Source organism: Mustelus asterias, chromosome 11 (assembly GCF_964213995.1).
Source record: "Mustelus asterias chromosome 11, sMusAst1.hap1.1, whole genome shotgun sequence".
Lineage (NCBI taxonomy): Eukaryota > Metazoa > Chordata > Chondrichthyes > Carcharhiniformes > Triakidae > Mustelus > Mustelus asterias.
In genome coordinates, this window is record NC_135811.1 from 76,207,119 (window position 1) to 76,319,556 (window position 112,438).

A 112,438-nucleotide genomic window follows, 5' to 3' on the forward strand; every position below is an offset into this window, starting at 1 on the left:
CTCACATGAGATGATGGCATCCGTGTCGATGATCCGGCATGTCTTGCAGAGGTTGCTGTGGCAGGGTTGTGTGGTGTCGTGGTCACTGTTCTCCTGAAGGCTGGGTAGTTTGATGCGGACAATGGTCTGTTTGAGGATGTGCGGTTGTTTGAAGGCAAGAAGTGGGGGTGTGGGGATGGCCTTGGCGAGATGTTCGTCTTCATCAATGACATGTTGAAGGCTCTGGAGGAGATGCCGTAGCTTCTCTGCTCCGGGGAAGTACTGGACGACGAAGCGTACTCTGTCCACTGTGTCCCGTGTTTGTCTTCTGAGGAGGTCAGTGCAGTTTTTCGCTGTGGCGCGTCGGAACTGTCGATCGATGAGACGAGCGCCATATCCTGTTCTTATGAGGGCATCTTTCAGCGTCTGGAGGTGTCTGTTGCGATCCTCCTCATCTGAGCAGATCCTGTGTATACGGAGGGCTTGTCCGTAGGGGATGGCTTCTTTAACGTGTTTAGGGTGGAAGCTGGAGAAGTGGAGCATCGTGAGGTTATCCGTGGGCTTGCGGTACAGTGAGGTGCTGAGGTGACTGTCCTTAATGGAGATGCGTGTGTCCAAGAATGGAACTGATTCCGGAGAGTAGTCCATGGTGAGTCTGATGGTGGGATGGAACTTGTTGATGTCATCATATAGTTGTTTCAGTGATTGTTCACCATGAGTCCAAAGGAAGAAAATATCATCGATGCATCTCGTGTATAGCATCGGTTGAAGGTCCTGTGCGGTGAAGAAGTCTTGTTTGAACCTGTGCATGAAGATGTTGGCATATTGAGGTGCGAATTTGGTCCCCATGGCTGTTCCATGTGTCTGGATGAAGAATTGGTTGTTGAAGGTGAAGACATTGTGGTCCAGGATGAAGCGGATGAGTTGTAAAATTGCATCTGGAAACTGGCAGTTGTCGGCGTTGAGTACTGAGGCCGTTGCAGCAATGCCATCATCGTGGGGGATGCTGGTGCAGAGTGCCGAGACATCCATTGTGACGAGGAGTGCTCCTTGTTCAACTGCTCCATGTGCGTTGAGTTTCTGTAGAAAATCCGTAGTGTCGCGACAAAAGCTGGGGTTTCTTTGTACAATGGGTTTCAGGATGCCCTCGACGTAGCTGGAGAGGTCCTCCGGAGCCTTCAACATGTCATTGATGAAGACGAACATCTCGCCAAGGCCATCCCCACACTCTCACTTCTTGCCTTCAAACAACCACGCAACCTCAAACAGACCACTGTCCGCAGCAAACTACTCAGCCTTCAGGAGAACAGTGACCACGACACCACACAACCCTGTCACAGCAACCTCTGCAAGATGTGCCGGATCATCGACACAGATGCCATCATCTCACGTGAGAACACCATCTACCAGGTACACGGTACCTACTCTTGCAACTCGGCCAACGTTGTCTACCTGATACGCTGCAGGAAAGGATGTCCTGAGGCATGGTACATTGGGGAAACCATGCAGACGCTATGACAACGGATGAATGAACACCGCTCGACAATCACCAGGCAGGGCTGTTCTCTTCCCATGGGGGATCACTTCAGCGGTCACTGGCATTCAGCCTCTGATCTTCGGGTAAGTGTTCTCCAAGGTGGCCTTCACGACACATGACAGCGCAGAGTCGCTGAGCAGAAACTGATAGCCAAGTTCCGCACACATGAGGGCGGCCTAAACCTGGATGTTGGGTTTATGTCACATTATCAGTAACCCCCACAGCTTGCCTCCTGGACTTGCAGAATCTCACTGGCTGTCCTGTCTGGAGACAATACACATACATCTCTTTAACCTGTGCTTAATGCTCCCTCCACTCACATTGTCTGTATCTTTAAGACCTGGTTGGCTGTAGAGATTCGCATTCTAATCAGTATTCTGTAACTTGATTTTGTGTCTGTGTGCCCCCTGTTTGAGAGCAGATTTCCACTCCATCTGACGAAGGAGCAGCGCTCCGAAAGCTAATGGCATTTGCTACCAAGTAAACCTGTTGGACTTTAACCTGGTGTTGTTAAAACTCTTACTTCAAAACTGTGCCAAGGGATCTTTTACATCCACCTGATCAGGCAGATGGGGCCTTGGTTTAACATCTCATCCAAATGCACCGATGACTGTCTCAGCAATGCATTGGTGTCTCAGCTTTGATTTTTATACTCAAGCCCTGGAGTGGAACTTAAACCCGAAACCCTGTGACTGAGAGGGGAGAGGGCCACCATATAAACCATCGCTGACATCCTGTTAACTCCAATTATGTACTTGTCTCCATAGTGGGATTTGAAAGCACCATTCTGACACAGAGATGAACATCCTACCAACTGAGCCGTAGTTAAGATATTTCAATAAATGTAACTTGTCCTTTCCCTTTTAAGTGTTGATAGATTTACCGTGCACTTCCAGCTTCACTAGTTTTTATTTCTGAATTCCAGAGTTTGTGGATTTCTTTATGCTTCATTGCCTTTAAGTTATTGCTAACTGACTGCACAGGGGCATGAGGAAGTGTCCGTGCTGAGTAAAACAAGCATTGAATGCAGGTTGTTTTTCTACCCTCCCTACCCCCCTCCCCGACCCCCACCTCCCTCCCCGACCCCCACCACCCTCCCCGACCCCCGCCTCCCTCCTCCACCACGTCCCTCCCCGACCCCACCTCCCTCCCCGACCCCCATCTCCCTCCCCGACCCCCACCACCCTCCCCGACCCCCGCCTCCCTCCTCCACCCCCACCTCCCTCCCCGACCCCCACCTCCCTCCCCGACCCCCACCTCCCCCCACTCCACATATTTGAAGTGTGGTGAACATAGATGGTTACCACTATGGGTACTGAACCATAGATGGTTAGCACGATGGGTACTTGTACATATGTTACTGTTGTCACTGTTGGGGTTAGGGTTGGGGTGTTCTACCTGTTGGTATTGTTCTGTGGTACACTCCGGTTGGCTCCGCCTTGACTACCTCCCCTTGACATTCAAAGGCCAAGTCTAGGCGGAAGTAATTTCTTGCTAAAGTATTCCCGTTACCCCTGTAAAAAAAAATCTGTGATCTAAGTTCGAGACAGCAGCAATCTCCATTCAGATACACACTACCAATTTTATACTGTATTTTATAAATGACTACACCTCACTAGTTGTCGAAAACTTTGGGATACTATGAGGCGCTATGTGAATTCAACATTGCCACACGCTCAAGTAACTCGGAGTTTCAGAACTGGTGCATGGATCAGTCTAAAGTACTGGTCCCGTTACAGTAAATGGAGCTCTTCCAGGCTGCACTCAGCTCCTCCCCCATATACTGTAGGAGTCCTATATATCCTATACTGTAGGAGTATAAAGGTCACTGCACTGCCGGGTAACCCTTTAGTCTGGGATTGTATTGTTATATAGTATGCTCCATTTATTTCCCGGGTACGATCCAGCCTCCTGAGTGACTTAATCGCGCATCATGAAGCAAATGTCATTTTGAGGAATTTACAGTTTGCGAACCATTGACCTCTCAACTGTGATTGGCAGGAGCCCATTGGTCAAGGACCAATGATGCCATTGCACAAACGTTGGTCTCCTGTAAGTGACCTGAGGAACATTATAAAGCTCACTGATGGATGGGATGACGCTGACATTTTTGTTTGCTCTTTGGGGTCAGGTTTCTTTAGAATCTAGCTGCATATTTCAAAATGACCTATTTGCTAAAAGCTATTGGGGCTGGGGGAGGAGCTGAGTGCAGCCTGGAAGAGCTCCATTTACTGTAACGGGACCAGTACTTTAGACTGATCCATGCACCAGTTCTGAAACTCCGAGTTACTTGAGCGTGTGGCAATGTTGAATTCACATAGCGCCTCATAGTATCCCAAAGTTTTCGACAACCAGTGAGGTGTAGTCATTTATAAAATACAGTATAAAATTGGTAGTGTGTGTCTGAATGGAGATTGCTGCTGTCTCGAACTTAGATCACAGATTTTTTTTACAGGGGTAACGGGAATACTTTAGCAAGAAATTACTTCCGCCTAGACTTTGCATCAAGGAGCCCTAAAATGAGTCATTGGGAATCAGTGGGAAAACTCTCCACTGGTTGGGGTCACACTTAGCACAAGGAAGTTGCTGAAGATGTTGGAGGTCAGTCATCTCAGTCCCAGGACATTGATGTAGGAGTCCCTCCAGGTAGTGTACTAGGCCCAACCATCTTCAGTTGCTGCATCAATGTCCTTTCCTCCATCACAACGTCAGAACTGGAGATGTTGATCAAATGTTCAGCACTATTCCGGACTCCTCAGACACTGATACCGCCTATGGCGAAATGCATCAAGACCTGGACGATATTCAGACTTAGGCTGATAATGGGCAAGTTACATCTGCATAACGCTTGTCAGGCAATAACCACCTCCAACAAAAGAGAATCCAACTACCTCCCCGTGACATTCAAAGGCATCATTATAGTTGAGTGCCCCACTGTTGACCAGAAACTGAACAAGACCAGCCCCATAAATTTTGTGGCAACAAGAGCACTTCAGAGGCTGAGAATTCTGTGGAGAGTAACTCACCTCCTGACTTCCCAAAGACACAAGTCAGGAGTGTAATGGAATACTCTCCACTTGGCTGGATGAGTGAAGCTCCAACAATACCCATGAAGTTTGACATCATCCAGGACAAAGCAGCCCACTTGATTGGCACCCCATCCTCACATTATACATTCACTCCCTCCACCACCAATACACAATGGCAGCAGTGTGTCCAATCTACTAAATGCACTGCGGCAATGGTCACTTCAACAGCACCTTCCAATCCGGTGACCTCTACCACAAAGAAGGACAAGGAACACCATCACCTGTAAGTTCCCCTCCAAGTCACGTACCATTCTGACTTGGAAATATATCACTATTCTGGGTCAAAATCCTGGACTCCCCTCCCTAACAGCACTGTGGAGTACCTACACCATAGAGGCTGCAACAGTTCAAGAATGTGGCTCACCATACCTTCCAAAAGGCAATAAGAGACGGACAATAAATTCTAGCCTAGCCAGCGACACTCGTTCTGAGAAAGAATAGTTGAAAAGAATTTTCCCCCGATACTTCTGGGTGAGAAAGGTCATGGATCATTCCTTGCCTGAAGAAGAGCTTCCTGATATTGGTCCGAAACTTGAACACAAGCTCAGTTGATCTGCTCTGCAGTGTTGTAGTGGGAGAACCCTCCAACCTTGGACATCAACGTTGGGCTGTAACTTCCTCGGAGAGACAAATAGTGTTGGATTGCTACTCTGTACTGACTTAGCTGTGCTAACATTTGTAAGTGGTGGTTTCACTGACCCTCCTGACTCAGGGTGGGTGAGATTCAGGCAGCACAGAGCGTCCCCAGTTCCAGTGTCAATGCGTAAAAGAAACAGAGCGAGGGAGGCCTCACCCTCTTTTTTTTAAAGGTCCCATTAAAAATAACAGACAGGAAGAAGATAAGTGGATGAGATGTGAAGCGTGCATGTTCTGACATGGCTGGATATTGGGGAGTGTTTGACATCGGCGCGGGAGGGGGTTGTTGTGAATCAGACATCAGGGGATGGGGAGCGGGTGGGGGTTGGATATTGTGGATGGGGGGGTTGGATATTGGTACCTGGGGTGGTCAGACATTGGATAAGTGTGCAGGGGGAGTTGAACATTTGGGGGTGGGTGGATGTCGGAGGTGGACAATCAGATCGGGGGTTATGGGGTCAGGTCCAGTCAGGGAGGTGGGTTCAGGTCAGTTTGGGGGTGTCCGATCCGGGGGATGGGGAATACCATGGGAGGCGTACTTAGTGTTGTAGGGGATTCCCGCAGGGGTAAAAGGGTCCAGGGTAAGTGGGGGAAGGGAGTGTTCTTGTGAGGGGCTCGGTCTGGGTGTTTAAAATAGTTCCATTGAAGTTAGAAATGCTTTAATTTCTTCTAACTATTAGTGTGACGCTGACAGACCATCGGAAGTTAACAATTTAAGTCACTTTGGCTGGTTCCTAGCTCAATGTAATTGTTTAGGGGAAGGTAGCATTTCTGGTCAATTGCTGGGTAAACTCTGACTTGGGAATTTCCCAGAGGGATTCCCCAGTGTATCTTTGGGATATTCCTCCAAATCCAACACTGGGGAAGCAGGAAGTTAGATATTAATCAAGAGCATTTTTCTTATTTTGGATGGGTTGTCTTTTTCTATTGTTAATGGCACCAGCCTTGTAAATGTTGATCTTGAGCTTGCCTGAAGCTAACCAATTGACCTGTACGGCAGGAAACAGCTTTGAACATGCCTGAGTCTGGGCATTTAAAGACATTCCCTTCAAACCATTCCGTGCTGCAGCAATGTTACGATTAATGGCTACACGTGCTGACCTGTCTGCTGAGGCTCTCGATGAGTTATTAAACGTGAAGTCAATGTCCCTTAACAATTTATTCTTGGATGTTGGTGCTCTGAAATGTTTTTTAATCATTCGTGGGACATGGGTGTCACTGGCTGGCCAGCATTTATTGCCCATCACTCATTGCCCGAGGACAGTTGAGAGTCAACCACATTGCTGTGGTTCTGGAGTCACATGTAGGCCAGTCCGGGTAAGGATGGCAGATTTCCTTCCCTAAAGGACATGAGTGAACCAGATGGGTTTTTCCGACAATCGATAATAGTTTCATGCTCATCAGTAGATTCTTAATTCCAGATATTAATGATGCTGGTATACCTAGAAGCCCTACTGTGAATATCTGAGAGAATTTAAAAAATGAATCTTCTTGGGCTGCCCTTGTATCTTCCACACGATGGTACAGGGTGGCACGGTAGCACAGTGGTTAGCGCTGCTGCCTCACAGTGCCAAGGACCCAGGTTCAATTCCTGGCTTGGGTCACTGTCTGTGTGGAGTCTGCACCTTCTCCCCGTGTCTGTGTGGATTTCCTCTGGGTGCTCTGGTTTCCTCCCACAGTCCGAAAGACATGCTGGTTAGGTGCATTGGCCATGTTAAATTCTCCCTCAGTGTACCTCAACAGTTGCTGGAGTGTGGCGACTAGAGGATTTTCACAGTAACTTCACTGCAGTCACAGTAAGCCTACTTGTGACAGTAATGAATAAACTTAAGTATTGTCCTCAGAATTGCTGAATGTTTTGCTGTCTTTAGTAACATTGGACTGTGCAAGCTACACCCGAATCAGAGATGGGGCAGGTTAAACTGTACAGGCCATTGGGAATGAATGGTCTTGGCCAGACACAGAAGAGTTTGTTTATTTAATGGGACCATGGTATTAAAACGCTGGCCTGTTGCTGAGAAGGCGATATTTGTTTTGTAGGTCACACAGGGGTTTGACATCCAGAGAGCTCTGTGATATGAATGAAACTATTTAATCAGCTTGGGGTTTGTATTTTGTACTGTTTGCTGTTCACTTGTACTGCTGCCTGTCCCCGATGCCAGTGACTCTCCTGGAACGGGGCCAGCGTTGTTAGTTACAGCCCAGCTCCAGTGTTTATAAATATATGGGGCAGATCATAGAGCCAATACATTTCCAGCAAAGAGGAGGGATGTGTAAATTGGATCGCCGGGCTGAGGGAGTGAGCTTTGAGACACGTGCGTGTGATAAAAGCCAGCGGGGAGAGCTCGGGTGAGAGATTGTGGTGAAACTGAGGAAGAAGAATTCGAAAACATGAGTTACGTTTCCAGCCTTCACATCCGACTGCAGAAACCCTCCAAGCAAGCGGCCAGCAAACAGGAGACAGCCGGCAAGGCTGTATCACCAGTACAGCTTGGGAGTGGAGCTCCGAGATCCAACAGTGGATGTATCCGCGCAGGTTAGAGTGTGTATACACTGTGGTTTATGGATCTTAATGCACTAACTGAGATGTCTGAAGGTATTAGATACACAATGTATCTACACAGCAAAAGTTAAGAAACTTTAATTACCTGCTTTATGTTTAATGTGATGAACCTTCAGGGCTACAGAACCCATTTTGAAAGAATCAAAGTAAAACAGCACAGTAAAGAAAATTCAATACCAACAATTTACATTTTCAAATCATTAGAATTAAGGAACTTGGAATTAAAAGGAGTAGCTCTCTCATATATATATATATGTGTGTGTGTATATTCAGCCATCTGTTTTGTAAAGTCAGACGGTTCATTATTGGTCTGCAGACAGTTTAATCTAACTGGAAGTATGTTCATATTGTGGATATTAGGGGCCACAGTATTTTTATATCTCTTTTCTTAAATTTTCATCAGCTTTTTGTGCTACAATTTTTCATAAATGTGGAGTTTTTTTGTATTTAATTCTGATATTTTTTGGAATGAATACAGAAAATGCTGCAAGTGGACCCACTATCTGAAAAAAATCTGCTTTAGAATTGATGTCCAGGCATGTTGTTTGTTTTTTAAATGAGGCAACAGCTCTTTGTACCAATAAAGCGCCATTTATCATTTTAAAAATACCACAAAAAATTAAAGGCCACGAGAAACATTTCTGTTCTTGTGATCAGGCCACACGTGGAGCCTTTCTCGGACTGCCGCCTCACAGTGCGAGGGACCCGGGTCAGATTCCCGGCTCGGGTCACTGTCTGTGTGGAGTCTGCACGTTCTCCCCGTGTCTGCGTGGGTTTCCTCCGGGTGCTCCGGTTTCCTCCCACAGTCTGAAAGACGTGCTGGTTAGGTGCACTGGCCATGCTAAATTCTCCCTCAGTGTGCCCGAACAGGCGCTGGAGTGTGGCGACTAGGGGATTTTCACAGTGACTTCTTTGCGGTGTTAATGTAAGCCTCCTTGTGACACTAATAAATAAACTTTAAACTAAACTGTTCGCTCTCCTTTTGTGTTTCCACAATTTTCTTTGAAATTTTATTTCAGATTTCTAACATTTTCCAAATTTTTATTTCCAAAGCTTTTTGGATTCTGCATTGTGTGAAATAAAGCATTTATGTAATGCTTTTTAAAAGCTGACTTCAGAATTGCTGTGTAGCGTTGAAGGGAAGATTTGTCATGGTCTGTTAATGCTCATCAGTGATCTGGACATGGGTATACACTTATTATAACACAAAACCCAGGATTGTAGTAAATCGGGAAGAGAATAGTAACAGACTTAAGGCTGACAATATGAGCAGATGTGCAGTAGATGCGATTTAATTCAGAGGAAAGTGAAGAGATGCATTTCTTTGGCAAATTGAGATGCAAAATGAAGTAAATGGTATCATTTTAGATGGGGTGTAGGAACAGGAAAACCTGGGGATGTACACACACCAGTCTTGGAAGTCAGCAGGTCAAGTTGAAAAGGTTGAGGATGTTGGCTTCATTCTTTCTGCCCCTATAGCCCATCTTAAATTATACTATTTACTTCATTCTGGGGGGAATTTCCACAGGAGTAGGAGTGTGACATGCGGGGTGATTGAATTAGGTTGGATATGAAATTTAGGTTTCCTGATGTGAGTTGAAATATGTGTTTGTGGAATGTGACACGGTCCAAGGCAGGTTTGTACTCGTAATACACTTTGATTCCAGGAATACACAATAACGCCAAGCTTTTGAAAAAATGTAGTCCTACCTTTGAGACAAAGGCAGCGACACATGAGAATTTTGTCACACCTGGTTCGCCTTTTGTTTAAAGATGGCACTCAACCCATTGACTTTGTGTCTGTGGGCAGCATCTTTCCTTGTTGAACTCGATGGCACAACGATGGTAGTGGGGGGATGTGGGCAAGAGAATAGCAACTCGCATGGAGGCTCAAACCGCCAAGGATGAGTGGGGGTGCAGAACGGGGTTGAGGGACTTGGAAGAATGGAAGAGGGATCCAAGGGAGGGCAGAGGGTAGGGAGAAGGGCCCAGAAGAGTGAAGTGTGAAGGGCCTGATGTCTTGGGTTTGGTGGGGACCATCAGTTAGGGTAAGAAAATGAGGCGGCCAGAGGGCAGTGTCAGTACTTTCCACGTGTGGGTTCATCTCAAGGTGTTGGCTGGCAGAATCCCTACAGAGCTTTGAATTCATCGAAATTTAAATTCAGGCAAAGAAAATTCCCATGCCAACTTTGTGTTCTCAGTAAGTCTCATGTTAATGACAGAACCAGGGGTCACAGTCTGAGGATTCGGGGTAGACCATTTAGGACAGAGATGAGAAGACATTTCTTTATCCAAGGAGTGGTGAGCTTGTGGAATTCATTACCACAGGAAGTAGTTGATGCCAAAACATTGAATGTATTCAAGAGGCGGCTGGATATAGCACTTGGGGCGAATGGGATCAAAGGTTATGGGGAGTAAGCAGGCTTAGGCTATTGAGTTGGATGATCAGTCATGATCGTGATGAATGGCGGAGCAGGCTCGAAGGACCAAATGGGGGGCCTCCTGCTCCTAGCTTCTCTGTTACTGTAACAATGGAGATGGGCAAGTAAATTTTGGCTTTGATACAGAGCCTCCCTGTTTGACCAGGAGATTCTTTATAATGCACCTGTACCTGTTGCATTGTCAGCTGACGGTGGGTTTCACCACCAAAAAACATCCCCCGATGCAGAATCACACGTGTTTCCCGTGTATGCTGCCCTCACTTTTGTTTTTCATCCTAATCACATGGGAAAGGGGAAGAAGTGAGGGAACAGAAGTGGTGCACATTTCCAGTTCCACCATCGGGAATGACGCGCCACTGAAAATATTCCATTCATTGGGTAAACAATCGAGGAGGTTTTGCTAAACACTTGTACAAGACTGGTTCAGCCTTGGGTGGAGTGTTTTGGTCAATTTTGGGAACCATTTTTTGACAGGGGTGTCAGGACATGAAGCTGCACTGGAGAGTTACCAGAATGACACCAGAGGTAAAGACACTTTGGTTAAAACAATATGTTTGAGAAGCTGGGGTTGCTCTCCTTAGAGCAGAGAAGGTTAAGGGGAGTTTTTACCTGAGGCAAACTGTTGCATTACATGTGATGATATACCTATTAATATAAGAAACTTATATAGCACCTTTCATGACATAAGAATGTTGCTACGCGTGTAGAGCCAATTAGGTACTCTTTGAAGTGTAGTCACAGTTATGACGTAGGAAACACGGTGTGCAATTTGTGCACAGCAAGCTCCCATAAACAACAATTTGACAATGAACAGAAGTTGCTTTGTGATGTTGGTTGAGGGATAAATATTGGCTCGGGCACTGGAGATAGCTGCCCTACTCTTCTTCACAATAATCTTCTGGGATCTTCTTCATTCACCAGAGAGGGTAGACAGCCAAACATACATAATGAGGCTTTCTGAGAGCCTGAAAATTCATTATTCTTGTTGAAACACCTGAACCCCAGGGAAAACATTGCTTGATTGACAGCTCAGACATTCTCATCTCTGCTGTTAATTTCACAATGTTTATTTACACAGAGTTAAGTGGTTTCACGGGCTTATGATTTCAAGTATTGAGACTTTAAAGGGGCTGGGTGATTGACACATTTATTATGCTGTTGTGAAATGACTATTTTTTAAACACTGTGGAAAGTAATGAATTACACGTTTTAAAGCTTTTTTTATACATGTCACTGTCACTATAGGTTTTGTTGGTTCAACAGAGTCTAGTGAGTGGGTCAAGGGGCATGGAAGTGCAATAGCTTGGTGTGGGGGAAAAAGGGGTCATGAGGGTGAATGGACTGCCTTCCTTTGGTGTGGTGGCATGTGGAGCCATGGGGAGTGGGTGGCGGGGGAGCTTCGCTTGACAAGGGGGGGGGGGGTACATGAAGTGGACTTTTTGAACTTGCCTTTTAAAAGGTCCCCTCATGCCATCTAGAGTTGTGAACCACAACTCTTCAAAACCTGACCTGACTCTGTGTAAATTGCAGGGGGCTTGGACATGCCGATTTCCGTACTGGCCAACTAACCTGCACCCTTTAAAAGTGCTCCCAAAAAGTAGACAGCCAGGAATGGGATCGGGAATTCTGGAGCAGGGACCCATCCGTCATTTTTAATGGACTTCCGAGTCATTCCAAATCGGCAGAAATCCAGCCGGTTTTCAATATTCATGCAAGTTCTTGATTGTGAATATTTGGACCCTTTGTTACAATCAGGATTACACTTCAAATGCAAGTCATTGGTTGGGAACTGCTTTAGGATGTTGGGAGGTTATAACACGTTCTAGAAAGAAACACATTTCTTCTCCTCTTTCTTTTATTGCTTGACCTGCAAGAAAAGAATTGAGAAGAGAATGATTACCTTTTTTATTGTCACTAAGTTGGTGAGCTTTGAACTTTCAACTTTGAGACTGATACTGATAGCCTTTGTCGGGTTAAAGTAGCAAGGGATGTGGAACAAAGATCAATCAATGGAGCTGAGTTACAGATTAGCCATAAAAAAAGGCAACTTGTTTTTCTAGTGTTCTTATATAATGGAACAAAATCTCTCAAGGTGTTTTTTGGGTGCATTATGGAGCAAAATTGGACACTAAACCATGCTGGATATTAGGGCAGGTAGCCAAAAACCTGGTCAAAGTGGTAAGTTTATAAGGAGCATCTTAAAGAAAGAAGGAGTGATAGAGAGACCGAGACGTTTAGGAAGGGAATTCCAGAGCTCAGAGCCCAGGCTGCTGAGAGCATGGCCATCACTGATGGAGCAATGAATTTCAAGGGTGCCCACGAGGCCAAAAGTGGATGAGGGTTGTTGTCTTGGAGGGTTTGCATTGGAATTCTCTGGCATTCAAGCTGGCGGGATTCTCCGATCATGCTGGCAGTGCACCCCTTGCCATGGGTTTCCCAACGTTGTAGTGTGTCTTCAATGGGAATTACCACTGACGGTGGTGGGACCAGGTGATCCTGCCACCAGCGAACCGCACGCCACCTCCTGCCGCCGAGAGAAACACAGGAGGCCAGAGAATCTCACCCCTAGTTTCCGGAGTAGATTAGAGATTGAAAGGGGTGAGGCCACTAAGGGACTAACAACATGGATGAGAATTATAAATTGGAGGTGTTTCATGATAGGGAGCCAATATAGTCAGCAGGCACAAGACGATGTGTGAAAAACACTTGCCATGTGTAGGAACATGGGTAGCAGAGCTTTGGCTAATCTTAAATTTATGGAGGGAGGAATTTGGAAGGACAGCCAGGTGCACATTGGAATGGTCAAGTCCAGAGGTAATGAAGACAAGGATGAGAGTTTCAGCAGATTGTGAGCTGAGGAACGTGTATAGAACTATAGAATCCCTATGGTGCAGAAGAAGGCCATTCGGCCCATTGCGTCTGCACCGACTCTCCAAAGAGCATCCTACCCAGGCTCACCCCTCGCCCTATCTCCAGAACGGAGTTGTGTGATTTTAGAGGTGGAATCAGATCTGAGTGATGGTGTGCCTATGTGGTCAGAAACTCAACTAAGTGAAATATGACACCAAATAATTTGGTATCCTCATTGCCATAGAGAGGGATGGAGTGAGTGGCTGGGGACACAGTTGGTTTCAGATTTGTGGGAAGTGTACACTGGTGTACCCCAGGGCCAATATGGGTACCACCATGCTTTTTGATATGTATCAAAAGAATTTTGTGTACAGGGTATAATTTTAATGTTTTCAGATGACATGAAAATGGTAAATATATTTGGTTTGATTTATTATTGTCACATGTATTAGCATACAGTGAAAAGTATTGTTTCTTGCGCGCTATACAGACAAAGCATACCATTCATAGAGAAGGAAACAAGAGAGTGCAGAATGTAGTGTTACAGTCATAGCTAGGGTGTAGAGAAAGATCAACTTAATGCAAGGTAGGTCCATTCAAAAGTTTGATGGCAGCAGGGAAGAAGTTGTTCTTGAGTTGGTTGATACGTGTCCTTAGAGTTTTATATCTTTTTCACAGAAGAGTCATAGAATCCCTACAGTGCAGAAGGAGGCCATTCGGCCCATCAAGTCTGCACTGACCATAATCTTACCCAGCCCCTATCTTGTTTTTCCTGACGGAAGAAGGTAAGAGAGTATGTCTGGGGTGCGTGGGGTCCTTGATTACGCTGGCTGCTTTTCCAAGGCAGCAGGAAGTGTAGACAGAGTCAATGGGTGGGAGGCTGGTTTGAGTGATGGACTAGGCTTCGTTCATGACCCTTTGTAGTTTCTTGTGGTCTTGGAGTGCGTAGGAGCCGTACCAAACTGTAGTGCAACCAGAAAGAATGCTTTCTATGGTGTATCTGTAAAAGTTGTTGAGAGTCATAGCTGACATGCCACATTTCCTTAGTCTCCTGAAAAAGTAGAGGCGTTGTTGGGCTTTCTCAACTATAGTGTCGGCGTGGGGCGACCAGGACAGGTTGTTGGTGATCTGGACACCTAAAAACTTGAAGCTCTCAACCATTTCTACTTCATCCCCATTGATGTAGACAGAGGCATCTTCTCCTTTACGCTTCCTGAAATCAATGACTATCTCCTTCATAGAAATCATAGAAATCATAGAAACCCTACAGTGCAGAAAGAGGCCATTTGGCCCATCGGGTCTGCACCGACCACAATCCCACCCAGGCCCTACTCCCTTATCCCTACATATTGTTCACATTTTGTTCACATTGAGGGAGAGAATATTGTCATTGCACCAGTTCATCAGATTCTCTATCTCTTTCCTGTACTCGTAGAATCCATAGGATCATAGAATCCCTACAGTGCAGAAGGAGGCCATTCGGCCCATCGTGTCTGCACTGACCACAATCCCACCCAGGCCCTAACCCCGTTACCCCACATATTTACTCCACTAATCCCCTGACATTAGGGTCAATTTAGCATGGCCAATCAACCTAACCCGCACGCCTTTGGACTGCGAGGAAACCGAAGCACCCGGAGGAAACCCACGCAGACGCGGGGAGAACGTGCAAACTCCACACGAACAGTGACCCAAGTCCTTGGCGCTGTGAGGCAGCAGTGCTAACCACTGTGCTACCGTGCTGCCCCTACTCTGTCTCGTCATTGTTTGAGATCTGACCCACTATGGTGGTTTCATCAGCAAACTTCAAAATCGAGTTGGAGGGGAATTTGGCCACACAGTCAGAGGTGTATAAGGAGGCTGAGGGGCTGAGGACACAGCCTTGTGGGGGACCGGTATTGAGGATGATCGTGGAGGAGGTGTTGAAGGCTGACATGAGGAGCAGAAAGGTAGATTGGTGAAATGGGCAGACACATGGCAGAGGAAGTTTAACACCGAGGTGTGAAGTGATACACTTTGGTGGGAAGTGGGAAGTGAGCAGTATGAACTGAATGATGCAATTTGAAAGGAGATGCAGGAACAGGGAGAGCTGGGAGTTCATGTCCACGGATCTTTTACGGTAGCAGGAATAATGGCATACATGATGATTGGGTATATTTGCTCTGAGGTTCCCAACTAGCAAGCTTGTGTGACTTCTCATGATGCCCTCACCATCAAAGGGACAGATCAGTGCCAGAGTTTAAGTAAATCCTCCGTTCCCCAGGGTAAATTTACAGAGGTTGCCACAAGCCAGTCCTGTACAGAGGTGGGTTGAGGCCTGGAAAGGAAGGCCATCATTTACCATTTTGACCTTTTGAGGTGATCGCTTGGAGAAGGAAACATTAAAGAATCAGGAAACCGGTGCACAAATATAAAAGGAAACTAAAAGTTGAGCTGTTGCAACCAAACAGTCACCATTAGAGTTCCTGATTCTGATAACTCTGAGTCTGCTTTCTAACTGTAACACTTGCTGCAAACTCTGTTGAAAAAAAAAGGTGTTTTGAGCAACTCATTTTTTACCCATTTACCAAAACATCTGAGGACAGTGTGGTTTTTGCAACAGTTCAATGCATCTTCTGCTCAATGATATTGCGACTGTAAATGTGACTCTGTAACTAACCGAAGTTACAATTTCAGAATGAGTGGTTATGACCAAAGAGGAATAGACAAGCATCAGAGGCTGCTGAACAGTCATTGCAATTTAAAACACACGGTTAATTAAGAGGGCGATCTTCACATATAAATAAAAATCAACTTTGAGTTTTGATGTTTATGGAACATATATTTGAATTGGATATACAATTTTGGTCATTTTCAGAATTCTTTAACTCTAGGTGACTTGGGTGACTGTCTGTGTGGAGTCTGCACGTTCTCCCCGTGTCTGCGTGGGTCTCCTCTGGGTGCTCCGGTTTCCTCCCACAGTCCAAAGATGTGTAGGTTAGGTGGATTGGCTGGTGCTAAATTGCCACAGTGTCCTGGGATGTGTAGGGTGGCAGGGTAAATGTGTGGGGTTGTGGGGATAGAGTCTGGGTTAGGATTGTGGTCGGTGCAGACTCAATGGGTCGAATGGCCTCCTTCTGCACTGTAGGGTTTCTACGATTCTATGAAGTAAAGAACTGACTAATGGCTGGGTTTAGTTCCACTCGGTGTAAATTTGGTTGCTGTGACAGTAAGGGTAGTGGATGGTTTTAATTGGATTGAGGACAAATCTTGCTGTTATTAACTGGGCACTCTGATAAGTGGATTTGAAGAGTTTATTTATTTTAAGCACTTACTCTGATGAATATAACAAGCGAGGATAAAGGCAGTGATAGAGTCTCCATTAGTTTGACTGTAACTGTGACAGCACCATCCCAGTGAGGTGAGCACAGTTTGAATTAGCCGTTCCTGCTTTCACTGAACTAATGGGATCAAATGGATGTTCCTCGTCAGGGATTAGACGAGGAACTCTGTGTTAAATCCAACAGAAAGTCAAAGCATCCCATCTTCGGAAAGAGGCAGGAAATCAATCCATTTTCCTATCAATAAGTTTCACTGAAGCAACTGGAATTTGAAGCTTGCTTTCAAATTCAAATAGGGTGGCATGGTGGCACAGTGGTTAGCACTGCTGCCTCACAGCGACACGGTGGCACAGTGGTTAGCACTGCTGCCTCACAGCGACACGGTGGCACAGTGGTTAGCACTGCTGCCTCACAGCGACACGGTGGCACAGTGGTTAGCACTGCTGCCTCACAGCACCAGGGACCCAGGGCGGCACGGCGGCACAGTGGCTAGCACTGCTGCCTCACAGCACCAGGGACCCAGGGCGGCACGGTCGCACAGTGGTTAGCACTGCTGCCTCACAGCACCAGGGACCCAGGGCGGCACGGTGGCACAGTGGTTAGCACTGCTGCCTCACAGCGCCAGGGACACCGGTTCGATTCCAGACTTGGGTGACTGTTTGTGTTGAGTTTGCACGTTCTCCCTGTGTCTCCATGGGTTTCCTCTGGGTGCTCCGGTTTCCTCCCACAGTCCAAAGATGTGCAGGTAGGCTGCATTGGCCATGCTAACTTGCCCCTTAGTGTCCCAAGATGTGTAGGTTAGGTGGATTAGCCATGGTAAATGCACAAGGTTATGGTGATAGGGCAGAGTGGAGGGCAAGGATGGGATGTTGTATCGGAGAGTCGGTGCAGACTCAATGGGCCGGATGCCTCTTCCTGCACTGTAGGGATTGTATGGTTCCAGTGGAATTGAATGTACACGGACATGGGAAGACCAACAGGGATCAGATCAGTCTGACCAGTAGAGTTTGGACAATACTTCATTGTTTCTACCTGTCTAGCTGACCACATCAAGGGTGCCCCAGGATGGACAGCAACTCCACATCTAACAGGGATTGACATTGTGTGATTGTTTCTAATGCCACATTCATATTAGTTTTCAAAATGACTCGCCATGAGCAGCATGACTGTTGTAGGCCTTTGAGTGAGGTCAGACATTGTCTCTGCTTGAGTGCCATTTCTAATGTAATTAAGCATCTGTCAGATTCACTTAGAATCATCGAATCTTTACAGTGCAGAAGGAGGCCATTCAGCCCATTGATTTTGCACTGACAACAATCCCACCCAGGTCCTATCCCTCTAACCTCACATATTTACCCTGCTAGTCCTCCTGGTACTAAGGGGCAATTTATCATGGCCAATCAACCTAACCTGCACATCTTTGGACTGTGGGAGGAAACCGGAGCGCCTGGACGAAACCCACGCAGACACGGGGAGAACGTGCAGACTTCGCACAGACAGTGACCCAAGCCAGGAATCGAACACGGGTCCCTGGAGCAAATTACTTGATTACAACTTGCTTCCTAATACATAATAGAAACAAAAGTGCTTGAAGCAAATCTCAACAACTGCAGAGGAAAAAGACAGTTTGAGCATTTGTGTGTGGATCCTTTACTCTGGTCAGTGAGACTATAGGGACCAAGCTGCAACATGTCTGAACAGGCCAGATGACATTTTTCTATCATCTGTTAAGATACGTCATACTCTCAGTCTACACTAAAAATATTGGCACAGTGGTTAGCACTGCTGCCTCAAAGCGCCAGGTACCTGGGTTCAATTCCAGGCTTGGATCACTGTCTGTGTGGAGTTTGCACATTCTTCCCGTGCCTGCGTGGGTTTCTTCCCACAGTCCAAAAGATATGCTGGTTGGGTGCATTGGCCATGTCAAATTCTCCCTCAGTGTACCCAAACAGGCGCCAGAGAGTGGCGACGAGGGGATTTTCACAGTAACTTCATTGCAGTGTTAATGTAAGCCTACTTGTGACACATCATAAATGAACTTTAAAACTTAATCTGTATTTTCCTTTCAGATGCTGACTGACTTGCTGTGTATTTCCAGCATTTTGTTTTCCAGATTTTCCTAAGTTTCAATTCACTTTTTCTTCTCTAATTCAAATTCTCTTTCTTCTTTTTACTGCCTTTAGCTTAGCATTAGGACTATTCATCCTATGATGAGCTTGGCATAATCAAACCAGCATGCTGGAAATTTCTGGATCTTTCCCATCTTTGTCCCTTGGACATCAAGACTTTTTTGGGGGTGGGGGAGATGCATTTCAGTAAAACGTTTGAGTTTCGTTCTTCAGATTTGTTTGAATTTGAGATAAAAAGGGATTCTCCTTGAGTGTGTTGATGCTGAAGTATTTTTACACTCTCGTTGTTGTGGTGAAATATCTCCCAATCCATTGGGAGATGGTAGAAGAGTGGCAATGTCAGAGGGCTTGTAATGCAGAGGTCCAGGCTAATGATTTGTGGACAGGAGTTCAAATCTCACCATGGCAGCTTGTGGAATTTAAATTTAATTCATAAAATAAAGCTAGTCTTACCACCATGGTGACCACAACAGCTTCAGCGATTGGCATCAAAACCCATCTGGTTCACTAAAGTCCTTTAGGGAAGGGAATCTGCTGTCCTTACCCGGTCTGGCCTACATGTGACTCCAGACCCACAGCAAAGTAGTTGACTCTCAATTGTCCTCTGTACTCAGTTCAAGGACAGTTAGGGATGGGCAACAAATGCTGGCCTTGCCAGGGACACCCACATCCCATGAAACATACAATAATGTTAAACTGGGAGAGCTACTTTTATGTTCTCAGTCACGTTTGATCTAGTCAGGCTATTTGTTTTCTTTGGGTGCTTATTCCTATGTGTAAGTTGTATCCTGAAAATACGGCTTTACCGCAAAGCTTTTTTCACAGTAACTTCATTGCAGTGTTAATGTAAGCCTACTTGTGACAATAAGTAAACTTAAGCTTTGGAGGGTATATCTTAAACACTGGTGTGTAACTTGGTCTCTGGTGTGAAAGCACAAGCCACACTTTTGTCTTATCCTTTTTCTTTACTCTCCTTTCTTTTTTTATCTTCTGGTACATTAATTCTAATCAAAAATCAAATTCAAATTAAGTCCAATTGTGGTCCCCCCATGAGGGACAAACCAGCTGACACGACATTGCATCCCATCTTGGGTTACATAAGAACATAAGAAATAGGAGCAGGAGTAGGCCATCTAGCCCCTCGAGCCTGCCCCGCCATTCAATAAGATCATGGCTGATCTGAAGTGGATCAGTTCCACTTACCCGTCTGATCCCTATAACCCCTAATTCCCTTACCGATCAGGAATCCATCTATCCGTGATTTAAACATATTCAACGGATTCAATCAAACAAGATCCAAGCTGACAGGATGAGGCATTTCACCCCCTCCTGGGCTCAATCCAACGCTTCATCTTATCCTGGCCTCCTGGCTGGCTTTGAAAAATTTGATTGTTATGTTTCCTTTTTGGGGTTACTTCACCAACAGCCTCTGCTCAATGGTAACATTCTTGCCCCTGAATCAGAGGTTGCCGGGGTTACCTCAGACACTCGCACCCGTAATCCAGGATGATTCTTCTGTGATGGAGTGCTGGCATTGTTGGAGATCTCACTACACCAGGTTAAAGTCCAACAGGTTTATTTGGTAGCACGAGCCACAAGCTTTCAGAGCGCTGCTCCTTCATCAGGTGAGTGGGAGTTCTGTTCACAAAGAGGGCATATAAAGACACAAACTCAATTTACAAAATAATGGTTGGAATGCGAGTCTTTACAGGTAATCAAGTCTTAAAGGTACAGACAATGTGAGTGGGGAGAGGGTTAAGCACAGGTTAAAGAGATGTGTATTGTCTCCAGCCAGGACAGTCAGAGATTTTGCAAGCCCAGACAAGTCGTGGGGGTTACAGATAGTGTGGCCTCAGCTTACCCCAGTCCAACGCCGGCATCTCCACATCATTGTTGGAGGTGCCATATTTTAGCTGAGGTGTTAAACTGAGGCCTTGTCTAGCTGCTCGAGGTGGGAGCGAGCAATCCTGTGGTTCACCAGCAGAGCATTTCTGGTGCGAAAAGCAAAATACTGTGCGGATGCTGGAAATCTCAGATAAAAGTAAAATGCTCAGCTGGTCAGGCAGCAATTGTGGAGAGAGGGAAACAAGAGTTAACGCGCTGGATTTTAATGCAGCCAGGAAGATTCTGTGAACATTTGAAAAGCCTGGGACCCTATTCAGGATCTCCTAGCCCTATTCCTGGTGCCCCGGTTTTTGGCAACACGGGATGAGACTGGACTGGTTTGCGAGCCTGCACTCCTGACCTGGCCACCTCCATTACAGGTATAGATATCTCTGAACAGTTTTTGTCAAATCGGGCCAGCTTTTCAATGCATCGTAGTTCCTGGCTCCTCAGAGGAGTCGTGAACCATCATCGGGATCAGGGGACCTTTTGAATCACAAGTTCAAACGGTCTTACCTATGCCCCCCCACCCACCCCAATGACCTTTCATGCCTCCAAACCAACCTATGGCCCTACATTGCCCGTTTACCCAGTATACACTCTATACAGAACCAATGCCATGAATGAAAAATTCTTTCATAACACCCTGACAAAATAACTATTTTTGCTACATGACTATAAAAGTGTAAATCAACCAGATCTTTACAGTATCAATAGCAAACGCTACACTCACTCAACACCGCTTCCTTGTATAAACAAACATTGAGAAATTGAGAACTAGGCCTAAGAGAGAAAACGGTCAAGCAATATTTTCCTTTCGGTGCAGCTGTTTCAGCAGACTAATGGATGTGTAGGCTCTCAGCCAAACCTCTCTATGCACTCTTGGTTAAGGGCATTGGGAGAGTGTGGGGAGATGAGGAGTGGTGAGAGCTGGAAGGCGTAAAAGTGAAACCTCACTTTCAAATTTGCTGATTTCTTGCTGTTGCTTCATGTTGCTTTTATTAACAGATTCCATTTTTTTCTAAAGAATTGACGTTATTTCTAAAATTGCTAAAAGGTAAGTTACCGCACAACACAAATCTACCAGTTCACAGTGTAATGTGGGTAAATACGGTACATAACATTGATTGTCACACTCTCTTACATTGCAGATTGTTTCTATGTTTACAATTCCCTGATATATACAACCTTGCTTATGTTAATTTTTCTTTCTTTGTTTCTGAGAGAAAGAAAAAAAGAAATGCAAGGGGGTTCTTTAACCCCGCCCTTAGCTCTGTGACATTTTGGGTATTTGCCAAGTTGTCTCTGGAATAAAGTAACGTTTTGATATGGGAGTGTCCATGAGGCACCTGATTGTCTTGTCTGGTCACTGAATGAAATCATTCTTGACTGTTTAGGTGTTATAAAGAAACTGTTTCATCTCCATTACATTAATTGCTTAAAACTGTACACAACTACCCCATTGTTTAATTTGAAACCTGCTGGATTACTGCAGCAGCAATTTTCATTCCGCTCCTCTATCTTGACCCTCCTTTTTAATGACTTTTTTTTTGTCATATTTTAACTAAGACGTTAAACTGGGTTCTTGATCCGCCACCTCACCTGCCCCATCAGTTCCCCACAGGGCCACCTGTTACTTGTTCTTAAGTTTTGCTTTCACAGCGCACTGACCCTTTGTTCTGCTATTAACACATTCTGCTATCTGACCTTTATGCCACTATCTGCACCTTCTTTAGTCTTTAACGCTATCATTAATACCCCTTTGTCTTGACTTGATTTGACATCTTTATTAAATCTCTCCTGGCTCACACCTATCAATGACCTTGTGTTTTGCTCCACTTGCCCCATCCCCTCTTAAAGAGTATAAAATCCATCACATTTCTCCCTCTCTTCAACTCTGAAGAAGAGTTATACAGACTCAACGTTAACCCTGTTTCTCTCTCCAGACCTGCAAGGCAGGACTTCCCAGACGCGCTCACCCCAAAACTGGAAAATCCCACCCGAGGTCAACGAACCTTTGCATGGTCTGCCCCCCCGCCCCATGATTCCTTTGTTGGGTAGGACGGGAAAATCCCCCCCGCTGAGTTTTTCCAGCATTTTCTGCTTTTGTTTCCGATTTCCAACATCTGCTGGGTTTGGGAGTTAAGTCTTACAAGAATGACTTGTTGGGGTGGCATGGTGGCACAATGGTGAGCACTGCTGCTTCACAGCGCCAGGGACCCGGGTTTAATTCGGGCCTCGGGTCACCGTCTGTAGAGACTGCACGTTCTCCCCGTGTCTGCGTGGGTTTCCCCCGGGTGCTCCAGTTTCCTCCCACAGTCCAAAGCTGTGCTGGTTAGGTTGATTGGCCATGCTAAATTGACCCTCAGTGTCAGGGGGCTTAGCAGGGTAAATATGTGGGGTTACAGGGATAGGGCCTGGGTGGGATTGTGGTCGGTGCAGACTCGATGGGCTGAATGGTCTCCTTATGCACTATAGGGATTCCATGATTCTATGACTTACATTTATATCATACTTTTAATGTAACAAATCATCCAAAAGGTTTCACAGAAGCTTAACCGGGCAATCTTGAATGTAAAGCACAAACAATGAGAAATGTGGGTAAAACTGTCACTGCATTGTCGCATCCCCTGATGCCAACTGCCTGGATTCTGCTCCAAACCCATGTCTGCTGGCTAAAGGAAAGGCGTGGTTATCAGTACAAAATGTTTTTGGTACAAGTAAACAGGATAAAAAAGCAGCTAAACACATCAGTAACTACAAAAATCGAGCTGCTGATTCTGAAATTTGATAGTCTTGCAGACGTTCTCTGACTTACTCAAATACTCGTTCAAGGAGTGCCCAGATCCACAGAGATTAGGAATCTTAGAATCCCTACAGTGCAGAAGGAGGCCATTCGGCCCATCGAGTCTTCACCGATCACATTCCCACCCAGGCCCTTTTCCCGTAACCCCACATATTTACCCTGCTAACCCCCCTGACACAAGGGTCAATTTAGCATGTCCAATCAACCTAACCGGCACATCTTGGACTGTGGGAGAAAACCGGAGCACCCGGAGGTAACCCACACAGACACAAGGAGAATGTGCAAACTCCACACAGACAGTGACCTGAGGCCAGAATTGAACCCGGGTCCCTGGCCTTGTGAGGCAGCAGTGCTAACCACTGTGCCACCGAGCCGCCCCAGCAGTGCAGACTTGCTGGATCTCAGTCTGAAAACCCCTCCTTTTAGATCTTTCTTGTTTACTGCAGTTTTCTTTTTTCCAGGAAATTTGAGGGTGATGAGTTATGTTGATTGCAGATTCGGCGCCTAACGGTTTTGGAGTATTGTAGTTTACACATTTCCTGCTAGTCTAACGAGAGACACTCCTCTGGGATAATTGGGGTAGCACAGCGGCACAGTGGTTAGCACTGCTGCCTCACAGCGCCAGGGACCAGGGTTTGATTCCAGCCTTGGGTGACTATCTGTGTGGAGTTTGCACATTCTCCCCATGTCTGCGTGGGTTTCCTCTGGGTGCTCCAGTTTCCACCCACAGTCCAAAGATGTGCAGGTTAGGTGGATTAACCATGGTAAATGCGAATGGACTTGGGTAAGATGGTCTTTCGGGGAGTCAGTACAGACTTGATGGGCTGAATGTCCTCCTTCTGCTCTGTAGGGATTTTATGATTCTAATTTTCCTTCAGTAACTTTTACTGTTTCAGTACTCCCATTCGGTGCCACTTGGAAAGACTAAAGTTTATTTACACACCACACAAAGCTCGAAAAGTTGCCAGCTGTTTTGGAAATTCACTGTGAAGCTTAACTTCGAAGGTCATGTGTATGAAACAGAACATTTAAAATCCCTTCTTTCAAAATTTTAACCAATGCGTTTTGTCAATTTGAAACCAGTGTAAATGTTTGCTCAATTGCTGCAAATATTCCGCTGAATATGGTTACAAACAGATTCATTAGGACCAGGCGTAGGCCATTCAGCCCTCTCCAGCCTGCTCTGCTATTCAATGAGATTGTGACTGATCTGATGTAACCTCTACATCACCTGCCTACCCCTGAGACCCAACGCACCCCCCCCCCCCACCCCCCCACTGCTCATCAAGAATCTATCTAACTGTGCCATTCAAATACTCTGCTTCCACTGCCTTTTGAGGAAGAGAGTTCCAGGGACACATGACGCTCTTTGACAGGGTACCGCATGGTAGGTTGTTGCATAAGGTTAAATCTCATGGGATCCAGGGTGAGCTAGCCAATTGGATAGAAAATTGGCTTGAAGACAGCGGGTGGTTGTACAGGGTTGTTTTTCAAACTGGAGGCCTGTGACCAGTGGTGTGCCTCAGGGATTGGTGCTGGGTCCACTGTTATTTGTCATTTATAATAATGATTTGGATGAGAATTTAGGAGGCATGGTTAGTAAGTTTGCAGATGACACCAAGATTGGTGGCATAGTGGACAGTGAAGAAGGTTATCTAGGATTGCAATGGGATCTTGCTCAATTGGGCCAGTGGGCCGAAGAATGGCAGATGTAGTTTAATTTAGATAAATGTGAGGTGATGCATTTTGGTAGATTGAACCGGGGCAGGACCTACTCAGTTAATGGTAGGGCATTGGAGAGAGTTACAGAACAAAGAGATCAAGGGGTACAGATTCATAGCTCCTTGAAAGTGGAGTCACAGATGGACAGAGTGGTGAAGAAGGTATTCAGCATGCTTGGTTTCTTGGTCAGGACATTGAATATAGAAATTGGGATGTCTTGTTGAAGTTGTACAAGACATTAGTAAGGCCTCATTTGGAATACTGTGTACAGTTCTGGACACTATTATAGAAAGGATATTTTTAAACTAGAAAGAGTGCAGAAAGATTTACTTGGATGCTACCGGGACTTGATGGTTTGAGTTATAAAGAGAGGCTGGATAGACTGGGACTTTTTTCTCTGGAGCGCAGGAGGCTTAGGGGGTGACCTTATAGAGGTCTATAAAATAATGAGGGGCATTGATAAGGCAGATAGTCAACTTCTTTTCCCAAAGGTAGGGGAGTCTAAAACTAGAGGGCATAGGTTCAAGGTGAGAGGGGAGAGAAACAAAAGTGCCCAGAGGGGCAATTTCTTCAGTAAGAGTTTTAACAACACCAGGTTAAAGTCCAACAGGTTTATTTGGTAGCAAATGCCATTAGCTTTCGGAGCGTTGCTCCTTCGTCAGATGGAGCGGATATCTGCAGATATCCAAATAAACCTGTTGGACTTTAACCTGGTGTTGTTAAAACTCTTACTGTGTTTACCCCAGTCCAACGCCGGCATCTCCACATCGCAATTTCTTCACACAGACAGTGGTGAGTGTCTGGAACAAGCTGCCAGAGGCAGTAGTCAAGGCGGGTACAATTTTGTCTTTTAAAAAGCGTTTAGACAGTTGCATGGGTAAGATCGATATAGAGGGATATGAGCCAAATGCAGGCAATTGGGATTGGCTTAGTGATTAAAAACTGGGTGGCATGGACAAGGTGGGCCGAGGGGCCTGTTTACATAGAAATACATGGAAACCCTACAGTGCAGAAAGAGGCCATTTGGCCCATCGAGTCTGCACCAACCATAATCCCACCCAAGCCCTACCCATTTACCCGCTAATCCATGCATCTCAGGACTCTAAGGGGCACGGCCAATCAACCTAACCTGCACATCTTTGGACTTTGGGAGGAAACCGGAGCACCCGGAGGAAACCCATGCAGACATGAGGAGAATATGCAAACTCCACACAGACAGTGACCCAAGCCAGGAATCGAACCCAGGTCCCTGGAGCTGTGAAGCAGCAGTGCTAACCACTGTGCTACCGTGCCGCCCTCCTGTTTCTATGCTGTAAATCTCTATGACTCTATGACTCTGAGAGAAAGAATCTCTCCTTGTCTCTGTCTTAATGTTTTGTTGATTTAAATGATAAAATTACATTGCTGCTGCTTCTGATCCTCTTCAATGATCTAAACAGTGAATTAGAATGAAATAAGCTAGCACACATGGGAGATGTGGAGCAACGGATAAGACTAGAATATGCATCAGGTCAGTCTGTGTAAAGATAACATTTTGGTGTGCAAAACCTTTCATCTGATGAAATGTACACAGCCAAATCATTGTAACTGGTAATGAAAACAGAAAGTTGTGGAAATATAGGGTCCATCAGGCAACATCTGTGCAGAAAAAATAATAATGTTCCAGGTCAATGAGCTTGCATCAGAACTGGAAAACATTGGAGATGAAGGGGTTGCAGTGAGAGCCAGCTTCACGGAGTAATATACACCCTTGAAGGGGATAAGCAAGTTGAATCTGTGAAGGCTATTGGCGGGGTTTTCCGCTCTTCCTGTTGGTGGGACTGGGTTGAACCCCCCCCCCCCTCCACAGCTCCTTCCTGTTGGTGGGACTGGGTTGAACCACGCCCCCCCCCCCCCCCCCCCACAGCTCCTTCCTCGGCAGCAAGGCATGCGAGCTACACACAAAAGCCTGTGGACCTCAGCAAGACCGGAAAATCAAAGAATCGCTACAGTGCAGAAAGAGGCCATTTGGCCCATCGAGTCTGCACCGATCACAATCCTATCCAAGCTCTATCCCCATAACCCCACATATTTACCTATTAATCTCCCTGACACTAAGGGACAATTTACCATGGCAAATCAACCCAACCTGCACATCTTTGGACTGTGGGAGGGAACTGGAGCACCTGGAAGAAACCCACGCAGACACGTGCAGACTCCTCACAGACACTCACCCGAGGCCGGAATTGAACCCGGATCCCTGGCGCAGTGAGGCGGCAGTGCTAACCACGGGCCGATGGCTCACTACATCCGCAGCAGGAAATCCAATCCATGGGAGGTGGAAAATCCGGGTCTATAGTTTATGGCTAGAAAAACATATTGAGGCCCTTGGCATTATCGACAGAGGCACAGGGTACAGTAACAAATGACTTGCACAACAATCACTAGCTAGTTCTCAGCTGGGGTGTTGTTTATAATCTTGGAACTACATTGTACAGAGGATTTTGATTTGATTTATTATTGTCATATGTATTAATATACAGTGAAAAGTATTGTTTCTTGCACGCTATACAGACAAAGCATACCTTTCATAGAACATAGAACAGTACAGCACAGTACAGGCCCTTTGGCCCACGATGTTGTGCCGAACCTTTTCCGAAACCAAGATCAAGCTATCTCACTCCCTATCATTCTGGTGTGCTCCATGTGCCTATCCAATAACTGCTTGAAAGTTCCTGAAGTGTCCGACTCCACTATCACAGCAGGCAGTCTATTCCACACCCCAACCACTCTCTGAGTAAAGAACCTCCCTCGGACATCCCTCCTATATCTCCCACCATGAACCTTATAGTTATGCCCCCTAGTAACAGCTACATCCACCCGAGGAAATAGTCTCTGAACGTCCACTCGATCTATCCCCCTCTTCATCTTATAAACCTCTATTAAGTCGCCTCTCATCCTCCTCCACTCTAAAGAGAAAAGCCCTAGCTCTCTCAACCTTTCCTCATAAGATCTACCCTCCAAACCAGGCAGCATCCTGGTAAATCTCCTCTGCACTCTTTCCAATGCTTCCACATCCTTCTTATAGTGAGGTGACCAGAACGGCACACAATATTCCAAATGTGGTCTCACCAAGGTCCTGTACAGTTGCAGCATAACCCCACGGCTCTTAAACTCAAACCTCCTGTTAATAAACGCTAACACACTATAGGCCTTCTTCACGGCTCTATCCACTTGAGTGGCAACCTTCAGAGATCTGTGGATATGAACCCCAAGATCTCTCTGTTCTTCCACATTCCTCAGAACCCTGCCATTGACCCTGTAATCCGCATTCAAATTTGTCCTACCAAAATGAATCACCTCGCACTTATCAGTATTAAACTCCATCTGCCATTTTTCAGCACAGCTCTGCATCCTATCAATGTCTCTTTGCAGCCTACAACAGCCCTCCACCTCATCCACTACTCCACCAATCTTGGTGTCATCAGCAAATTTACTGACCCACCCTTCAGTCCCCTCCTCCAAGTCATTGATAAAAATCACAAATAGCAGAGGACCCAGCACTGATCCCTGTGGTACACCACTGGTAACTGGTCTCCAGTCTGAAAATTTTCCATCCACCACCACCCTCTGTCTTCTATGAGATAGCCAGTCACTTATCCAATTGGCCAAATTTCCCTCTATCCCACACCTCCCTTCTTTCTTCATGAGCAGACCATGGGGAACCTTATCAAACGCCTTACTAAAATCCATGTATACGACATCAACTGCTCTACCTTCATCTACACACTTAGTTACCTCCTCAAAGAATTCAATCAAATTTGTGAGGCAAGACTTAACCTTCATGAATCCGTGTTGACTAGAGAGTAAGAAATTTACTAGAATGGCACCAGGACATAAATCTGTTATGTAGAGAGAATGAAGAAGCTTGGGTTGCTTTCCTTCTGACAGTGAAGGTTGGAGGAGGATTGACAGCTTTTCAAAATGATTACTTTTGATGTGAGTAAATAAGGAGAAATTTTTGTAGTGGCTGAAGGATTGGCTAAGCAGAAGATGCAGATTTAATATGATTGGCAAAAGAACCGGAGGTGACAATAGGAAAGATTCTAATGAGCGCTCATTGGTCTGAACTGTTACCTCTGTTTCTATCTCCACAGATGCTATCCAACATGCTGACTATTAAAAACATTTCCGCTTTTCTATCGATAATATCAAGAATGGGGAGGTGCTGGTGCAGTGGTCTTGTCACTGGACTAGTAATCCAGAGACCCAGGTTAATGCTTTGGGGACCATGGTTCGAATCCCACCATGGCACATGGTGAAATTTGAATTCAATAAAAATTTAATAAATGATTCATCTGATGAAGGAGCAGCACTCCGAAAGCTGGTGATTCCAAATAAACCTGTTGGGACTTTAACCTGGTGTTGTGAGACTTCTTATTGTGCTCACCCCAGTCCAATGCCAGTGTTTCCACATCATCACTAAAAATATGGAATTAAAAGTCTAATGATGACCATTGTTGATTATTGTAAAAAGCCATCTGGTTCACTAATGTCCATTAGGGAAGGAAATCTGCCATCCTTACCTGGTCTGGCCTACATGTGACTCCAGAGCCACAGCTCTGGAATGGCCTAACAAACCACTCAGTTCAAGGGCAATTAGGGATGGGCAACAAATGCTGGCCAGCCAGCAACAGCCAGATCCCATGAATGAATAAAAGAAAGCTACACAGGAAACCTTTGAACTATCAGTTTAAGGGCGGCACAGTGGTTAGCATTGATGCCTCACAGTTCAATCCCGGCCTAGGGTGACTGTCTGTGTGGAGTTTGCACGTTCTCCCCGTGTCTGCGTGGGTTTCCCCTGGGTGCTCCGGTTTCCTCCCACAATCCAAAGATATGCAAGTTAGGTTGCTTGACCATGCCTTAGTGTCAGGGGGATTAATGAGGAATGGGGATAGGGTCTGGATGGGATTGTTGTCGGTGTGGGCCCGATGGGTCGAATTAGTTTTTTCTGCACTGTGGAGATTCTATGTATTTTGTTAGCAGTGCTGCCTCAGTGCCAGGGACCCAATTCCAGCCTTGGATCACTGTCTGTGTGGAGTTTGCACATTCTCCCTGTGCCTGCGTGGGTTTCCTCTGGGTGCTCCGGTTTCCTCCCACAGTCCAAAGTTGTGCGGGTTAGGTTGATTTGGCCATGCTAAATTGCCCCTTAGTGTCAGGGGGATTAACAGGGTAAATATGTGGGGTTATAGGAATAGGGCCTGGGTGGGATTGTGGTTGGTGCAGACTCGATGGGCCAAATGACCTCCTTCTGCACTGTAGGGATTCTATGGATTATCCACTACTGCGACAGCAAGTTTACAAAGTGAGATGGGATGCAGAATGCAAACCTAAAAAAAAATCAGTGGGTTACTATGATTTGTCTGGAATGCCTGAAAGGACAATTGAACCAAATTCACTGACGGCTTCCAACAGGAATTGAATTTCTTGAATTGGAAATAAATGGTAGGCCTGTGGAGAAAGAGTGAGTAGGAGGGGGGTAAGGGGTAAGGGGGGGGGGGGGGGGGTAGGGGGGGGTCGGGGGGGGGGGGAACAGCGGTCAGATCGCTCTATCTGCGCTAGCATAGGCACGATTGATTGACACTTCTGGCATTTATGTGAATGATACGTTTTCTTAAAAAGTTCATTCAAACAGGACTGCTCCAGTCGATGCGAATGAGGAAACAGACATTACTGGAAAGCAGGCTGTGCATTGCGAGAACAAGCAATTATTTTTGAGCTGTTGGAAGGGACACAGGGTTAGATTTTCCTTATCATTAAATATGCTCTCCCTTTTGAAATTTCCAGCAAGCTGGACGCGAGATAAAAAGTGTCAAAAGATCAGGAAGTGAAATGCTCAACTCCCTTCTGGTGTGCCGCAGTCCTCTATTTCCTCAAGATGCTTGTTTGTTGTTTAGGAGCTCTCTTGCTCACGTTTCCCTGTTTGGTTCTGTTTGGGTGTTTTTCTTCCGGCTGGTTCTCCAGTTAGCATCAATATTTGCAAGCCTTCTTGCAATGGAACATTATCTGTAAACATTGTGTCCTCTTTGTTCCTTGGGCCAATCGTTGTTGTTGCATTTCTTGAATTAATGAGCATTAACATTGCAGACACTGAGTATTCTGAGCAGTACTGAAGTTGTAGACGTGCTTAATCTTTTATCAGTTCATCAGTGTTGTGTGCGTTACAAATAAAGTTTATTTATTAGTCACAAGTAGGCTGACATTAAAAAGGCAATGAATTTACTTTGAAACTCTTCTAGTCATCGCACTCCTGCATCTGTTTGGGTACACTGAGGGAGAATTTAGCATGGCCAATGCACCTAACCAGCACATTTTCCGACTGTGGGAGGAAACCGGAGCACCCACGCCGACATGGGGAGAACGTGCCGACTCCACACAGACAGTGACCCAAGCACGGGAATCAAACCCGGGTCCCTGTCTGTGTGAGGCAGTAGTGCTAACCACTGTGCCACCATGCCATCCATATTGTGTCTTTAATCAGCTGTTCCATTTGCAATGGGGGGCTTCTCTTGTGATGAAAGGGTGAACAGGTTGGGCCTACACCCATCAGAGTTTAGAAGGATAAGAGGTGATCTTATTGAGCCTGAAAGATCCTGAGAGGATTTGGTAGGGTAGATATTCAGAAGATGTTACTTGTGGGAGAGACTAGAACCAGGAGACACAGTTTAAGAAAGAGGTCTACCCTTTAAGATGGAGAGGAGGAGAATTTATTTTCTCTTAAAAGGTTATTAGTGTGTGGAACTCTCTTTGGCTGAGTCATTGAATTTATCCAAGGCAGGGTCAGCCAGATTTTTGATAAATAAGGGAAGGACAGCAAAGTGGAGTTCACACAACAACCAGATCGGCCGTGATCTTATTTCGGTGCAAAGGGCTGAATGGCCTACTCCCGATCCTACATCCAATGTTCCTATGAACATTCTTCCCTCCCCCTTTTCAGGAACTATATTTCTGATGTTTATCCATAATCTGTCATTAACCTTGTTTGCAAGAGTGTTAGTATTCCAGTTTCTTCTTGGTATTTTTCTTGCTTACAGATTGCGGCATTTTGTTCCACTCCGACACTACAGTTTTAGTGCAAATTGTGCCAGGGTTGGAAGCCAAGTCCTGGCCTGATACTGAATTGAGCCTCTCTAGAGCCCTGAATTTGCATTACTCCAGAATCACTAACACCTGGTTTGCATCCCTCCAGATTAGTCTCAGTACAAAGCTGGTAGCACTTTGCGGGGAGACTGTGGCGTTGTAATAATGTCACTGGACTAGTAATCCAGATCGAGGTCCAGGCTAATGCCCTGGGAGCATGGGTTCAAATTCTACCATAGCAGCTGGTGAAAGCTAGTCTCAGTAATGGTGACCACGATATGACCATGACTAAAATGACTTCTGCCTGAATCCTTTATTCTCAAAGGAAATTACATAAAAGGGCACAAGACTCAGGGCACATGACTATGGAAAGCTACAGTATCCAACATGTACAGTGCAACAAAATAAAGGCATTTCTCCAAACAGCTATCATTGATTGTTGTAAAAACCCATCTGATTCACTTATGTCCTTTTAGGGAAGGAAATCTGCCGTCCTTACCCGGTCTGGCCTACAAGTGACTCCAGAACCACAACAATGTTGTTGGCTCTTTACTGCCCTCTGGAATGGACCAACCAGCCACTCAGTTCAAGAACAATTAGGGATGAGCAACAAATGCTGGCCCAGCCAGTGTGGTGAACCATCGTTGGTTCCCACTGGATAGTACTGAGCCAGGGCTGGCCAGTACTACAGGAATGTATATAGGTTACTGTGGGATTGTACTAATGTTGCTGTTGGGTTAGGGTGGGGTTGTTACACCTGTGTTTGTTACTGTTGTGGCACATCCCAGTCGGGCTCCGCCTCCTGGGAGAGGTATAAGAGTCCCTGCTCGGACGGGACCCCTTCAGTCTGGGATAGTGTGTTAAAGTTCTGATAGCTTCATTGTTAGTTAATAAAAGCCTTCTTTTACTGAAGCTTCGAGCCTCGTGTCCAATTGATGCGCATCAGCCAGCGACACCCACATACCGCGAAAAATGAAGAAAGAAATCTTCACACTATAGGGTCACTGATCCTCACGGAGCAGTTAGTGCAGGAGTCTCCTGAAATGAGTAAATGATCGGAATGCTGCTGCCAGTCACTCAGGAATCGTGTTTCGGTCTCTGTCCACACATTTAACACTGTCAGTTTTCAAGCAAACTGAGTGACGTGCATACATTTAATGCAAAGCACAAAAATGTGACTAGTTTCTATAGTAACTGACAAATTCTTCTTTTCCTCCTCTTGCCCTCTGGCTGTATTACCAATTACTGACCCGGGCTACTGACTCGGGCCACTGACTCGGGCTCACTTGTGACACTAATAAAACTATAAGGGTATCTGACATAGCAAGGGTTGATGTAGGATTGGGAAACCATACAGCCCACGGTGCCATGAAAAGTGACACATGACCTGAGACTAAGGTCAGTTGTGGATTGGGCGGAGACCTGTGTAAAAGCAAGCATGGAATCAGCTCATAGTTTGGGCTATATCTTGTGTACATGTATATAATTTTGTGTTATTAATAAACCGGTGATGTTCAACCATACAAGGGTCAAAACACCTCCGAGTTACCTTCTGAACATACAACAGTTATTGTTGACAAAATACCTTCAGTGGAGATGCAAGGTGGAGCAGTGGGTTCAAAAATGTTTCTTTGCAGTCAGGAACTGTTTAAAGCCTTTTAGCTGTTGGGATGAAAGTCCTGTTTGGTTACTGCCGACATGTGTCTGAAGTGAATGAATTTGGTCTTAATAAAATTCTCAATGGGTATGGGCCCTCAGTGCCAATGGTCCTTAATTTATGTTAGCCTTCCCAGTCAGAAGTCACAGAAGAGTTTGTACAAGGTGTAATCTAAGTATTGTATTTGTACTGACACTTGTGTCCCTTCTCTATTTGCAGAGCGTCCTGTATTCACACAGCCCCTGACAGATGTCACTGCGGACGAAAGCAGCACCATCACGCTACGGGGAAAAGTTACTGGAACACCGCCAATCACCATATCCTGGTTTATAAATGGTGAGATTGAACCCTGATGATGGGTGTTCAAACTATGGGGCCATTGGGAGGTTGATTTCAAGTGGGAGGCCGCACTAAAAACTTTCTGATGTCCAGGGGTGTGAAAGAATCAAACCAAGACTTAATCTGTAACACACAAAAACGTGAGGGCTGATTTTAAATCTATAAATGAATGTGTTTTGATTGAGTAAAAATCTCCCCCTGTAGCAGTCTGAATGCTATAGTTATATGAGTTAGCTAAAATGGCTGAGCGCAGATGGCGATTCATTGATAACCCAGTGCTTGTGATTTCAAGGTTGAACATCCTCAATTTGGGGTGGAGATGCTGGCATTGGACTGGGGTGGGCACAGTAAGAAGTCTCTCAACACCAGGTTAAAGTCCAACAGATTTATTTGGAATCACGAACTTTTGGAGCGCTGCTCCTTCACTCACTCACTCACTCACCTGATGAAGGAGCAGCGCTCAGAAAGCTCGTGGTTACAGATAAATCTGTTGGACTTTAACCTGGTGATGTGAGACTTCTTACTGTATCCTCAATATGATATTTATACTAATGTCTTGCCTTCATTGACTTCAGAATATTCAAATCCTTTGGTGTGAGAACATCAAGTCAGCTATATTAATCATCTGCCAGCCATACTTCATCATGGGGGAGATGGTGACATTGTAGTAATGCCACTGGAACAGTAATTTAGAACCCCAGGGTTCAAATCCCACCATGACAGCTGGTGGAATTTAAATTCAATTAATAATCTGGAAATGAAAAGTTAGCCTCGGTGTCACAAACCCAGCTGATGTTATCTATGAAGGTGTCCAAACCTGGAACACTGGTTCGAGGTGTTGTATAATTTTGCTTCAAGGAATGGTGTGAGGAGCCATGTGCAAGAGCCAGTGAGAATCGTTACAGCCCAGTCATAGTATAACACTTATTAAAGACTATTTATTACAATAAAGAAAAGACCCATATACACAAGCAGGACTATAATGATCTAAGACAGTTACATATAAGAACTACTAAGCAGACATGTAGATAATACCCTTTTTGACCCTGAGGACATTTATGAGATCTGAACGCTTTCAGAACTTCCCTCTTCCCAAACAACATCCAATTCAATAGATTTCTAAGTAAATGCCAGCTTATAGTTGCCACACTGTTATGTTTGAGTAGTTATTCTGGGAAACGTCCCTTCTTGGTTCAGTGAAGATATAGTATTAACTGTCTCCACAAAGGTTTCTGCACTCTTGCTTCTAGCCTGTGAGCTAGAACCGGCTCACAGGCTGCTAGATGCAAAACCTGCCTCTCAGGCTGCTGGGTGGAATCTATCTCTTGTTTCCACGAAAGGCTGGCAATTGTCCTATAATTTTTCCTTTGATGGTTCTTTCTGAGTATTTGCTGTCTGTCCCCTCAGCTCCTGTAGGTCTAAAAGATTAACAATGAATGCCATCCCTGAATGGTTTTCCATCATCTAATGTTTCTTATTAGCAGGATGCTGTATACTTCTGGTCTGTCTACAACTGCTAATCTTTTTACTGGGAGACTGGCATCCTGTGAAATACCTTCTAAACTGTTTGTTTTGTCACATTCTTGTATTGCTTGTTACAAAGCACAGTCGTGACAATGATGGTGACCACGAAGCCATTATTGATTGTCGTAGAAACCCATCTGGTTCACTAATATCCTTCAGAGAAGGAAATCTGCCGTCCTTACCCGGTCTGGCCTACATGTGATTCTAGAGCCACAGCAATATGGTTGATTCTTAACGACCCTCTGAAATGGTGTGGCAAGCACTCAATTCAAGGGCAATTAGGGACAGGTAACAAATGCTGACCTGGTCAGTGATGCCCCCATCCCTAGAAAGAATTTTTTTTCAAAGAGCCTCTGGCAGCTGAATCCGAGAAACACTTGGTTTTTATGATGCTTTCTGTTTATTGAATGATGGCCAAAGCTGTAATGAAGAGTTCAGTGCAAGTGAGGCAAATGGGAATTCATAAAATAAATAATTTTGCCTCTTTTTGATGGCCACTGATTGGTGTAGGCCGTAGGCTCAATACCTGCCCTGCTTGTCACCGACTCATTTCCTGATGGGGCCTTTCAAGAGTTGTTAAGCCACCAATTTATATGTTTAAGGGTCATAATGCCTCTTTTAGGTGTTCACTTGGGACACCAAGTAAAATAAATTTAAGTTTATTTATTAGTGTCACAAGTAGGCTTACATTAACATTGTAATGAAGTTACTGTAAAAATCCCCTAGTCGCCACACTCTGGCGCCTGTTCGGGTACACTGAGGGAGAATTTAGCATGGCCAATCCACTAACCAGCATGTCTTTCAGACTGTGGGAGGAAACCGGAGCATCCGGAGGAAACCCATACAGACACGGGGAGAACATGCAGACTCCACACAGACAGTGACCCAAGTCGGGAATCTAACCCGGGTACCTGGAGCTGTGAGGCAGCAGTGCTAACCACTGTGCCACCGTGCCATCCCCACAGCTTGGGTAGACAGGGTGCAGGCAGCTTTGTTCGTAGATGAGTCTGCATTATTCTTGCTTCACATTCAAAAGCAACAGCTGAATGGTGAAGTGTTACAATTCCCTCACCCAATCCCCCATTGCTGAATTCTAAACATTTAGGGAATTAATGATGGTAACCATAAGACTCCTAAACATGATGTTAATGACCAGCATCATCTTCCTCTCCATCGACATCAGGATGTCCAGTGAGCAATAGCACAGGTCGGTCTGGGATAGCACTCTCAATTCCAGGTGACAATGCTCAGTGCCCAGAATAACTGAAAGGAGAGACAGGCTTGGAGTTCAAACAGACACGGACGTCAGCAACTTGGGCGCTTGCAGTGATTTTTTCCCCCCCATCAGTCCTCAAACCTTCATTACTGTAAACCATTCCCAAGCTGTTTTACACTGTGGCACCCACTTTAACACTGTGTAATTAATGTCATCTCTGAAGTGACAAACACAAAACAGAAAGAAAGTAGCGTAGCAACATTCAGTATAGAATTACAAATGTTTGTGCGCTATAGATCATGATGTAATGCATAATGAAAATCTGTACTTTAATTTGCTTTGTTAAAAAAAGTTATTATTTCATGTGCAATTATTTAGATTTCAGTCAAGCTCTCTATCGTCCTCATGACAGAAACCTCAGTGAAGACCCTCTCCTCCTGCTTTCTGGCCCAGGATGGCTACCCATGCACCTTCTGCACTTTGCCCCCTATAAAGATGGCGACTGTGTAAATGCCTTGCTGCACTTTGCCCCCTATAAAGATGGCGACTGTGTAAATGCCTTGCTGCACTTTGCCCCCTATAAAGATGGCGACTGTGCAAATGTCCTGCTGCGCTTTGCCCCCTATAAAGATGGCGACTGTGCAAATGTCCTGCTGCGCTTTGCCCCCTATAAAGATAGCGACTGTGCAAATGCGCTTTGCCCCCTATAAAGATGTCGGCCATAAACCCAGCTCCAACTGTGGGGAGAGATCCTGCAGCTGCCATCTTGCAGCTGCAAACGGAGCTTCTTACTCCGGGTTTGCAGCCCTCACAATATGTTTATGAAGTTTCCCCATCTGCCCTCCAGTTCCGTCGCTCTCCCACGTCGTGGCTCAGAGAGCAACTAGGAGAGGAGCACGGCACGGGTAGGCCAGGGTGCCGCCTGGGCTGATGGGGGCTTGCGACCTAACTTGCTGTTTGTGGGACCCGAGTGGGAGTCGTGACCAACAGTTTGGGAAGAGCTGTGTGTCAACTTCATAGAATCATAGAATCCCTACAGTGCAGATGGAGGCCATTCGGCCCATTGAGCCTGCATCGATAACAATTCTATCAAGACCCTATCCCCACAAACCTAGGTATTTACTCTAATAATCCCCCTAACCTACACACCTTGGGACATCAAGGGGTAATTTAGCACACCCAATCCACCTAACCTGTACATCTTTGGACTGTGGGAGGAAACCAGAGCACTTATTTATATACCATTTATATAGACGATCTGGAGGAGGGGACTGAGTGTAGGGTAACAAAGTTTGCAGACGACACAAAGATAAGTGGAAAAGTGAATCGTGTGGAGGGCGTAGAAGGTCTGCAGAGAGATTTGGACAGGCTGAGTGAGTGGGCGAGGATCTGGCAGATGGAGTATAACGTTGACAAATGCAAGGTTATTCACTTTGGAGGAAATAATAGCAAATTGGATTATTATCTAAATGGAAAAAAATTACAACATGCTACTATGCAAAGGGACCTGGGGGTCCTTGTGCATGAGACGCAAAAACCCAGTCTGCAGGTGCAACAGGTGATCAAGAAGGCAAATGGGATGTTGGCCTATATCGCAAGGGGGATAGAATATAAAAGCAGAGATGTCTTGCTGCATCTGTACTGGGCATTGGTGAGGCCGCAGCTGGAATACTGTGTGCAGTATTGGTCCCCTTATTTGCGGAAGGATATATTGGCCTTGGACGGAGTGCAGAGAAGGTTCACCAGGTTGATACCAGAGATGAAGGGTGTTGACTATGAGGAGAGACTGAGCAGATTGGGTTTGTACTCGTTGGAATTTAGAAGGCTGAGGGGGGGATCTTATAGAGACCTATAAGGTAATGAAGGGGCTGGATAGGGTAGAGGTGGAGAGATTCTTTCCACTTAGAAAGGAAACTAGAACTAGAGGGCACAGCCTCAAAATAGAGGGGGGTCAGCTTAGGACAGAGTTGAGGAGGAACTTCTTCTCTCAGAGGGTGGTGAATCTCTGGAATTCTCTGCCCACTGAAGTGGTGGAGGCTACCTCGTTGAATATGTTTAAATCACGGATAGATGGATTCCAGATCGGTAAGGAAATTAGGGGTTATAGGGATCAGGCGGGTAAGTGGAACTGATCCACTTCAAATCAGCCATGATCTTATTGAATGGCGGGGCAGGCTCGAGGGGCTAGATGGCCTACTCCTGCTCCTATTTCTTATGTTCTTATGTTCACCCAGAGGAAACCCATGCAGACATGGGGAGAATGTGCAAACTCCGCACAGACAGTGACCCAAGGTCCCTGGTGCTGTGAGGCAGCAGTGCTAACCACTGTGCCACCATGCCGCCCCATACAGTAAAATACAGTATCCTAACTTGGTAACTTCAATGGAGTACGCCATCTATTTTTACTCTTGTCAATGCTGATCCCAATCTGCTTTCAGGTAAAACAGCAAAGTTTGGCAGAGCTTCTTTCGACAGTGGAATCGCACAGTGGGTGGTTGAGGACTGTTTGCCAGAAGATGAAGGAATATATGAATGTGTTGCAGAAAACGCCGCAGGAAGAGCATCAAGCATTGCCGCAGTAACAGTCCGAGGTGTGTAAGAATGGTAAAAGTGCTGATGTGTGTAGTGACTGACACAAAGTAAATATTGGAGACTCCTGGTCAGCAGTTTTGTAGTGTTGGTGACCACAGATGGGACAGAATCATAAAAATACTACAGCACAGAAAGAGGCCATTTGGCCCATCCAGTCTGTGTTGATTCTCCGTAAGAGCAAATGACCTAGCGCCCTCCACAACCACCATTTTACCATGATCCTGCAAGTTCTTCCTTTTCAGATAACAATCCAGTTCCCTCTTAAATGCCTCAATTGAACCTTCCTCCATCAACGCTCTCAGGCAGTGCATTCCAGATCCTAACCACTCACTCCTCATGTCGCCATGACGACATTTACGAATTATCTTAAATCCTTCCACCAATGGGAAGAGTTTTGTTCTCTGTCTACTCTGTTCAGGCCCCTCGTCATTTGGAATATTTCTCTCAAATCTCATCTCAATATTTATTAATCCAAGGAGAACACTCCCAACATCTCCAGTCTATCGAAGTAACTGAATTTCTTTATCTCTCGCACTATTCTCGTGAATCTTTACTGCACTGCCTCTACTGAAAGGAGTTTTGACCACAAATATTTATGTTTTTTCTAAGTTTAAATTTTGTTCAAATATTTGTTTTTTAAGATTAAAGTTTGCTCTTTTCAGAATATTACAGTTTGGAAATAGATGATTTAACCCATGAAATCTGTGTTTTTTTCCTCATCTGAATCGTTGAGTCTAATCCCAAATTCCTCAATCCTCCATACACTGTGAATTCCTTCTTTTTAAGCAATTGTTATAATCTTGTTTTGAAATCACTTAACGCTGTTCTTTGCAACCTTGGTATCCTGATGGCCCCAATGCTTTTCCTTCACAAAGACTGCCTATTTGCAGCTCTCTAACATTGCTCGTCTCTGTTCCTACCTTAGTCCGTCACTCATTGAAACCCATGTTTACACTTCTGTCCCCTCCAGACTCAAACGTACACCTGGCCAGCCTCTTGTCCTCCATTGGCTCAACCTTACCTCTGCGTGTGTTCATGACCACCCATCACACCTACCCACCTTGGCCAACAGTGTCTCCTTGTCCCATTGTGCCTCAAATTAACAATCCTCATTGTGTTTAGATCCCTCCAAAGTCTTGGTTTCTCCTGCCATGCTTCCAATACTAAACAATCTCCCATATTTTTCGATGATTGATGTGGGTAGGGCAGTGGATGTTGTCTACATGGACTTCAGTAAGGCCTTTGACAAGGTCCCTCATGGCAGAGAGGTGCAGAAGGTGAAGTCGCATGGGATCAGAGGTGAGCTGGCAAGGTGGATACAGAACTGGCTCGGTCAAAGAAGACAGAGGGTAGCAGTGGAAGGGTGCATTTCTGAACGGAAAGTTATGATGAGTGGCGTTCCTCAGAATCAGTGCTGGGACCTTTGCTGTTTGTAATATATATAAATGATTTGGAGGAAAATGTAACTGGTTTGATTAGTAAGTTTGCAGACGACACAAAGGTTGGTGGATTTGCGGATAGTGATGAAGACCATCAGAGGATACAGCAGGATATAGATTTGTTGGAGACTTGGGCAGAGAGATGGCAGATGGAGTTTAATCCGGACAAATGTGAGGTAATGCATTTTGGAAGCTCTAATACACACAGGAAATATACAGTAAATGGCAGAACCCTTAAGAGTATTGATAGGCAGAAGGATCTGAGTGTACAGGTACACAGGTCACTGAAAGTGGCAATGCAGGTGGAGAAGGTAGTCAAGAAGGCATACGGCATGCTTGCCTTCAACGGCCGGGGCACTGAGTTTAGAAATTGGCAAGTCGTGTTGCAACTTTATAGAACTTTAGTTATGCCGCACTTGGAATATAGTGTTCAATTCTGGCCACCACACGACCAGAGGATGTGCAGGCTTTGAAGAGGATGTTGCCTGGTATGGAGGGCATTAGCTATGAGGAGAGGTTGGAGAAACTTGGTTTATTCTCACTCCCCCCATTGCCCTCTTCTCACTGGAACGACGGAGGTTGAGGGGCGACCTGATAGAAGTCTACAAGATTGAGAGGCATGGACAGAGTGGATAGTCAGAAGCTTTTTCCCCAGGGTGGAAGAGTCAATTACTAGGGGGCATCGGTATGAGATGCGAGGGGCAAGGTTTAACGAAGATGCATAAGGCAGGTTTTTTACACAGAGGGTGATGGGTGCCTGGAATTCGCTGCCAGGGGAGATAGTGGAAGAGGATATGATCGTGACTTTTAAGGGGAGTCTTGACAAATAGATGAAGAGGATGAGAATGGAGGGATATGGTACCCGGAAGGGTAGGGGGTTTTAGTTAAGTCGGGCAGCATGGTCGGTGCAGGCTTGGAGGGCCGAAGGGCCTGTTCCTATGATGTAATTTTCTTTGTTCTTTGTTCTGTTCTCCATTGCTCTGACTCTAGTTTTTTTCTCCTCTGCCATCTCCATCAACCACCAAATCCATGTCGCCATTAGTGACCATGCCTCCAACCATGATGATGCCAATCTTTAATGTTTCCCCTAAACCCTAAAGTCTTCCCTGTCTCCCTTTAAGATCTTCCCTAAGCCAACATTTAGATAACCCTATCCTCCCCTCCTTTGTCTCGTTTTCCCAATTCTTTTCACCTCGGTGAAGTACTTTGAAAGGTTTTTCCGTACGTCTTGAGCCCTGAATATATTCACCAAGTCCGAGTTACCTTCCCATATCTCATGCTCCAATCTATTTATTTATATTGCTGACCCCATCACAGCATTGAAACAGTCCTAGCCAAAATTATCTGACTAACAACCCCCCCCCCCCCCCCCCCCCTCCCTCCACCTCCCCCCACTGCCCTCTTCTCCTCTAAGTCTCCTTTCAAAGGCGACCTCCCAACAGCCAAGGAACATCCAGCAAAATTCCCATGGCAGGAACTGTCATTGGGTTCACATGGTAATCCTTCAAAAGGGTGGAGGAGGATCAGACAAACCTGTTGGACACTTGATAGGGAGACAATAATGTCAAGATTGTGTAATCCTGCATAGAATATGAGGCATCTGATAGGTGCAGTTCGAACATTGTTCTGTTGCCGTTGGCCATCTGTGAATTGAGGGCCAAGTTGTTTTGAGACATTTCCTTTAGTAGTAATTTCCACAATATTAAATGTTGAATTCTCGATTATTCGCCCCTCCCTGTTCTTGGCCACCTCTGCAAAATTCCTTTATGTTTGTGCTCGTTCTGGTCAAGTACAGATCTGCTCTGGTATCTGTCTGATACAGTATTCATTTCTGCTCATACAGAGCAAATAAAAGGCACTAATCTTTTAATCTCCTTGGCATGTGACGTCCTCACATGAACAACCGGTTCAGTAATCCACAAGGTAAAGCCAAAAGATGATTCAATAATACCAGCAATTAGACCAGTTAGGAAAAGGATGGTACAGTGCTCTTTCGATACGGAGAGCCTGCTTGATTTGTTCTGTTTATTGTCATCATTTGTAGCAGTATGAAATAACTACTGAGATATATCCTCTGTTTAATAGACTTTGAAACCCTTCAACAACTGAAACATTTGCCCACGCCAGTCAGAAACACTAACTGTGACGGCAGGATTGGTGAGAATCACTCGGTACTTGAAAGTAAACGTCATGGTGCTGGATCCAAGGTCCAATGTTCAACCAATCCTTTGAATCTTCAAGAAAAGATACAGGCCACAAAGAATAGGAGCATTCCTACAGGTAATGCTTAAGATGAGTGTATTTTAATTCAACAATAATTACCACTAATATTAGTGTGAGGTGATATCTATTCTTACCGCAAGTAAGGCAACAGGAGGTGATGGCCTCGCATTATCGCTAGATTATTAATCCAGAAGCTCAGCTAATGTTCTGGGAACCTGGGTTCGAATCCCGCCACGGCAGATGGTGGAATTTGAATTCAATAAAAATATATCTGGAATTAAGGACCTGCTGATGACCATGAAACCATTGTCGATTGTCAGAAAAACCCATCTGGTTCACTAATGCTCTTTAGGGAAGGAAATCTGCTGACCTTACCTGGTCTGGCCTACATGTGACTCCAGAGCCACAGCAATGTGGTTGACTCTCAATTGACCTCCAAGAGCAACTAGGGATGGGCAATAAATGCTGGCCACATCCCTTGAATGAATTTTAAAAAATAAACCGGTGATTCAGACCCTTCATTCATCCTCACCTAATTAGTATTTACTTATTTTCTGATTTTCTAATGTGCTCAATTTAAGATGCGCCTGCTCTGTCGATGTTAATGTTTTAGTTGGATTATGGTTCCAAAAATGCCATAATACCACTATTGCCTCATCTGACTTACCATTCTTTAGTGGTAAATCATAGTGCATTGATAATTGCATTGCACTGCCAATTATCATCCCCTAGGATGGCAGTGCAAGATGGTGACCATTCAGAAATTAACACCATACGTTGACATGCTCTGACCAATATCTTGTCTGGTGTTTCAATGGTGCACTGCTCCAAGAACATAATGCACCCAGTAAATGGTTCTGAGTTGGCCCCCATTTCCTCATCAAGCTGGTTCATAGATCGATTCACAGAACATTTACTGCACAGAAGGAGACCATTTGGCACGTTGTGTCTATGTTGGCCAAAGAATGGCTGTGCAGCCCAATCCCAATTTCCACTTGTTCCGTAACCCTGTAGGTTACAGTTCCTCATGTGTCTATCCAAGTTTGGGGAGCTGGTTAGCTGCCCATTGGTTCGTGATGCAGAGAGACGCCAACAGTGCAGGTTCAATTCCCGTACCGGCTGAAGTTATTCATTGCCTTCTCAAACTTGTCCCTCGCCTGAGGCATGGTGATCCTCAGGTTAAGTCACCACCAGTCAGCTCCCACCTTGAAGGAGAGAGAGCCTGTGGTCATCTGGAAGTTTGACAACTTTACCTTTTCACTTGACCAGGTCCAAATCGATCTCCTTGTCTTGGTTGCCTCAGGGGTCATAGAATCATAGACCATTTGGCCCATCAAGCCTCCATAGTTGGGGGGATAGATGGGAGATTCTGTGGGAACGAGAGGGACTCGCGATTGGTGTGTTGCCAGCGTCCATGATGTCTCGTTTTCGTGTTTTCGGGATTCTTAAGGGGGAGGGGGACCAGCCCCAAGTTGTGGTTCACATAGGCACCCAAGACATAGGTAGGAAAAGGGATGGGGATGTAAGGCAGAAATTCAGGGAGTTAGGTTGGAAGCTTAGGGCTAGAACAAACAGAGTTGTTATCTCTGGTTTGTTACCCGTGCCACGTGTTAGTGAGGAGAGGAATAGGGAGAGAGAGCAATTGAACACGTGGCTTCAGGGATGGTGCAGGAGGGAGGGATTCAGATACCTGGACAATTGGGGCTCATTCTGGGGTAGGTGGGACCTCTACAAACGGGATGGTCTACACGTGAACCAGAGGGGTACCAATATTCTGGGGGGAGATTTGCTAATGCTCTTCGGGAGGGTTTAAACTAATTCAGCAGGGGAATGGGAACCTGAATTGTAGATCCAGTGTACAGGAGGATGAGAGTAGTGAGGTCATGGATAAGGTTTCAGCATCGCAGGAGTGTACTGGCAGGCAGGAAGGTGGTTTGAAGTGTGTATACTTCAACGCCAGGAGCTGTACAAAACTCTGGTGCAGCCGCACTTGGAGTATTACATACAGTTCTGGTCACCTAACTTATAGGAAGGATGTGGAAGCATTGGAAAGGGTTCAGAGGAGATTTACTAGGATGTTGCCTGGTATGGTGGGAAGGTCTTATGAGGAAAGGCTGAGGGACTTGAGGTTGTTTTCGTTAGAGAGAAGAAGGTTAAGAGGTGACTTAATAGAGGCATACAAGATGATCAGAGGATTAGATAGGGTGGATAGTGAGAGCCTTTTTCCTCGGATGGTGATTGCTAGCACAAGGGGACATAGCTTTAAATTGAGGGGTGATAGATATAGGACAGATGTCAGGGTAGATTCTTCACTCAGAGAGTAGTAAGGGTGTGGAATGCCCTGCCTGCAGCAGTAGTGGACTCGCCAACATTAAGGGCATTTAAATGGTCATTGGATAAACATATGGATGATATTGGAATAGTGTAGGTTAGATGGGCTTTAGATTGGTTTCACTGGTCGGCGCAACATCGAGGGCTGAAGGGCCTGTACTGCACAGTAATGTTCTATGTTCTATGCACTGACAACAATCCCACCCAGGCCCTAAGCCTGTAACCCCACATATTTACCCTGCTAATCCCCCTGACACTAAGGAGCAATTTACCGTGGCCAATCAACCTAACCCACACACTTTCGGACTGTGGGGGTCTGAGAAGAATTTTCTAAGTATTTTATTTCCCTAATTGGTTTGCCTGTTATCTATATTTTTAATGTTTCTGTGTGATGAGATGGCTATCAGGTGGGTTGGAATGTGTGTTATGAGGCACAAGGGATTGAAGTTATACTGGACAGACTGGATAGACTAGAGTGACGCTTCCTATCATTGTTCATATTTACAGGAAGACAGACTAATGCAATGCATTTGTTGGTATCTTTATTTATATTGGTTTAGGCAGATGCCCAGGATACCACAAAGACCAGACCATTCCAGTCAGACCTCAGACTCATTGCCCTGGATACTTGGGTGGTTCCCAGGGAACCATGGGCCTCCTGCAATGCACAGTCTGGTGGATCTCTCACGGTCGTGAGCAAGAGGATTCATTGCTGTGCCACAACATAACCTCCATCTCCTCATTCCCTTTATTATAAAGTAAAGTTAATTTATTAGTGTCACAAGTAGGCTTACATTAACACTGCAATGAAGTTACTGTGAAAATTCCCTAGTCGCCACACTCCGGCACCTGTTCGGGAACACTGAGGGAGAATTTAGCATGGCCGAGGCACCTAACCAGCATGTCTTTTGGACTGTGGGAGGAAACCGGAGCACCTGGAGGAAACCCGCGCAGACACGGGGAGAATGTGCAAACTCCACACAGACAGTGACCCAAGCTGGGAATCGAACCCACTTCCATGGTGCTGTGAGGCAGCCAGGCTAACTACTGTGCCACTGTGCTGCTCTAACTATATCCTAACTATGTTAGGGGTTGTGGGCTTTAACAAAACGAAAATTACGTGTGGATTCAAACTAACAACAGCAGATTTATTGAAAGCAATGTTCTCTGCACTGCACAGAATGCAAACTGAAACTAGAAGCAGGAGCCTGTAAAACACACCAATGACATCACCATCAAATCATGTGATCAGCTCTTAAAGCAAACATGCAACCCTTTTGAATATATAACATCCTTTGCCACCATAAGTGACAAATGGAACATGCCTGTCAAACAGGGTCACTGCTTCAGGCTGGGAATATGCAGGCAACCTAGTGTACCATCCTGGACACGCTTCTAAAGCATGACCTTCTCGCCAGTATCTGCAGATTGCAAGTACAGGCTGCTAACAGGAAAAATAGGGTGATACAGCTTCCCAGTCCATATACCATAAGGATAATAACCCCATCCCATGAAACCCTGGCCGGAATCTGATCGCCGTTCACGCCAGCGGGATTTTTCCATCCTGCTGCAGTGAACAGGGATTTGGCCAAATTCTGCGACCTTGCGGCAGCAGGAGCGTGGCGCGAACGGCAGGTAAGATGGCGCCCTCTGAGATCAGGTCTGACAGGTTCACTCTAGTTAGATGATCTTTGCCAGACTAACCTGTTGTGCAAAGCACTTCATGCATCTGCTGCCATTCCTTAAACCTTTGCTTTTGGATTGATATTAAACCTATTTAAATCACGCTGGCAATTCCATCCTGTTAAAATAAGAGAAATTCCTCATAAACACTCTGTATTCTAATATCTCAGATCAATTTCTAAGCCTGACCATCTATAGCCGTTCAGCTCTGTCTGATTTAACATCACTGACATTATTGTGAGTCATGATGTAGAGATGCCGGTGTTGGACTGGGGTGGAACAAGATGAGAGGTCACACGACACCAGGTTAAAGTCCAACAGGTTTATTTGCAATCACAAGCTTTTGGAGCACTGCTCTACTTTATCTGACGAAGGGGCGTGCTCCAAAAGCTTGTGATTTCAAATAAAGCTGTTGGACTATAACCTGGTGTTGTGTGAACTCTCATTGTTGTGAGTGATGAGGGAGTCAGTCACACAAGACTTCAGCTTAGTTTTCCTCCATCGCGTGGCCTTTGGTTCAACATGTTCAGAAACAATGCTGTTAAAATTCACATCATCCAAAATTACTCTTCAAGTGGAAAAGTTACCTTAAAATTCCAAGAAGTCAAAATTTCATCTGGCACAGAAACAGTTTGACTCGCTTCGTCGGAGGGACTTTGTTTCTGCGGAGAGAGCAAATAAGTTGTGGCCTACTTGGGACATGCCAAGCGGAGGCGGCGCAGCATGTTACACCACGAATAACTGGCCCTCGGTTCATCAGCTTTGATTTGCTTCTTGTCCCATTCTCCAGGTAACTGAGTTGCTGACTTAATTCCTGGCTGGGTGTGTGTGTGTGTATGAAGGGAGAGGTGGGGGAGGGAGAGAGCTTAGCAGAAGAGTCTATCCTCCCCAGCAGGAGGGAGATATGATGCCAAGGTGCACGGGTACATCTCCTTGTTCCAGCCCTTTGGCAGAAGCATGAGCCTAGGACCAGAGTGCCCAACCTCCACTCCCCCACCCCTCCCACCCCTCCCACCCAACAGCACACATTTGTTTTATGCTGTTTATGGACCAAAGATACTTTGCAGGAGTGCTCATCAGGTATAAAATGTGACACTGAGTTACAGGAAGAGATATTAAGGCAGGTGACCAAAGCCTTTGGTCAAAAAGAGAGATTTTAAGGAGCATCTTAGAGTCGGTGTAGGGGCAAAAATAGAATTCTGAAGCATAGAGTCCAAACAGCTGAAGGTAGGGCCATTAGTGAGTGGAGCAAGGAAATTGGGAATGAATGAGAGGCCAAGATTGGAGGAACACAGAATTCTGGAAGGGTTATGGGCTGGAGGTGGTTACAGAGGTCGAGAGAGGGCAAGGCTAAAGGATATGCATGACCAAGGAAAATAATTTTAAGAATTTTCACAACACCGGGTTAAAGTCCAAAAGGTTTATTTGGAATCAAGAGCTTTCGGAGTGCTGCTCCTTCATCAGATGAGTGCTCACTCAGTGATAACTCACCTGATGAAGGGGCAATGCTCCGAAAGCTCGTGATACCAAATCAACCTGTTGGACTTTAACCCTGGTGTTGTGAGTGTTCTTACTGTGCCCACCCCAGTCCAACGCCGGCACCTCCACCTCATGAAAATAACTTTGAGCAAGGATTGGAGGGGGAGTTAAAAGGATATTTTGGCTTCCAAAAAATCCTAACCGTGTTCAGTTCAATATCGTGACCGGCACAGTTGGAGCAACCTATTCGAATGCCTGGTTCCTCAAACATTTAACCATTGTAATCTTCGAGCAATTCACTGGACTCTTCAATGCGTGAAGATTTTGTCGATTGTTAACGAAAATGCTTCAGTTTCGGAGAAAACAATATTTTGCATTACCAAACATTAGGGCGGCACGGTAGCACAGTGGTTAGCACTGCTGCTTCACAGCTCCAGGGACCTGGGTTCGATTTCCGGCTTGGGTCACTGACTGTGTGGAGTTTGCACATTCTCCTCGTGTCTGCGTGGGTTTCCTCCAGGTGCTCCGGTTTCCTCCCACAGTCCAAAGATGTGCGGGTTAGGTTGATTGGCCATGCTAAAATTGCCCCTTAGTGTCGAGATGGGTAGGTTAGAGGGATTAGTGGGTAAATATGTAGGGATATGGGGGTAGGGCCTGGGTGCGATTGTGGTCGGTGTAGACTCGATGGGCCCAATGGCCTCTTTCTACACTGCAGGGTTTCTATGATTTCTATAACTGTGCTTACATCCCCGTGATATCTATTTCCAGAACATTGCTCTGTTTGTTGATTGCGAATGTTTGAACGTGAAACACAGGGTGTACATTTCCTCTGCTTGGCTCGTTCCAAGTAAAATCATAAATATATTCATTTTGAATGTGTTTATGGTTTCATTTGGAGGATCAAAGGATATTTTCTGAGCTGTTTTTTTATGATGTTACCACCAACAGCAACCAGTAAAATTTTTGACTTCCAGTTATAAGTTTCAGAGAATTCGTGACTTCAAATTATCAGTCAACATTTTATGCCCCAAATAGAAACAGGAAAATGATGGAAATACACAGCAAGTAAGCAATGTTCTCTCTAACTTTAGTTGTTCCTAACATATTCATTTAAATGCACGGAAAATATAAACCTTTTTCCGTGGCTGATGTGCATGGTAACGATTTGTGTTTAGCCTGCACAGGAAGTTTTGGGTAACTGCGCAGTTTATTTTTACTCATTCATGTGACATGGGCATCGCCAGCTAGAAGTTTAACAACACCAGGTTAAAGTCCACCAGGTTTATTTGGTAGCAAAAGCCACACAAAAGCTTGTGTGGCTTTTGCTACCAAATAAACCTGTTGGACTTTAACCTGGTGTTGTTAAACTTCTTACTGTGTTTACCCCAGTCCAACGCCGGCATCTCCACATCATGATCGCCAGCTAGCCAGCATTCATTGTCCATCCCTAGTCACCAGAGTGCAGTTGAGAGTCAACCACATTGCTGTGGCTCTGGGGTCACTTGTAATTCAGACCAGGTAAGGATGGAAGATTTCCTTCCCTAAAAGATATTAGTGAATCAGATGAGTTTTTCTGACAATCGACAATGGTTTCATGATTCTTAATTCCAGATGTCTTTTTTTTATTGAATTCAAATTCCACCATCTGCTGTGGTGAGATTCGAGCCCAGGCCCCCAGAACATTAGCTGAATTTCTGGATTAATAGGCTAGCGATAAAACCACTAGGCCATCACCTCCCCTTAGTGGGAATGTTGCAAGTAAGACTGTAAAAGAAAAGGGCAGGGTTCTGGGTGTGAGCCAATCTTAGAGCTAAGGCCCAGCTATTGCCTTGGGCAGGCTGTGTAAGTGAAGGGTTTGGGCTGGGATATTAGAAAACCGGGGCTAAAGCTCCGCAATGTGCCTCATTCTTTTCTGCAGATTCCAACTGGCTTCTGGGTGGGAGGCAGGGGAAGAGGGGGGTCTAGATCTTTGTTGGGGGAAGGGAAATTTGGATGCCGGAGGTGAGAGTCTTTGGTTTGATGGTGTGGTCAAATCACAGAAAAGAAGGTAAGCTTGAATCTAGCCAGAATAGAATACTTCTGTTTCTCCTGGACCACAAGCTGTGCAGTGAATGCACTTCCCCAGAGCAGCCCTCACCCCCTGGAGCTGCTGCCAAGGCCAGAGCTGATCCTTGCTATGAGTTGGTCACCAGCCCCATCACCTCACCCCCCCTCCCCCTCCCATCTCTATTACACTTAAAAGTGCTGGGATCGGAGGTGGGTTCATGTTGGGTTTGAGATTTTTGGGATATGTTTTTGGGAATTAAAACTATCTCCTGAAATTCTACTTCATGTGAAATTCTTCCTTGCACCAGACAAGTCAGTAAAGTTGGATGATAATGCTGCCCACAACTGAGAGCTAATGCACATATCCTTGAGTGGACCTCTTTGTTAGAACCATCTGAAAAGTCTTGATACTCAAAATGTCTTCCAACCTTTTCCACCAAATCTATTTCTCCCCAATTGCTTGTGCTATTTTTATTCAAAGAACAATACAGCACAGAAACAGGCCCTTTGGCCCACCAAGCTGGCGCCAATTCCTAACTCTTGTTTAGATCCACTACTTATTGCCTATGCATAGTTTCTATCCTTCTGATCGCCTCTTGTTCAATGCCTATCAAGATACCCCTTGAATGTTGCTAACATGCCTGCTTCCACTACCTCCACTGGCAGTGCATTATAGGCCTCCTCCACCCTTTGTGTGAAAAACTTTCCCTGCATGTATCCCCTAACTTTCCCTCTCTCATCTTGAACCTGTGCCCTCTTGTAGTTGACTTTTCCACCTTGGAGAAAAGCCTCTGACTATCCACCCTATCTGTGCCCTCTCATAATTTTGTAGACCTCTATCAGGTCACCCCTCAGCCTCCATCTTTCCAGTGAAAACTAACTGAGTTTATCCAACCCCTCCTCATACCTAAAACCCTCCAGACATGGGATGTGTGCGTCATTTGTTACCCATCCCTGTTTGCCCTGGAACAGCATGGCTTGCTGGGCTATTTCAGAGGGCAGTTAAGAGCCAACCATATTGCCGTGGGTCTGGAGTCACGTGCAGGCCAGACCAGATAAGGACGGCAAATTTTTGAAAGGGCATGAGTGAACCAGATGGGCTTTTATGACAATTGCTGTTAGTTTCATGGTCACCATTACTGAAACTAGCTTTATATTCCAGATTTATTCATTGAATTTAAATTCCACCAGCTTGAACCATGTCCCCAGAGCATTTTCCCAGGTCCAGTGACATTACCACTATGCCACCATCCACCCCCATACATGTTTATTCACATATGGGGGAAGGAAATAATCTTTCCCCATTAAATATTGTCCGAGCTAAAAGGATATTCAGATACAGCGTTTGTGAATGATGGATGTTTTATTGCCTTCTTATCGATAAGGAGAGAACTGGAGAATTCCTAAGGCTTCTTCAGACTGTCCTGCTCAATTGTATACAGTTAATTTTTTAGGGCATTTACAACTTCTAGTAAAGATTATTTCTAGCCACGCCGGTAAATTATTTACATATGATACAAAGAGGTAGGCCCGAGACAATAGCTGTTTAATCGTGTCCCATTGGTAATGTCATAATCTTTAGTGGTAGATGGATAGAATGTCTGTTCAGACGATGGTCACTTAATCATGTCATTATTACAGTTTCGGTGCTGTTAGCAAGAACATTCAGCACCGATATAGTAAAACATCCATCTTTTGTCTACGCTATCTATTTCATGTATATGCAGAGACAGCCAGTCCACAGTCAGGTTGCTGCTGCTGATTTGCTGATTTTCCCGGTCCTCTGGCCGACCCCCTGCTGAGCTCAGTTCTCCTCTCCCCCAATATGGAGTCTGAAGTAACTCCTCCTACACTGTAGGAGGTGCTGTCTTTCAGTGAAATATTACATTGTAGCTCTGCCTGCCCCCTCCAAGCAGATGTAATAAATCCCATGGTATTATTCGAAGAGGAGCACTACCCTGGCAAACATGTGTCCCTCAAACAACACCTGCTCAAACAGATTAGTTGTTGTTTGTGAGACTACCTTAAAACAGTGACTGTGCTTTAGAAGTACTTCATTGGATGTAATGTGCTTTGGGACGTTCTGAGGGCATGAGGCAAGCTAAGGGTGTGCAAGTTAACTTTCCCAGGAAAAGGTGAGAGGGTGAGTCAACACTTATTATAAACCAATGAGTGAATTGGCAGCCAGCTAACTATAAATGAGTGAATTAATTGAGAAACAGGCCTTTGGCCCAGCCCTCATCAGATACAATCATTGAGCCATCGTGGAGCTCTCTCTCATTGTTATTGACCAAGGACCGGCTATTGAACTTTGCTGAACTCTCTAGCTTATTGTTCAGTTAGTACGCAGGAGCAAACATGCTAGTGTGAGATCCGGGAGGTAACTGTCTACTTGAAAGCCCCTTGACTTTTAAGATCATTTGTTGTTAACGCAGGTGAAACATTTTGATGCTAAACAAATGAGGCAAATTCAGGAATGAGGTAAATCTAGCAATGAGAAGTCTTCAGAATTTCATTTTGAGATCATTAATTGCATTGGTTCAGAGTAAGTGTTTTTGGTGGAATAAAGGACAGCTCGGTCGGGAAGCAAATAAAATGTGAAAACAAGATGCAGACTGGCACTCGGCAATAAAAAAACAAAATCAAAATAGAACTCCTTGTTGAGTTCAGAAGGCCGCAGAGTGCCTCATGGGAAGATGAGGGAGCTGTTTGTCCAGCTTGTGTTGGGCTTCTCCGGAACATTGCAGCAGGCAGAGGACAGAAATGTGAATGTGAAAACAAGGTGGTGAAATCTAGTAGCCAGCAATAGAAGGTCAGAGTCATGCTTGTGGACTGGCATTCCACAAAGAGGGCAAGGAACTGGCTACAGATGAATTAAACAGAAAGCTTTTGGGTCCAGAACATCCTTTTACTCTGGTTGTCTTTGATCCTCAAGTAATTTTTTATTTTTTTAAACCACGTTTTGTTTCATTAGTTTTAACTGATTGTTTTAACTGATGAACAATCGAGCTCTTTAGTTTAGTTGTGGTAAGGAATCTTTTAAAATCATGGTCACCTATTGTGTGTGTACATATGCATGCGCCTATGTTTCTTAACCTGAAGTATGCGCGATCCACTTGGAGGAAAGGATCCTTTAAATTCTTCTGTCAATATATTACCCTTACTTTGGGGTGGCTTTCTGAAAGTTACATCGACAGCAAGCTTAGTGACCTCCTTCTGCCCCACACCAAAAACACTCAATTGTGTGTAATGCTGGTAGTGTTTACTGGATATGAAGGTGCTAGTGGGTTAACTCCACAGTTTAAGAAGGATTACTTTTGGAATATTACAATTGTGGTAACTTTAATGGGCGATCCTTCATGGGGCCATGTGACCAGGCCAGAACCATGTGACCAGGCCAGAACCAATGGAGTGTGAGCGCACTAAACTGGGCCTATTGGGAGTGGAGGTGCGCGCACCCCCAAGGCTGCAGTGGGAGACAGGGCTTTGTTCAGCGTGGACCTGTATAGTTGTGCTTCATTCCATAAATACTTGAGCTTGTCACTTTCCACATCAAGTCACCTCGAGTTACTACAACAATTTAAAAGGCTTGTGAGTGAGTTGGTTCTCGCCAAGGCAGGCATATCCAGAGCACTGATGCTGGTAACCCTCCTGCTGCCTAAAGAAAAGCTCAAGATTTAGAAACACAGTGAAAGTTGCCAGATTCACAGATGGTATAGGTGGGCATGTTGGTTGGAAGCAACGAAGGAACGATTGAAGGGTCTACAAATTCAATGGAGGTGGGAAGAAATTGTTACACAATATCATCATTACATGGGATGTGCTGTACCAGCCAGCAGGCAAAAGCTGAAAGAGGCCCAGGGCTGACCCTGCCCAGTTATTATCGGGTAAGCATTCTCCAGTGCGGCCTTCACAACACATGACAACGCAGAGTCGCTGAGCAGAAACTGATAGCCAAGTTCCGCACACATGAGGACGGCCTCAACCGGGATCTTGGGTTTATGTCACACTATTTGTAACCCCCACGACTTGCCTGGGCTTGCAAAATCTCACTAACTGTCCTGGCTGGAGACAATTCACATCTCTTTAACCTGTGCTTAACCCTCTCTCCACTCACATTGTCTGCATTTGAATACCTGTAAAGATTCGTATTCCAACCATTATCTTGTAATTGAGTTTGTGTCTATATATGCCCTGTTTGTGAACTGAACTCTTCACTCACCTGATGAAGGAGCAGTGCTCCAAAAGCTCGTACTACCAAATAAACCTGTTGGACTTTAACCTGGTGTTGTGAGACTATTTACTGTGCCCACCCCAGTCCAACGCCGGCATCTCCACATCAGTTATTTTGGAGCAGAATTGGCCGATCACAAAGAATGGTGAGCCACATTTCCGAATAAGTAGATTATTCTGAGGCTGTTTATTGCTCAGACTGGGCTTGAACGTGTTATTGAGTCCCCTTTACCCAGGCGCAATAGGAACATGCAAACCCTCAAAATGGTGGAGGCAAGGACCCAGAGGCTAATGTCAAAGGACTGAATTATAAGGAGAAAAATGAACGATTTGAATACTTCAGTGTTGAGAAGGGGAAGAGAAAGATCTGCATTGACCGGCACAATGGTTAGCACTGCTGTCTCACAGCACCAGGGACCCAGGTTCAATTCTGGCCTCAGGTCACTGTCTGTGTGGAGTTTGCGCGTTCTCCCCGTGTCTGCGTGGGTTTGCTCCGGTTTCTTCCTATACTCCAAAGATGTGCGGCTTCGGTGGATTGGCTATGCTAAATTGCCCCTGACTGTCAGGGGCATTATCCGTGTAAATAGGTCGTGTTCCAGGGAAAGGGCCTGGGTGGGATTGTTGTCAGTGCATGCTTGATGGGCCAAATGGCCTCCTTCTGTACTGTAGGGATTCTACGATTGTACGAGATATAAGATGGGAAGTTTAAAAAATACTGGAGTTATTTTAAGAGGTAATTAGACATTGTGATTATGGGGGATTGTAGGTTTCTGTGGCACGTATGGCTAATCATTCAGAATGTAATTATCCAAAAGCAAAATACTGCTAATAAAATGTCACAACCTGAAATGTTAACCCTGTTTCTCACTCCAGACCTGCTGTGTATTTCCAGCATTTTCTGTGTTTAATTCAGAATGTATTTATGATCATTGAATGTATGCATTATTAAATATTGCATTCACTGTCTCCTCCATCCACATCACTGACCTTCATTACTATGTTTCTTTCATTCACCTATCCTGGTTCTTAGTACTTTTTTCTTTTATCCTTCTCTCAGGTTCGTCCCCTTCGAAGAAGAAGATGTCTTCGAAACCAGGTGATTTTTCTGACTTCATATCGAAGAGTTGTGACTCCCTATTGAAAGACAGGGACACAGTACTGACCGTGGATTGTCAGGGAGGGAGACCTTGCACTTGTGCAGTGACCTTAGCAATGAGCTCAGACTGTGCCACAGTGGAAGGAATGAGCTCAACACTTAACATTGCATGAAATTCATTGGAACTGGATTTCCTGGACTAAATCTTAACAAAAAAATGGCAGAGTGTTGTTTCCACTGAGAAAACTGGCATGTTTCTCCCCAGATCTTATGACACTTTGCCAAAAAAAAAATCAAGGGGGTGTGTCTCACGCTGTCATGTGGGACGTTGCCTCAACACACCAGCAAAATCCTGGCTGCACAGAGGTCGAGATGCCATCTTTATAGAGCATCCCCATCAGAACCTGAGTAAACCTCCCCCACAGGATAAATACATGGGGTTGTTGATTCAGGTTTGATGGGCTGAATGGCCTCCTCCTGCACTGTTGGGATTCTCTAATTCTACTCCTACTTCAGTTTCCTCCGGACCACCCGGAGGAAACCCACACAGACACGGGGAGAATGTGCAAACTCCGCAGTTATCCACACAAGCCTCCTCTCATTTAATCTCACATTATTCATACCTCCACTGAGATGAGGTTAGATCCCAATATATGGCTTGACAGAAATTTGGAAATCCCAGTTGAAGCTGCACCTTGCGTGAAGGAATTTCTGGATTTAAGCCTCCATTCACAAGACAGTGTACATGTGGATGTAATTCTACTCTCTGCACCTCTCTAATTTAAGAGGACAATCAATTTTCAAATTCCATTAACTGAACTTATCTCGTGAACAAGTGTCTTTCTTTGTAAAGGGGGTAAATGAAACAGATTGAAGGAGGTTGACCTTTGTTTGTCCTTACATTACATTACAGTGGAACCTCCTCAGTTAGTGGATCCCCAGACACACTTGGAGGTTCAGGCAGGACAACAAGCAGAGCTGTACGTTGGGATTATAGGAGCTCTGCCCATTGCTGCAACATGGCTGAAACAGAAAGACCAGGTATCCAAGATTAATCCCTTCAGTTATATCAGCGTGTGCTCTTGCAGTTACATTAGAAAACCCAGAGGCAAAGGAGTGCCACTGGCTGCTAAAACCTGCTCCTTCCTTGGACCATGTAGAATGTGGAGTCCACTCCATATATTTAATTGATACTAAAAGCTTCTCATCCCTGCAATTACTCTTGACTCAATTCTGCCCCAGATTGGATCATTGCTCCCACATCTGGAAAAATGCTTAACAATTGATTTCAAGTTTTTGATACTTTTTGTGTTTTTCACTCTCGTCTCTAACATCTTCAATGCTTTTTGCTCTCCCCGTGGCCCTCGCCCGGCACCCCCCGGCTCTTGCCCTGCTCCCTGTGACCCTCACCTGGCACCCCCGGCTCTCACCCTGCTCCCTGCGGCCCTCCTGCATGCTCTCATTCTTTTTCTCAAACTTTGCTATGAACGTGTCAGTGCTTTCTTAAACTTTCTTCTCCCCCCTAATGTGAAAGCATCTTGTCCTTCTGTGTCACACTCCTTACACTGTCTGATATTATTCTTTCCCCAAGGACTTAACTCCCACTTGATTCCTCCTTCTATGATCGTGAAGCATGGAATAATCTAATTGCCAACTGCTGATTCAGACTGCCTTCCTTCTGCATCTATTAAAGATCTGTATGAGTTTGGATGGTGGGTAGATTTGGATTGAGGCCAGGGAGTGAGAGTTCCAAGAAAAATTTATCGCTGGGACTCGTGTGGCATCGTTAAGCAGCACTGAATCCAAAATGCTCCAAGATTTTTCAACGTACTTTTACACAACCCCTGGATCTGTTCTTTTAGTGACTATTGTGGGTTGTGTTACATTGATCTGTTATTTAACTTTTTATCTGGGCTGTTCACCAGTCCAAAGATATGCAAGTGGGGTGGATTGGCCATGGGCCTTGCTAAGTTCTCCCTTAGTGTCCCAAGATGTGTTGATTAGCGGGGTAAATGTGTGGCGTTTGGGGGCTAGGGATGGAGGAGGGTGGGCCCGAGTAACATGCTCTGTCGGAGAGTCGGTGCAGACTCAATGGCCACTGCACAGTAGGGATTCTAAATTCTCCCCCTATCCATTTGCTTCAGATCTTGAATAGTTCTCGAACTTCTGTGGACACAACAGACACTGGGACCAAACTGGTGATAAAGGATGTGCAAATGGATGATGCCGGCCATTATACACTGGTGGTGAAAGACCGCAATGGGAATGTGCAGCATCAGATCAGTCTGGCTGTTGTAGGTAAGTAGAGTATCAAACAGTCTGCTGGAGAAAATGATGTGTTGAGACAGAATAGCGATTAAAAGGAAGAGGTGCAAACAATTTGAACTATTGAATTCTCAAACATTTCAGAAGCTGCCTGCATTTTGTTCATAGAATCTCTACGTACAGAAGGAGGCCATTCATCCCATCGAGCTTGCACTGACAACACCCTATCCCTGTAACCCCACATATTTACCCTGCTAATCCCCCTGACACTAGGGGCAATTTTAGCATGGCCAATCAGCCTAACCCGCACATCTTTGGACTATGGGAGGAAACTGGAGCACCCAGAGGAAACCCATGCAGACACGGGGAGAATGTGCAAACTCCGCACAGACAGTGACCCAAGCCGGGAATCGAACCCGGGTCCCTGGCGATGTGAGGCAGCAGTGCTAACCACTGTGCCATCGTGCTGCCCAAGAATATGTTTTTCTATATAAACATAGTGTAAATGCTGCTTATAGAGACAAATGTAGATTGGTGGCATAGTAGTATTGTCGATGGACTAGAAATCCAGAGACCCGGGGTAAATGCTCTGGGGACCAGGGTTCGAATCCCACCATGGCAGATGGTGAAATTTGAATTCAATCAAAAGGCTAGTGATGACCATGAAATAATTTTCGTAAAAACCCGCCTGGTTCACTAATGCCCTTTAGGGAAGGAAATCCTTACCTGGTCTGGCCTACATATGACTCTGAAATGGCCTAGCAAAGCACTCAGTTCAAGGGCAATAAATGCTGGCCCAGCCAGTGATACCCACGTGCAATAAACTGTGTTAAAATTTCTAGGGCGACATTGTGGCACAATGGTTAGCACTGCTACCTCACAGTGCCAGGAATCTGGGTTCAATTCCGGTCTTGGGTGACTGTGCAAACTGCACACAGACATTCTCCCTGTGCCTGAGCGGGTTTCCTCCGGGTGCTCTGCTTTCATACAATCACAAAATCCCTACAGTGCAGAAGGAAGCCATTCGGCCCCTCGAGTATGCACTGACAATAATCCCACCCAGGCCCTATCCCCAAAACCCCACATATTTTCACCACTATTCCCTCTAACATTCACATCCCGGGACACTAAGGGGCAATTTATCATAGCTAATGTACCTAACATAACTAACCTCCCAGTCTGGTGAGTCATAGAGGTTTACAGCATGGAAACAGGCCCTTCGGCCCAACTTGTCCATGCCGCCCTTTTTTATAAAACTCCTAAACTAATCCCAATTGCCCACATTTGGCCCATATCTCTCTATACCCATCGTACCCATGTAACTATCTAAGTGCTTTTTAAAAGATAAAATTGTACCCACCTCTACTACTACCTCTGGCAGCTTGTTCCAGACACTCACCACCCTCTGTGAAAAATTGCCCCTCTGGACACTTTTGTATCTCTCTCCTCTCACCTTAAACCTATGCCCTCTAGTTTTAGACTGCCCTACCTTTGGGAAAAGATATTGACTATCTACCTTGTATTTGCCCCTCATTATTTTATAGACCTCTATAAGGTCACCCCTCAGCCTCCTACGCTCCAGAGAAGTCCCAGTCTATTCAGCTTCTCCTTATAACCCAATCCATCAAGTCCCGGTAACATCCTAGTAAATCTTTTCTGCACTCTTTCTAGTTTAATAATATTCTTTCTATAATGGGGTGACCAGAATTGCACAGAGTATTCCAAGTGTGGCCTTACCAATGTCTTGTACAACTTCAACAAGACATCCCAACTCCTGTATTCAATGTTCTGACCGATGAAACCAAGCATGCCGAATGCCTTCTTCACCACTCTGTCCACCTGTGACTCCACTTTCAAGGAGCTATGAACATGTACCCCGAGATCTCTTTGTTCTGTAACTCTCCCCAATGCCCTACCATTAACTGAGTAAGTCCTGCCCTGGTTCAATCTACCAAAATGCATTACCTCGCATTTGTCTAAATATAAACTCCATTTGTCAGCCCACTAGCCCAATTGATCAAGATCCCGCTGCAATTGGAGATAACCTTCCTCACTGTCCACCATGTCACAATCTTGGTGTCATCTGCAAACTTACTGACCATGCCCCCTATATTCTCATCCAAATCATGAATATAAATGACAAATAACAGTGGGCCCAGCACTGACCCCTGAGGCACACCGCTGGTCACAGGTCTCCAGTTTGAAAAACAACTCTCTACAACCACCCTCTGGCTTTTGTCAAGAAGCCAATTTTGTATCCATTTAGATACCTCACCCTAGATCCCATGAGAGTCCACACAGGTTAGGTTGATTGGCCATGCTAAATTGTCCGTTAGTGCCAAGGGGACTAACAGGGTAAATATGTGGGTTATGGGGTTAGGGCCTGGGTGGGATTGTTGTCTGTGTGGGCTTAGTGGGCCGAATGGCCTCTTCCTGCACTGTAGGGAATCTATGATTCTATAATTATAGGGGCGGCACGGTAGCACAGTGGTTAGCACTGCTGCTTCACAGCTCCAGGGTCCCGGGTTCGATGCTCGGGTCACTGTCTGTGTGGAGTTTGCACATTCTCCTCGTGTCTGCGTGGGTTTCCTCCGGGTGCTCCGGTTTCCTCCCACAGTCCAAAGATGTGCGGGTTAGGTTGATTGGCCAGGTTAAAAATTGCCCCTTAGAGTCCTGGGATGCGTAGGTTAGAGGGATTAGCGGGTAAATATGTGGGGATAGGGCCTGGGTGGGATTGTGGTCGGTGCAGACTCGATGGGCCGAATGGCCTCCTTCTGCACTGTAGGGTTTCTATGATGAATAACACAACACTGAGCCTCCTTCCAGAAATGATTGATTGATAGATAACTGAACACACAGTGGAATAGTTGGTGTGACAAATGGGAATTCACATTAAATCCCAGTTTACCACTTACCTCAGACAGGCCTGAGCCTCCAGCTGGAAGACCTTGTATCTCGGAGTTGGGCAGGGATTCTCTCACCCTGTCCTGGTCAGGTCCATGTTATGATGGCGGGAGTGCTATCAAGTCCTACATCATTGAGATAAAGCAGTCTGGAGATTCAGAGTGGAAAATACTGACGGATTCCTGCAGTAGCACCTCATATCACGTAGACTGTCTGAAGCCAGATGGAGAGTACAGCTTCCGTATATACGCAGTGAACATGTACGGCGTTAGTGATGTAGGTGAAGAATCCAAACCTGTTAACCTGGCCGATGTAGAAGGTAAGAATTTGAATCCTATGATTTATTTTATTCTGACATGATTGATATGTTAAGCATGCACAGACAGACATTCACACAATCTGAAAATCTGGGCTGTTAGATTTATAAAAAAGATTACCCTAATTCGCAAACATTTTCCAAGTGTGTGGGATTAAGAATGGAGTTGAGTTGTGGTAACCCGTGTCTCCTTTGTTAATTTTTCTAATTCATCCCACACTGAACCATAGAGACCACTGCCAACTGTTTGGGCATGGACAATGCGGCACGGTGGCATGGTGGTTAGCACTGCTGCCTCACAGCGGCAGGGACCCGGATTCAATTCCGGCCTCGGGTCATTGTCTGTGTGGAGTTTGAACATTCCCCCCTTGTTTGCGTGGGTTTCCTCCGGGTGCTCCGGTTTCCTCCCACAGTCCAAAGATATGCAGGTTGGGAGGATTGGCCCTGCTAAATTGCCCCTTAGTGTCAGGAGGGTTAGCAGGGTAAATATGTGGGGTTACAGGAATAGGGCCTGGGTGGGATTGTGGTCAGTACTGTCTTGATGGGGCAAATGGCCTCCTTCAGCACTGTAGGATTCTATGATTCTCATAGGACATAAGTTTATTAGCAATAATGGACCTTATGAGAAAAAAAGCTACCTAACAATTATTAGTGCTCCAGTGCACTTTAGACCAAGGGACATCTAAAAGTTCTTGGTTTTCTCTCACTCTATCTTCTGCTGGGCACTGATGCCATGGCCTCTGTAGAATCTTGGTCAATCTTGTGGGAGTCCGCAAGGGATAATGGGAACATTCTGGGCTGATTTTCCAGGCGCTGATCCATCTCCTATTCTAAAGAGAGAAGACCAGGTACCCACACACCTCACCTGGATGGAACTGTGTCAATAACACACAACTTTCTCAGATCAGAGCTGCGTGTAGTTGTGAATGGGTGGGTTAACAAAATGGTGGGAGTGGAAAGTTGCTGGTCGGTGACATGGAGAATTCTAAATAATCCAAGCGAAGCGACGGAATAGGGGGTCAAATATTCTTCAGGAAAATTCACAAAGCATTTCAAATCTTTGCCAAGTGTGCAGATGGAAAGGTGAAAGAAAAGGCAAGGTTCAGGAATAAGTTAAAATGCCAGCATGACCTGCACTGTGTGGCTGTGGAAATAGAAGTGTGCTGTATGAGGTAACTCTTCGAAAGATAGAACTGTTTATCACTCTCCACCATTTCCAAAGGTTTCTATTGCAGCAGGTTAAAAGGGAGGCATGCTTGAGGCTACAGCTGGCTGCCATTGTTGTTTGCAGGGTGGGGATGGTAGGGTAATGGTAATGTCACTGGACTAGTATTCCAAAGACCCTAGACTAATGCTTTGGGTCCATAGGTTCAAATCCCACAATGGTCTCTGATGGAATTTAAATTCAATTAATTAAACAAAATCTGGAATTGAAAAGCTACTCTCAGTAATGGTGACCATGAGATTGTCACCGATTGTCATAAAATCTAATTTGGTTTCCAAGATGGTGACCATATAGCACTTTTCCGAGGTAAACATTGGATGGGATTTTCCAACTGCGCTTGCCCAGGAGCGGAAAATCCCGCCCGAGATCAATGGACCTTTGCATGGTCAGTGTCCCGCCAACCATGGGAAAATTCCCATTGAGTCTGAGACAGGAGGTCTGTTAGGAGCAGTTGTTGCCATCTTACTGTTTTTAAAATCTAGTTATCTATTTTCTTTCTGAAGAGAAAGAAGATGAGCAGGAGGAGTCGGAGTATTGTGTGACGATAAACACATCTCAGAAGTTGACTGATCTATACATACAGCAAGAGTGTCTTGGTGTGTAAGTGTCAACACCTTCAATACATGCATAACTTGCCTTTTGTTTTTAATGTGGCACTAAGATCTGGTGACGTTTTAATGCTGAACTCCTTATACACCATAAACTCGTGTGTCTTTGGACTTGGGACCAAGACATTCCTGGATTTTGGAATTTTCATTGGAATACCTAACCACAATTGTATGAAAACACTAGATGCAAACATTTACCTGAAAAACAAAGCATTGAGAATATAAAGCAGTAAGAAAACTGCTTTATTTTATTGTTTTATTTATAGAAGTTCTGTATCTTTGGTGTTTCCACACTGCTTCTAAGTGTCGTAAACTGTTGAGACACTCGAACCACACACACATCTTTCACTGAAGCAAACATACTTAGTTTCTTCATGATTTCCACCTTTTCCGTTGTTGTGAGTGTAACATGCTTATTTTTTGCTGCACTTTTCTTAGATGCCAGGGTTTAAAATAACCAAACAACACTCTGGGAATGTTTGGGTCTGTGCAAAAGCACTGCGGCAAGTGAGAAGATGGGGGAGGGTTGGGGGAAAGAGGCACACACAGGGACACAGAGAGGGAGCGAGATGGAGAAATAGACTGATAAAGGGAAAGTTTATTTATTAGTGTCACAAGTAGGCTTACATTAACACTGCATTGAAATTATTGTGAAAATCCCTAGTCGCCACACCCTGTTCAGGTACACTGAGGGAGAATTTAACACGGCCAATGCACCTAAACAGCATGTCTTTCGGACTGTGGGAGGAAACCGGAGCACCTGTAGGGAAACGCACGCAGCCACAGGGAGAACGTGCAGACTCTGCACAGACAGTGACCCAAGCCGGGAATCGAACCCAGGACCCTGGCGCTGCGAGGCAGCAGTGCTAAGTACTGTACCACTGTGCTGAGGCTGATAGAGACAAAGTGGAGAGAGAGAGAGTGCTGTGTATCATAAAATCATAGAATCCTTACAGTGCAGAAGGAGGCCATTCAGCCCATCGAGTCTGCACCGACCATAATCCCACCCAGGCCCTATCCCCATGCATTTACCCTAACTAGACCCCCTCACACTAAGGGGCAATTTAGCATGGCCAATCCACCTAATCCGCACTCACGGGTTAGACTCACGGTGTGCTCCCCTGCACAGTCACCGCATCAGATGAACCTTTCTGACTTGTTGCAGTGTCTGAACAGTTTGAGTGGTGAGTCACTGGGTCCACTAAATATATTGCTGGACAAATGTTTCCAGATTTTGGATTTCCAGACTGGAGAGGTTATGGAGCAGTTATGTGAACCTGCTGATCGTTTTTATGAGTTGAATACATTAACATGAATACAACAAAATAGAAGTGACGTTAATTTCCTCCAAATATTATAACTTATATTGTTCATTTTACAAGTGCCTCATTTGTTGATGTAGGTGTTGTGTGTTGTGAGTGAGCTGTCATGATGACTATGGCATGCTGGTTTGGATGGCATAGGAACGCAGAACCCAGTCTGCTCCTCCCTTAATGATCATTGCTGATCTGATTGTGGCTTCCACTCCGCTTTCCTGTCTGTGCCCTTTGACTCCTTGTCAATCAATAATCTAGCTCAGTCTTAAAAACATTCAATGACCCTGCCTCCGCTGTTCTCTGAGGAAGAGAATTCCACAGACTGAGGACTGTCATAGAAAAATTTCTCCTGATTTCTGTCTTAAAGGAAACCCCTTCTTTTCAAATGGTGTCCCTTATTCCTGGCCCCTCTCACATTGACTTATTGGAAGAAAGCATTAGCTTGCATTGATATAGCACCTTTCACAATCACGGAATGTCCCAAAGGACTTTCCAACCAATGCAGTATATTTTTGAAGTGTTGTAATATTGGAAACATGGAAGCCAGTTTGTGCACAGCAAGATCCCACAAGCAGCAAAACAATGATGACCAGATAATCTTAGAAACTCTACAGCACAGAAAGAGGCCATTTGGCCCATCGAGTCTGCACCGACCACAATCCCACCCAGACCCTACCCCCATATCCACCCACTAATCCCTCTAACCTACGCATCCCAGGACACTAAGGGCACTTTTAGCATGGCCAATCAACCTAACCCGCACATCTTTGGACTGTGGGAGGAGACTGGAGCACCCGGAGGAAACTCACGCTGACACGAAGAGAATGTGCAAACTCCACACAGACAGTGACCCGAGCCGGGAATCGAACCCAGGTCCCTGAAGCTGTGAAGCAGCAGTGCTAACCACTGTGCTACCGTGCCGCCCCTTTTAATATTCGTTGATGGATAAATGCTGCCCAGGGCACTCAGGAAAGGTTCTCATTCTTCTTCAGAGTTGTGTCATGGGATCTTTGATGTCCATCTGAAAGGGCAAACGGGGTCTCGGCTTAACATCTCCAATAGTACAGCATTCCCTTAGTGCTGCTCTGCAATTCCAGCTTAGGTTCTGTGCTGAAATCTCCGGAGTGGGATTCAATCCACAAAGTCTGACTTTATAGTGCTACCACTGAGCCACCGTGCGAGAGTGTCCACGTGTGTGAAGAGGAAATGCAGAATGATGTAGTCAAATGCCATGGTCCAGCTATCAGCATTGACAATGTGACACTGGAGATTGTCGGTAGCCTCACATCTCTAGGCTCCACAATCACCAGCAATCTGTCATTTGATGCTGAAATCAACTCGTGCATCACAAAAGCTGCAGTTGTTCTGTCCAAGCTGAGTAAGAGAGTGTGGAACATCAGCAACCTGACAGAGAACACTGAACTATGAGTCTACCAAGTCTACACCCTCAGTGTACTCCTGGCTAGGCAGGAGAAAAGACTGAACGGTTTTCACCTTCGCTGTCTCCGTCTCCTTCGTATCTCTTGGCCAGGTCACCAACTCGGAGGTCCTGGAGCTTGACAATTCTATCAGCATATACTCGTTGCAAAGCAGCGACATCCACACTCTCTTGACCATGTTCGTTGGATGGATGATGATCGTATATCCAAAGAACTTTATACAGTGAACGGACCATGGATCATGACCTCATGTGCATCCACACCTCCGCTACAAGGACAATTGTAAATGAGATATGGTGGACATAGATACTGGCAGCTGCTGATAACCTCTGGAATTGACTGTTTGGAAGGGGAAGAGTTGAGCAGAAACATAAAACCCAACTGGCTGAGGCGAGAAAACAGAGACCAGTGAATCATGTAACTTGCCAGCCCGCCCTCCTGCCATGCGGAGTTGGCCCCTTGGCATGGGAGTTGACCTCCTCACACCAGGTGATGCTTAACACAATCTACACCACAATGGTCAATTCTATCATCCTATGAGGTGGAAGGCTGCCTCCGTTTCATTATAAGGGTTAATAATTTCCATTCACCACCAAAGCTATGGGCCAAGTGCTGGGAAATGGGATTAGGTGGGAGCCCAGGTGTTTCTCGCGTGTCATTGCAAACTCGATGGGCCAAAGGGCCTCTCCTGCACTGTAGGATTCTATCTGCCATTTTGGATTTATTACTGTCATACCTTATGTCTGCAAAGTTTATTTGGAGATGACACTTTGTCAAAAACGCAACATGGAATATTGACGACATCCTTGGGGTTACCATTGACCAGAAACTCAACTGGACTCACCACATAAACACAGTGACTGTGTGAACAGGTCAGAGGCTAGGAATACTCCAGCATGTAACTCACCTCCTGACTCCCCAAAGTCTGTCCACCGTCTACAAAGCACAAATCAGGAGTGTGATGGAATACCCTCCACTTGCCTGGATGAGTGCAGCTCCAACAACACTCAAGAAGCTTGATACTATCCAGCCCGCTTGATTGGCGCCACATCCACTTCCTCCACCACCGACGCTCAGTAGCAGCAGTGTGTAACATCTAAAGATGCACTGCAGAAATTCACCAAAGATCCTTAGACAGCACCGTCCAAACCCACGACCACTTCTATCTAGAAGGACAAGGGAAGCAGATACATGGGAACACCACCACCTGCAAGTTCCCCTCCAAGCCACTCGCCTTCCTGACTTGGAAATATATCGCTGTTCCATCGCAGTCCATAGGTCAAAATCGTGGAATTCCCTCCCTAATGGCATTGTGCGTCAACCCACAGTATGTGGACTGCAGCGTTTTAAGAAGGCAGCTCATCACCTCAAGGGCAACTAGGGATGGGCAATAAAGTCTGGCCAGCCAGCGACGCCCATGTCTCATGGTTGAATAAAAAAATCTTCACAAATGGAGTCCAGAGAATCGGGTGACGTCTTATGTGGTTTTGGTACAAACAGCAACAAACATGCCTGAAATCTGAGTCATTTAAATGTAAATGTCCTTCCCAGGTGCTGACTGACCAGCCTCTCACTATTTCAATGGAAGGAGTTTAAAATGGCGATGACTGTTGGGCCCATGAAGATGGAATTTTACATAGTTATTCTGGAGGATAATTGTAGCTGGGATGTCGATGGGGTTTCAAACATTCTCCCATTACATGCAAAGTGAAACATATTGAAACTGTCATCACACGATTGACTGGAGAGAGAGCAAATGCCTTCAATAACCTACAAGTCTGAGTAATGACGGCTAGAGGGAAACCATCTCTTAGCCAAGACAAGGTACGGACCCTGCTTTAACCATTTCACCATAGTAAGATGTCTTGCAACACCAGGTTAAAGTCCAACAGGTTTATTTGGAATCACCTGTTGGACTTTAACCTGGAGTTGTGAGACTTCTCACTGTGCCCACCCCAGTCCAACACCGACATCTCTGTATCATTTCACCACAGGCTAAGAGGGGCTTATTTGTATTATCTACAACTGCTTATCACAATTACATTGGGAACAGCCAGAAACTTCCATGGTCTTCAGTGAACCACGAGAGAATCCTTCAAGCCTGGAGCATTTCAACCACCATCTTGAGACCTGTTTCTTCCTTACTTTCTTAATCCAAGTGCCTGTTACATCTTTAGAAATCATCTTTCTGTGTGTTTGTGTGTGTGTGTACGTGCGTGTGTGTGTGTGTACGTGCGTGTGTGTGTGCGCGCACACGTGTGTGCCCAAATGTAGTGTGTCTGAAGAGTATTGTGATCATATTTTGGGGGTTGGTTTGAGAAATAACCATTTATCCTTGATAAAATTACAAGAGAGCCTGTGCATGTCTGTCCTTTGAAGTCACAGCGCTTGGGGGTTGAATACACCCTGTCACTAAAACACATCTTGTTGTCAGCCAAGGGGGGAGATTATCACACATTGCTTGCCATCCGTGACAGATTGCCTTTTTTATCTGAATATCCGGACTGGGCAGTCCAATTCCTGGTAAATAACAGGAAAGCAAGTGGGAGGAAGGGAACATGCAGAACCCGGTTAATAATGATTAGGGGCACAACAGAGCCGCAGTGTTGTTTGATCCATGTGACCAATTTGGGCTCAGCTGGCTGCTCCAATATTGGCAAAGATGGCAAGCCACAAACATCTACACCCACTGTTGTTGACCTGAACATTTGGGAATAGACAATATCCAAGGTCTGCACAGCCAGTCAGGAACCACAGCTGGAAACACATTATTGAATTGGAGTTCAGACCGACCGCGAAACACCGTGACTCATTTAGTTTAACTGGACTCTAACCAAGCTTTCTTGATTGTTTCCAGAGGGACGTTCGGTCGAGTTTACAAACTGTTGCAAAAATCCAGCGGAAAGATTCGAGCAGGCAAGTTTTACAAAGCCCGATCGAGTAAAGACAAGAAGAGTGCACGAGATGAGATTGAAATCATGAACTGTCTGCACCACCCAAAGCTCGTTCAATGCTTAGATGCTTTTGAAAGTCGGAGTGAGATCGTCATGGTGATGGAATAGTAAGTATGGTGTCACACAGAAGGTGAGAGGGAAGTGCGAGAGAGGCTACCCAAAGAAACTACAAGCAGGAGTAGGCCCTTCGACCCTGCTCCGCCATTCATTTTGAACATGGCTGATCATCAAATTCAATATTCTGATTCCCCTCCCCCCCCATATCAAAGAACAAAGAAAATTACAGCACAGGAACAGTTGAATGGAGCACTTTTTGAAGTGTAATCACTGTTGCAATGTCGGCAACACAGCAGCAAAGTTGTGCACAGCACGCCCCCACACACAGCACTGTGATAGTGGCCAGAAAATCTGTGCTTGTGATGATGAGGTACTGACCAGGGAATCGGGGATGAGTCTCCTCTTCATAATACTGCTGTGGGAGTTTCTGTGTCACCTGGGAGGGCAGATGGGAGCTCATCTCAAATACAGCACCTCTGACAATGCAGCACTCTCTCAGTACTGCAGAGAAGTGTCAACCTTGAGTTTTGTGCTCAAGTCCTGGAATGGAATTTGAAGGACAAGCTTCAGACTCGGGCGACTTTTCTATTGACTGATCCAAGGCTGACATGAGGGGGAAGGAATGCCCACTTAATGCAATCCAGGGCAGATCCTGATTGTACACTGCTGCCAAGTTCAAATGGATTTTATTAGAATCATAGAATCCCTACAGTGCAGAAGGAGGCCATTTGGCCCATTGAGTCTGCACCAACAACAGTTCCACCCAGGCCCTATCCCCGTGACTCCACGTATTTTCCCTGCTAATCTCCCTGACAAGGGGCAATTTAGCAGGACCAATCCACCTAACCTGCACATCCTTGGTCTGTGGGAGGAAACCGGAGCACCCGGAGGAAACTCACGCAGACACTGGGAGAACGTGCAAACTCCACACAGACAGCTACCCGAGACTGGAATCGAACCCAGGTCCCTGGCGCTGTGAGGCAGCAATGCTAACCGCTGTAATTTGCTAGATACAATTCTGAAAGGAAAGTCCAATCTCAAAAAAGCTATTGGGTCGCTGAGGTCTCCTGCCAGTGAGGCATGTTGTTAGGATGTGAATATTTTTGCTCTTTTGGGCAGCACGTCCTATAGTTTTGTGGTTGCTTTGCGCTGACCTGACTGTGATTTTGTGCAGTATCTCAGGAGGCGAGCTCTTTGAACGTATTGTGGATGAGGATTTTGAGCTAACGGAGGCAACCTGTGTCCTGTACGTCCGCCAGATCCTGGCAGGGCTGCAGTTCATGCATCAGCAGAACGTTGTGCACCTGGACCTCAAGCCAGAGAATATCGTGTGTGTCAACAGGAATGGCACACGTATTAAAATCATTGACTTTGGATTAGCCCGGAAACTGGGTGAGTAAAGCAAGAGCTTTTTCACGAAACCGTTTGGTGCTTGGCTTCTTCCCCTGAGGTTGCTGGCTCTTTAGGAATAATTCTCAGATCTCGTGCATCCAGAAACGTGTTGCACGTGTGAGGAGTGTGGGGCAGGTAACCAGGTCATTGCAATCCCAATGCTCCAACCCTAGCTCCTAATTAAGAAGGAACTGCCTCCATTTGGTCCGCATATTGAAACGTTAAAGTCTTTCCATAAGCTGCAATGATGTGATGGTTTTATTGTGATGGTTTTTGAGGCCTGAAATCAATCATTTGAAATTCTGTCATTTCTCAACTCGTGATGTAAAGATGCCGGCGTTGGACTGGGGTAAACACAGTAAGAGTTTTAACAACACCAGGTTAAAGTCCAACAGGTTTATTTGGTAGCAAGTACCATTAGCTTTCGGAGCGCTGCTCCTTTGTCAGATGGAGTGGAAATCTGCTCTCAAACAGGGCACAGAGACACAAAATCAAGTTACAGAATACTGATTAGAATGCGAATCCCTACAACCAACCAGATCTTAAAGATACAGATAATGTGAGTGGAGGGAGCATTAAGCACATGTTAAAGAGATGTGTATTGTCTCCAGACAGGACAGCCAGCAAGTCCAGGAGGCAAGCTGTGGGGGTTATTAATAATGTGACATAAATCCAACATCCCGGTTTAGGCCGTCCTCATGTGTGCGGAACTTGGCTATCAGTTTCTGCTCAGCGACTCTGCACTGTCGTGTGTCATGAAGGCCACCTTGGAGAACGCTTATCCGAAGATCAGAGGCTGAATGCCCGTGACCGCTGAAGTGCTCCCCCACAGGAAGAGAACAGTCTTGCCTGGTGATTGTCGAGCGGTGTTCATTCATCCGTTGTCGTAGCATCTGCATGGTTTCCTCAATGTACCATGCCTCGGGACATCCTTTCCTGCAGCGTATCAGGTAGACAACGTTGGCCGAGTTGCAAGATACTGATAGCACTGATAGCCAAGTTCCGCACACATGAGGACAGCCTAAACCGGGATGTTGGATTTATGTCACATTATCAGTAACCCCCACAGCTTGCCTCCTGGACTTGCTGGCTGTCCTGTCTGGAGACAATACACATCTCTTTAACCTGTGCTTAATGCTCCCTCAACTCACATTATCTGTATCTTTAAGATCTGGTTGGCTGTAGGGATTCGCATTCTAATCAGTATTCTGTAACTTGATTTTGTGTCTCGGTGCCCTGTTTGAGAGTAGATTTCCACTCCATCTGACGAAGGAGCAGCGCTCCGAAAGCTAATGGTATTTGCTACCAAATAAACCTGTTGGACTTTAACCTGGTGTTGTTAAAACTCTTACTGTATTTCTCAACTCATCAGCCTCCAGCAATGGGTTAAAAGGTAAGGTCACCATAGACTCAGATGACCATAGGCTGCTTTCCCCCTCAAGGGGGGACTGGTGGTGATTTAACCTGAGGGTCACCACACCTCAAGCGAGGGGCAAGATTGAGAAGGCAGGGCCTTCATGAATAACCTCAGCCAATACGGGAATTGAACCCGCGCTATTGGTGTCACTCTGCATCACGAACCGGCCGTCCAGCCAACTGAGCTAAACTGACCCAGAATCACATTAACAACAGCGTTGAACTAGTTTACTGAGCACACTGGAAATCAATGGCCTCAACCTTCCATACAAGCAGAGGAGGAGTCCATGCGATTCACATCTGTATCCAGGTGGCACAGTGGTTAGCACTGCTTCCCCACAGCTCCAGAGACCTAAGTTCGATTCCCAGCTTGGGTCACTGTGTGGAGTTTGCACATTCTCCCCGTGTCTGCGTGGGTTTCCTCCGGGTGCTCCGGTTTCCTCCCACAGTCCAAAGATTGTGTGGGTTAGGTGCATTGGCCATGCTAAATTGCCCCTTAGTGTCCCAGGATGCATAGGTTAGAGGGATTAGCGGGGTAAATATGTGGGGTTACGGAAATAGGGCTGAGGTGGGATTGTTGTTGGTGCAGACTCAATGGGCCGAATGGCCTCCTTCTGCACTGTAGGGTTTTTATCCACTTCATTGAAGCAGGGAAAAGATGATTCCCATCCTCTCCTCTTACCTTTTGGGCTGCATTGGTGTTAAAACCTTTCAAAGTCAAACTCAGCACCCGTCTTTTTTAAGTGATTGGAACCTTTTCCTCACTGGGTTTTAGTATAATTTTTATTTTTTACCTAACCTAATGGCATGGGTCAGGGTGCTTTAGGCTGCTTTGGTTACGAGCTCAGTGAGTGACAGAATTCACACCAAGTTAGGATTGGTGAATGGAAGGCAGTCTTTCCTATTTGCTGTTGGGATTCTGTATCAAATAGGTTCGCCCAGTTTCTAATTGGGCGTGAATGGTTGTGACATTGGCGTTCTCAATTAGGTCACAGGATGAGTAATATTGGGACTGAGATGCCATGATGATGTGATGTACCCTTTGAGATGAAGACCTTGGCAGGGTAGAGGGGAGAGCAGGAGAGTTATCCGGGAAGTTCTTGAAGGTGTCACTTGGGTGTTTGGTGGTGGTCTTGTGACCGGCAGAAACTGCATCAGCCAATGAGATTGTATGATAATTTGTGAACCCAACGAATGAATATACCATGTGTATACCATGTGACTGGAGGCTGATCTTGGGGATCAGCCTCCTTTTCTCTTTTTCCCCCTCTTCTGCTGGATGATGTGTTGCCTGTTTTGAAGACGGTTACAGACTGTGTGCCGCTCCTGGGGGGTTTAGCACTATCTTGCCCGGGGGGTTTTAATACTATCTTGTCCAGGGGGTTTAGCACGATCTTGCCTGGGGGGTTTTAGCACCATCCTGCGAGGTCTTGCTGCAGATACCACAGCTGCTGCTGTTTCCTCTGAGTTTTCCTGAATGTTTATGGGCTACCCTGTGAGCATTGGACCCTTTTTTAAATTGATTGGAAGAAGCTTTTGGCCATTCTGATGACATGAACCATTCACCACAGCTGAGTGTTTACATTCCTGCTTTCTCCTTTGTTGGTGTTGTTCTGGACAAGGCTCACTTTTGGGTCATTTTGCCAGTAAATATGCAGGGCCAGGTGTGAAATCGGTTTAAAAACCGATATCATCATAGAATCCCTTCTGTGCAGTAGGAGGCCATTCGGCCCATCAAGTCCACAATCCCACCCAGGCCCTATTACCATAACCCCACATATTTACCCTGCTAATCCCCCTGACACTAGGGGCAATTTAGCATGGCCAATCCACCAAACCCACACATCTTTGGACTGTGGGAGGAAACCGGAGCACCCAAAGAAAACCCACGCAGACACGGGGAGAATGTGCAGACTCCGCAAAGACAGTGACCCGAGGCCGGAATTGAACCCGGGTCCCCAGCACTGTGAGGCAGCAGTGCTAATCACAGTGCCGCCCCGTGATATGTTCTGTCACCCAGACAATGTCACCAAAACTTCACTGTAGCTTCACGCTGGGACAGTGTATTGTCAGCATTGAAACCTCAGACCCATTTTTCATCTACAGCCGTGTAAACAGGCTGGTGTTTTAACATCCAGTGCTTCCTGAAGACAAAATCTCCATGATTTTTGTCTTGCAATTGCGCAGAAGTGATGTAATTGCAACTTGTGCTGAGTCTGACCTTTTGCCCTTAAAACCTGTGCAGCTTCAACACTCATCTCCCTTATTTCCACAGCAAGTTCATCGAGGATCTAAAGACCTTGCGTGTTTGTTGCACCACTGTGCAGTGTGCTAAAAGTTACTGGAACTGATGCAATGTGTTTAATAGTGTGTCAATGATGGTTCCTGCCTTGCCTTGTATGTCCCTGAGCAGAGAAGACTGAGGTGTGATCGTATCATGGTGTTTTAAACTTTCATAAGTTTATTTATTAGTGTCACAAGTAGGCTTACATTAACACTGCAATGAAGTTACTGTGAAAATCCCCTAGCCGCTGCACTCTGGCACCTGTTCAGGTAGACTGAGGGAGAATTTAGCATGGCCAATGCACCTAACCAGCACGTCTTTCAGACTGAGAGGAAACCGGAGCACCCGGAGGAAACCCACGCAGACACGGGGAGAATATGCAGACTCTGCACAGACGGTGACCCAAGCCGGGAATCGAACCTGGGTCCCTGGTGCTGTGAAGCAACCGTGCTAACCATTGTGACACCGTGCTGCCGACAAAGGATTTAATTGGGTCGATTCCTCTGGTGGGGAATAAAGAACAAGGAGACATAAACTTAAAATGAAAGCTAGATCCTTTAGGAGGAAAATCAGGAAGCACTTCTTGCAACATGTAGTGATCGGGACTTGGGGACTCCAAAGGGGGACACTTGGAGCATTTGGGATTGAGGTTATTATTCAGTAAAGTATCAATGGATATAGAACAAAAGGCAGTGGAGATCAGTCAGGATATAAAAATGATTGGGAAACCAGGCTCGAGGGGTGGAATAACTCACTCCTGTTCCTGATCCTATCGGAAAGAATGTAACTTGCTGATACAACACCCCCATTAACAGTTTCACCATCCAATACCATTACAAATGAGCACAGACAGCTTTTATTTTTTTAAATGTATTATTTTCTCAGAGTTCCAAAGCCAATTCACAAAATGGACAAGACAAACCCCTAATGCATCTCCTAGCTCGCTCCAAAAGCCAATTCAAATTCAAATTGAATCCAATCCATGGTCCCCACAAAGAGACATACGAGATCCAAGCTGACAAGAGCAGACACTACGTCTGATACAAAAACAGAAAATACTGAAAAAGCTCAGCCGGTCTGACAGCATCTGTGGCGAGAGAATAGAGTCAAGTCTGGATTATCCTTTGTCAGAGCTAAAGATGAAGAAAATAGGATGAGAATTATACTGTAAGGGTGGGGGGTTGTGTAATTGACCAAGATGTCATTGACAAAAGGACCAAGGGAATGTAAATGGTGATGATAAAAGCCGAGAATGGTGCTAATAGCGTCCATTAAGAGATCAGAATGTGTAAATGGCAGAACAAAGGTCAAGCAGAGTGTCAAATGACAACCTGAGGCATGCAGCAGATGGGAGGTGGGCGGGGTGTGCAGGGAACAAGATGGAAAGTGAGATTTAGAAGTGGACAAATGAAACGATGGAAGGAATTAAAATTTAAAATACGTACTAAGAATATAAAGTGAGTTTTAAAAAAATAAAGTAAGTACAGATGGAGGAGAGTGTTCATGCTCTGAACATGTTCAACTCCATGTTAAGTCCAGAAGGCTGCAAAGTACCTAATCGGAAGATGAGATGCTGTTCCTCCAGTTTACGTTTGCCTTCACTGGAGCATTGCAACAGGGCAAGGACCGACATGTGGACAAGAGAACAGGATGGTTTGTTGAAATGGCAGGTGACAAGACAGGCTAGATCCTGCTTACGGACAGATCGAAGATGTTCTACAAAGCGGTCACCCAGTTTGTCTTTGGTCTCTCCAATGTAGATCGGATCTCGGCCTTGACCCTCTGTTTGATCTTAGCCAGAAGGCCGAGAGCGATAGTGTCGCACAAGGTCAATCTTGAACTACCAATAGTAATTTAGAATCTAGCATTGGTGGTATCTTCTTCCCTCTTTATATATCTGTTGTACCATTTTGATGATAGCATAACCACCAGATCTCCAAGTGCCGGGCACCTCTGCAAACCCCCATGTTATAATTACACAGTTACATTTTTATTGAAAGTAAATCAACTACAAATACTGACCCACTCAAATAAGTGGGAATTCCTTACATAATGGACCCAGTGTCTTCCAGACAAAACTTGGAGATCTTTTACATTTTCAGTTGATAATGAGCCTTGGAGGAGTTAAAGCAAGTTTAAAAGCAAATGAATGAAGCTTTTAATCAGTGACTGTGTTTACAAGTGTGGACACAGCTGGAAACTGATCCATTTTATGGGCACCAATACCCAACTTGTGACAGGGTTCTTAGGACAGGTTCACATCTGGGTGAACCTGTTGTAAACCTCGCCGACGTGATGTTATGTTGGCGAGATATGAAAATTTAGTGAAATGGGGAGATCTGGCAAGGGTAAAAGCAAATTACTGCGGATGCTGGAATCTGAAACCAAAAGAGAAAACGCTGGAAAATCTCAGCAGGTCTGGCAGCATCTGTAAGGAGAGAAAAGAGCTGGTGTTTCGAGTCCAGATGACCCTTTGTCAAAGCTGGTGAGGGGGTGCTTAATAATATTCAAATTTATTTCAATATATTAAGATCAGGTTTTTGCCTATTATGGGCGTGAACCTGAATATGTCGTTGGAGAGGGGCGGCGAATGCGATCTCACCGGTGAGACTCGTGTTTTCCAGGTTTCGCCGGATCTTGAGCCCTCGCCGCTGATCCTGCAGACGGAGAGTGCGGGCTCGAGATCCACCCCCCCCCCCCCCCCCCCCCCCGCCCAGCCCCCTCACTCCCTCGGTCCCCCTGTGAGTTTTAACCAAACTGCTGTTGTGTATCTCCTCATGGCAGCTACTTGAGAGCAGTGTGTATCAGTGTACCTCTACAGCTATGTTAATTACAGCGCAAACAACATAGTGTGAGGACATAAGGAACCTTGCACCCATGGATAGACCCAGGACCAATGTTCAGCCATAAGGGTGGCTCTGGGCCGGATCTTTGCTGGATCAATAGTTTCAATTTCAAATGCTTCATTTGCGGATGAGAACGTCAAAATAAAAATACGGGGCGTTAAGATAACTGGTTCAGATCAGACCCTGTATATCGTAGAGCCCAGAACAAAACCAAGCACATGGCCAACCTATATGATCAACTCAAGTGGACATCAATACTTGAATCGAATCAAAGGCTTTGTTGAATTTACAAAGAGATCTATGTATGCGTGTATAGTATATTATATACAGCCTCAAACACTGTATATAATATATATTTAGAAATTATATATAAATTATATTAAAATATGTAAATGATATATATCATCAGTGTGTGCTTGTGTCTCTGTGTGTGCGTAAGCCGTAGAAATCTACAGCACAGAAAAGGCCCTTTGGCCCATTATGTCTGTGCTGGTCAAAAGCAACACACGTGCCTGTGTGCATGTGTATGTGTGTGTGTGTGTGTGTGTCTGTCTGTCTGTTGTCAAAAACAACATGTGTACGCCTGTGTGTCTGCGTCTCTATGGACGAGTTCAAAGTTCCTGATCTATTGTGCTGACGTTACCAGAAGAAAATTTATCTCTTTTACTTTAATTATACCGAGTCTGTTAATCAGTTGTGCTGAACTTGGCTCACTCAGCTACTTGTGGCTGTCCAGCAGAGGCCCAGAATGTGCAGGGGTGCCACATGCTGGTATTGTACGGTACTGCCGGCTTCTCTGACATTGCCTTTCCTCACCTCTCTCTCTCTGCAGATTGTAATGGATCAGTGAAAGTCATGTTTGGAACACCAGAGTTTGTTGCCCCGGAAGTTATCAATTATGACCCAATAGGATACACCACAGATACTTGGAGCATTGGAGTTATCTGTTACATCCTGTGAGTGAATAAAGTCTTTGCAGAATGAAGATTCAATCCATTTACAAAGCAGTGTCACTATCCATTTACTGTCAGCTGCATTGCATTTTTTGTTTTTTGTCTGTGTTCTCTCCTTATCGTTCTTCTCAAGGCCTCAATCCTTTCTCCTGGATGTTTAAGTGCCATTTGAATGTTCAATCCTTATGGGGAGGGATGTTGGTCCTGGGCTTGGGTCAACTCCTGAGTTCAGATACTCGATTTAAACTCTGTGTAAATGAATGGGTTTTGAGTGGGTTAAAATCAGGCCCTCAGTGTCAGCATTGATGTGGTACCTGGGTGAAATCTCCAGTTCCGATTTTGAGTTTGGGGCTGAGGCGCCTGGCTGCTGTAATCTCGGTGGAGCCCTTGCTCTCCACCTGCCCAGATGTCAGCTGCAGCACACTCAAATTCCTGATTCCGACACCAGTCCCACTCAAGAGACTCGAGCTCACAGTCTAAGCTGGTGCCCCAGTGCAGTACTGCAGAGAGTGCTGCACTGCCAGAGGTACCCGTCTTTCAGATGAGATGTTACAACTGTATTGTCTCTGTTCTTGCAGTTAATTCCATGCCACCCTTGCAAAGAAGAGAAAGGGAGTTTGTCATGATGCCTGAACATGTTTATTCCTCAATCAGCATCACTAAAAGTAAATTAGTCCCCCACACATTGGCCCGGGGGGGTGGGGGGAGGTTGTGGGCAGAGGGAGTTGGTCAGAGTGAGAAATGTGCAGGTTCAGACTAAGATCAGTGAAAAGGAATGGAGAGGCAACACAATCTTTAAACTTTATTTATTAGTGTCACCAGTAGGCTTACATCAACACTGCAATGAAGTTACTGTGAAAATCCCCTAGTTGCCAAACTCCGGCGCCTGTTTGGGTACACTGAGGGAGAATTTGGCATGGCCAGTGCACCTAACAAGCACATCTTTCGAACTGTGGGAGGAAACCCACGCAGTCACAGGGAGAACATGCAGACTCCACACAGACAGTGACCAAAGCCGGGAATTGAACCTGGGTTCCTGGAGCTGTGAGGCAGCAGTGCTTACCACTGCATGATAGATTCTGCCCAGTATGGCATTCCTGCTTGTGGGAGCTTGCCTATTTGTTCATGGGATTGGGCATCGTTGGCAAAGCCAACATTTATTGCCCATCCCTAATTGTTCTTGAGAAAGTGCTGGTGAACTTCTCTCAGTCTGTGTGGTGAGGGTGCTGGCACAATGCTGTCAGGTGGCGTGTCTTGACTTTGACCCAGTAATAATGAAGGAATATATTTCCAAGATGGAATGGGGTAGAACTTTGGGCGAGGGTGGGGTGGCAGAAAAAAACAACTTGCATTTATCTAGTGCTTTCACAACCAGCTGATTGTCTCAAAGCCTGCTTCATCAATAAAGTACTTATTGTGAAGTAAAGTCTATTTATTAGTCACAAGTCAGCTTATGTTAACACTGCAATAAAGTTACTGTGAAAATTCCCTAGTGTCATCATTATGGAATGTAGGAAATGTGGCAGCCAATTGTGCACAGCAAGATCCCACAAACAGCAATGTGATAATGACCAGACAATCAGCTTTTGTGATGTTGATTGGCCGGATAACTCGCTCTGCTTGTCTTTGAATTAGTGTTGCAGGATCTTTTACATTTACCAACAGGCAGTGGGAGCCTAGATCTCTGATCTGGAAGCCTGAACCTCTAACACTGCAGCACTCCCCTCAGTATTGTGCTCGAGTGTCAGCCTTGGTTTTCTTTCCTGGAGTGGTATTTGAACCGGGAACAAGTGCTGGTGGCGTTCCCGTGTGCCTGCTGTCCTTGTTTCTCCAGGTGTTGGAGGTCTGGGGTTTGGGAGGGGCTGTTGAAATAAACCTTGCCGGACATCCTGCTGATGATGCAGCCACTGAGTGTCAGCGCTGGAGTGGGGGGGGCGGGGGGGGGGGTGAATGGTTAAGGTGATGGATGGGGCTCATGCAGGCCCCAATGTCCTGGATAGTGTTGAGCTTCTTTGAGTGCTTGAGCTACACTCTCTCCAGGCAAGGGCAAGAGTATTCCACCACACTCCTGACTTGTGTCTTGAAGATGGTAGACAGGGTTTGTGGAGTCAGGAGGTGAGTTTCTCAACATAGAATTCCTAGCCTCGGACCTGCTCTTGCAGCCACAGTATTCACATGGCTGGTCCAGTTCAGTTTCTGATCAGTGATTTTTTTTTCCTACATTGCACTAGCAACCACACATCACAAGTACTTCATTGGTTGCCAAGTGCTTCAAGATGTCCTAATGTTGTATCTGAACCCTGTACCATTACAGGCTGAGTGGATTATCTCCATTCCAAGGAGACAGTGACACTGAGACCTTGACTAATGTCACTGCTGTTTCTTGGGAATTCGACGAGGAAGCGTTTACTGAGATCTCCGAAAATGCAAAACGTTTCATCAGCTGTTTGTTACAGAAGGATATGAGGTAAGGAAACCTTTTAACCTGAGCAGCAATGGTTTTCAACTCTGTATCCTATTCCAAGGAATGATCATCTCTTGTATCTCATCTCTTCAAGATCTAACTTCATGAATGCTGATGGTGTGGTCTTGCCAATGGTTTTGGAAAGTATGGGTAGAATTCAGTGCTGTAGGTAACAAAGAACAAAGAAAAGTACAGCACGGGAACAGGCCCTTCGGCCCAAGTTTGTGCCGACACAGATGCCTCTCTAATATTTTCTTGCCTGTGTGTGGTCCATATCCCTATTTCCTGCCTATTCATGTATCTATCTAGTTGCCTCTTAGAATCTTAGAAACCCTACAGCACAGAGGAAGGTCATTCGGCCCATCGAGTCTGCACCGACCACAATCCCACTCAGACCCTACCCCCATATCCCTACATATTTACCCACTAATCCCTCTAACCTACGCATCCCAGGACACTAAGGGCAATTTTAACCTGGCCAATCAACCTAACCCGCACATCTTTGGACTGTGGGAGGAAACCGGAGCACCCGGAGGAAACCCACGCAGACACGAAGAGAATGTGCAAACTCCACACAGACAGTGACCCAAGCCGGGAATCGAACCCAGGTCTCTGGAGCTGTGAAGCAGCAGTGCTAACCACTGTGCTACCGTGAATCCCTACAGTACAAAGGGAGGCCATTTGGCCGATCGAGTCTGCACTGACCACAATCCCATCCAGGCCCTATCCCCATGCATTCACCCTAGCTAGCCCCCCGACACTAAGGGGCAATCCAGCATGGCCAATCAACCTAACCCGCACATCTCTGGAGTGGTTTCTCTTCAGCTTTCTCAAACCCCCTACCCTCATCCCCCAATCCACCCCTTACCCTGCACCCCCACCCCCAATCCACCCCTCACCCTGCACCCCCCACCCTGCACCCTCAATCCACCCCTCACCCCCAATCCACCCCTCACCCCCAATCCACCCCTCACCCCCAATCCACCCCTCACCCCCAATCCACCCCTCACCCCCAATCCACCCCTCACCCCCAATCCACCCCTCACCCCCAATCCACCCCTCACCCCCAATCCACCCCTCACCCCCAATCCACCCCTCACCCCCAATCCACCCCTCACCCCCAATCCACCCCTCACCCCCAATCCACCCCTCACCCCCAATCCACCCCTCACCCCCAATCCACCCCTCACCCCCAATCCACCCCTCACCCCCAATCCACCCCTCACCCCCAATCCACCCCTCACCCCCAATCCACCCCTCACCCCCAATCCACCCCTCACCCCCAATCCACCCCTCACCCCCAATCCACCCCTCACCCCCAATCCACCCCTCACCCCCAATCCACCCCTCACCCCCAATCCACCCCTCACCCCCAATCCACCCCTCACCCCCAATCCACCCCTCACCCCCAATCCACCCCTCACCCCCAATCCACCCCTCACCCCCAATCCACCCCTCACCCCCAATCCACCCCTCACCCCCAATCCACCCCTCACTCCCAATCCACCCCTCACTCCCAATCCACCCCTCACCCCCAATCCACCCCTCACCCCCAATCCACCCCTCACCCCCAATCCACCCCTCACCCCCAATCCACCCCTCACCCCCAATCCACCCCTCACCCCCAATCCACCCCTCACCCCCAATCCACCCCTCACCCTGCACCCCCCACCCTCAATCCAACCCTCACCCCCCACTCACCCCCAATCCACCCCTCACCCTCAATCCACCCCTCACCCTGCACCCCCCACCCTTAGCTCAATCCACCCCTCACCTGCACCGCCCACCCTCACCCTGCACCCCCATCCCCAATCCACCCCTCATCCTGCACCTCCACCCTCACCCTCAATCCACCCCTCACCCCCATCCCCAATCCATCTACTGTCCGCTTTCTGAAAGACACTGAGGTCAATTATGGGGTAAAATATGGTGAGGGTTAAGGGGGGTGTGGGGGTGGAAATGAGGGTTGAGGTGGATTGGTGTGAGGGTGGGGATGCAGGACGGGAGGTGGATTGGGCTAAGGGTGGGGGGTACAGGGTGAGGGGTGGATTGGGGGTGAGGGGTGGATTGGGGGTGAGGGATGGATTGGGGTTGAGGATAGGGGGTGCAGGGTGAAAGGTGGATTGGGTGTGAGGGTGGGGGGGTGCCGGGTGAGGGGTGGATTGGGCTAAGGGTGGGGGGTGCAGGGTGAGGGACACTTCGAGCAAGGGTCAAATCATTAAGATGGTTGCAGTACAGGCTACTTTATCTCCTGCTCAGGGAAGAGAGAGTGAATTGGAGATAAGCCCAGACTGATTTTGACTTTGATCCACAGTCCTTTAGATGAATGCTGCAGTTCTCTTGATACAGTCAGAACAGTTTGAAGTCAGAACAGCTTGCCAGAACATCAGGCTACCAACAGCAGATTTTCTACTGCAGGAAGGCAAGAAGACTTGCCTTCAGCTAACCAGCAGAACTTCCAAAACCCAGGGAGGGAGCGAGAGAGAGACATTGCTTTCAGTCTGATGTCCCTTCTAAACTCCCTTCTAAACTAAACACTACACTGCTGCCAGCCAAAAACAGAAAATGAAACTTTGAATTCCCTAGGAAGAATAAAACAATTACCAGAGCCCATGACCTTCCTCCTAACAATGCAGGACCATAAAACCAATCCCAGAGTAAACATAAACAAACCCCATTTAAACTGCTGAAGGAGCAATAAAAGGCCTCCTACAGACAGCCCGGCAACAATGAGAGCTACAAAGAACATGATCTATAACAAACTCTTAAAGTTCCACTGACATACACTCGGGTGACTGTGCAGAGTCTGCACCTTCTCCCTGTGTCTGCGTGGATTTCCTCCCACAGTTCAAAGATGTGCAAGTTACATTGATTGACCATGCTAAATTGTCCCTTAGTGTCAGGGGGATTAGCAGGGTAAATATGTGTGGTACAGGGATAGGACCTGGGTGGGATTGTTGTTGGTGCAGGCTTGTTAGGCCGAATGGCCTCCTTCTGCACTGTGGGGATTCTGTGACTTCCCCACCACCTCTCTTGACCCATTCAGTGTCTTTAAATGATCAGAGTTCTTATCTGCTGTCCAGGTTATGGGTAACAGAAATTACCTCCAAATACACACTGAGAAGCCCCTGCTGCAAGCTTCACTGCCTAGTCATTGGCTCCGTCCCTCTCGCTGCCAACTGTCCGAGACTGAACCAGACTCCATGCAACTTTGGTGTCGTATTTGACTCTGAGAAAGCTTCCAAACACACTTCTCTGCCAGACTATTTCCACGTCCCCACCATCACCCACATCACTCTCAGCTCATCAGCTGCTGAAGCACCTTTTTCATGCCTTTGTTATTTCTAAGTTTGACTATTCCAGTGCACTCCTGGCCAATCTCCAACATTCTACTCTCTGTAAACCATCATCCAAACTCTCCAAGTCCCATTTGCCTATTATCGCTGTGCCCCCTGGCCTATATTGGCTCCTGACTAAGCAACAAGGAGGTCTTGTGGCACAGTGAGTAGTGCTCTGCCTCTGAGTGAGAAGCTCTGGGTATGAGTCCCATCGCAGCACTTCAAGGCCAAGGGGGTGAGTGTCAACCTGCAAAATCCTTCCAAACTCACCAATAGCTGGTGGTAAGAGTAGGAAAGACCCCTGATCAGCCATGTTTGATGCAGAGTGGAGCCCCTCAAGCTATAAGCCCCTGGTGACAGACTAACAACCTTATCCAGGAATTACTAGCTTTGGAAACAGACAAAGGTCTGGCTTAGTGCATCATTAGGTGTGAGAAGAAAATTGGAATTGGACTAAGCAGCACCTTGATGTCATAATTCTCTTGCTAGTTTTCAAATCACTCCATGGCCTCACCCTCCCTATCTTTGTAATCTCTTCAGCCCCACACCCTCTGAGTTCTCTGTAATTCTAGCCTCATGAACAGCCTGATTTTAACCTCGAGGCCTTAAGGCCTTTGTGGCCTTGACTTCAGTGGCCTGAGCTCTGGCATCCCCTTCCTAAACCTTGTCAACCCTCTACTTCTCTTTCCTCCTTTAAGATACTCCCTAAAATCTACTTCTTTTGATCAAGCTTTGGTGACCATCCCTGCTACCTCCCGATGTGTCTCTGTGTTCACAATGACCCTGTCTAGTGCTTTATCGGAACAAATTGTTGTACTGGTTGCTGTCTATGCGTGTTAACGTGATATGATTCATGTTTCCAGTCTCTCGCCATGTACAAAATATTCCACTTTCCTACCAAATTGGGAAACTTTACAATTCCGCACATTGTATTCCAGCTTCTACATTCTTGCCCACTAACTTAACTCTTCTTTCCTTCCTTGCATTGTGCTCATGGCTTTACTGTTCCTTCTCATTCCATTTAGTCAGAAAACTTGGGTACGTTACACTCTGGGTGGGGAGAGAGTGCTTTGTAATGGCTGAAGGTCCAAAGATGTGTGGGTTAGGTGGATTGGCCATGCTAAATTGCCCCTTAGTGTCAAGGGGATTAGCTAGGTTAAGTGTACGGGGTTATCATAGAAATCATAGAAACCCTACAGTGCAGAAAGAGGCCACTCGGCCCATCGAGTCTGCACCGACCACGATCCCACCCAGGCCCTACCCCCATATCCCTACATATTTACCTGCTAATCCCTCTAATCTACGCATCCCGGGACACTAAGGGGCAATTTAGCATGGCCAATTAACCTAACCCGCACATCTTTGGACTGTGGGAGGAAACCGGAGCACCCGGAGGAAACCCACGCAGACACAAGGAGAATGTGCAAACTCCACACAGACAGTGACCCAAGCCGGGAATCGAACCCAGGTCCCTGAAGCTGTGAAGCAGCAGTGCTAACCACTGTGCTACCGTGCCGCCCAAAAATATGATGATTTAAGAATCATAGAATCCCTACAGAGCAGGAGGGGGCCATTTGGCCCATCGAGCCTGCACTGACAATGATCCCACCCAGGCCCAATCCCTGTAACCTCACCTATTTGCCCTGCTAATCTTCCTGACACTAAGGGGCAATTTTAGCTTAACCAATCAACCTAACCTGCACATCTTTGGACTGTGGGAGACACATCTTTGGACTGTGGGACTTATGGGGATAGGGGCTGGGTGGGATTGTGGTCGGTGCAGACTCGATGGGCTGAATGGCCTCCTCCTGCACTGTAGGATTCTATGATTCTATCTAAGGTTGTGCCCTACCCTGACAGTTATGGTTAAAGAAATGCGTGTCTTTATTATCTCATTCTGCATTTAGGAAACGATTAACCTGCAGCGGCTGCCTCAAACATCCGTGGCTACAGAGCACAGAGCAAGGAGGTGCCAAGACACTGTCGAAGGAGAGAATGAGACGTTTCCTAGCGAAGCAGAAATGGAGGGTAAGAACCTGACCACTAAATTAAAAAGTGCTTCCCTTCTACTCACAGAGTATGATGTGCCCCCAAATAACAAGGCATTCCCTGGAATGCGGTGAGGTCGGAGAAGGATTTGATTTGATTTGATTTATTATTGTCACATATATTAGTATACAGTGTTGTTTCTTGCGTGCTTTACAGACAAAGCATACCATTCACAGAGAAGGAAAGGAGAGAATGCAGAATACAATGTTACAGTCGTAGCTAGGTGTCGAGAAAGATCAACTTAGTGCGAGGTAGATCCATTCAAAAGTCTGACAGCAGCAGGGAAGAAGCTGTTCTTGAGTCGGTTGGTACGTGACCTCAGACTTTTGTATCTTCTTCCTGACGGGGGGAGATGCTTTGATGCATCCTTCTGGTGGTTGCTTTGACCTGAGGGACAGCTGAGGAAGTGGAGGCGGGGACAGGGGTAGGTGGGAGAAGTGTGCTGCGAGAAGGCTTCCTGTGACGGCTCTGTAGCTGGTGTATTGTGCCGTGCTGGCCAGCTGGTCGCTCCTTGAACTGATACAAGGCCCAGTTCATCTTAAATATGAAATTAATTGCCGCAGTCGTGTTTCATGTTTTGCTGTATTTTGTCAAGAATATTGAATATACACCATTGACTTTGCACAGTTCTAGATGAGGATGTGTCTAGAACCATAGCTGTCATGTGAAACTGAATACCGTGAGGCGTGTTTCTCTAGAAAGAAGACTGAGGTGATCGGATGGAAGTCTTCAAAATTGTGAAGAGATTTGATAGACACAGATAGGTCCGATCTTTGTTTAAGTGAGTCAGTTTTGAGTGAGTTAAAATCTGGCCGGAAGTTTGCACTTGTGAGATTGTTGGGAAGTTGAGTATACGATGGTCACCAATAAATAATAGGAATCTTGGTGCTGAGAGAATGATGCAAATGTGGAACTCGTTACCACGAGGAGTATTTGAGGCAGAGTTACCCAGGAGGATGAGCACAGCTGCATCTATTCTTTCATGGGATGTGGGCATTGCTGGAAAGGTTGGCATGTGTTGCCCATCACCAGCTGGTCTTGAACTGGGTAGCTTGCTAGGCCATTGTAGAGTAAAGGAGGCAGTTAAGAGTCAGCCATATTGCTGTTTTTCTGGAGTCACATGTAGGCCCGAGCAGGTAACGACGGCAGATTTCCTTCCCTAAAGGACATTAGTGAACCAGGTGGGTTTTCACAACAATTGATAGTTTCATGGTCGCCATCATTGAGACAAGCTTTCAATTCCAAAATCGTTAACTGCATTTAAATTCCACCAGCTGCCATGGTGGGATTTGAGCCCATTCCCCAGAAGCATTAGCCTGAGCCTCTGGACTACTAGCCCAGTAACATTACCACTATGCCACCATCTCCCCACGTAGCATGGAGCTGTTATGCCAGAGGGCTTGTTTCTATGCTGTACGATGCGTTTTACGTTGTGGTTGCATTCCTGGAACTTGCAAGTCTAAGTGAACCATTTTAATGTGAATTATGGATTCCTAGAGGAATCCACGTTAAAGCTGGAGTTAGGTTTCTTCTCACCCAGAAGATACAGTGTACAAGTAGATTTCAAGAAGAAATTAGATATAGCCCTTGGGACTAAAGGGATATGGAGGGGGGAAAGGGGAGGGGGATCAGAATGTTGAATTCGATGATCAGCCATGATCGAAATGAATGGTGGAGGAGGCTCGAAGGGCCGAATGGCCTACTTCTGCTTCTAGTTTCTATGTTTTTAAATATCATACCATGTATGTGCAGCATCGTGCCTTTCTAGCTGAAATAGCTTGCAAGATAAAATAAGTCACTCGGTACAAAACAAACCCTGTGTAAATTCAATTTAAATAATACTCAGCATCCTCGAAACACTTTGAACCACCCGATTTCAGTGCAGCAGCAAGCACATTACCAGCATCGACTGGGCATCCCTGGCTCATGTTGAAAAGTAATTTAAAAGTCTCACCTACAGCAGGCACTCCTGAAACTCCAAAATTTCAATCAAATTTAAATCCAGCCCTTTGCTTGAATAAAATCAACTCTGGCATAGGATGCCTCCTGAGTTTAAATGTTATTAAATCAATGCTGCCCCTAACACTGAGAAAGTAATTGGTAGCTCTTTCAGAAAACCCACCCAAATGTGATGGGCTGAATGGCCACACCCTGTGCTCTTTGATTTGATTTTGTCTCAGTCGTGTCCCCCGCCCCCACTGCAGTGATTGGGCATTGATTTACAAGTTTTAAATGGATATTTCTTCCCTTCTTTTCATTTTAGAAAGCGGGGAAGGCGCTTCTCGCAGTCAAGAGACTAGCCTTGCCATTGAACAAAGCGGACAATGCAGAATCTGCACCCACATCTCAGGATAAAAATGGTAAGCCATTCATAGAAAGGACCGCTATTCAGTCCAGTGTAACTGTGGAGCTGCTGCCTTGGTGGAGCCATCTGCTCTGATTCCCTTACTTTTCCCTCTCCATTTATATTCCAATATGAATACAAGTCCCTTTAAGTCATCGTCTAGATCAATAGCTACTTGTCATCGAATCATGGAATCACTATAGTGCATTCGGCGCATTGAGACTACACCAACTCTCCGACAGAGCATCTTACCCAGGCCCTTTCCCCACCCTATCCCCATCACCCCAGACATTTACCATGGCCAATTCACCTAACCTACACATCTTTGGACACCAAAGGGTAATTTCGCACAGCCAATCCACCTAACCAGCCCATCTTTGGACTGCGGGAGGAAACCGGAGCACCCGGAGGAAACCCACGCAGACACTGGGAGAACGTGCAGACTCCGCACAGACAAACCGGGAATCGAACCTGGGTCCCTGGCGCTGTGAGGCAGTAGTGCTAACCACTGTGCCACCTTCTCCTGAAGCATGTGTTGGCCCAGTGGCCCTCTTGCGAAAACATTTCTTCGCAATAAAAGGATACTAATAACTGATCAGTCCGGATAAATGGTGAAAATTGACAGATCCTTCACTCAGCCTTCACTTCAGTTGAATTGTTTACCCATGTTTTGGAAAATAACCCTAATACTAGCTATAACCTTGAGTGGAGCTGACATCCATAGAAACTGGTACTAAGATTATTATTCAGCAATCAACTAAAGTGTTCAGTAATTTCCTCTGGAGTATTCGCAGCCGACATGGTTTTGAGTGTGGATTGTTCAGACTGTTATAATGTGGGGAGGTCATTGGTTTCTGCCAAAGTAACACTGCCTTTTGTCTTTCACATCCCCTCTCCTCCCAATAGCAACACTCATTCTCAATTTTAAGCAGTTTTTAATAAAACTGGCTCTGTCCTATTTATCTTTTGTTGACGTGTCCATTCCCCTGTTCTGTCTGTTCATTGTTGTTCTTTAGAAGTCTTTTAATAGTTATCTCACACACTGGGTTTTCCATTCATCAAAGAGTTAAAGGTTCCTGGCATTTTAATGGCCCAAAACAATCCTCTACCTTACTTTTCCTTTTCTGGTCTATAATTTTGATGTGATCTAATATCTCAAGAAACCTGACGCCATCCCCAGGGCAAAGCAGCCCACTTGATTGGCACCCCATCCACAAACATTCACTCCCTCCACCCCCACACAGTGACAGTAGTGTGTACCAGCTACAAAATGCACTGCAGGAACTCACCAAGGTTCCTTAGGCAGTACTTTCCAAATCCATGACCACTACCATCTAGAAGGGCAGCGGATATCTGGGAATGCCACTGTGGTGAACCATCGTTGGTTCCCACTAGGTAGTACTGAGCCAGGGTCTGGCCAGTACTATGAGTATGTATATATGTTGCTGTTGGGGTTAGGGATGGGTTGTTCTACTTGTTGCTGTTGGGGTTAAGGTTGGGCTGTTACACCTGTATTATAGTTATTATGGTACATCCCAGTCGGGCTCCGCCTCCTGGGAGAGGTATAAAGGTCACTGCTCTGTCTGGGACCCCTCAGTCTGGGATCGTGTACTATACATGGTAGCTTCGTTGTAATAGTAAATAAAAGCCTTTATTTCCTTGAGCATCTCAAGCCTCGTGTGTGATAACGCGCATCAGCCACTACCCGGAGTTTCCCCTCCAAGCTACTCACCATCCTGTTTTGGAAATATATCACCATTCCTTCACTGCCATTGGGTCAAAATCCTGGAATCCCTCCTTAAATAGCACTGTGGGTGTACCTACGTCACATGGACTGCAGCGGTTCAAGAAGGCAGCTCACCACCACCTTTTCAAGGGCAATTGGAGATGGGCAATGTTGGCTTTGCCTTGAATGAATAAAAAAAAATCTACTTTGTTTGCTCTTCAACTATCTTCCTTGTTGCTAAAGTCTTTCTCTTAAATTTTTAAATATTCTTTGGGATGTGGGCATCGCTGACAAAATCCTAATTTGTCCTTGAACTAAATGACTTACTGGGACATTTTGCAGGGCATTGAAGGGTCGACCACAAATTTCTGTGGATCTGGCCAGACTATCTGAGGATGTGGGCCAGACCAGCTAAGGATAGCGGATTTTCGTCCATGCAGGACATTAATGAACCAAATGGCTTTTTTGCAGCAATCAATGTTGATTTGCTATTTGCTATTACTGAGACTAGCTTTCAATTCCAAATGTTATGAATTGAATTTAAATTCCACCAGCTGCCATGGTGAGATTTGAACCCATGTCCCCAGAGCATTAGCCTGCGTCTCTGTGCTACTAGTCCAGTGACATTGTCACAATGCTACCATCTACCCCTGGGCAATAACAAGGACAAGAGGAAAATTCCTGCCAGCAACTCAGCTGGGTAGCTGAGACATATAGCAATGAGTGATTCCTGCTCTGGACCACACTAAGCCTGTGAGGGAGCCACCGTTTGATTTTCATGCCCATGGGGTAGGAAGTGGCCAGAGTTCCAGCTCCCAATCACTCACCAATCATCCCCACCCGCAGGGAAAAGGCTCCGAGCTGGAATTTATTTTATGTGACACTAAGTGACAACCATGGAATTTGTGGCAAGGAAGTGTTTGCACCCCTCAGTCAGCTGCAGACAGGCGTCCATTGTGGTTCTTCTCAGTGGCTGCACAGTGGATGTTAACTATCATGTTCTACTTTCTTATCCTTTTCCAGTTCTGAGTCAGGATGAGCACCAGGAGGTTCTCTCTTCCTTGGATGAGCAAATTCAGAGGAAGCCATTTTTCAGCAAAGCTTTGGAGGATTTGGAGGAGGTGGAAGGTAGTGCATCCTGTCTACAGTGTCACGTTGAAGGTGAGCACTGCTGGGAGTGTTAGCCAACCTTAATTCATTCATGGGACATGGAACATCGCTGGCTGGCCAGCATTTGTTGTCCATCCCTGGATACAGTCGAATGGCTTGCGAGGCCATTTCAGAGGGCAGTTGAGAGTCAACCACATTGCTGTGGCTCTGGAGTCACATGTAGGCCAGACCGGGTAAGGACGGCAGATTTCCTTCCCTAAAGTGCATTAGTGAACCAGATGGGTTTTTCCGACAATCAACAATGATTTCATGGTCATTAGATTTTGTTTTATTGAATTCAAATTCCACCATCTGCCCTGGTGGGATTTGGACTCAGACCCCCAGAACATTAGCTGAGTTTCTAGATTAATAGTCCAGCGATAATACTACGAGGCCATTGCCTCCCCTTATCTTGCACTTTCCTCAGGAACGCAGACTAGGATCCGGGGGCACAGCCTCAGAATAAACGGACGACCACGTAGAACTGAGATGAAGAGGAATTTCTTCAGCCAGAGGGTGGTGAATCTGTGGAATTCATTGCCACAGAAGGCTGTGAAGGCCAGACCATTGAGTGTCTTCAAGACAGCGATAGATAGGTTCTTGATTGGTAAGGTGATCAAAGGTTATGGGGAAAAGGTGGCAGAATGGGGTTGAGAAACTTAATGAGCCATGATTGAATAGCGGAGCAGACTCGACGGGCTGAATGGCCTAATTCTGCTCCTATACCTTATAGTCTTATAGAGGGTTCCTTTGGAGGCTCTTGTCATTCCTTGCCTTTTTCTGCCCTGTTTCAGGTTACCCTGACCCTGAAGTGATTTGGTATAAAAATGAGGATCCGCTCACCGAGTCATCGCGCTTCCAGATCAACTATCAAGAGGACGGGAGCTGCTCGCTAATTATTACAGATCTCACGCAAACGGACTCTGGGCTTTATACATGCAAGGCGATGAATCCACTGGGGGAGCAGACTTGTTCAGCCACCCTGACTGTCTATTCACTGGATGTAATCCAACGCAGTTAGAAATGTTAGCTAACAAGCAATCCGTACGTTTATCCCCTGGAGCCCAGCCCTCAATATGACAATGGAAATAGAGACATTGAGCAAATCTGGTGAGGGACATTGATCTTAGATAATGGAGACCAGAAGCTGAATTCTACTATTTGGAATTGCCATTGGAAATGAGACTCCAGAATAATCATCGGAAAGACACTGATCAATATTGACTATTCTGCAGCCATGCACCATAGAGTAAGCCATTCTCTGAGAAAAATTCTCCCAGTGTTGAAGGTCGCATTTCTCTGGGTTTGGAGTTCTTGATTCTTTCTGAATGGATAGTCATTGTAATGAAGATGGACTATAAAGGGACCTCTAATCTCCAACACCGAGCCCATTTAGAGTAACCAAAGGGTTCTGTTATTTTCTAGACTTTGACTTTGACTAATGGCGGCATGGTAGCACAGTGGTTAGCACTGCTGCCTCAGAGTGCCAGGGTCCCAGGTTCAATTCCGGCCTTGGGTCACCGTGTGGAGTTTGCACGTTCTCCCTGTGTCTGCACGGGTTTCCTCCGGGTGCTCTGGTTTCCCTTCTCAGTCCAAAGATGTGCGGGTTAAGTTGATTGGCCATGATAAATTGCTCCTCTGTGTCAGGGGGATTAGGAGGGTAAATACGTGGGGTTATGGAGATAGGACCTGGGTGGGATTGTTGTCAGTGCTGACTCCATGGACCAAATGGCCTCCTTCTGCACTGTATATTCTAACCTTCTCATTTGTCTGTTTCTTGGGGCAACTGACCCACTGTTGTGATTTGCAGGAGAAAGCAGTTTGATTAAACATTTGGAGTCACACTTCTAGCAGTTAACAAAAACATTGTAAAGAATTGTTAAGCAGGATCACATAATGATCTAACTTTACGTGTAGCTGAATGTCACGGAGGACAGAAATCGCTTCCTGAAATGGTCCGAAGGATAGGATTTGCCATTTACAAAAGGGAATTTTATTTTTTTTGTCTGAGTCTTTTTATTGGGTGGATCGAATCAGATTTGAGTTCCAATAAAATTTATTCCTAATCTCAGCCAGGGTGAGTTGAGAGGCAGTGTGTGGAGACTGAGCTAGCAAGAGGGAGTAATACCCAATGCTCCCTTGTTGATGGTTGCCTTTAGCAGGCATTCTAAGCTCCCGTTCTCTGGGCGATAGACGCTATAGAGTACGTTTCAGCCATGTGAGAATAAGAGGTTCAATTACAATATTGCCCAAGGACAGTGAATGTTTGCAAGAATCTTCCTACTTTACCCCAGATATGGGTGGCACAGTGGTTAGCATTGCTGCCTCAGAGCTAGGGACCCGGTTTAGATTCCCAGCTTGGTTCACTGTCTGTGCGGAGTCTGCACATTCTCCCCATGTCTGCGTGGGTTTCCTCCGGGTGCTCTGGTTTCCTCCCATATTTTGAACGACGTGCTGGTTAGGTGCGTTGGCCATGCTAAATTCTCCCCCAGTGTACCCAACAGTGTGGCGATTAGGGGATTTTCACTGTAACTTCATTGCAATGTTAATGTAAGCCTACTTGTGATAATAAATAAACTTTAAACTCAAAGAAAGTGCTGAAACTTTCACAGTGATGTTATCGTCAGCACCTCAACGATGTGCGGTGGTAAATCTTGTGGCCTGGTTACGCTCTCTGTCACATCCTACACCAGAACGAGCATTAAGTGGTACACAGCCTATCTATCTGAGCAATTAGAGTTTGAGCTTTGAACCTTCCACCATAGACACCAGCAGTGTTTCAGATAAGCTGGAGTCTTGGTATGTGCAGTACATGGCCGGGTACTTCAGGGAAAAGATCAGCCACAGGCAACACTTCAAAACTGAAGTAAGTCAGTTAACTTCTCTTTCTGTAAAACAGATACTGTGGATGCTGGAAATCTGAAATAAAAACAGAAAACGCTGGGTAAACTCAGCAGAATTGGCAGTGTCTGTGGAAAGAGAAAAACAGAGTTAACATTTTGCCTGTAGAAGGATCATTTGGGTCTGAAATCTTCGGCAGGAATTTCCGGCCTCACTCGTCCCAAGGCCAGAAAATCCCACCTGAGGTCAATGGACCTTTGCATGGTCCTTGTCCCGCCCACTTCGATTCCCGTGGCAGACGGGATGGGAGAATTCCACCCTTAACTCAGTTTCTGTCCTCAGCAGGTCTGACAGCATCGTGTTTGCCCAGCGTTTTGTGTTTTTATTGACGTTTCTTTATCCCTCATCTCAGAGAACCTGGTTGGTGTAGAGAACTTGTATGGTTATTGGGATTCTATCCTTTCTCTGAATGTTGGTGCCATCTACATGATGCAACCTCCCAGTATCACTCCTCCATTGTTTGATTCCAGTTCTCTTGCATTGAAGCACTGTTCATGTAAGCCTCCACCACCTGTGTGTCCTCCACCAACCCCCACCCCCAGAAAAATTTTGAATTACATCTTGTAATCTTTCATTTTGAACTGCGACGCATTTCCAATAATGAAAGCTGTGTTTTTTTTCTTAGTTGAACCAATCATTTATTAAAACTCATTTGACTAAAATGGTGAACTTTGACCTTTCCTTTAACCTTGGCGGCACGGTGGCACAGTGGTTAGCACTGCTGCCTCACAGCGCCAGGGACCTGGGTTCGATTCCCAGTGTGACTGACTGTCTGTCTGTGGAGTCTGCATATTCTCCCCGTGTCTGCGTGGGTTTCCTCCGGGTGCCCCGGTTTCCTCCCACAGTCCAAAAGACGTGCTGGTTAGGTGCATTGGCCATGCCAAATTCTCCCTCAGTGTACCCGAACAGGCGCCGGAGTGTGGCGACTAGGGGATTTTCACAATAACTTCATTGCAGTGTTAATGTAAGCTTACTTGTGACATTAACTTTAAACTGTGTAAATGATAAGTTGAGTTGAAGTAGTATTTCACAATGAAGCGTTTTTGATGTGTTAGTTAAGAAATCATGTTTTCAACATGTAAAAATTGTCACTATTTTATTCTCGACTCTTTCAGAAATTGTAAATATTACAACACCTGATAGCCAGTAAGGTTCTGGTACAGTCACCATTATTGTGAAAATCCCCTAGTTGCCACACTCCGACGCCTGTTCCGGTAGACTGAGGGAGAATTTGGCATGGCCAATGCACCCAACCAGCACGTCTTTCGGACTGTGGGAGGAAACCGGGGTGCCCGGAGGAAACCCACGCAGACACGGGGAGAAAGTGCAGACTCCGCACAGACAGTCAGTCACGCTGGGAATCGAACCCGGGTCCCTGGCGCTGTGAGGCAGCAGTGTTAGCCACTGTGCCACCGTGCCACCAAGGTTAAAGGAAAGGCCAAAGTTCACAATTTTAGTCAATTGTATGCCTGACTCCCTCATTAATATCTGTGCATTATAAAATGAATTTATATAATGTACCCTTTAGACATGACGCAAAACATGTGTTAAACCTTCTAATGTGATTGTTAAAACCTACTGTGCCTGACTAATATAGAAAGGCCTGTGTTGTCTCTGAGATTAGGGAAACATGCTCATTGGTGATCCAATGTACACCCTCATTATCTTACACTGAAAATACTGCGGCATGTTGGAATATCAATGTTAATAGCTCTATATATTGTTGAAAATCTTGTGCACCCGCACACGCTTTCCATCATATCCTTTATTACTTTGTGTCGCATTTTGGTTCAAATTTTGTATTGATGTTTGAAAACTGAACATTTCCTATTCCGTTCTGTTGGGGGGAATCTTACCAAAAAATGGCAGCGTGTTGTTTCTGGCGTGTTTCTCTCCAGAGAAATTGCGGAAAAGAATGAAGGGGATGCGTTTCACGCCATCATATGGGTGGGGGGGTTGGGTGGTGGACGGGTTGAGGGTGGGGGCTCAACACGCCGGCATAGCCGGCTACACTGAGATCAGGGTGCCATCTTTAAAGGGCGTTCCGATCAGAACCTGAAAACGCATACCCCACAGCCCACCATGGAGGTCTCAGCAATCCAAGTCGGCATCCCTCTACCTCCTACGCCACCGTCTCGCCCCTACCCCCACCCACCACCACCACCACTCTCCCTCCACCCCACCCAACCCTAACCCCGCTCACACCCCTCCTCCCCACCTCCACAGTCGGAGTCGGCATTCCACCCCCATATCGCCCATCGCCTGCATCTGCTGCTCGTTCATCCGCTCCTGGGCTACAGTCAAATCTGAATGAATTACACCCCCCTCCGCCCATTCCCCATCAGGCTCTGGTTGGCATGGAGAACCACTGTAAATGGCGCCAGCATGCCACCATGCTGGTACCCACTCAGTATCAGGTCAAGGGGGAAGTGTGGAGAGAGTGCTCACTAATGTCATGCTAATATATTAAAATGAGCTTTCTCACACCACTCTACCAGTAAGGGGCCGGTAAGATTGGAAACTCGCCGGCAGGAATTGCAGAAACCTCCAGATTTTGAGCATGCGCCTCTGTTTCTGCAGACGGAAAGTGCCAGCTCAGAATCACCCTCATTGTGTTAACTGTCACAGTGCAATTGCAGAGTCCAGGCACAAGGTGACTCTGTAGAGCAACATATACCCACCATGCTGTTGGCCAATATAGCTTGATCAATGTAGGCTTTGTTTTTATTTAGTATTCATTGCAAAGGTTGTTTGGAACAAGGAAATTCAGAAGATTCAATGGGTTTTCTTCACCTGAACCTGCATTAAGGCACATTCGTTCCAGTTTTGATAGAGAACATTGATACACTTCATGCAAAGATAATCTAATTGTATTACGTTTTAGAAATGTAGAAACTAGAAGCAGGAGTAGGCCATTCGGCCCTTCGAGCCTACTCCACCATTCATTTTGATCATGGCTGATCATTGAATTCAATATCCTGATTTCCCCCCTACCTCCCATATCCCCTGATCCCTTTAGCCTCAAGAGCTATATCTAATATCTTCTCAAAATCAGACAACGTTTTGGCCTCAAGTACTTTCTATGGTAGTGAATTCCACACATTCACCACTCTCTGGCTGAAGAAATTTCTCCTCACCTCAATTCTGAAAGGTTTACCCCTTATCCTGAAACTATGACCCCAAGTTCTGGACCTCTCCACCATTGGGAACATGCTTTCTGAATCTACCTTGTCTAACCCTGTTAGAATTTTATAAGTGTCTATGAGATCCCCTCTCACTCTTCTAAACTTCTTTGAATATAATCCTAACCGACTTAGTCTCGCTTCATTTGACGGACCTGACATCCCAGCAATCAGCCTGGTAAACCTTCGCTGCACTCCCTCTATAGCAAGGATATCCTTCCTCAGATAAGGACACCAAAACTGCACACAATACTCCGGGTGTGGCCTCACCAACACCGAATACAATTGCAGCAAAACATCCCTACCCCTAAATTCAAATCCTCTCGCTATGAAGGCCAACATACAAAGAATAAAGAACATTACAGCACAGGAATAGACCCTTCGGCCTTCCAAGCCTGCACTGACCATGCTGCCCGACTTAACTAAAACCCCCTACCCTACCGGGAACCATATCCCTCTATTCCCATCCTATTCATGTACTTGTCAAGACGCCCCTTAAAAGTCACTACTGTATCTGCTTCCACGACCTCCCCCGGCAACAAGTTCCAGGTACCCATTACTCACTGTGCAAAAAATCTGCCTCGTACATCTCCTTTAAACCTTGCCCCTCACTCCTTAAACCTGTGCCCCCTAGTAATTGACTCTTCCACCCTGGGAAAAAGCTTCTGACTATCCACTCTGTCCATGCCTCTCATAATCTTGTACACTTCTGTCAGGCTCCCCTCAACCTCCGTCGCTCCAGTGAGGACAAACTAAGTTTCTCCAAACTCTCCTTATAGCTAATGCCCCCCATGCCAGGCAACATCCTGGTAAATCTTTTCTGTACCCTCTCCAAAGCCTCCACATCCTTCTGGTAGTGTGGCGACCAGAATTGAACACTATATTCCAAGTGCGGCCTAACTAAGATTCTATGAAGCTACATTTGCCTTCATATTCCATAAAGCTGCATTATGCGCAGGTACAGGAGGCAGTAAGACGCTGCATTTGCCTTTCTTACTGCCTGCTGTACCTGCGCACTTACTTTCAGCGACTGATACACGAGGGCACCAAGGTCTCACTGAGTATCCAGCTCTCTCAATTTACATCCATTCAAGTAATAACCTGTCTTTTGAGGTGCAGGTTGACATTGCAATGCGATAGTTTTCAGAATCAAACCATGGGTTGCAAGGTAACCATTGGTTAAACTTTGTGCGTTGTACAAGAATGAGCTTTCCTACCTCATTGTGTGTTTAAGGAAGTGTCACAAATTACTTCTGATTAAAACAAACTATTTCCTGCTTAAGTTTGCGAAGCATCGTAAAAGACAAGGTTTGGCCACACCACTGAAAGGGTAATGGATAGCTTGGGCGGAAACATGGTTTGGACATGAACCTTATGATATATAATAGTTTGATGCAGAAGCGGTCCAATCAAGGTTTCTATCTGGTAGATTGTGATATATTAATCAGTTCAGTGGGTTACATTGTGAATTTTAATTCTGTTTCCCAGTTTTAAATTTTACGGAAAGGTACTTGCAATTCTTAACTAGAATGAGAATCACTCATACTCATCGATTCCAGGTCAAGTTTGCTGCCAATAGCTACCACCTAATTTATTGATACTGTCAGCCTATTAATGAGCTTGGATTATTGATTAATAGAGGGCAATGCTTTGCTTCCTGTCTTACTGTAACGTTACTCATCAGGCTTGTAATTTTGCATTACATCAAATCATTTTTCAGATCTGATTGCTACTGTTCTTCATGGAGCATATCACAGTATAACTGAAGCCACCTAGAGGACAACACATTTAGGTTTATTTGTGTCACAAGTAGGCTTACATTAACACTGCAATGAAGTCCCCTAGTCGCCACACCCCGGCGCATGTTCGGCTACATGTTGGGCGGGGATTTTACGGCCTCACTCGTCCCAAAACCGTAAAATCCCGCCGGAGTTCAATGGACCTTTCCATCGTCCGCCCCTCACCCGCTCCGATTCCCGTGGCGGGTGGGACGGTAAAATTCCAGCGTGAGGGAGAATCTTTGGAGTTTGGGAGGAAACTGGAGCACCAGAGGAAACCCACACACAGGGAGAACATGCAAGCTCCGTACGGTGGCCCAAGCTGGGAATCGAACCCGGGTCCCTGGCGCTGTGAGACAGCAGTGCTAACCACTGTACCACTGTGCCACCCAATTAGTTAGCTGTATATTTGTGGTAGTAATTGGCATTATAATATGGGCCATTCACAAGGGTATTCCATATGAACCCTTATGGTCACTTTGACCAGATCAGCTCCTCTGGACGTTGTAGGCATGTCCAGAAGAGGTCAGCAGTCCAAGTATGCTAAATACTGACTGGTTTTTATTGATTTAATGTTTGTTGCGCACTTTAAAGTTTATTTATTAATCACAAGTAAGACTTACATTAACACTGCAATGAAGTTATTGTGAAATTCCCCTCGTCGCCACAGTTGGGTGCCTATTCGGGGCAATGCACCTAACCAGCATGTCTCTCAGACTGTGGGAGGAAACCGGAGCACCCGGAGGAAACCCACGCAGATATGGGGAGAATGTGCAGACTCCGCACAGACGGTGACCCAAGCCGGAAACCGAACCCGGATTCCTGGTTCAGTGAGGCTAACCACTGTGCTACCGTGCCGTCTATCCAGGGCTGCAGTATAATCAGTTGAAGAGCTCCCTTTTACTCAGTTGCAAGTTCTTTCATCCAGTATTCTGTACTCGGCACCAGCAACTGGCCCAATATTTGGGAGATGAGACCAGGTTTCTTGGGAATAAGGAGCATCGCAACAAATACACATCGTAACTGAAGTTTAATTTCCTTTGGGGATGGAAGAATTATTTCCACATTGGTTGTCAAGTGGAGGATGTGACCTTTCTCCTCTTATTGATTGCCATTGCCAGCATCAATCTGGAATTTGATGTATTTGATACAAATTAAAAGTTCCCTACACCTCATCACCCCTAATGTGCCTTAATGCCAAGCGCATGCACTAGTTTATTTCTCTCATCATTTATTCTATAAGTGTCCATGGGCTTTATTCGTCATCTAATTGCAATTCATACTGAGTTCCAAGGAGTGCCCTGCATTGTTGCTTTCTATCCAGAACCAATTCCCAACCTTCTCTCCAGAGGATCTTTGGAATTGATGGGAGGGATTTCCAGCGCCGGAGTCTGGATTGGATTCACATTCGGTTCTTAGGCTCATTTCACAAAATTCTTGGACTCGAAGTGAAGGAAATCAATGCCTTATTTGTAAAACTATTGAAGAAGGTTATTAGGTTGGGAGTCTGTGCAGTTTGCAACTAGTATCAATTGCATCCTATTGAATTTTGGAGCAGGACCTAGCCTTTATCCAGAAAATTGTAACTTTTTGTCTGTGTAAACGATACATGTTGATCCGGGTGCTTGGCTGAGAGCTCAGAAATCCATTCGAGTACTGAAACACCTGAGCTTTATTGATTATTGACAGTTTTGGTTCTCTGATTTATGCTATCAATTTTACAATGTGCATTTATTCAAAACAGAGGCTTCAAGTGCTTGCACTTTCTGCTATTGAAGCTTTAAAGGGTCTTGATGGGTATTTTTATTGGACTGCAGTAAAAATAATTTTTAATTATGTGGATTTTTTTTTACACATCCTTTTGGAGTTTCTTGCTTCCATACAGTGCATTGTGGGTGAATGGGCAGGAGGGGGCCTAGGCATAGTTGGATATCTTACCTTGGCAAGAGGGGCCACGGGTGACGGGGACACACCTTGGTATGAGGAGGTGCACATTTTAAACTTACCTTTTAAAAGATTGTTTCTTGTGGTTCACGACTCCCTTAAAACCTGGCGTGTTTCCAAGAAAATTGGGGAGGAGTAGACATACCTCTCTTCACAATGGAATCGGCCAAGGCAGTATGCAGGGGGCAGATATTTTAAAGCCATTCATAAAATTTGGTAATGCGATTGGGAACCCCGGAATCATGAAACGGCAATTATTTCTAAAGGGGTCTCAAATCATCCTGACACAGTGAAAGTCCAGGCTAATTCTGAGGCAGAACCTATGTTTAAAAGGGTTTATAATCGCTTTCATGCCTTGGTACTCTATTCCTCTATTTATAAAGCCTAGCACCTTCAACTCACATGGCACAGTGGTTAGCACTGCTGCCTCACAGCGCCAGGGACCTGGGTTCAATTCTGGCCTCGGATCACTGTCTCTGTGGAGTTTACATGTTCTCTGTGTGTGTGGGTTTCCTCCGGGTGCTCCGGTTTCCCCCCCACAGTCCAAAGATGTGCGGGTTCGGTTGATTGGCCATGCTAAATTGCACCTTGGCGCCAGGGGTATTAGCAGGGTAAATATGTGGGGTTACAGGGATAGGACCTGGATGGGATTGTTGTCGGTGCAGGCTCGATGGGCCGAATGGCCTCCTTCTGCACTGGAGATTCTATGATTCTATAAAGTGTGTCTGGTGCATCTAAATCTTTCAGATTTATACTACATGGTTCCATTGGTGTGGACACTAGCCTCGAAATACTGCACCCGCATCTTTTTCCAACATATACCTGGGCCATTGGAGTTTTTATCCTTTACCAGATTTTTATCCACCCGTTCTGCACTTCTGCTGTAACCATTTGCACCTCCTCTGGACCTAGCTTTTTTTTTAAACACTTGGTCCATTATGACTCCCTTTTTGCCTTTCACCAGCATCCCTTTTGCCTTTTAATCACATCCACCCTCCAACTATTCCCTTTGATGTTTTTTCTAATTTTTATCCCAAGCCAAGCCTGACCTACCTCCCAACCGCTGGCGGGAGATTTTTGGCTTTCCCCGAAATGGATCCAGCAGAGTCGTTCTCCTCAAGGCTAACATTCCAAACAGGCTGTCCTTGGTCAAAATGTCACATTAGCCACAGGGCTTTTCATAATGGTTTTGAAGATTGATTGTCTGGTTAATGCCATCACTTTCCAGCAGAGGGCGATCCCGTACCAATGATCCATTCAGCTGGTTGATTGTGCCACTGTTGGATCCACAGAGAGCACAGAGGGTATGTGTCTGTACTGTGCCAACATTGTACAGGTCACCCAACCAGTAATATTCCAACTGAGTTTTCAATCCAGCAAGTGGAGCCTGTTTCATGAGTTTTCATCTGTTTCCACCACTCCACAGCGAAAATATCAAGCCTCTCATCCAACAATGTCTATTGGATCAGCAGAGATTTCCTCCAATTAGGTGTTGGGGAGAATGAAGCCTTTCTTTAGACGGGACAGAAGGGGAAACAAAAGGGGACGGGGGAGTTGGATTGCTGACTAGGGAGCACATCAGAGCTGTGTTGAGGGTGGACACATTGGAGGGATCTTGTAGTGAGGTATTATGGATGGAGCTCAGGAATTAGAAGGGTGAAATCACCATGTTGGGAGTTTAGTGTAGACCTCCCAACAGCCCGCAGGAGACAGAGAAGCAGCTGTGTAGTCAGATACTGAAAAGGTGTGAAAAAAGTAAGGCAGTCGTGATGTAACTTTCTCCCACATTGACTGGGAATCCCTTACAACCAGGGGCTCGGATGGAGAGCTATTTGTTTGGTGTGTCCAGGAGGGCTTTTTGATGCAGTATGTTGATAATCCAACCAGGGAGGGAGCCATACTAGACTTGGTATAGAGAATGAGCCTGGCCAGGCGATCAATGTTTCAGTGGGGGAGCATTTTGGACTCAGCGACCATAATTCCATAAGATTTTGTGGAGTCGTGGATAAGGACAAGAGTGGCCCTCGGGTGAGGGTGCTTAATTAGGCACGGGCCAAATACATCCGAATTAGACAGGAACTGGGGAACATGGATTGGCTATTTGGGAGCAAATTCACGTCTGACATGTGGGAGGCTTATAAAGGCCGGTTGATTGAAGTGCAGGATAGGCATGGCCCCACAAAAATGAAGGATAAAAATGGCAGGATTCGGGAACCATGGATGACAAGGGAAATTGTAAACTTAGGCCAGAGGAAAAAGAAGCATACGATAGGCCTAGGCGTCTAAAAACTGACAAAGCCCTTCAGGAGTATATTGAAAGTAGGAAAGAAATTAAACGTGGAATTTGGAGGGCTAAAAGGGGCCATGGGATTCTCCTTGACCCTGTTTGCCAAAGACATTTCAAGACTTTTTATGCATATATTAGGAGCAGGAGGGTAGCAAGAGAAAGAATAGGCCCACTCGAGGACAATGGAGGGAGGTTATGCATGGACCCACAGGAAGTGTGGGGCGGCACGGGGGCACAGTGGTTAGCACTGCTGCCTCACAGCACCAGGAACCCGGGTTCGATTCCCGGCTTGGGTCACTGTCTGTGTGGACTTTGCACATTCTCCCCATGCCTGCGTAGGTTTCCTCTGGGTGCTCCGGTTTCCTCCCACAGTCCAAAGATGTGCGGGTTAGGTTGATTGGCCATGCTAAATTGACCTGTAAGTGTCAGGGGAACTAGCTAGGGTAAATGCATGGGATTATGGGGATCGGGCCTGGGTGGGATTGTGGTCGGTGCAGACTCGATGGGCCGAATGGCCTCCTTCTGCACTGTAGGGATTCTAAAATAGGTGAGATCCTTAATGACTACTTTGTATCGGTATTCACCAAGGCGATGAAAGTTGAGGTCAGGGATGGGTGTGTGAATGTTCTAGAGATTGTCAATATATCGAAGGAGGAAGTGTTGAGTATCATAATTTGCATTAGAACATAGAACATAGAAAAATTACAGCACAAACAGGCCCTTCGGCCCACAAGTTGCGTCGGTAATGTCCCTACCTACCTAGGCCTATATATAGGCCTACCTATAACCCTCAATCCTATTAAGTCCCATGTACTCATCCAGGAGTCTCTTAAAAGACCCTATCGAGTTTGCCTCCACCACCATTGATGGCAGCCGATTCCACTCACCCACCACCCTCTGAGTGAAAAACTTACCCCTGACATCTCCTCTGTACCTACTCCCCAGCACCTTAAACCTGTGTCCCCTTGTAGCAGCCATTTCAGCCCTGGGAAAAAGCCTCTGAGAATCCACCCGATCTATACCTCTCAACATCTTGTACATCTTAAGGTCGACAAGTCCCCTGGGCCAGAAAGGATCTATCCCAGGTTACTGCGGGGAGGCAAAGGGAGAAATAGCCGGGGCCTTAACAGATATGGTCACATCCTATTTGACCACAGGCAAGATTCCGGAGGACTGGAGAATAGCCAAAGTTGTTCCCTTGTTTAAGAAAGGAAGCAGGGATAATCCAGCAAATGATAGGCCAGTGAGCCTGACAGTGATGGGGAAGCTTTTGGACAAGATATTGAGGGACAGAATATATGCACATTGACCACTATGTGTGAGAGAGTCACTGGGACACGGGTGACCACTGTCTGTGAGAGAGTCACTGGGGAATGGGTGACTATTGTGTGAGAGTCACTGAGGACACAAGAGACCACTGTCTGTGAGAGAGTCATTGGGACATGAGGGACCACTGTCTGTAAGAGAGTCACTGGGACATGTATGGGGGGGTGGGGTGGGGTGGGGGGTGGGGGGGTGGTGGGGGTGTGGGGGGGTTGTGGGGCACGGGGGGGTTGGGGGGGTGGGGGTGTCGGTGGGGGGGAGGTGGTGGGGGGGTGGGGTGGGGTGGGAGGGGGTGGGGGGTGGAGAGTCTGGGTGTGACTGACCACTGGCTGCTTGAGGGAGGGGAGGAAGCTAGATTAGCCCCCAAATGTGGTAATGAGTGATCTTTGAGTGTAGGGGATGAGAGATTCATTGCTGGGAGTTGTTGCTTTTTCAAAGCATTGACAATTGTAAATCAAGCTGCCATGGAAGCTCGGTGACCTTTGAAAATGTTCTCAGACGATTCTCGTCTTTACTGTCCATGATTCCTTTGTATTTTCATCCCAGACTTCTCTCAAATGCTGTCCACTCGCAGTATCACCAGCCCGGGTATTGTTGCTAAATGTTATTGACAACCTTAATAACAGGCTGGAGAACCTACATTTGACTGAAAATGAGAAGCTTTTCTTGCTGGTTTTAGCAATGGGCATGCACCGTTCCTCAAACCTCTTCCTGTCAGCTGATCAGACCACACACTTTATTTTCTGGTACTTCAAAGCCATTCTAACATGTATACGTGCACCTTCATTTAAAATAAGCGCTTCCTGTCATTTGATGTGAAGGTGTGGAGAAAGGTTGGAAGCCATAAAAAGGCCAACAGAAAAGAGAACCTCAGCAATATAAATCCAGAAGGTCGCATGTACCTGTCATAGACTGAGACTTTTATAGTTTACAACATTCTGTGAAGCAGCCTCACTCAGTCTCTTTATGAGACTCGTTAGAAATTGTAGAGGGAATAATGAATTCCCGGGAATTATGTAATTGATCAAGGGGAACTCGATGCAACTTCAACTATAATGGCTTTATTGCCAACAGAGTATTTATTTACATGCACAGCAAGGTAAGACAAGACTACGGGGGTGGTGGGGGGGTGGTGGTGGGGGGGTGGTGGTGGGGGGGGTGGTGGGGGGGGGGTGGTGGGGGGGGGTGGTGGGTGGTGGGGGGGGTGTGGTGGGGGGGGTTGGGGGGGTGTGGTGGGGGGGGTGTGGGGGGGTGTGGTGGGGGTGGGGGGGGGTGGGGGGGGTGGGGGGGGTGGGGGGGGTGGGGGGGGGTGGGGGTGGGGGGGGGGTGGGGTGTGGGGGGAGGTGGGGGGGGGGTGGGGGGGGGTGGGGGGGGGGGTGGGGGGGGTGGGGGGGGGGCGGGGGGGTGGGGGGGGGGGCGGGGGGGGTGGGGGGTGGTGGGGGGGGGGCGGGGGTGGGTGGGGGGTGGGGGGGGGCGGGGGGGGCGGGGGGGCAGGGGGGGGGGCGGGGGGGCAGGGGGGGGCGGGGGGGCGGGGGGCGCGGGCGGGGGCGGGGGGGGGTGGGTGGGGGCGGGGGGGTGTGGGTGGGGGCGGGGGGGGTGGGGGGGGCGGGGTGGGGGGGGCGGAATTTCCTGTCCCACCACAGGAATCATAGCAGGTGGGATAGAAAATTTGGCAGACCGTTTAAAGGTCTGTTGAATGCAAAAGGGAATTTCCAATCCTGAGGCGCATGCGATTAAAAAATCCCACCCCACACGTGCTTTTCAAGACTTCTGGGATCCAATTGCCCTCCTTGTCCCATGGTCTGCGACCTCCTGCTCATTAGCCAGGCCTCCTGCCAGAGCAATCCATAGGGCCCTTGCTGGTCATGTGGTCCCTGGAGCACTCCCTCCCCCCCCTCTCCAAGGGGCAAGCTACTCCAGATTATATGCCAGCTGGAGTCATTTATGAAAAGATACCATTCACAGGGTATTGGTGTTGCTGGTAGGACCAACATTTATTGTCCATCGCTTTGCTCATGATGTACAATGATTGTCCTTGAACGGCTGAACTCTGTGTGGGGAAGGTATTCATGATGTGGAGATGCCGGCGTTGGACTGGGATAAACCCAGTAAGAAGTCTCACAACACCAGGTTAAAGTCCAACAGGTTTATTTGGTAGCAAAAGCCACTAGCTTTCGGAGCGCTGCTCCGAAAGCTAGTGGCTTTTGCTACCAAATAAACTTGTTGGACTTTAACCTGGTGTTGAGGCTTCTTACTGAGGAAGGTATTCCCAGATTATTGTTCAGTCGACTTTACAGGATGTTGACCCAGGAACAGTGAAGGATTAAGGAACACTCCTAAAGCAAGTACATTAAGTAGGGCAAGGTTTGTCAGCATGTTGGGCTGAACTTGGTGCCAGGAACCATGCAGATGTTATCTTCCAACTTGAAACATCTGTTTGTGGTGGTGTGTAGTTTTATTTTGGAATGGTGTAAAAAGCCATGTGAAACCCCCAGTGAGAATAACCAGCCCAATCATCGTGTAACAATTACCAAAGACTATTTATTAAGCTACAGAAATGATAAATACACATGACTCAGACTATAAAACTACTAAACACAAACACTGTTAATATAGAAATTACCCCTTGTTCCAAAATATATATCTGTGATCCTGAACTCCTTAAGACTTTCCCATTTCCAAACAACATCCAAATGAAATAAATCTGAATCAAATTGATCTGATAGCTATCACACAATATGAATCAAATGATCAAGTCTGGGAAATGCCTTTTCCCGCTCCAGCGAAGATGTTTAAACTGCCTTTGCGAAGATTCCTGAACGATCTGGACTCCAAGACTCCTTAGATGTTAAAATGGTCTCTCAGACTCTGAGCTGTCAAACTGACCTCGCCAGTTCTTAGGTGCCTGCTCAGCTGTTAAGATGTTAAATTAGATAATGCTGGAAAATCTCAGCAGGTCTGACAGCATCTGTGGGGAGAGAATAGAGCCAACGTTTCGAGTCTAGATGGCCCTCCGTCAGAGCTAAGAGCAAAGAGAATCAGCAGAGATTTATTCTATAGGGGTGGGAGGGAGGGAGGGGTGTGGAATTGGACCACGGAAATGTAAATGAGGATACAGATGCATCTCATTGATCTCTTAGACATCTAGGTAAGCTGTTTCCTGATGATAGCTATTTACACTTGATTCTGTCCGCTAACCTCGTTACTGGAGAGGGTTGCACCTCATCATCTCATTATCCCCTTTGAGTGCTGGCTACTGCTGTTGTGAGGTAGATCCATGACACACCTCCACCCTTCTTTAAAAGTGCAATGCCTTAATTTGAAAGATGTTTCATTTCTCAACCCTTTTCTTACCATTTTTATCTCAGTAAACATTACAAAATTTAAAAGCTTGCATTAACACAGAAGATGCCCCAGGGAATTTACACCCACGCAAACCAGCCTCCCATTCATTGATTCCATCTACACTTCCTACTGCCTCGGAGAAGCAGCCGGCATAATCAAGGATGCCACGCATCCCGGACATACCCTCTTCCAGCTTCTTCCATCAGGAAAAAGATACAAAAGTCTGAGGTCACGTACCAACTGACTCAAGAACAGCTTCTTCCCTGCTGCCATCAGACTTTCAAATGGACTGACCAGATATTAAGTTGATCTTTTTTTACACCCCAGCTATGACTGTCACACTACATTCTGCACCTCTTGTTTTCTTCTCCCCTATGTACTCTATGAACAGTATGCTTTGTCCATAGAGTGTGCAAGGAACATTGCTTTTCACTGTATCCCAATACATCTGACAATAAATCAAATCAAATCAAATCAGAAGTCTGTCGTACTCACGATAAAGCATCTGAAATGATGCTTTTTCTCCCAGCCACATGGAAATTTTTAAAGTTGAATGGTTGTAATAGCAAACTCAATCGGAATAACTGGGTATCCAATCTCAAAATTTTTCCAGAAATTTCAAAGGGCTGTGTTTCGTATATGCGACTATCTCTGCTGGGCTGCTGCCAACGGTAATCTTGAAATCATAGAAACCCTACAGCACAGAGAGAGGCCATTTGGCCCATCGAGTCTGCACCGAACACAATTCCACCCAGGCCCTACCCCCATATCCCTACATATTTACCCACTAATCCCTCTAACCGACACATCTCAGGACACTAAGGGCAATTTATAGCATGACCAATCAACCTAACCCGCACATCTTTGGACTGTGGGAGGAAACCGGAGCACCCGGAGGAAACCCACGCAGACACGAGGAGAATGTGCAAACTCCACACAGACAGCGACCCAAACCGGGAATCGAACCCAGGTCCCTGGAGCTGTGAGGCAGCAGTGCTAACTACTACCGTGCCACCCATAATGTTGTAACGTCAGTCCAAGTTGAACATTTCTTTCTCACTGGTCGAATACTTTTGCTGGTGGTGGTTTAATTTTCTTGAGAAATATTCCACCGGCTTCTCAAGGCCAAGTTCGTCTTCTTGCAAGAACATAGCTCCCACCCCAATGTTGCTAGCATCTACCGCCAGTTTAAACTGCTTGTCGTCATTGGGTGCTGCTAACACTGGGTTTACCGTCAACATGGTCTTTAAATAGTTGAATGTCGTTTGCCAGCCCTCCGCCCAGTTAAGGCTTGTTCTTCTTTCAGAGCTGTCTGGGTGATGCTACTACACTGTTGAAGTTTGGCACGAACTTACGGTAGAATCCGTTCAGCCCAAAAATCATAACATCTCTTTTCTGGTAGTGGGCTTCGGGAAGTCCCAAATGATCTGCGCTTTTGCATCTCATGGCATAATTTGACCATGTCCCACAATGTCTCCCAGACACAAATTCGCTTTTTGCTATCACAAGATTGGCTAAGCAGTTAAAGAATTCCTTTCGGTGGTGCAGATTCTCTTTCCAACTCTGGCTCAACAGCACAAAGTCATCATTTTATATGGCACAGTGACTCAATCCTTGAATCACTCTGTCTGAGAGCTCTTGCAAAGTTGCAGGGGCATTCTTCATCCTGAACGGCATGACATTGAGTTGATAAAGTCCTTGAGGCGTCAGGAAATCAAGGGCATTCTTTGCTCTCCCAGTCGAAGGTACTTGCCAATAGCCCTTCAGCAAGTCTATTTTAGTGATGAATTTCGACCATCCAACTCTTTCGATGCAGTCTTCCAAGCGTGGATACGCCATTCACCCGCCTGTAGTTTATGCACAGTCTCTGGGCTCCATCCAGCTTGGGCACCATGACGATGGGGAAGATCTGGCAGCACGGTGGCACAGTGGTTAGCACTGTTGCCTCACAGCGCCAGGGACCCGGGTTCAATTCCGCCCTTGGGTCACTGTCTATTTGGAGCTTGCACGTTCTCCCTGTGTCCGGTACACCGGTTTTCTCCCACACTCCAAAGATGTACAGGTTAGCTGGATTGGTCATAGTAAAATTCTCCCTTATAGTTCCAAGATGTGTAGTTTAGATATATTAGCCAGGTTAAATGCGTGGGGTTACAGGATTGGGGTGGGGAGAGGGCCTGGGTAAGCTGGCCTCCTTCTGCACTGTAAGGATTCTATCATTATACGATGATTCAATCACTAGAACACATTTTGATAATGTCATTCTGGAGCAAATACTCAATTTCCTCCTGAACCTGTGATAACTAAACTGGACGTCATCTACACCATGAATCACTAACCCCGTTAAACTTTGTTCAATCCAGCAGATACATTTATAGGATTGCAGTAACTCTGTCAGTTCGCTCTGGCTCTTAACTGGGAGATGACTTAATCACTGGTGTAATTTCCCCAGTATTTCCTCATAACACAAATGTATTACAGGGAAGTCAATGTCATAATCTCACCCCTTGTCTTCCTCCTGCTTCATTACTAACAAGATCTCTAACCCAATATTTCTTTAACATGTTCACATGACACACTCTGTGTGACTTGTGTCTGTCTGAAGTACATAGTTTATCTCACGTAATTTCCTTTCTACGTGATACAGCCCACAGAATCTAGCTGACACAGGTAATAACATGAGAATTCTCTCTCCTGTTGTAAAACTATGAGTCTGGGCCTCCCTGCCTTTATTCCCTGCTGGGCTGTCTTCAAATGTTTTCTCACCACCTCACAGTTGTTCCCTGAAATTTGAACGCTGGCGAGATCTTATGGTTCTGCTGACAGCGCATCCCAGTCACAGATTTCCCATCAGCGGAGGATGAATTCAATGGGAAACCCCATTGACAATGGTGGGACCATAAGATCCCACTGCCGGCAAGCAGCACTCCACCTCCCGCCACTGAGAAACAGAAGCAGAGAGGGAGAAAAATCTGCCGTAGTCTAACAGTGTAGTCTCCGACATTGTACTTAGCAACCTTTCATGAATTAACTTCAATGGTCCTCTGACTTCCTGTTGGGCCAATCAATGATACTTGTTGATTATCAGCTAAAAGATTGAGGATTTTCCCATGCTTCCTACTCCACTATTTAAGCAGCTCACTTCAAATAAATGGCTGACTGTCTTTGCTAAAATAATGCAGAGATCAATTTTTAACAAATTTGAAGTCAAATGTTTAGGTTTAAATGGCACACATCATTCCTTTGTGTAACGCACCCTGGCCTAACCTACGCATGTGACCTCCTGGAACAAAAGAATCGTAGTAAGAAGTTTAACAACACCAGGTTAAAGTCCAACAGGTTTATTTGGTAGCAAAAGCCACACAAGTTTTCGGAGCTCCAAGCCCCTTCTTCAGGTGAGTGGGAATTCTGTTCACAAACAGGGCATATAAAGACACAGACTCAATTTACATGAATAATGGTTGGAATGCGAATACTTACAGCTAATCAAGTCTTTAAGATACAAACAACGTGAGTGGAGAGAGCATCAAGACAGGCTAAAAAGATGTGTATTGTCTCCAGACAAGACAGCCAGTGAAACTCTGCAGGTCCAGGCAAGCTGTGGGGGTTACAAATAGTGTGACATGAACCCGATATCCCGGTTGAGGCCATCCTCGTGTGTGCGGAACTTGACTATCAGTTTCTGCTCAGCGACTCTGTGCCGTCGTGTGTTGTGAAGGCCGCCTTGGAGAACGCTTACCCGAATATCAGAGGCCGAATGCCCGTGACCGCTGAAGTGCTCCCCAACAGGAAGAGAACAGTCTTGCCTGGTGATTGTCGAGCGGTGTACATTCATCCGTTGTCGCAGCGTCTGCATAGTTTCCCCAATGTACCATGCCTCGGGACATCCTTTCCTGCAGCATATCAGGTAGCCAACGTTGGCTACCTGATACGCTGCAGGAAAGGATGTCCCGAGGCATGGTACATTGGGGAAACTATGCAGATGCTGCGACAACGGATGAATGAACACAGGTCGACAATCACCAGGCAAGACTGTTCTCTTCCTGTTGGGGAGCACTTCAGCGGTCACGGGCATTCGGCCTCTGATATTCGGGTAAGCGTTCTCCAAGGCGGCCTTCACAACACACGACGGCACAGAGTCGCTGAGCAGAAACTGATAGCCAAGTTCCGCACACACGAGGACGGCCTCAACCGGGATATCGGGTTCATGTCACACTATTTGTAACCCCCACAGCTTGCCTGGACCTGCAGAGTTTCACTGGCTGTCTTGTCTGGAGACAATACACATCTTTTTAGCCTGCCTTGATGCTCTCTCCACTCATGTTGTTTGTATCTTAAAGACTTGATTAGCTGTAAGTATTCGCATTCCAACCATTATTCATGTAAATTGAGTCTGTGTCTTTATATGCCCTGTTTGTGAACAGAATTCCCACTCACCTGAAGAAGGGGCTTGGAGCTCCGAAAGCTTGTGTGGCTTTTGCTACCAAATAAACCTGTTGGACTTTAACCTGGTGTTGTTAAACTTCTTACTGTGTTTACCCCAGTCCAACGCCGGCATCTCCACATCATGACAAAAAAATCAAGCAGTGTTCATTGTTTGGCAGAACAACACAAGTTTACAATTGTTGAAGGCAGCATTCCAACAGCTCAAAGCTGACACCCAAAGACAAATCCAGAAAATAGAATCATAGAATCTCTCCAGT

At 46.0% G+C, this 112,438-nt stretch overlaps 1 protein-coding gene across 1 annotated transcript; it reads left to right on the plus strand.

Annotated features, from left to right (window-relative positions):
- The first annotated feature begins 7,503 nt into the window (after positions 1-7,503).
- LOC144500602 (myosin light chain kinase, smooth muscle-like) lies at positions 7,504-93,565 on the plus strand. Its single transcript, XM_078223783.1, has 17 exons — positions 7,504-7,777; positions 33,952-34,068; positions 39,250-39,402; positions 42,928-43,122; positions 55,895-55,933; positions 56,847-56,974; positions 58,078-58,231; positions 61,119-61,421; positions 63,147-63,243; positions 68,864-69,067; positions 70,192-70,409; positions 77,788-77,911; positions 80,223-80,375; positions 85,618-85,738; positions 88,023-88,119; positions 90,853-90,990; positions 91,773-93,565. Exons 1-17 carry the CDS (start codon positions 7,633-7,635, stop codon positions 91,997-91,999), a joined length of 2,613 nt encoding a protein of 870 aa, XP_078079909.1. The 5' UTR covers positions 7,504-7,632; the 3' UTR covers positions 92,000-93,565.
- The last annotated feature ends 18,873 nt before the right edge of the window (positions 93,566-112,438 follow it).

What these genes read in the sequence shown, in the direction of transcription:
- LOC144500602 (XM_078223783.1), top strand. Translation starts at nt 7,633, where the DNA reads ATGAGTTACGTTTCCAGCCTTCACATCCGACTGCAGAAACCCTCCAAG. An exon ending in TAACCTGGCCGATGTAGAAG is followed by an intron (nt 61,422 to 63,146) that starts GTAAGAATTTGA and finishes TTCTTTCTGAAG; the next exon opens with AGAAAGAAGATGAGCAGGAG. An exon ending in TGGATTAGCCCGGAAACTGG is followed by an intron (nt 70,410 to 77,787) that starts GTGAGTAAAGCA and finishes CTCTCTCTGCAG; the next exon opens with ATTGTAATGGATCAGTGAAA.